The sequence below is a fragment of the Quercus lobata genome, chromosome 10 (genome assembly GCF_001633185.2).
Source record: "Quercus lobata isolate SW786 chromosome 10, ValleyOak3.0 Primary Assembly, whole genome shotgun sequence".
Classification (NCBI taxonomy): domain Eukaryota; kingdom Viridiplantae; phylum Streptophyta; class Magnoliopsida; order Fagales; family Fagaceae; genus Quercus; species Quercus lobata.
In genome coordinates this window covers 23,754,617-23,867,904 of record NC_044913.1, presented here as the reverse complement: position 1 = coordinate 23,867,904, position 113,288 = coordinate 23,754,617, and the positions used below count along the sequence as shown (strand labels likewise).

Genomic DNA, 113,288 nt, shown 5'->3' with positions numbered 1-113,288 from the left:
ATAGAACTGTCAAATGTGAAAAAAAAAAAAAAAAAACTAAAGTACCACCGAATGTGAGAAACGTACGGTCAAATGTAATATTAGTATTGCCTAATGTGACAATGGAACCATAAAATGTGAAAAAAATAATAATAATAAGGGAACCACCGAATGTGAGAAAATTAAAGTCACATGTGATGTTGGTACTGACCAATGTGACAATGGAACTATCAAATGTGAGAAACAAAATTAAAGTACCGCCAAATGTGAGAAAGGTACGATCAAATGTGATGTTGGTACTGTCTAATGTGACAATGGAACCATCAAATTTGAGAAAAAATAAGGGAACCACCGAATGTGACAAAAGTACAGTCACATGTGATGTTGGTACTGTATAATGTGAGGATGATATCGTCAAATATGATGTTTTAGTAACCTGGTATAGCAGGTTGCCTATTAGTGGGTACAATACCCACAAAATAAAGGGCGGGGGGAAAGGACGGTAGAATTACCCTCTTTTGAAATGACAGGAAGAGATATTGAGAGTACATGATAAGCATTATAACACTCCTAATACAGAGCCTTTGACGAAAGATGAGATATCTATAATGGTTCTTAAGCTGAGATCTGACTATGTGAAGGGACTCGACATGAAGCTTTCCTTATCTCTTAGGACTACTGCCTCATCTTCTCCATCAACTCAATATATCCAACATCTCGAGGAGAAGATAGACTCACAAAATACTCAGATAGATGAGCTCAAGGATGTAAACATAAGGCAGGAGGAAAAGATAAAATCACAAAATAATTAGATAGCTAATATCATACCATTTTTGAGGAGCAAAGGTTTCCTTGACACTTTTAGGAGTGGAAGGAACTCATCTACTAGCTAAAACATCTTGGTTAATGATTGATATTATCCACTTTTTAAATTGGAAAATAGTTTCTTAAGTTGGTTCTTTGTGCCTAACTAGTGATTGATGTTATCCATAGTAATGCAACACCATCTTATGACTAATATCTTATTAAAAAAATCCAATTTGTAGGGTCAAATGAATATGCAAATTTACTTTGCTTTGGTTATAAAAAGTGTGGATCACTTTTGGGTTTGTAAAAATATGCTAAACCATTTTAATAAATTTTATTGCTCTCTCAAAATCTATAATTACTAATTTGGCCCAACATGGGTTCTTGTAGGGTGGATAGTTGGTAAAAAGAGTTGTAATGCAAATAAAGAGATATGGGAAGAATATAAGTTTCACCTTTGTTGTTTATGCTACAATTTTCTCAAACTAATTATCTTAATAGTGCTAGAGTATGATATTTCCCTAGAGTTTAATTTTTCGGATGCCTTTAATGCATCAAATTATTGGAGCATGATTGAGATCTTTTAATGTATCAATGTGGTAGTTAAGCCAATTCAAAACTTGGGTATATTTAACATATTGGGTCCATTTGTTTTTATAAGTAATGGAAATAGATGTTACAACGTGACTTTTGATGAGAAACTTTCAAGTCCAATATAACATTTAAAAACTTAGGCACACCAATAAAACTTACGGTTAGAGAGCTAAATGTAAGCGTGCATTACATAATACTTGAAAATATATCTTTGCTTTATGAGTTGTCGTGACTTAAATGTAAGGGTGTTATTACTTTTAACACATTGCTAAAAATGTATCTTATATTATTAACATAATTAATGTTTTTGCTTGACGGTGTTGATATATTTTTCTTTATATTTGTGCAAATATAAGATTGGTGGCAAGAAGACATTTTTTTTGTAGCACTACTTGACTGTTTTTGTAATGTATGGAATGCAAATATACTGTTTTTGTGATCACAGAGATGCTTGGTGGTACACTACTCCCTTTGCTTCACAGCTTATAAGGCAGAAAGTGGGGGGGGTTTTCTTTCGATGTGGGATGCCTAGGTTGCAAAGCATGCCAAGGTCGGCCAAGGACGTTGTTAAGCATGCCGAGGACGTTGCAAAGCATGCCGAGGACGTTGCAAAAGCATGTCGAGGACGGCCGAGGACGTTGCAAGCATGCCTAAGACGTTGCCAAGCATGCCTTAAGTACCCACAATAAAAGGGCCCTTTTTGGTGTGTGTTCCTTGGATGGACGGATCTTTGGGCCAAGGGCTTTTTGCCTTGTAGCCTTTTTACACCGCACCCTTTGGAATCCCACATCGAAAGAAAACCCCCCCCACTTTCTGCCTTATAAGCTGTGAAGTAAAGGGAGTAGTGTACCACCAAGTCTCTTGATCACAGAGATGCTTGGTGGTACACTACTCCCTTTACTTCACAGCTTATAAGGCAGAAAGTGGGGGGGTTTTCTTTCAATGTGGGACGCCTAGGTTGCAAAGCATGCCAAGGTCGGCCAAGGACGTTGTTAAGCATGCCAAGGACGTTGCAAAACATGCCGAGAACGTTGCAAAAGCATGCCGAGGACGGCCGAGGACGTTGCAAGCATGCCTAGGACGTTGCCAAGCATGCCTTAGGTACCCACAAAAATAATTGGTGACAAATTTATTTCGTCTCTAAACATAATATTTAGCGAGGAAAATATTAGGTGAGGAAAAAAAATTTCACCCATAATTTTTTTATTACTAGTCAGGGCAGCACGTGCAAGGCACATGCTAGCCATGGGAAAAAAATAGTTATTAGGAATGTGGGGCCCAATAGTTTGCAGCCCTGGCCCATTTATTCATGGGGGCCACAGGCCCGAGCCAAGAAGAGTTATAGCCCAGGATCGGTAATACAAGTACAAAATAGCCTAGGGACACAGCCGAGGACGAGGCAGTCCTCGGCATGTCCGAGATCTCACAGGAAGGAAGGGCAAAAATGGTATAGAAACAGCTTGGGAAAAAATCTAAAATATCTAGGTCAATAAAAAAGTGTACGCTGGAAAGTGTAGCGACCAGGGAAAGCTGCCCTTACTGTCATTCAATATTCTGCACCTGACAGAGCCATACTTTCCAGCTTTTACAACCACCCCCAACCACTTTGGGTATGGGCTGATGGGATAAGTATCAGTCTTGGAATGCCGATCCTACACGTGGACGAAGGATAAGGAACATAGGCTAGTATAAAAGGAAAAGTAGGCAAACCAGAGAAGGGGCTGGGAAAAATGGCCAAAAACCAGAGCCTCCCAGCCCGCCTCCAGGAAAAAGATTCCTAGGGTGAGAACGCCTTAGTCATGTATGAACACCACGAAAAGCCCACCGTTTGGCGACCAAGGCCTAGCCTTTCAAACCCACGCTCTACAAATGATGTTGTTTGGGTCTTTTTGCGTACGAACCCAACACTGTTACGGGTCGTTACAAATCGAGTCCTTACAATTGGCGCCGTCTGTGGGAAAGGCTTGTGTGTTGGCATAGACGGTAGGCCGAGAGAGTTCCCTTGTCATTTCTAACAGCTGGTTATAGAGTTCTAGTGTAAAGTTCCGCTAGGGGCTATGATTCTTGACTAAGGGCTACGCCTGGTAGCGTCAATCGCATGGATGGTTCTAAGGGCTTGGCCGAGGAGCTAATTCCCCTAAAGCCAAGGTCCCACGCCAAAAACTGAGTTTTGGACAGAACCAAGGTATTGCATGGTCCTACGACTCAAACCTATGGGGAAACCAACTACTTAGATGAGAAAACTAAGTTTTGGACAGAACCAAGGTATTGCATGGTCCTCGGACTCAAACCTATAAGGAAACCAACTACTTAGATGAGAAAACTGAGTTTTGGACAGAACCAAGGTATTGCATGGTCCTCGGACTCAAACCTATGGGGAAACCAACTACTTAGATGAGAAAACTGAGTTTTGGACAGAACCAAGATATTGCATGGTCCTCGGACTCAAACCTATGGAGAAACCAACTACTTAGATGAGAAAACTTTCGGACTCAAACCTATGGGGAAACCAACTACTTAGATGAGAAAACTGAGTTTTGGACAGAACCAAGGTATTGCATGGTCCTCGGACTCAACCCTATAGGGAAACCAACTACTTAGATAAGAAAACTGAGTTTTGGACAGAACCAAGGTATTGCATGGTCCTCGGACTCAAACCTATGGGGAAACCAACTACTTAGATGAGAAAACTGAGTTTTGGACAGAACCAAGGTATCGCATGGTCCTCGGACTCAAATCTATGGGGAAACCAACTACTTAGATGAGAAAACTAAGTTTTGGACAGAACCAAGGTATCGCATGGTCCTTGGACTCAAACCTATGGGGAAACCAACTACTTAGATGAGAAAACTGAGTTTTGGACAGAACCAAGGTATCGCACGGTCCTCGGACTCAAACCTATGGAAAGGTCAGCTACTTAATAAAAACTTTAAGTTGCTCAATACTCGGCTCAAATACCAGAAAAAGGTTAAGGTTATGAAAGTTGTTAGGAAGATGATGAAACACCCTATTATTCAGCGACCTAGAAGGGCTGTTCATTTTTGGGTTATATGACTTCGGATGATTACCTCCTACACCGCACCGAGCATTCAGTTGTCATCTCGGCTATTTTGGGGTAAGTGTTGTTTTCTCAGGTCAGCATTATTGTGCCAGGCAACTCTATTAAGTTCATGATAATATCTTTTCCTTAGCAAGAGTTTTGACCCTAAATATCATTTGTTCAAGTCGGTATTATTGTGCCGAACAGCACTCGTAAGTTCATAGTAATACCTTTTTCCTTGATAAGGGATTTCGGCCCTAAGTATTGTGCTCTCAGGTCGGCGGTATTGTGCCAGACCGCCCCAATAAGCTCATCATAATATCTTGTCTTTTTCTTCTTAATATGGGTTTCAGCCTTAAGTATCATTTGTTCGATTCAGTATTATTAAGTCGGATAGTTTCAATAAACACAGAATAAGATCTTTTTATTAACTGAGATTTTGGTCCTAGACGTCGGTCAAAATGTAAAAACAAAAAGGATTCACGAGGTAGTATGTTTATTCACGGCGTAACCATTTCAGAAATAAAGAGATAGAACATGTGAAATAAAGCAATAACGACTTTTTATTAATATAAAAAGGTATTACAATGTACAAAGAAGGGCTTAAACAAGCCTATACAAAAGGTGGATTACAAAAACAATAAAAAAAAAAAAACAACAACAACAACAATATAACAAGTAAACGGTCAGATGTCTTTTTAAACTCGTCTCCGAAGTCCTTCCAAACTCTACCCCAGTAGCGCCCATATTGAGAGGAGGACCTTCTTCAGAAGAAGATGGAGGAGATGAAGAGAAAGAAAGAGGATAAGAATAGAAAGAAGGAGGAGAAGAAGAGGAAGAAGGAAAGGCGCCAGGATGGATCTGGCGATGGAAAGAAGAAGAAAGAGAGGCAAAAGGAGGCACCGGTGAAGGAAGAAAGGAAGAAGCAGGGATACTTTGTCCCTGCGTCAGTCCTGACTCCTAACACGCTGGTGTCATGTTAGCTATGCTCGTGAGAGAGCGGCTGGTACTGATAATGGGTGACCCCAGCTCAGTCACGTCGAAAGTTTGACGTGACGAGCCCCTGCTTCGAATTTTGGCTGAAAGAAAGGTGAGAAGGATCTTGAGTCTCCGCCATCCCTGCCCTGACCGAGCCATTTTAAGCTTCATAAGAATATGGTATTTTTGGGAGGGGTATGGTTCCTTTATTACTTATTCCTATCTCGAACGTACCACGATGTAAGGTGTAACTAGCGAGTAAAGTAAACTCTGAAGGAGACTAAGGGTTTCAGATTTCAGAAGGATGAAAAGGGTCTCTGTATGAGAGAAATAGCCCCCTGCTTTTCTTCTTATATGAAGGGCAAAACGGAGGGTATTTACTCTATCCAGATTTCCAAGCAAATCTGTAAACGAGAACGTACCCGTTCCACTTCCCCACGTCGTCAGCAAACCGTTAAATTTAAATAATCTCTTAAATGGAAGTCATTAAAGGCGCGTTTCGGATAATCAAACGACGGGGACGCATTGTGAGTGAATTCATAGGAATGTCTCGTAGTCCGGTATGTTTTCTGGGTAGATGAAAAGACACCAGCATTAATGAAAGACAGAGTTAAATGAGCCATAATGAAGGCTTGGCATTACCAAAATCCTCCTCTCCAACCATGAGGTTGGACAGCAGGATTTTGAGGGGCTATTGTGGGGCCCAATAGTTTGCGGCCCTAGCCCATTTATTCATGGGGGCGTAAGGCCCGAGCCGAGAAGAGTTATAGCCCAGGATCGGTAATACAAGTACAAAATAGCCTAGGGACACAGCCGAGGACGAGGCAGTCTTCGGCATGTCCGAGATCTCACAGGAAGGAAGGGCAAAAATGGTATAGAAACAGTTTGGGAAAAAATCTAAAATATCTAGGTCAATAAAAAAGGATACGCTGGAAAGTGTAGCGACCAGGGAAAGCTGCCTTTACTGTCATTCAATACTCTGCACCTGACAGAGCCATACTTTCCAGCTTTTACAACCACCCCCAACCACTCTGGGTATGGGCTGATGGGACAAGTATCAGTCTTGGAATGCCGATCCTACACGTGGACGAAGGATAAGGAACATAGGCTAGTATAAAAGGAAAAGTAGGCAAACCAGAGAAGAGGCTGGGAAAAATGGCCAAAAACCAGAGCCTCCCAGCCCGCCTCCAAGAAAAAGATTCCTAGGGCGAGAACGCCTTAGTCATGTATGAACACCACGAAAAGCCCACCGTTTGGTGACCAAGGCCTACCCTTTCAAACCCACGCTCTACAAATGATGTTGTTTGGGCCTTTTTGCATACGAATCCAACACTGTTACGGGTCGTTACAAATCGAGTCCTTACAAGGAACAATTTTAGATTTAATTTGTATCACAAAATAAAGATATAAATCATTTGATTTTTAAAATACATAGAGATTTACATTAATCAAAAGAGACATTAATTTTAAGAATTTTGATAATTATGTCATAAAAAGTTAATCTCATTCGTATAAAACCGTGACAGATCCCAGTCCAATATTTTATTATTTTATTTTGACCTATAACTTACACCTCAATAGTTGTGAATATATTGTAATAACAACAAAATGTCACAACATTTTTAGTTGTGCTAGATCTCGGTATAATATTTTATTATTTTATTTTGACCCATAAGGAATTGATACATACATCACAACATTTTCATAATATCTCTATGTATACATTGTACTTAATTACAATGTAAATTTATATTGTAGACACAAAAAAAAATTGGCAAATTTTGTACACATTTACAAAATTTGTACAATATTTACCATTTTTTGTGCAAATGTGTATAATATTAACCACTTTTGTGTATTTACAATGTAAACTTGCATTGCAAGTACAAAGTAAACATATAAATATCTTAAAAAAACAAAAACAAAAATAAAGCTCAAATCAACTGGCATATTTGAAGGGAAAAAGAAAAAAAAAAGTGCACTTCACTAATTGAATAAACCAAAAAAATACTATTCATGAGCCTTTGGCTCTTTTTATAAAGTTAATAAATATGTCAGCTTACATAAATATTTAAAAAAAAAAAAAATTAGGCACTGTAGAAATTAATGTTAAAATGTTGTGGACTTAGCATTTTTTTATTTGATCTATAAGAAATTGAGATCTCAACAATTGTGAAAATTTTGTGATAACATTAAGTGTTGTAACATTTTCTCAAAACATTTATTTTTAGTTGTGGTTAGTCACAGTCTCATATTTTATTATTTTATTTTGACTTGTAAGAAATTGACATGTCAATAATTGTGAAATTTGTTGTGTCAGTATAACAATATATATACCAACTTACATACATATTTTTTTTTTTAAAAAAACAAAACAAAACTTTAGGCATTGCAGCTACCGTGCCAGTTGAATAAAACAAAAGCGCTACACAATAAGTGTTGTAACATTTTCTCTAAACATTTATTTTTAGTTATGGTTGGTCACAGTCTGATATTTTACTATTTTATTTCGACTTGTAAGAAATTGGCACGTCAATAATTGTGAAAATATTGTGAAATTTGTTGTGTCAGTATAACAATACATATACCTGCTTACATAAATATTTAAAAGAAAAGAAAAACACAAACCGATTACTTAAAAAAAAATAATAAAAAATAAAAAAAACACTTTAGGCACTATAGCTACTGTGCCAGTTGAATAAACCAAAAGCACTGCATAATAAGTGTTGTAACATTTTCTCAAAACATTTATGATTTATTTTTAGTTGTGATCACAGTCTCATATTTTATTATTTTATTTCGACTTGTAAGAAATTGACATGTCAATAATTGTGAAAATATTGTGAAATTTTTTGTGTCAGTATAACAGTATGTATACCAGCTTACATAAATATTTAAAAGGAAAAAAAAAAAAAAAAAACTGTAACTACTGTATTTATAGTGCCACTTGGCACTGTAGTTACTGTTCAAAACTTGGGGAAAAAAAAAAGTGGCTCACGAAACCAAAGCCCTGTAGCTATAGTGCTTTAGCTCATTCACACACGTCAATAATTGTGAAAATATTGTAAATTTTTTGTTGTCAGTATAACAATATATATACCAACTTATATAAATATTTAAAAAGGGAAAAAAACACAAACTGATTACTAAAAAAAAAAAAAAACTGTAGCTATTGTAGAAGTGGCACTGTAGTTACTATTCAAAACTTGAAAAAAAAAAAAGAAGAGAGAGAAGTGGCTCACGAAACCAAATCAAAGTAGCTACAATAATTTAGTGCATTCGCGCTTTTATATATAGTAGCTACAGTGCCAGTTAACTAAACCAAAATCACTGTAGCTACCGTGCATACACGCATTCATGATAAAGCAAAAGTACTATACAATAAGTGTTGTAACATTTTCTCAAAATATTTATTTTTAATTGTGGTTAGTCATAATCTCATATTTTATTATTTTATTTCGACTTGTAAAAAATTGACACGTCAATAATTGTGAAAATATTGTAAAATTTGTTGTGTCAGTATAACAATATATATACCAACTTACATAAATATTTAAAAAAAAAAAAAAAAAACTTCAGGCACTGTAGCTACAATGCTGATAACTAAACCAAAAGCACTGTTGTAGCTACAGTGCTACAGTGCATGCGTTTTATTGTGTCAGTATAACAATATATATACCAGTTTACATAAATATTTAAAAAATAAAAAATAAAAAAAATACACAAACCGATTACTGGGGGAAAAAAAAAACTTTAGGCACTGTAGCTACAATTCCGGTCAATAATTGTGAAAATATTGTGAAATTTGTTGCATCAATATAATAATATATATACTAGCTTACATAAATATTAAAATAAAATAAAAATAAGTAAATAACTTTAGGGATGGTAGCTACAGTACCGATTAAAAAAAAAAATCATGAAACCAAAGCACTGTTGCCGCTACAGTGCTTGCACAGTGCAAACACACTGAGTGCAGTGCCGAAGCACTATAGTGGCATAGCCGCTTTTTATATAGTTAATAGAAAAAAAAAATTAAAAAATTTAGTGAAGAAAATTTCCGTCACACATTCTATGGCCGAGATTACGTGACGAATAATGTTTCGTCATCATATGTCTTAGGCGATGAAATAAGAATATTTCGTGATGAAAAGTGTTCATCATCATAGGTATTGTCTGTTGTAGTGTAAACTATAACTCTTATTACACTTTGCACCCCGACGTTAAATTTATCGTTAATTTAGAAGGAAAAGTATGACACCATGTCATGTGAAAAGACTCAATTACCACTCTTTTCAATCCCTAAAAACAAAAGAAAAATTACATTTTACTACGCTAAAAACTATACTCTTGATTATACTTTACAACCTAAACCTTGAATTTCCATCCAAGTTAAAGGCAAACTTAACGTCAGAGTGCAAAGTGTAACAATTTTCATAATTTAAAGTGCAAAACATGCATTCAAAAAGTTTAAGGAGTAAAGTATAATATGAGGTATAGTTTAGGACCGCAATTTTGCCAAAATTAAAATATTGAACTTTAGATCGAACCAAATAAAGGCCCAACGAAATCAGAACCGTTAAAGCAAGGCGAAAATGGCCAAATGGCCATCAGATTCTAACTATTTAGTTAATAGACCCATTTTGAAACTATATAGCATATTAGCAATTCGAGTTTGAGAGACTCGATTTTGGAATCCAAAATCGAGTCTCTCAGACTCGATTTACAAACAAATTTTTTTTTTTAAAAACTTTGAGCCTCACCTCACCGGATCGGATCAGATCACAGAGGGAGAAAGAGTCAGATCAGATCAGGGAGAGGGAGACTAGATCAGAGAGAGGGAGACCAGATCAGAGGCCGCACGACCTGGGCAGCGCGACGCCGTGGCCAGGCCGTCGCGCGAGCCCCAGGTCTCGTGCGACCTGGCCGCGCGCCCCCTGGCCGCGCGCGAGCCTGGCCGCGCGCCCCCTGGCCGCGCGCGAGCCTGGCCGCGCGCGAGCTGGCCGCGCGCGCCGAGCCTGGCCGCGCGAGTCAGGCCGCCAGGCTCGCGCTGCCTGAGGCTCGCGCGCGGCCAGGTCGCACGAGACCTGGGGCTCGCGCGCGGCCAGGTCGCACGAGACCTGGGGCTCGCGCGCGGCCAGGTCGCACGAGACCTGGGGCTCGCGCGCGGCCAGGTCGCACGAGACCTGGGGCTCGCGCGACGGCCTGGCCGCGGCATCGCGCTGCCCAGGTCGCGCGACCCAGGTCGTGCGGCCTCTGATCTGGTCTCCCTCTCTCTGATCTAGTCTCCCTCTCCCTGATCTGATCTGACTCTTTCTCCCTCTGTGATCTGATCCGATCCGGTGAGGTGAGGCTCAAAGTTTTTAAAAAAAAAAAATTTGTTTGTAAATCGAGTCTGAGAGACTCGATTTTGGATTCCAAAATCGAGACTCTCAAACTCGAATTGCTAATATGCTATATAGTTTCAAAATGGGTCTATTAACTAAATAGTTAGAATCTGATGGCCATTTGGCCATTTTCGCCTTAAAGCAACACAGATTCAGCTTTTCAGCTAATGATTATGATCCTTAAGTTCTCAAATCGGGCCCAGGTTATATTTGCTACATATAATGAATTTGCAAGTAGAAAGCTCATTACTTCATGAAAATGGGCTCAAAGCCCCTAAGTATGCTTCATTGAACAGAATTGGTTTACAAAGCCCAAAGCTTATTACTTCAAGGAATGGGCTCAAAAGTCCAAGTATTCTTCATAGCATCTAGATGGAATGGGTTCGCAAGCCCAAGGCTTGCTAGTTCATCGAATGAGATTTCGAATAGTTTAAATCTTCTCCACTCACGAAGTAAGCTTAAAGCTTCTGATTACTGATTGTTCCCATCAAATTGTTACAAACTCATGGATAAAATTCACCTTTGAAAATCGGCTTGCAAGAGAAGGATGTCTAAGAACTTATAAGGACATGGTTAAGTTTACACTTAATTCATATTAGACACTAGCATCATAACACAAATGTATCAAGATTTTATTCCTCTATCTCATTATGGCTAAGCCTTTCTCATGTATTGGACTCTTACTAATAAACAGGTGGCCCAACTATTTAAGGAACTAAAAGAAGCAAAAATTTGAGAAAGAGGAAAGCCTCTCTTGTTGGCCATATGCGATACTAAGAAAAGGAACTGAATTAAATTTCTTAGAGCATTCATAGCCAACTCACCACAATTTTATTCAAATTTGATCATTTTTGTTACTTTGACTAATCTATTATTTTTATTCTTAAAAAAAAAAAAAAAAAAAAAAAAAAAAAAAAAAAAAACCTAATCTATTATTTACATAAAACTACATCAGTCTTAATAATCTATCTGTAATCCATTTAAAATTTTCTTTCTTTCTTTTCCCTTTTTCCCAAATAAACTCACAGAAAAATAAAAAATATAAATCAACACAGTAGTTTGAACTTTGCAACAAAAGCTCACAAGCTCCACCACAAGAACCAAGTCAACTCACGAGCTCCACCACTCCCAAACCTATCATCTCCAGCTCAACCCACCGGCTACTTTATTTTTTTAAAGGTATAATTATAAGTGTCCGTTTGGCTTAAGCTTATAAGCTCGGCTTTTAGATTTTATGTATAGCTTTTTAAAACTTTACTTCTTCTTTTTTTCTTTTTCTTTTTTTCTCACTTTTTCAAAATGCAAGTATACACTTTAGCACATTTTCAGCAAAAGAAATTTTAGCAAAAATTTAGATAAATTGTTCCCGAACGGACACTAAAGTCTCATTTCATTTAGTTGTAACTATACTTTTACATTATAAATATTTTAAATAAAATAAACTAAAGAAAAACAAAATTGTACCAAACATTTTAAAAACTTCTACTCCACAATCTCCACCACTATGTACATGTGATGTGAGTAAGCTTAGCAGAAAAATTTAATGCCTAGGTGTTGTGAGTGTATCCAATAATATTAGGTTTACATAAAATAGAAAGAGAAAAATAGAATAAACAATAAGACAAGAAACTCTCAGAATTATGTGGTTCAAACTTATGCTTATGTCTATGAGTGCATCTAGAATAATGTTTCACTAAGAAAATAGAGAAATTACAAAAGTGACATAAAGACACTGTCATAAAATCCAATCTTAAATACACCCTAAGTGCTCTCTCCCGCCACAATTAGCACGCCACATATAACAACCAAAGTTATGTGCTAGTTTTTTTTTAGAGATAATTACAACATGCTGTTAATCCCGCAGCTCGAACCCTTTCCTTTCCCCTCAGACCCCCAAGCACTTTGTACATAAGGAGGTGCCAATTCAGCCATAAGGAGGTGTCAATTCAGCTACAAGGCCCTCGACAAGTTATGTGCTAGTTTGAATTCTTTCTCTACACACAAAAAACCATAAATATTGCATATATTTTGTGCCTTTTTTTTTGTTAATTAGGTTTGTTGCAAAAGACCAATAGGGTTAACTAGTGCTTATTGAATCCAAGGTTGCATTTTGATAGGCCACAAACTGAATGACCCCTCATGATATAAATTAATTAATTAATTAGCCAAGTTATTAATTAATCAATTTATCATGCAAACACGTGGTAGCACAAACAAATCACCAATAAACTAAATATGCAGCGGAAAATAAATAATACGGTGATTTGTTTACGAATAGGGAAAACCTAACGGCAAAAACCCCACCGGGTGATTTTCAGGTCACCACTCCCGAAACTCCACTATTATCACAACAAGCGGTTACAAGTAAAGAAATCTCAATACCTTACCAACCTACAGTTGAACCCTTACCCCAATACCCAATTGGACTTGTTCTGTAGTGACAGTTCCCCTTTCAGATGCACGACTCCCAGTACGTGACTAACCAATTGCGCAGATCCCAGTACGCGACTTCAACCACCAACTAAGAAGGTTGTTGGTTGCAAAGTTCTTCAGTTTATCCAAACGATGAAGATCAAGAAGATGCTTGGTCACAAAACCCTACAGTGCACATACACAGCAACTTCTTCAAGAGAAAGAGATGAACTAGGGCAAGAACTTCGTCTCCAGTCACAATTTGCTTGAACAGAGTTTGCTCAAAGCTTGTGCAACTTGTGAACACTTTGACGGCCCTTAAACTGATCCTTTTATATGTCTAGGGTTATGAGAAAAGAAAGCCCAAAGACACATTCACGGATCCCAAGAAAATCATATTAAAATTCTGAAAATCTTAAACCTCGACAGATAGCAGCTATCGAGCAGCTGCCAAGTACATCGAATGAAAAACAGTTTCCTTAAGCTCGATAGATGCAGTTGTCGAGTTTTAATGATTTTGCATTCTGAACTTGTTTTCTTGAACAGACTTGAAAGTTTCAATACTTGATCTTGAAACAAGGTTTCTTGAAGTATTTAAACATCCTAAATCTACCTAAATACAAGTAAAGTGCATTTTGTCAAAGGATAAGCCAATTACATAAAATCATGACATATGTTCTTAACAAGTGAAACACATATGTCCTAACAATCTCCCTCTTTGGCAATCCGTGACAAAACCATAACAAACAAATGAACATATGAGAGAAGTCATAAATCACTCAACTCATATTCACTTCTTGAATACAATAAAATCTATCCTAATACAAACTCTTGAAAAACTTTACAAGAAAAGAGTTTACGGCAAGTAAACTTTGACAACATGTATTTTTGAAACACTTTAAACAAAACTCATCAATGCATTTTTGTGTGAAACAGAAATAATAGATTGCATACAAGTATAAAAAAACATGTGTATAAAGAGAGAAAAGAACCAACACATGAAGGGGTAGGTGAAAGAAAAACATACATTAATAGAAATAGAGAGATAAGTACAATGTATGTCTATAAATGGTCACAAGACCTCATGTACAAGAATAATGTATTTAAAAAGAAAGAAAAGAAAAGATACATGCTATCCTCACTACATCCCTCAAAATGTATCAACACTCCCCCTAACAAAATGATCATATACTAACTCTCCCCCTAAGATAGACTACTCTCATACCAAAACTACTTCCCCTTTTTGTCACAAAGGACAAAGGATAAGAATGTCAAGTAGACATCTCATCAACAGAGCTAGCATCTCCATCAGCATCATTTGAAGCATCATCGTCATCACCATCATCATCATCCTCAAAAGCAGAAGCCACGGGAGAAGGTGGTGAAGGAGTAGCCTCAGGAGCAAAGCCACCCATAGACGCCTGTCGTCGTGCAATACGACCGACACGAACGTTCACCTGATACAACTCCGTAGAGAGTGTATCGAGGTGAGCATCCATGCGCTGCAGCTGCGCCATGATATCTCCTAAAGACACATCGCCCGAAGAAGAAGGAGGAGCCGATGTGGATGGAGCTGAATGGAATGGAGCCGAACGGGAGGAAGGAGCTGCTAAATCCGACTACCGCGACCGAAGCTAGGCCTCGCTACGTTTAACGATAGCGTAATCTATGGCACACATGACGGTAAAGTGGTCGGTAGAGGGAAAAGGAACAGAAAAATGGCGTAGAATCCTCGTGATAGCGGAAGGAAAGATGAGCTTATCACGGGACGCCGAATCTAGATGAACATCTATAATAAACAGAATGAAATGAGAAAGGAAGTCTATGGTAAGATGCTCAAGAAGAGACAACAAAAATCGAACACGAGGCTCTGTGATAGAGTTATAATGAAAGAGGGGATGCAAAACAAAGGTCATCACCATGTTCATGAATCTAGGACCTTTAGCAAAAGGTCGACATGGTGTAAAAATACGCTCGCCCCAAGAAGAAGGGCGCTCACAAAAAGCAGACATGAGCTCATCCCTGGACACAGTCCTCAGATGCTCACAACTAGGATTGTCAAGAAACTCTATCCTAGGGACCCGAAGCACATCTGCAACCAGCTGCGGTGTGATAGGAATGCGCGTACCTCGAACGCGAGTGAAGAAAAGAGGTACAGACCAATCAATCCCATGCATGTTGAAGTAGAACTCCTAGATAAGCACAAGAGGACAGGTGACCGGGACGTCACATAGTGACTCCCATCCTCTACTGTGAATGACAGAGGGAAGGTCGGTGTCTGCAAAATCCGTCAAGATGACTTGGCATTCCGAATGAATGCCTCGTCTAGAAAAGTTCTCCGAAAATGCCTTAAAGGCATCATCATCACGGAACTGGATATGAGATAGGGTAGGATCAGATAAAGAAGAAGCACCGGAACGAAGAGGGTTCCGAGCTGGAATGGATTTACGTTTAGGTCCATAGACACAACTAACGTAAACTAACAGAGAGGGAGAGAAAGAAAGACAATTAGAAAAGTCCCAAACATTTTCAAATATATCAAATATATTGAAAAGAAGTACGTATGCATGGAAAATACATGAACATGTGACATGCAAAGGAAATAACATCATGGGCTTAGCCCAATCCAAACCTATCAGCACACAAACATATAGCACACATCTAAATACATGACAATACCATTATAATGCTAATGTGATGCAATGTATGAGGTTTTAAACACATTTAAGTGAAAACCCAACCCAAAATTTCAATGAAATCTCATCAATTTTGAAAAACCCCAAAAATTTCCAAAAACCCCAAATCTTAGGTTTCAAAACATGAAATGCATGAATGAGAAATGATTAGAAGCTTACCAAGTGAAGAAAAAACTTGAAAAACCTTGTAAAATCCTTGAGAACCAAGATAGGAGTGAGATTGGAGTGTTTTTGGGAGAGAAACAGAGAAGCATCGAGAGAGAGATCGATGGAAATGAGATCCAGATCACGCAGAGGCTTTATATAGGAAAGTCAGTAAATCTCGACAGATGCAGGTATCGAGAGGTTTCGAGTGATCTGTCGAGGAAATACTCGTCGACAGCTGAGGTGTCGAGGAGGTATCGAGGATCAACACACTAGAATTAAGAACAGAAACTTGATCGATCCACCAGGTATCGAGAAGCTATCGAGCATACAGACCCAATCTTGATAGATCCAACAGGTATCGAGGTGCAGGCGAGATTACGATAAGAAAAAGCTTAAGGAAACTTGACAGATAGCCAGCTATCGAGGAGGTATCAAGGAGGTGTCGAGCCAGCTTTTAAAAACAGTTTTTCGAGATGTGAAAAACACAAATATGAATGCAATCCAACATGCAACTCAACCAACGATCCAATCAACATATTAAGCTCTCAAAAACATCTCTCAAATGAAAAATTAAGCACATGGATCTTCAAAAACACACACACACTAAACACATCTAATCAATTTTATATTTCAAAACAAGTCCAGACAGTTTAGTGAGCATACATTAACATATGTAAAACCTTATGATGGCCAAATCACATTATACCTGCACATGTATCAAGAATAGCAAAGAATATTGCGTGTTGTGTGTGAAAAACATCACAAGATTGCATAAGTGTATGCATGTTATGACGATTTGAGATATGAGAAAATCACTTTAACTCACACACAATCATAACTGCTTGATGGGGACTATCACCTTTGAGGTACATCCTATAACTCCCACATCTCCTAAAATACACGCTTGCAATCATGTTTAAAGTATTTTTGATCTTTTTGCTTTTGATTCTATGCATATTTTTCTTTTAAGCATATCATGCATAGGCATATTAGAGAAAGAAAAGAAATATCCAATGATATTTGACATTCAAATTTTGCTATGCCTAAGCACACAAATGTCATTGACACTGCACTTTTGTTATGCCAAAACATACAGGTGTCAAATTATGATTGGCGGGCAACAGTGGTGAGATGGTTATTTATGCCTTTCTCTCAGGATTTTTTAGTCATTCCCATCAAAAAGTGTGATATGCGTGTTAAGTTTAAGAGACAACTTAATCGTACGCATCACAAACACGAGCCACAAAGCTCACATGCTTAGTTGTGCATAGAGATGCTTATCTAAGTTACAAATGATACAAAGTTTAGAAGACTTTGTTTCAATGGCCATCCAAGGTATACAAGTACCAAAGTACACAAAAACACACACTGTTTTTGTATTTTTCCGCTTTTTCAATTTTTTTTAAATTTATATAAAGAAAAACAAAACAAAGCAAAAACTGAAAAATAACCAAACAAAAACATGTTAAACAAACAAAGTATAAAAACTAGACTGACTCAAAACATGAAAGTAAAACACATAAGTAATGCACACATAAAAACAAGAAGAGAGAGAGAAAAGTGACAGAATCACTTGGAGCCATTTTCCTTCCACACCTTGGAAGAACTTTTCCGTCTAGCAAACCCTTGAACCGGCGGAGAAGGGGAAGAATTAAAACTGTTCAAGTTCGAAAGGAACATGAGGGCTTTGAGAAGATCACCAAGGGGAGCGAGAGAAGATTGAAACTGATTCTGGTTCCTAGATGCTATCATGTCGTTGTTCTGTTGAGTGGCAAGCCACTTGTAGCAATTTGGTCGAGTATGACCGGCAGCTCCACAATGATGACAGAGATGCTGTTTCTTTTGTTTAGGCTTTTGAGAGTTAGCCTTCTTAGCTCTAGGGTTTTTAACATCTTTCTTCTCAAGCTTAGGGGGTGCTCCTAAGATAAATTTACCATTGTCTAAGTTCTCACTAGCTAATTCAGTTTTAATCTCATTGTTCTCAGTTTTAACATTATTAGCATGAGGAACAAAAACAGTAGTACTAGAAGAAGCAGTATTAGAGGAAGAAAGACCATACCCTAAGCCTGTTCGATCTGAAGCAGATTTCTAAATGCTTAGCATCTCATCCAGCTTTGCACTTGAAGTCCTCTCCAATTGAGTTCTGACTTGAAATAGCTCCACTTCAAGCTTCTTGGTCTTCTCAGCCAAGAAATTATTCTCGAATCTCAATGCTCCAATAGTCTGATTAGCCTCATCAAACTTTGTGGAAAGCTCCTCACGGTCAAGTTCCACATCACTAAGCTTCTTGGTGGTTAGCCTATATAATTTCTCATGCTTCTCAGAAAGCTTATACAGCTTCTCATAGGCTGTATGAATGTCATCTTGATCATCCATCTTCTCAAACTTGGATTCCACTAGTTCCTCTTCTTCAACAATCCCATCAGTAGGATTGACCGTGACCGTGAAGACATTTAAGAGTCCGTCATCCTCATTGTCGGAATCATTTTCAGGCTCAGTGTCGCTCAAGGTAACAGCAAGTGCCTTACTCTTCCCAATACTCTTAAGGTATGTAGGACACTCATGCTTCATGTGACCGAAGCCTTGACACCCGAAGCACTTAGGTCCTGAGGGAACAGTGTACTGACCACCTTCCTTGGCATCCTTCTTCCCTTTGTCTTGGCCTTTAAACTGAGAAGAACTAGATTGCCTGCGGTCCTTGTCGAAACCCTTTCCATTGACGTTCTTCATAAACTTCTTGAACTGCCTGGTGATGTAGGACTTCATCTTGGAATCTTCATCATCAGAAGATTCATCTGTTTCACTGCTCTTGGCCTTCAGTGCCATACTTTTACTTTTACCCGACTTGCTTATTCTTGTCAACCCTAGCTCGTAGGTCTGCAAGTTTCCAACCAACTCAGTCAAAGGAATCTTGTCAATATCCTTCGATTCCTCTATTGCCGTAATCTTGGTATGAAATCTCTCGGGCAGAGATCTGAGCACTTTCCTCACAATCTTGGGTTCAAGAATGGTTTCTCCAAGATTGAAGGCTGAGTTCACTATGTCCTTTAGCTTGGCATAGAACTCATCGAAATACTCATCCTCCTCCATCTTTATCTCTTCAAAACTTGTAGTGAGCCTCTGAAACTTTGAGTCCTTGACAGCCTTAGTACCCTCATAGGTTGTCTGGAGAATGGTCTAAGCCTCCTTGGCAGTTTCAATGGAGGATATCTTCTTGAACTCCTCATTGGTGACAGCACTGAACAATGCATTCAAAGCTCTGCTGTTGAAGTTTGTTGCCTTAATCTTGGCATCATCCCAGTCGGCTAGCGCTTCTGTAGGCTTAGTCCAGCCTATCTCCACAGCTTGCCACACTTTCTCATCTAAATACTGCAAGAAAGCTCTCATGCATACTTTCTAGCATGCATAGTTAGTGCCATCAAATAAATGAGATATGATTAATGACTGTCCTCTACCCATGACAAACAGGGGTCAATAGATCAACACAACAAAGATTAAACCCTAATCAGAGTGTGTCTGCTCTGATACTACTTGATAGGCCACAAACTAAATGACCCCTCGTGATAGAAATTAATTAATTAGCCAAGTTATTAATTAATCAATTTATCATGCAAACGCGTGGTAGCACAAATAAATCACCAATAAACTAAATATGCAGCGGAAAATAAATAACATGGTAATTTGTTTACGAATGGGGAAAACCTAACGGCAAAAACCCCACCAGGTGATTTTCAGGTCACCACTCCCGAAACTCCATTATTATCACAACAAGCGGTTACAAGTAAAGGAATCCCAGTACCTTACCAACCTACAGTTGAACCCTTATCCCAATACCCAATTGGACTTGTTCTATAGTGACAGTTCCCCTTTTAGATGCACGACTCCCAATACGTGACTAACCAATTGCGCGGATCCTAGTACGTGACTTCAATCACCAACTAAGAAGGTTGTTGGTTGCAAAGTTCTTCAGTTCATCCAAACGATGAAGATCAAGAAGATGCTTGGTCACAAAACCCTATGGTGCACATACACAGCAACTTCTTCAAGAGAAAGAGATGAACTAGGGTAAGAACTTCATCTCCGGTCACAATTTTCTTGAACAGAGTTTGCTCAAAACTTGTGCAACTTGTGAACACTTTAACGGCCCTTAAACTGATCCTTTTATATGTCTAGGGTTAGGAGAAAAGAAAGCCCAAAGACACATTCACGGATCCCAAGAAAATCAGATTGAAATTCTGAAAATCTTAAACCTCGACAGATAGCAGGTGTCGAGCAAGTGTCGAGCACACCGAATGAAGAACAGCTTCCTTAAGCTTGATAGATGCAATTGTCGAGCCAACTGTCGAGCTTTAATGATTTTGCACTCTGAACTTGTTTTCTTGAACAGACTTAAAAGTTTCAATACTTGATCTTGAAACAAGGTTTCTTGAAGTATTTAAAACATCCTAAATCTACCCAAATGCAAGTAAAGTGTGTTTTGTCAAAGGATAAACCAATTACATAAAATCATGACATATGTTCTTAACAAGTGAAACACATATGTCCTAACACATTTATTTTGACGTAAAATATTTTCCAGATAAACATTTTCACATTTTCATGTATTTGGGCTTGTTGAAAATGTTGAAAACATGAGCTCTTAAGGCATCAACTAACATACATATCTCAAAGGCTATAAAATCATTTATACTAACACAAAATAATACACCCACCCATCACCCCCCGCCTACGAACACATATAACAACCAAAGTTATGTGCTAGTTTTATCTCTCTCTCTCTCTCTCTCTCTCTCTCTCTCTCTCTCTCCACACAAAAAACCATAAATATTGCATATATTTTGTGCCTTCTTTTTTTTTTTTTTTTGTTAATTAGGTTTGTTGCAAAAGACCAATAGGGTTAGCTAGTGCTTATTGAATCCAAGTTTGCATTTATTTTGACGTAAAAATTTTCAAGTATTTAGGCTTGTTGAAAATGTTGAAAACATGAGCCCTTAAGGCATAAACTAGCTTACACATCTCAAAGGCTGTAAAATAATTTATACTAACACAAAGTTATACACCCACCTATCACCCCCGCCAACACAATCTCTCATGATCGTGAACGAAAATCTTCATTGTCATGACTTTCCACTACATAACACCATTGTTGCCATCACAATCCAAAAAATCCTCGAAGCATTACCATCGCCTATCCTCCATTGAACAACTCACGCAGCCATCATCGCTTCTTCCCCACACAACCATAGTCACTGCCTTAATCGTTGATTAATAAGTTTTTTTTTTTTTATCTCTCTTCTCTCTTTCTCTCTTTCATGCAAGCATCTTCTTCCCCTAGACAATCAATGTTTTATTTTATTTTATTTTTAATTTTTGTAAGTTTGTATTAGATTTAGAAAATTTTGGTTTTGAAAATGTGGATATGGTGTCGATTGGATTCATTGGATCTTGTGACATTTAGATTTGGAAAATTTTAAAATTATTTTATATATTTTGTTTTTTGGCATGACAAATTAATTTGGGTGTTGGTTGGATTGTTGTTAGTGTTGTGTATTTTGAATTCATTATGTTATATTTGTGAGATTATCTAAACTAATTTTTCGTACAAATCAAATACTTCAAAATGTTTTTGAAAGCATTTTTAGGAACCCAATCAAACATAAGGAAAAAATAATAATTTGTTTTACATAAAATATTTTCCATTCAAAAAACATTCTACATCAAACACAAATGCAACCAAAATTGACATAATTAATGTTTTAGAAACAAAATCAAAACACTTAATAGTTGATGAATCAAATTAATAATTTAACTAAAAAAAAAAAAGAAAAAGAAAAAGATAGGGTTCTTTTTCACGTTGCTTTGGTTGTATGGGTTGAGCTACCTCAACCCAAGTGTTAGAGTTGTACTGGATTCATTGTGATGATTGAAGGCCCATAATTATTTTTTGGGTAGGCTTTGGACTAGTCCAAGCCAAATAGCAATTGATCTGATAATTTTTTTTTTTTTTTTGTTTTTTTTGTTTTTGCAAATGATATGGTACAATTTGATTAACCAAAAGATAAGAACTTGTACATATTACCTATTTAATTTTTATATTTATATTTTTGATGAGATTTATATAGTTATATTTACAAATTTGAGTCCATTTAAGTGGGGTTTGAATTATCATCTCTATATATTAATGTAAGGACGCGATTTGTAACGAACCGTAACAGTGTTGGGTTCGCACGTAAAAAGGCCTAAACAATATCATTTGTAGAGCGTGGATTTGAAAGGCTAGGCCTTGGTCACCAAACGGTGGGTTTTTCGTGGTGTTCATACATGATTAAGTCATTTTCGCCCTAGGAATCTTTCTCCTGGAGGTGGGCTAGGAGGTTCTGGTTTTTGGCCATTTTTCCCCGCCCCTCTCTGGTTCGCTTACTTTTCCTTTTATACTAGCCTGTGTTCCTTATCCTTCGTCCACGTGTAGGATCGGCATTCCAAGACTGATACTTGTCCCATCAGCCCATACCCAGAGTGGTTGGGGGTGGTTGTAAAAGCTGGAAAGTATGGCTCTGTCAGGTGCAGAGTATTGAATGGCCGAAAGGACAGCTTTCCCTGGTCGTTACACTTTCCAGCGTACCCTTTTCTATTGACACAGATATTTTAGATTTTTTCCAAGTTGTTTCTATACCATTTTTGCCCTTCCTTCCTGTGAGATCTCGAACATGCCGAGGACTGAATCGTCCTCGGCTGTGTCCCTAGGCTACTTTGTACTTGTATTACCGATCCTGAGTTATAACCCTTCTCGGCTCGGGTCTTAGGCCCCAATGAATAAATGGGCCAGGGTCACAAACTATTGGGCCCCACAATAGCCCCTCAAAATCCTGTTGTTCGACCTCTTGGTTGGAGAGGAGGATTTTGGTAATACCAAGCCTTTATTATGGCTCGTTTAACTTTGTCTTTCATTAATGCTGGTGTCTCTTCATCTACCCAGGAAACATACCGGACTACGAGACATTCCTATGAATTCATTCACAATGCGTCCCCGTCGTTTGATTATCCGAAACGCGCCTTTAATGACTTCCATTTACGAGACTATTTAAATTCGATGGTTTGTTGACGATGTAGGGAAGTGGAACGGGTACATTCTCGTTTACAGATTTGCTTGGAAATCTGGACAGATTAAATACCCTCCGTTTTGCCCTTTATATTAGAAGACAAGCAAGAGGCTATTTCTCTTATACAGAGACCCTTTTCATCCTTCTGAAATCTGAAACCCTTAGCCTCCTTCAGAGTTTACTTTACTCGCTAGTTACACCTTAAATTGTGATACGTTCGAGATAGGAATAAGTAATGAAGGAACCATACCCCTCCCAGAAACACCATATTCTTATGAAGCTCAAAATGGCTCGGTTAGGGCAGGGATGGCGGAGACTCAAGATCCTTCTTACCTTCCTTTCAGCCAAAATCCGAAGCAGGGGCTCGTCACGTCAAACTTTTGGCGCGACTGAGCTGGGGTCACCCATTATCAGTACCAGCCGCTCTCTCATGAGCATAGCTAACATGGCACCAGCGTGTTAGGAGTCAGGACTGACGTAGGGACAAAGTATCCCTACTTCTTCCTCTCTTCCTTCACTGGTACTTCCTTTTGCCTCTCTTTCTTCTTCTTTCCACCGCCAGATCCATCCTGGCGCTTTTCCTTCTTTCTCTTCATCTCCTTCTTCTTCTGAAGAAGAAGATCCTCCTCTCAATATGGGCGCGACTGAGGCAGAGTTTGGAAGGATTTCGAAGACGAGTTTAAAAAGACATCTGACTGTTTATTTGTTATATTGTTGTTTTTTTTTATTATTATTATTTTTGTAATCCACCTTCTGTATAGGCTTGTTCAAGCCCTTCTTTGTACATTGTAATACCTCTTTATATTAATAAAAGTCGTTATTGCTTTATTTCACATGTTCTATCTCTTTATTTCTGAAATGGTTACACCGTGAATAGACATAATACCTTGTGAATTCTTTTTATTTTTACACTTTGACCGACGTCTAGGACCGAAATCTCAGTTAATAAAAAGATCCTACTTTGTGTTTATTGAAACTATCCGACTTAATAATACTGAATCGAACAAATGATACTTAGGGCTGAAACCCATATTAAGAAGAAAAAGACAGGATATTATGATGAGCTTATTGGGGCGGTCTGGCACAATACCGCCGACCAAAGAGCACAATACTTAGGGCCGAAATCCCTTATCAAGGAAAAATGTACTATTATGAACTTACGAGTGCTGTTCGGCACAATAATACCAACTTGAACAAATGATACTTAGGGTCAAAACTCTTGCTAAGGAAAAGATATTATCATGAATTTAATAGAGTTGTCTGGCACAATAATGCCGACCGGAGAAAACAACACTTACCCCAAAATAGCCGAGATGACAATTGAATGCTCGGTGCGGTGTAGGAGGTAATCATTCGAAGACATATAACCCAAAAATGAACAGCCCCTCCAGGTTGCTGAGTAATAGGGTGTTTCACCATCTTCCTAACAACTTTCATAACCTTAACCTTTTTCTGGTATTTGAGCCGAGGATTGAGCAACTTAAAATTTTTATTAAGTAGCCGATCTTTCCATAGGTTTGAGTCCGAGGACCATGCGATACCTTGGCTCTGTCCAAAACTCAATTTTCTCATCTAAGTAGTTGGTTTCCCCATAGGTTTGAGTCCGAGGACCATGCGATACCTTGGCTCTGTCCAAAACTCAGTTTTCTCATCTAAGTAGTTGGTTTCCCCATAGGTTTGAGTCCGAGGACCATGCCATACCTTGGTTCTGTCCAAAACTCAGTTTTCTCATCTAAGTAGTTGGTTTCCCCATAGGTTTGAGTCCGAGGACCATGCAATACCCTGGTTCTGTCAAAAACTCAGTTTTCTCATCTAAGTAGTTGGTTTCCCCATAGGTTTGAGTCCGAGGACCATGCAATACCCTGGTTCTGTCCAAAACTCAGTTTTCTCATCCAAGTAGTTGGTTTCCCCATAGGCTTGAGTCCGAGGACCATGCAATACCCTGGTTCTATCCAAAACTCAGTTTTCTCATCCAAGTAGTTGGTTTCCCCATAGGTTTGAGTCCGAGGACCATGCAATACCCTGGTTCTGTCCAAAACTCAGTTTTCTCGTCCAAGTAGTTGGTTTCCCCATAGGTTTGAGTCCGAGGACCATGCAATACCTTGGTTTTGTCCAAAACTCAGTTTTCTCATCTAAGTAGTTGGTTTCCTCATAGGTTTGGGTCCGAGGACCATGCAATACCCTAGTTCTGTCCAAAACTCAGTTTTCTCATCTAAGTAGTTAGTTTCCCCATAGGTTTGAGTCCGAGGACCATGCAATACCTTGGTTCTGTCCAAAACTCAGTTTTCTCATCTAAGTAGTTGGTTTTCCCATAGGTTTGAGTCCGAGGACCATGCAATACCCTGATTCTGTCCAAAACTCAGTTTTCTCATCTAAGTAGTTGGTTTCCCCATAGGTTTGAGTCCGAGGACCATGCAATACCCTGATTCTGTCCAAAACTCAGTTTTCTCATCTAAGTAGTTGGTTTCCCCATAGGTTTGAGTCCGAGGACCATGCAATCCGAGGACCATGCAATACCCTGGTTCTGTCCAAAACTCAGTTTTCTCATCTAAGTAGTTGGTTTCCCCATAGGTTTGGGTCCAAGGACCATGCAATACCTGGTTCTGTCCAAAACTCAGTTTTCTCATCTAAGTAGTTGGTTTCCCCATAGGTTTGAGTCCGAGGACCATGCAATACCCTGGTTCTGTCCAAAACTCAGTTTTCTCATCTAAGTAGTTGGTTTCCCCATAGGTTTGAGTCCGAGGACCATGCAATACCCTGGTTCTGTCCAAAACTCAGTTTTCTCATCTAAGTAGTTGGTTTCCCCATAGTTTTGAGTTCGAGGACCATGCAATACCCTGGTTCTGTCCAAAACTCAGTTTTCTCATCCAAGTAGTTGGTTTCCCCATAGGTTTGAGTCCGAGGACCATGCAATACCTTGGTTCTGTCCAAAACTCAGTTTTCTCATCCAAGTAGTTGGTTTCCCCATAGGTTTGAGTCCGAGGACCATGCAATACCCTGGTTCTGTCCAAAACTCAGTTTTCTCGTCCAAGTAGTTGGTTTCCCCATAGGTTTGAGTTTGAGGACCATGCAATACCCTGATTCTGTCCAAAACTCAGTTTTCTCATCTAAGTAGTTCGTTTCCCCATAGGTTTGGGTCCAAAGACCATGCAATACCCTGGTTCTGTCCAAAACTCAGTTTTCTCATCTAAGTAGTTGGTTTCCCCATAGGTTTGAGTCCGAGGACCATGCAATACCCTGGTTCTGTCTAAAACTCAGTTTTCTCATCTAAGTAATTGGTTTCCCCATAGGTTTGAGTTCGAGGACCATACCATACCTTGGTTCTGTCCAAAACTCAGTTTTCTCATCTAAGTAGTTGGTTTCCCCATAGGTTTGAGTCCGAGGACCATACAATACCTTGGTTCTTAGGTTTGAGTTCGAGGACCATGCAATACCCTGGTTCTGTCCAAAACTCAGTTTTCTCATCTAAGTAGTTGGTTTCCCCATAGGTTTAAGTCTGAGGACCATGCAATACCTTGGTTCTGTTCAAAACTCGATTTTTGATAAGTAGTTGGGGGGAATTAACCCCTCGGCTATGGCATGAGACCTTGGTTTTGAGGGAATTAGCTCCTCGGCCGAGCCCCTAGAACCATCTGTGCGGCTAACGTTACAAAGCGTAGCCCCTAGTAAAGAAACATAGCCCCTAGTGGAACTTTACACTAGGATACTACAACCGGCCATTAGAAATGACAAGAGAACTATCTCGTCCTACCGCCTATGCCAAGACACAAGCCTTTCCCACAGACGGCGTCAATTGTAAGGACGCGATTTGTAACGAACCGTAACAGTGTTGGGTTCGTTCGTAAAAAGACCCAAACAATATCATTTGTAGAGCGTGGATTTGAAAGGCTAGGCCTTGGTCACCAAACGGTGGATTTTTCATGGTGTTCATACATGATTAAGTCATTTTTGTCCTAGGAGTCTTTCTCCTGGAAGCGAGCTGGGAGGCTCTGGTTTTTGGCTATTTTTCCCCGCCCCTCTCTAGTTCGCTTACTTTTCCTTTTATACTAGCCTGTGTTCCTTATTCTTCGTTCACGTGTAGGATCGACATTTCAAGACTGATACTTGTCCCATCAGCCCATACCCAGAGTGGTTGGGGGTGGTTGTAAAAGCTGGAAAGTATGGCTCTGTCAGGTGCAGAGTATTGAATGGCCGTAAGGGCAGCTTTCCCTGGTCGTTACACTTTCCAGCGTACCCTTTTCTATTGACACAGATATTTTAGATTTTTTCCAAGCTGTTTCTATACCATTTTTGCCCTTCCTTCCTGTGAGATTTCGGACATGCCGAGGACTGAATCGTCCTCGGCTGTGTCCCTAGGCTACTTTGTACTTGTATTACCGATCCTGAGTTATAACCCTTCTCGGTTCGGGCCTTAGGCCCCAATGAATAAATGGGTCAGGGCCACAAACTATTAGGCCCCACAATTAAGAGAATTCATAAATCTCTATAAGTTATGATTTTGAAAAATGTCAACAATAGCCCTAAATTAATAAGATAATCCTTATTCCTAAAAAATAAAAAATAGGGCCAATTTGTAACTCAACAAAAAAAAAAAAAAAATACCAAATAAACTTTTTTCCTAAAAACTAGCACATACTAAATCCAGCAGTTTACTCATTTTCAAAATCCTAAATTTTAGCTTCTTACAAATCCCTTCACGTGTAACCTTACTAACAATAAAAAAATTCAAATTGAAAATTTACATTAAACTCTAAATAAATAAAGAAGAGTCTCATCACATGCTAGTTGTATTTTATTTGAACTCTAGTAGGTATAGAACTCCAAGTTATTGCCTATGCATTTGGCTACAACACTCCACAGTCCACACGCCTTTCATGATTATTATTATTATTATTATTATTAATATTAATAAGTAATTAAGAGAATTATTATTATTAAGAGAAGAAGATTAGTGGATGAAATTCCTAAATTTTAGAAACATAACATACAGGTACTTCATAAGTTCCTTACATGATTAATGGGCAGTGGGCACGCACTTTCGGTGTTTTTTGCATTTTGATTTTTGAGATGTCACACTTTCTGCTGTTGACATTTATTATCATAAAATTATATTATATGTATTAATGTATGCCATAGACGTTTATAGTCTTTCTCCTCATTTATGTTCTTTATCGCGATTGTCATGGATTGATACAGACATGCACGCATGTGACCACACTAAATTGAAGGTATATGGCCCTTAATAATCCAATTTTTGCTTGGGCTGTGTTTATGTTAACGTAAAGTGTTTTCCGGTTTGAAAAAAATCTCAGGAAAAAAATTGCTTTTTTTTTTTTTTAATGTTTGGTTGGGCTTTTAAAATTGTTTAAAACATTTTTTTAAGTGTTTGGTTTGTACAAAAAAATCAACAGTAATAATTTCGAAATCGAACATAATGGATACAAAATTGAAATTACATAAATCTTACAACAATCCAATGTATCACAGGGAAAACAAAATCTCTGTACTGATTTTAGCCATGGAGTTTAAGTAATTGCCTAATATTAATGACATTTTGTGGTATTTTATGCTAATTTAGTCATGAAACAAAAGTTAAAAATTTGACAACGTCTATAACAGCATTCACATTAGTCTTTTCAAATATTTAATTAAACTAATTCAAAAAACTCTACTTTTACTAGTTTAGGTATCTATTATTTTTATACACATATATCAGCTTTAATATTTTATCAATATTGAAATTTAATATAACGATGATAGAGACTCGTTACATTTAGAGATGAGGCTATCATCTTAAAAAACTTTAGCTAAATTAATTCAAAAAACTCTACTTTTATTTGTTTGACATCTATTATTTTCATACACATACATCAGCTTCAATACTTTATCAATATTGAAATTTAATGTAGCGAGAATAGAGGCTTACTCCATGTAGATATGAGATACATGTAGATATGAGATTATTCTCTTTAAAAACTTTAGTTAATTTAGTGAGGTTAATACACTCTTGTTTTGGTTGAGTTTAGATAAATTTTTACTAAAATATTAAATTGGCAAAACTGAGCGTGAATGCCCTGAGCACAATAAAATATCATACAACAACCATGCTTTGTGTTATGATAGGTTTGAGTGTAATTTTATTTTAAACCCTTTAACTTGTTATAAAAATATTGTAAGATTTTATTGTGAAAAATGTGTAAAAATTTCAAAATTTAGTGAACTTCAAATATAAATTTTTATTTATATATATATTAAAAATAATTTTGTAAAATTTAAATAGAGAGGAAACACATGGATCATGTATGATTTCAAAAGTTGAGAGATTAACTGATCATTAACACGATAATAGACGAGGGATAAAAATCATAAAATCATCAAAATTAAAAACTTTATCCTTTTCTACCAACCAAAAAAAAAAAAAAAAAAGTCCTTGGAGGAGGAAATTAGTAATTTACTTCTTAAGCAATACCTCACTACTATAAAATCTGAAGGAAATCCATTACCCAAAAAATAAAACCATTAGACTTAAAGCCAAAGCTCTCTTAGATCCATCAGAGCAAACTAAAAATTAAAATTCTCGTTGTTGCAGAGACTGAAGAACACACACAAAAAAAAATCAAAACCCAGCGATTCGGATCCGTTGAAAATGGAGGCTCCGCAAGTTGGATCCGAGAGGGACAAACCCAACCCGTCCTCTTCTCCTACCCCAATCGTCGCCAATTTCTGGAAAGGTAATTCCAATTCCCAATTCCCAATTTCCAATTCTCGCATTTCCATCTAATTTGTGAATTTGTTTTTCTGATAATCATTCCACATTGAATTTTTCTTTTACTTACATAAAAATTGGTGGTTTTTTTTTTGGTCTATATAGTTTGGAGTACTCTTTTAGTTGAAGCTATAGTTTTTAGCAGATGAAGATTAAATGCCTCTTTGGTTTGAGAAATTTTCAAACACATATATCAATATATGCACAGTCTCACTTGTTAACGTGAATCTTATGGATTGCTTAGAAGTTAGAACAGAATATGATAGTGTTACATCTGAATCTTCATTTTTATATTTTTGATTAATTTTGCATTTGAAAAATGGGAAATTGAGTGATTCTATTTTTGGGATCTTGAAACTACACTATATCATGTTTTAGATCTGTGATCCTAGAATTGGGGTTAATGTTGTAGCGAGACGCGATAAAGTGATCAAAATCCTAAACTATTAAACAGCATAAAGAAAAAAAAGTTATCAAATGGATTAGCACAATGCCTTAGAAGTTACTGATTGTTACCCATTCTTGCCATTTTGGGCCAGCAGTCTCTTCTGGGAAACTTGAATATAGCCCGTTGTTCTCGTGCCCCGAGTCATTAGTGTTGAGTTCCTGAAATACACACGAAGTGGGATCGAAGGTGATAGAATAGTGTAAGGCTTTAGTCAGTTGACTAAAAAAATGAGAATTAAAGGGATTTTTTTTTTTTTTTTTTAAAATGAATAATGAAAATCAAATGGAAAATTAGGAACATAAAGAATAGATGTTAAAGATGATTACTTAGTGAAATGAAGAACTCATTTTCCAAGGACAAGGTCGAAAAGGACCATATATTAAAACAATATAGTGTTTAAGAAGATGCAAATCAGAGGAGTGAGAAAATTTGCTGGATATATGTTTGTTATTGCTGAAGTCAATGACTCAGTTATAGTTTTTTTTTTTTTTTTTTTTTTTTTTTCATTGTTCCTTTGTGTTCGTCATCCTGAACTCAAAGATTTTATTATTTTTAATCAATAATACTGCATGGATTACCTATAAAAAAAGAAAAAGAAAATTGGTTTGGGCTAATAGAAGCCTAGCTACCTCCAACAGATACTAGCGGCCCAACAGGCCCTTATGAGTACTAAAATGTTAAAATGACCCCTAGGCAAACTTAAAATCTAAAACAAAAAACCTCAATTTAAAACTGAAAAATCCCTGTTCACTATTCTGTAACTAAAAATTGCATAATCCTCTCCCTAATTATCCCATTGATGTTGATGCTCAGGACATGGATAATGATGATTATGATGGTGTTTCTGATAAGAGCGATAGAATGGATGATTAAATGTTCTTTTCACCTTATTATTCATATTGCTTTTGAATTTCATATTGTAGAGTTAGCTAGTTTCCATTTGCTATCTTATTTTGGATTTTGAACTTGGAACTTAGAACCATTTTCCATTTGTGTTGATAGTTATTTTGGTATGTGGTTGCTAATTAAACATTTGCAGAACATTTTTGATACATTGTGTTAAAACTTAAGTATATTAGTTTCATTAGTATAGATGTATTGATGTACGGTATACAAATTACATCATATTGATTTTTTTTTTTTATAAGTAATAATATTATTCATAAATGATAAAACTGATTAATATGACCCCTCATCATTACTTGGTCAGGGGTAAGGACCCCATCAATAATGTCTAATTGTATTATTTTAACTATGAGAGTTCGCTATTGTTAATGTGGCGTGAAGTGTGGGTGAGAGAGTGTTTTTGTGCACTATTGTATCTCCCTATTTTTTTATAGTGAAATTTCTCTGTCGTCTCCGTGGAGGTAGGCAGTTTGCCAAATCACGTAAATTCTTGTGTTTTTTGTGTGTGGTTGTTATTTAATTTCCACTTATTTACTGTTATTGATTTGAGTCCTGGGGTACTATCTGCACAACAACTATCTGTTGGAAAATTTAGTATTCTTGTCACCTTCTTGCAACCATAGGGCTCTTGATTTCTATCGTTAAATCCCCTTTCAAAGCTTTCAGTTTGTCGACCAAAATAAAACTCAGAGTACCTTGGAAATGGTATGAATTCCACCACTCCTTAACCATCCCCTTAAAGCCTTCAGCCTTCAACCACATATTTTCAAATCTGAAAGGTCTTCATCCATGATGTGTTCTACCACATTCCAAAAGGATAGGGAAATGGTTTGAGCATATTCTAGACAACTTGCATTGAGCGAGAAAGGAAAATGCCCTTCCCAATCAGAAGTGAACAAAAATTTATCAATTCTAGACATAAGTGCTAACTCACGATTATTCAATTAAGTGAAATTGTTCCATGTAATTTATAATTTTTGTGATTATATGCTAACTCATTATTCACATCTTTGTTTTTTAATGGATGAATTCATAATTTATCTGATTATTTAACATACATAGTCACAATCTGTGTTTTTTTTTTTTTTTTAAATATTTTTTTATACGTTTTTTCCCAAAAAAAGGGAAGATCTTACTATCCACGATCCAATCCCACAATCCACAATTCTGCCTGCCTCCATGATCCTATCCTACAATCCCAACTTTGACGACCTTGCTTGTAGCTCAACTAGTTGGCACTTTTTGGTTTTTCCAACGGATACATCATAGGTTCAAATCTCTCCTTTCCAAACTATTAAATTATCAAAAAATGCTTATTCATATTACACTGTAATCATCATTATAGAGTACCAAACATGCCCTAAAACATCAATCTCTAGGTTCAAAAAGTTCAAGAAATATTTTTTTAAAATTTCTTAAATTATTAAATCAGAAAAGGCTTCCTATAATGAAGGCTGCTTCATAGTAGCGTTCAGTGTTCCTAGAATCATAACCCTTTGTCTTACATATGACAATTAAATTCCAACCATCCAACTTCATCAAAAGTCATAAGCTAGTCATATGACCTTTTAAAAATACTCACAACATAATAAGTTAAACATAATATAGAAAAATAAAAGACTAGTCTTGTACAGTATTAAAAGCATGCTTAGTGCTCAAGGCTCAAAGCTCCAGGTCTATGCACTTTGCATGGCCAAAGCAAAGCTCATTTCAAGAAGCACACCTTCGGCATGCTTTTTTGGCGCGTTTTGAAGATGCACAAAGCACGCCTAGGCACACTTTTTTATTTATTGCTAAAAAAATATGAATTAATAAAATTAATTGCTTGATCTTGAAGGAATTGACATGGAAAATTGATTTGTTACACAAATGCTATTCTTAAGGTGTTTGTATTACAAAAGAAATTTTTTTATTTACATGTCAAAAGATACGAACAAGGCTAATTTGCTGTTCCTTCTTATGCTTTTTTGTATTTGCCCGTTAGATGTATGTTGATTGACGAGTGTGTGAATCGAATGGCCAGAACATTTTTCAACTTGGGAAGTATACAAGAGAAATCTCCAGAACGAAATATGATCTCTGACTGATTTAGAACTTTTCATGGGTAGAGAAGATGGTGATTTTCTCTTATTTGTGCTAGCATGCTACAGTAACATATCCTCTATCTTTCTAGCAGGTTATGAAGAAGAGAAATATTATAGTAACTTGTTGAATTGAACACATTATTATTATTTTTTTTCTTATTTCTTTATTCAAAATTCTAACCATATTGATACCTATTTCATACCTCATTTCTTATTGAGGGTCCGCAGATCCCCCCCTTCCCCCCCCCCCACCCTCCTTTGTGCCTCCTGATTTTATTTCTGTTGTAATGTGATTGTTTCAGAGTTGCGTCAGTCAACATATTTCTTGTGTATCATCCAGCAAATAAATACCATAATGTTAAAGCATTCACGAATTTCTGTTTTTCTTGTCCACAGGTTTTGATTTAGAGAAGGTAAAGGTTATTTTGGATGAACAAGGGCTAAGGATAGCTGATAATCAGGAGAACAGCCAGAAAAATCGACGGAAGCTTGCAGAAAGCACTAGAGGTATTAATTATACATCTTTAAACAATCAGGCTAATGTTTCACACTTTGTGTGGGACTGTAGGAGGGTAGTAGGGAAGAGGAGAGAGAGAGAGAGAGAGGAAATGATCCCCCCCCCATATTTATTATTTCTTTTGTTTAAAGGAAGGGGGCAGGAAAAGAATCCAGGGTAATAAATGAAGATCTACTTTCTCTCCTGGCTCACCAAAGTGTTTTTTTAAAAAAGAGATCCATTGGGGATGTCTTAGTGGAGTCTATCTCTTCTTTTATGTTTTTCCATTGCCACCTTTTTTTTCTTATAAATAAAATTGTTTTGGTGTTATATTTAAAACTGTTTTGATAACAGATTTCAAGAAAGCTTCAGCAGAAGAAAAGTTAAGTTTGTTTAACTCTTTACTTAAGGGATACCAAGAAGAAGTTAACAATCTCACCATGAGAGCAAAGTTTGGAGAAAATGCTTTTCTTGAAATTTATCAAAAACTTTATGAGGCTCCAGATCCTTATCCAGCTCTTGCTTCAATTGCTGTAAGTACCAGTGTGTCTCGTTATTGTGTTGCATTAGAGCAAGTTTCAATTAGAGATTGCTTCTAAATTGTATATTAGTAAACCCCTTTAATACTATTGTCTTTAAAGTAATAAGTAATGAGGGTAAAGCTATCACCAAGAAGAAGATAAGAAGAACAGAAAAGAAGAGTAATGAGGCTAAAGCTACCTAAGGTTTCTCTATGATTGGATGGTGGCTAATAGTTTACACTCTTCCCCAAATTTGTTGGATTTTTTTGAGCTTTTGAATTTTAGATGATAGTTTCCTTTTAGTTTGTTTCTCTTGTATTTACTTATTTATTAGTAAAGTTAAGGAGTCTTGAACCCTTGTTTCTCTTGTATACATCTGTGTACTTATGCATCTTGCTGACAAATTGGCAAGAGTGAAACAGTAGGATATTTTATTCTGTAGAGCATCCAATTAATGTTATCAAGCAGTCATTGCTAAGCAGTGTATTTAAGTGGATGGTGATTTTAGGCAACACTCCTTTTTTTGGATAGCTTGCGTTTTACTGTGATTTTTCTTTTTGGGACAGTGTTTTATTATTTATTCGCTTTGAATGATATACATTTTTAATTATATAAAAAAGGTACTAGGGTTGTGCTGCTTATTGCTCTGGAATGAATTTTATTACTTATCAAAAAACTAAAAGAGGAGAGCCCTGAAGTACACTGAGTATGTACAGAAGTTCTCTTAAAAGATTCAAGCAAAGCACAACTGCTCAACAAAATCTAGAAAAGAAGCATGGATTACGCATTCACTCACACAGTGATCTAAGGAACAAAAATCTTAGATCAACTATAGAGAAAACAACATCATTCAAAGTGTGGTTATCCCCAGCCTTAGTGATGTAATCACCGCAAACATCAAACAACCTTTGCTACCTATGCAACTTCTGTTGCATCTACTATTAAAACTTATATAGTTATATTAAATCTCTTCAAGCTTGTTGAGTATGAACAAGTTCTTCATTAGGTATTTCAATTCCATGGTTTAAGGTTTTCAAAAATTTCCAAACAATTGCTCTCTCTCTCTCTCTCTCTTAAATTATTTAGTTTGCAATAAGTAATAGTAGATGTGACTAGCTTATAAGCCGGTACAAAACCTAGGCCTCTGGTGTTAGATCTATAAGGCTTTAGCGCCTAGTTGAGGTTTTGCCATTCAAACAATGGCTCTATTCTTGAATTGTTTGACCCCTTGTACCCTCCCTGTGTACTAGTGTGTTCCTTTTTTGATATCAATAAACTTATTACTTATCAAAACAATGGCTCTATTCTTTGTGTCTATGTGCTGAAAGCTTCTCTCTGTGCACTATGCACACACAGTGTGTCTCTCTATGCCATCATTTTATTAGTAAATTCACATATGTCTGCTGCATCCAGGACCAAGATATAAAACTGTCTGAACTAGAATCTGAGAATCGGAAAATGAAAGTTGAGCTTGAGGAATTCCGGACAGAGGCTACCCACTTAAAGAATCAGCAGGCAACAATACGAAGACTTGAAGAACGCAACCGCCAGTTAGAGCAACAGGTTAGTAATGCTTACTATAATTACAGTAGTAGCACGAATAGTTTAGGTGGATTGGTGTTGTATGTGCAAAAGCAGTGTTGAAACTGTTTCACTTGCTAGTGAGTTGCACAGTTTCCCATATATTGTGGTCTTTTGCATTTTCATTTTTCAGGATTCATTAAGGTAATGCCTAAAAGAGTAGTGGAATTACTTTTTGGGTGGAGGAACTAGTTTGGTAAACATGGTAGATCTTTTACTTGGAATTTAGCTGCCTCATGAATATGATTGGTTCAGTAGTTTGAAAATTTGTAATCCTCGAAGTTTAATAATTAAAGCTCTTGGTCCTTTACATAAAGATGGAAGAAAATAAAATTTTTAAGAACTTTAAAAGGGTGACATTTATATAATTTTCTTACAGAAAAGTAATGATAGACAGAAGGGTTAAGCAAAATAAGAGTGAAAAGTTGGTGCAGTTTGCTTCTTTTTCTTAGGGAGTCTTATTATCTTTTTATTTTTTTTTATCTTATTGTATAAAAGTCTTAGTATCTTGCAGAAAAAAGGAAGTGCATGAAAAAAAAATGTTTCATTTGATTTGTTTATTCCTGCCTACACATTGTGGGGTAGATGGAACATAGCATTTTTGCTTTTATGAACTCTTTATTAACTGCCAAGTAAGTTTTAAATGGGAACTGATAATTTTATTTTATAACTTTGATGTTTGAGCTTCTTATTTGTGTCATTGTAGTCTAATATGTCAATACTTTGAGGTGCTGGCTTTTGAGATTCTCATGGCCATTTCCTTTCTTTCCTCAAGTTCTATTCATTAAATGTGAATTCAAAACACAGAAAATGTGGTATGACTGATATATAGTTCCCATTTATATGAAATTATGTGTAATCATCGGAATGATGGTTTTTCCTTTTAATATGTAAAAATTCTAATGTGTGTTCAGATGGAAGAAAAAGTAAAAGAAACTGTGGAGATGAAACAACGTAGCTTGGCAGAAGAGAACCAGAAGACTTTGGAAGTTTTAAAAGAAAGGTAACATCCTTTCTAGTGGCACTGCAAATTCTGTTATGGAGCTGAGGTCATTAGGCATATATATTATTTATTTCTGGACAGTTTGCTTTTGTGTATATTATGTCCTATTGAATTGTCACATTATTATGGCCCTGATTTATGATCCCTTCTTCACACAGGGAACAATCGCTGCAAGATCAATTACGACAAGCTAAAGAAAGTGTTTCCACTATGCAGAAATTACATGAACTTGCACAAAGCCAGTTATTTGAACTCCGTGCACAATCAGGTGATACGCTAATTTTGATGGCATCTTCTTTTCTTTTTGTTCTCACAAGACACTCTGAATTGAACCTTTATGCCTCATCTTTCTGCCCAGCAAAGGTTGTCTTTATATTATCTTATCTGTTGTTTAATAATTTCAGATGAAGACACTGCAGCAAAGCAATCAGAGCTCAGTCTATTGATGGATGAAGTTGAACGGGCTCAAACACGGCTTCTTAGTCTTGAGAGGGAGAAGGTGCATTTGCCGTATCCATTGAGCCATATTTTTAAAAGGATCCAACTTACCTTAAATCCCTAATAATAAATCTTAATTGTACAATATTCATTTACTTAACTGTTGACTGTCCAAAAGGACAAAGTTTCTCTCCAAACTAGTTTGGAGGGAAACGCTCAAACTCTCACTAAAAAATTAACATGGTTACATATTTTGAAAATCTAACCATTGGATTACATGTTTTTTAGGTTTTTATCATGCATGTCAAATTTCGTTTAAATGGATGTTCAAATCAGATGTTATTTACTATTCGATTCATAAAATATTTTTCATGCATAATTTAAGACTACAAAACTCTCTCACAAACACACATGGGGCATGCAGGCAGCTGTGTCAATGCCATTCCCATGTCCGACACGACACATTGCCTGTTTTGGATGTTGATAGATCTAAACTGTCAATAGCTAGTTGGTATCTTTTAAGTTGGGAGTGTTCAACAGAGCTTTTCTCATCCCAAAGGGATATTCTATTGTGAGTCGGTGTTGTATGTATGTAGTGAGGAAATGGTGGACCGTCTTTTGATACATTATAGCGTGGCCTTCGAGTTGTGGAGTTTAGTTTTTAAATCTTTTGGGATTCAGTGGGTCTTATGGATAGAGGAATTGGGTTGGCAAGCATTCATTAGATAATTGGAATCTTGTTCCTTTATGTTTGATGTGGACCTTATGGAGGGAAAGAAATTAGTGCACTTTTGAAGATTTGGAAAGCACAGGGAGTCAATTGCTATCAACTTTTACTAGTTCCTTATATGCATGGTCCCGTGGATGGGGATTTATTATTAGTGGTTCCATTGTGTTAATTCACAGATGAGACCAAATTCTTGAGTTCCATGAACCCTCTCATACGTGGTTTTGGGTTGTTCATCTGCTGTGAATTGGAAGATTCTGTGGCCTTACATCAATTTCAATACTAGTAAGCAGCCTCATTGCTTCCTTTTCATACCTTCTAAAAGAGACCCAAAAATTTATTGAATCCCTTAATCCTATTCATTACCCACTTTGAAGGTTGAGTTCTCTAACTACCTCGCCTCACTACCCTAATACATGTTCAATGGGATGGCTTCGAGAGCTTCCTGACTGTCTTCCTCTTGCTTAGAGTTACCCTCTTGACGCATTTGGGTATGTTTATACAATTCTTTCCTCCAGTTCGACATCTACATTAGAAAAAATTGTACCTAAAGGTGGACTATCATTCATCTAACCCAATAATTCCTCAACATTCTTGTGCTTGATAGCATTTCTCTATCTTTCCTTACATGGGATATTGCCAAGGACAACCCAAGAAATATCTAGGTCTAACACGGGTCCAATCAGACATGCTAAAACTTTGGGCACTAGGAAGTGACTAATCTCGACTAGTACCCCCCCCAAAACGCAATGAACATCTTGATTGATTTTTCGTCTTCTTCAGCATGTTGCTCCATTTACATCCTTGTCACCATCTCTGTCTTTCCCCTTTTGGCGTCTCTGGTCTACCCCTCTTCCCCCATCGTCTTCAATGGGTAAACAAACAATATTCTATTGGGTCCTTGCAAGGGTCTTTGTCCCTTTTTGGGTTTTCGGGTTCTTAGTGCAGCCCAATATCATGTTGTTGGAGCACTATTCTACCTTTGGGCCAAACATGAATCATGGGCCCATGATGAAACCTGAGTCAGGCCCCATAGAGACTTGTTTGGCTGCCTAAACATTGCGTTTAATTTTTTGTTTGATTATGTGTGGCCCACTTCTAGATCCCATTTCTAATTCCTTCCATGCACAAGCCCTATTCTCCCATTTTCCAAAATTGTCACCCTAAGAGATCTCACATCAATGTGTGTAAAATAGGTATATGGTGTCAAATTTGCACATTTAAGCTCAAAATTTCCCACATCAATCAATCTAAAAGTGTGTGAAATACATTGTTGCTATAGTAACCGTGTAAATATATACGGTTACTGTAGCTGTGTATTTCAATATTTTATTAATTTCCTTTACTTTTGTATTGCTTTCACGTTTCGCTCTTCTTTTCTTTCTCAGCAAACCAAGCTCTCTCCTTCACTTCTCCCTCATCTTACTACTTGCTCCATTTCAGCTCTCGCTCATCTTTGATCATTTGCTCATTCTCTTCACCACGTAGCAAGAATGTGATCGGCTTGGAGGCTTTGTATTCCGATGAGACCTAGAGGGTGGATTGGCTTGGAGCTGATGCAGTTCTTGGGTTTGCAAGGGAGCTGAAGCGTCTTCCTCCACCATGTTAGGTCGTCAATCATCCTCCTCCACAGTCTTTGTGAGGGAGCTGAAGTGATTCTTGGGTTTGATTTGGAGATTGATGAGGCTGGGGTTGATTTTTGGGTTTGATTTGGAGGTGGAGGAGGATTTTGGGTTTGATTTTTGGGTTCATCATCCAAATTTTGAAATGTTTGTGTTGGGGCTTGGATGATTTGGGCAATGCAGATATGATATATTGTGAACTGCTGCACAGGTGGTTCATAAGGATTGTTTAGTCTTGATTGTGGTTTTCTGGTGACTACTGCCGAAACCAAGTTTTGTGAGCTGGCGTTGCTGCTGAATTCAGATAAGGTTTGCCCATTGATGAGGGTTTTTTTTTCTGGGTTTGATTTCATAGTGGATTTTGAGGTGAATATCTGTTTGTTTGCTGAGAAAACAAAGGATAGTTAATGAAAAAAAATGACAAATATAATAACAAAAAATGAATGAAAAATTATTATTTAAGTAAAATAGAATGTAGAATGGATAATCTGATGAGTGTTTTGGAAAAGTGGTTATATAAAATAAAAAAAGTAGGTCCTTATTCTAAAATAGTTAAATAGACAAATTTTGCATGAACTTATGTGAATGCTCTAAGGTTCAAATTTTCTCCTTCCCTCATCTATTACAATTCTCGTCTCAACGATTATATATGAGGAATTTTCGGTCCTTAATTCGCATGTCTCCTTTTCAATTCCCTTCCTTTCTAGGCTTCGTCATAAGTTCTCACAAGTCCACCCCTCCCCTTTCAACACCACCACAGACGACAGGTTGTTTTCCCTTCTGATGGTTTTCCAGTATTAAGGTTCGGTGGGTGCTCCCTTCTCAACCTCTATCTGGTTTCTATGGAGTCATGTGGCTTGAAAGCCCTTTGCACCTCCTGCTTGAAGCCTTTCCACCCACCATTCTATTTTTGCCCTCCTTTCTAAACGTTAATAACTCCAAGGACTGGCCTTTTACCGTTGGGCCTTTGCCAGATCATCAAGGCCTTGCCTTCCTCCCTCATCCTTCTAATGATGTGGACATGGTGGTTCGCACTACAAAGTTCCGTTACTTGCTCCAGTAGCTACCTCACTCCTGCTTGACCCAAGAACACCAATCAAATGAAGCCTCTTCCACTTACATACATACGTAATCAGAATGTTTTGGTTGTTTCCTCTAAAGACTTTAGTTTCTACCCAAAAGAACCTCAAATCTGCCATGTTGTTTGGCTAAGCATGAATAAAATCTGTTTGACTACTGCCTCTCCACCTTGGGGACCCCCTACATTTGTTGTTGAGACAGCTGGTGGAGTTGCTGGTTCCCTAGATGGAGGACACTCTTTGCGTCGCACAATGTTGGCTAGTGGACAAACCCCAACAAAGAGCCTTGGCGCAACTTTTCTCACTACTTTTATATTTTTTGATAAGTAGGGTTATTTATTAAAAAAAAAAAAAAAAAAGATTACTTCATGTTCACGATGATGAACACAGAGCATCGAAAAGATTACAAAGAAAATGAAGGGAGTCTTGGAACTCCAAAATAGAATGAAAATGAGTAAAACCCCAAGTGTGAGACCAATGAAACAAGGTATGATCAAGGGTTGCACCATATCTTTAAGGGTGCAGCTATTCCTTTCCTTCCACACCATCCGCATCAAACATAACAGAGTAAGATTCCAAACATTGGAATGGTGCCTCCCAAACTAATTTCACTACCCAAATAATATATCTGTCACTGTCAACTAGATTACCAACTAAACCCCAAATATCATAAAATATTTCACTCCACAAGGCATAGGAAGCATCACAATGAAGCAATAGGTGGTCCACGGTTTCTCCATGACACCAACGTATACAGCACCAATCAACTAATGGTCATTCATTCTGCTGATATACATGCCTTTTTTTTTCTTTTTTTTTTGATTTACAGGGACTTCTTCGTTCTCAATTACAGACTGCAAATGAAGATGCTGGAAATAAGAAGAGGTGAGGTACTTTGGTACCACAATTTTTACTTTTGTATCCACCCACACTATGACTCTAGGTTCACTTGAATAACAATGGATAGCATTGTTAGGAAAATACAATGAGTTAAAGCATACATGCCCGCTAGAGGAAAACTGGGAAGAATTTTTATACTTATTACTACATCAAACAATGTGGAAATGTTTGATGTAGTGCATTTGGTGGGAACACAATGCTCGAAGTTTTGAGGACTATGAATGAATGATTCCTGAGCTTAAGCTCTTTTTTTTTTTTTTTTTCTCTGCAAAACTTTGTTGGATTGGATTTTAGCTTTAGGCTCTTTCTCTTTGTGTAATCTTTTGGCTGTGCTTGATCTTTCTCTTTAAAACTTGTGCCTATCTATAACTTCTTGAACTTTGGTTATAGAGTTCTAATTAGAGAAAATTATATTAATAATTAAATGTACTCATAATGCGCTGCATTGCATAAGGAGGAAAAACAAAATATATATACATTCACTTACACACACACACACACACACATACATAGAAAAAAGGAGAGGGTGTCCATTTGACATAACCATGGTTTGTATGACATAACTTTTATTAAATTAGCATATGATTTTGGGTTTTCTTTTCTTTTCTTTATTTATATTTATTTTTTTGGTTCACTAAGTATCACTAAGCTTGCATGGTTGCACCTGTTCCACCCCTAGGCTAAAGGTGTATCATATATTTACCAGTATCTTTTTTCTAAAGAAGAATAACTGTTGAAACATTGAAATAATCTTTACATCTTCACAGAGCTAGCTTCCTTGTGACATGTTTGTGGCCATTATTTTTGGTCCCTGCCTTAAGATTTTACCTGGCTTTCTGTCCAACAATACAGATGGGTGTAAAAAATTTTGTTGGCTGTGCATATTTATGATATCTTTTTCCTCCAACAATTGTGTCCTCCATTATTAATATGTTCATCTTTCTGAATTTTTCATATCATTTTGCTGTTTTTTCCCCTTTTCTGTTTAATGTTTTTAGTGTACTATTGGTTATTGCGATTGCAGTGATAATTTAGATTCAAATAGCATCCTTGAGAATTCTTTGAATGCTAAAGAGAAAATAATCTCTGAACTGAATCGGGAGCTTCACAATATTGAAACAACCTTATCAAATGAGCAAGAAGAACACATGAAAGACATTAAGAAATTGAAGGTGCTGCTCAATGAAAAGGTATGCCACTTTGTTTTTCTATTGCTCATTCAATGTTAATAGTTAATCATGTTTAGGAATAACTGAAGTTATTGTTCTCCTCTGCCATTCATTGGGAATTCTGTTGCTAAGACCATAAATGCTGAAATATATTCAAATCTTGGTTATACTATCGCCTCATCTGATATCATTCACATTTTGTTACTGCTTGCTGTATCTCTGTTGATTATATTGTTTCGTTCCTGGCTCCATCTATAGATATATCTTAGCTCCTTTTGCCTTTTCTTATTAATTCAGGAAGTTGCTATTGAAGAGATGAAGAAAGAGCTTCAGGCAAGGCCAACAGAAAAAATGGTTGATGAATTGCGTAAACAATTGAAACTTATGCAGGTAGTTTGGTTCCTTCCCTGTTACTAAACAGTAGGGTCCCCTAATCAATTTCAACTTTTACCAAATGTTATGACATTTTTTAATAAGTGATTCGTATCTTTTGAAGTTTTATTGATGATGCTGCATGAAAATTTTCAAGTTGCATTAGCCTAAGTTTTCAAATAAAAAACATTATTTAGTATTTGGTTACTCTTTTAGGCTGTGTTTGGTGATACCAAACTAATGCATTCTCACAGATTTCTAGGCGCAAAATGCATTTTGGAGAAATTTGAGGTGTTTGGTATGACCATTAATCTCACATTCTAGAGCAAAAGTCAAAAGTCAAAAAATCTTGACGTTCTCATTTTAACTAAAGTAAGTGGGGCCCACCACTGACACTCACAATGACTATTTCTCTATCTGTTTCTCTTTCTTTTTTGTTTCTATATACATTGTTTTCTCAGCAAATTCACAGCAACAACCACCAAAATTACAACAAAAAAATCTAAAATCACAACACCAAAAACAAAAATCCCCAAAATCACAAGAAAAAAAAAATCTCAATCACAACACCAAAATAATAATAAAATAAAAACCAAAATCACACTTCTTATGTCGCCACTGCTGAGGCAGTGGATGAAGCGGAGGTCATCAAGGCCAAGCAGAGTATGGGTGATTGCCATTGCATCCCAACATGGGTTGTAGAAGGGTGCGATAAACCAGCTCCGGCTCGGCAGGAAAATAATGGGTCATTATGAAAATAACAATATTTTAGAGAGAGAGGGCAGAAAATATCTTATAGAGAGAGAAATGGTGAGAGAGGAAAGTAGTGGGAGAGAAAAAAAAAGACTAGTGAGAGGAGAAAAAAAGTGAGGAAGATAATAGCACCTGTAAATTTGCGAAAATTGAAAGAAAAGTGAATCTAGAAGCTTCAATTGTAGTTGAATTGGAGGATTAATTAGTGGAGTTTTTGAAAGGGAAAGAAGGGAAAAAGAGAAATGGGAGGGGGATGAACATTTGCTAAAGAAAGAAATGGGAGGGGGGTGAACGTGTGCTGAAGAAAGAAATGGGAGGGGGGTGGAAGAAAGTGTGATATGGGGAAAAAAGAAGGGGGAGGGAAAGTGAACGTGTGTGGTGGGGAAAATTTGGAGGAAAAATAAAAGTGGCGGTGACGATTAAAACTTGAGGGAAAAAAGATAGAAATGAGGTAGGGAAAAAAATTTATTTTTTTAAAGGTAAAAACACACACACACACACACATATATATGAGAAGCCATTATTATTATTTTTTTACTTTATTCATCCTAATAAAAAATTATTAAATGTACCAAAAAATGCATTCTACACTTTTCCAAACCAAACGTAATCCCATTCTGCATAATTACTTTTTAGTATAAGGTTTAGCATTATACCAAACGCAATTTTCGAAAGAAATACTTTTTTTGCCACTTTACATTCTGCAAAATGCTCTGCTGGAATGCATTCCACCCAGAAGTTGTTCTAAACACTACCTTAATAAAGTTGTGTATATCATGTTTAATGAGGCCTAGAAGAAGGATCTCACCAATAAGATGCTTTTCTGGCCCTGCAACCATACTTCACTTTGAGTCTGTGACTGCTATTTAAACCATCTGAATAACTAGTTCCAAGATTTGGTCATTTGTGTCACTAGATGGCCCAATATTTCAATATGCTCATCAACAGAGTGCTCTGTTGTTGGATATTTTTATGTGATATGTAGAACTTTTTCTGTGCTTGCTGTTACAAGTTCCGCTTTAAGTTATGCAACATCAATACATCCCCATTTCAGCCTCCTGATTGTTATAGAGTAGCATGTTTTTGTGTGTGTTTTCTTCCTACGGTGTCCACTGTACTTTACATGCATCTTTCTTGTGCTTCTTTGAAGCCTGACAGTACTTCGGTGCTTATCTGTCTAACATTACACCATTATATGTATAGGTACTGATTTATAATTCAATTGAGGCTGAAGATTGGGACGCAGCTACAGGTGGGGAAGAGATGAGCAAAATGGAGCATCTTCTTCTTGACAAGAACCGGAAAATGGAACATGAGCTCACACAGTTGAAGGTGTGAATTCTCCTTGTCCTGCTATTCCAAGCTATTCCAAGAACAAAATAGAAATTAGTGTGGTGGGGAAGAAAAAGAATACCTGTACATACAAATAGCACCAGTGTATTATGCACTAGACACTGCACGGAAAAAATTACCAGAAATATCTTCTAGACTTAGAATACCGTGTTTTATACTTATTTTTATAATTTTTACACCTTTCTACCACTTGCAGGTCAAACTAAATGAGAAAACAGCTTTGCTGGAAGCAGCTGAAAGCAAGACAGAAGAACTTAAAGCTAAGGTCAATGAACAGCAAAAGTTGATACAAAAGTTAGAAGATGACATATTGAAGGTTTGCATCTACAACTTCTTTTGAAAGTCTATGACTTGACTATTGGCTGCCAGATTTGCCTCTTAAGTGATATCCAGGTTTATGAATAGTCAGACCTGCATATTGGGCATCAAAATATCAATTTATGCAGCATGTAGTTTGTTAAAGATTCTGGTCAGTGATATTTAGAGTCATAATATTATTAATTAGAGCCAAGAGCCTTGAAGCTCAATTGGCAGTATTGGGTGTTCCAATGGAGACATCTAGGTTTCAAATTCTCTCTTCCAACTATCGAATAATCAAAAACTAATATTATTAATTAGGATGCATAAATGGGTAAATAATTAAATGTCAGTTTTTTACTCAGAAAAAACTTGCATAGCCAGCATACCTATAAAGTTGTATTTTTTATGCGTATGTAAGCTATTTTGTTTATTTGCTTAGCAATCTCAGTTAACTTGTTAGCTAACTTGTTAGCTTGTCTCTTAGAATTAAAAAACTTCTAAAAGTTTAATTGTTGATCATTTTTGTGTTTCACCTTCTTATGCATTCTGATTCTTTACCTTCTAATGCAGGGTTATAGTTCCAAAGATAGAAAAGGCAATCTGTTTGATGACTGGGATCTTTCAGAGGCCAGGGGTTCTGAGCTCTCTGAGGTACTTGTCTCTCTTTTGTTCTACCCCTCATTTTTGAGTTCACACAATATGGCGACCAAAAATACAGAGTTGGTATTTTCTTGAACAAGTAATGAATTTATTGGGGGAAAAAAAAACTTTGTGGATAGGGGTATACAAGAAGTCATTTTTAATGGGCAAGAAGGCTAAAAATAAAGAACAACATATGCTGCTATTAGTTTGCTGTTGGTATGATTTAATCAATGCCTAATTCTTCCTGGCTAGATTAAGGTTTCAAGATGCTGTTCCTTTCTTATGGGGGGACTCCAAGACTCATTTGGTGGGATGGAATAAGGTGTGTGCACCTTTGGAAAATGGTGGGTTAGGAGTAAGGAAATTAACAACCTTCAACAAAGCCTTACTAGGGAAGTGGTTATGGCGGTTTGGGCTTGAGGAGACAAGGCTTTGGAGAAGAGTTGTAGCTCTCAAGTTTGGGGAAGAATGGGGGGGATGGACTTCCAAACTAGGTAGAGGGGCTCATGGGTGTGGCTTGTGGAGAAGTATCCGCATGGGGTGGGAGGATTTTAGAAAAAATATTCACTTTGTGGTAGGGGCGGGAGATAGAGTTAAACTCTGGACAGATCAATGGTGTGAGGACTCTCCACTTCACTTGACCTTTCCGAGTGTGTATGGGATTGTTTCTAATAAAGAGGCATCGGTGGCCTCTTCTCTTGAGCGGTTGGGGATAGAGGATCGGAGAAGTTGGAATGTCCTTTTTATTCGGAGACCAAATGATTGGGAAATGGGTGTTGTGGATGAATTTCTCCGCACTTTGGGTGCAAATCTTCCCCCCACTGTGAATGGTGATCGTATGCAATGGAAGTTGACAAAGAATGGGGCTTTTAATATCCGCTCGTTTTACAATAAGTTGAGAAACCCCTTGCCCATTATCTTCCCTTGGAAAGGTGTTTGGAAGGTTAAGGCTCCTCGACGTGTTTCCTTCTTTGTGTGGACTGCTGTATGGGATAGGATCCTTACAGGTGACAATTTGAGGGGTAGAAGGATGGTTTTTGTTGACTGGTGTATCATGTGCCGTTGTAATGGGGAGACGGTGGATCATTTGTTACTTCATTGTGATAAAGCTTATCGACTGTGGAGTTTGGTGTTTAGATCTTTTGGGATCTTTTGGGTCTTGCCAAGATCAGTTGCGGATACTCTATTTGGTTGGTGGAACTGGCCTGGAAAGCATGTGTCTAGCATTTGGAACTTAGCTCCATTATGCTTGATGTGGTGTCTTTGGACGGAGCGAAACAGGAGGACTTTTGAGGACATGGAAAGTTCGGATGACCAGTTATTGGCCTCTTTCAGTGGCTCTCTGTTTGACTGATCTAGGGCCTGGGGACTCACCTCTAGTGATTCCCTCCCTTTGTTCCTTAGTTCTCCCCTGTATAATTAGTCTCCTCTCCTTTCTCTCTTTTTTTCTTTTTTCTCTATCTTTCCTGTTGTACTTTTCTATTTGCCTTATGTTTTTCTGCATAAGGTAGTTTCTTCAATATATATCTTTATTACTTATCAAAAAAAAAGATATCTCTTATTCATGTTAGCCTTTTCTGTATCAGAATGCAGATCAAAAACATATTTCCTCAGATCAAGATCAGAGTTCAATGCTTAAGGTGATTTGTAATCAGCGGGATCGATTTAGGGCACGTTTGGGAGAGACAGAAGAGGTATTATGATCTTTCGAAAATATTCAGTTTTGGCTTCCTATCCTTATTTGTAAATATTATATTGACATTGTTAGATTAGGGTTTAAATTTGTGATTTTGCTTTTCAATTGCACTAGGAAATACGGCATTTGAAGGAGAAGATTGGGCTACTGACAGTAGAGCTAGAAAAGACGAAAGCTGATAATGTCAAACTCTATGGAAAGATTCGTTATGTCCAGGATTACAACCATGAAAGAGTAGTCTCTAGAGGATCAAAGAAGGTACTTGATTGCAACTTCCCTGATTATTATAGTTATTGAACCAATCTGACCTGGCTGGTTGGACTGGTGAACTAGTAATCTGGAGCCTAGGCCAGTCTTAGTCCTAAATTATATTGTTAAAGTTTATGACTTGTCAAACCTAGTGGGTTCCTTTGGGCTTGCACAATCTGACAGGGTTTGTTAAACTGTCCTGGTTTTTTCAGATGCTCCAAGTTACATATCTGCCTAATTTAAAAAAAAAAAATATATATATATATATATATATATATATGTTTTTTAACAAAAGAAAAATGCTATATTAAGGAAATGAATCTAGGAATACAATATCTTCTATGATTTATTTGTGATTCTTTCTGAAAATGTATCTCTTAATTTATATAAAATTACTATGAAGGAAAATCATACAAATTTGAAATAGATTAAATTATTATCATTCCATTTTTTTTCTATATTTTTTCTTTTTACATATTTTCCCTTTAAATAAATTCTTTCTATTTCAATTTCATTGACTTACTTGATATATGCTGGATATTTCTTTTATGAGTGTATCTCTTAATTTGTTTTGTTGGTAAGTTCATACGCAATCTTCTTTATGACTTATTATGTGTGTTTTTACATTGACTCCATACATATGTTATAATTTTGGATTTGGTCAAAAAATAATATTGTTAAGCGCTCTCTATGTTTGTCATGCATAAAAAAGCTCAATAATTAATATTGTATTAAGTCAGTCATAATTTGCTCATATGTTAAATTGATTCATAAAGTTTTCAACATTTTTTTTCCTTTTTTATTTGTATTCTTAATTTTTATTTGATTTTTAATTGACCATGAGGTTTGATTGTTAATTCTCTAGTTGAATTGGCATTTGAGGGAACTAAAGCCTGCAGTTGCTCAAAGTAGTCTTGGATTTAATAACTAAAAATGTGGTCCTCTTAGTTTCTTGAAGCTTATTTTATTTATTTATTTTACTAAATTGTCATTTTTCAGCAAGCCGAAGATCTTGAAAGTGGTTTTACCTCAGATGTTGAATCTAAGTACAAGAAGATATATGAGGATGATATAAATCCATTTGCAGCATTCTCAAAAAAGGTTGTTATTCTTGAGCTTCTTTGATGAATTTGTATATTTTCTTTATATGCCCCTTTCTTTAGTTAGGCATTATATCAGATTTGAGGCCTTCCAAGATTTTGCTTTCTTCCATTTTGAAGTTGTGATATCTGATAATTACAGACTTAGGGTCCGTTTGGATACAGCTGAAAACTGAAAGACACTGTAGCGAAATAATTTTTAAATGTGTGAATAGTATCGTAGGACCCATTTTTAATGAAAAAGTTGCTGAAAAGTGAAATTTGTGGGTCCGTGAACAGTACACGATGTGCTGTGATTGGTCCAAAAAAATTTGAAAAGTCAAAGTTTGCAGCTCCTGTTCATTGAACAGTGCATGAACAGTAGCCGCAACACCCAAAATGCTCCAAAACGCGTGAAAAAGAAAAAAAAAAAAGAAAAAAAAAAAAAAAAAAAGCAGACAAAACGCAAACGCAGTTTTTTTCAGCCGAATCCAAACGCTCTCTTAATGTCCGTTTGGCATGATTAATTTTGCCAACTTATTTTATTATTCAGCTTATTTTTGCTACTATTCATGGGTCTCATTGCAAAAGTTTTCAGTTTCAACAAAATAAGCGGATCCCAAACAGACCCTTACAGTGAACAAACACAATGCTTTTCTGTTTTTTTTTTTTTTTTTTTTTTTGGGGGGGGGGGGGGGGTTTTCATCTAGGGCTTTCTGCTACTTAATAAAAAAAGAATTCTCCTGTTCTGAAATTCTGAAGCATTTTTAGTCTCAAAAGATGTTAATAATTTATTATCATCCAATGCTTACAGTGAACAAACACAATTCTTACTGCTTGTTTTGTTTTTTTTGTTTTTTTTTTTTTTGGGGGGGGGGGGGGGTTCATCTAGGGCTTTCTGCTACTTAATAAAAAAAGAATTCTCCTGTTCTGAAATTCTGAAGCATTTTTAGTCTCGAAAGATGTTAATAATTTATTATCATCCAATACTGAAAGTTGATACTTCTTTGGATTCCCAAGGGCTCCAAATGATTGTGGATTATCATATGCTAAGCCTGGTTAATTCCATCTATAAATATCAAATTTCATCAACAACAAAACCAGAACTTTATTCAAAGCTCATTTACATTCTTCTACTTTGGAGGTTGCTTTTCATAATTAGATTGGCCACTGGAAAAATATTTGCCCAGAAATTATTGGTCAATATTTCTGAAGCTGCTTATTTACTTTGGTGAAAAAGTTAATGCATTATCTAAACTGCAAACCTACCAAATATGTAATACTTATGAGGAGTGAAAGGATAACAAATCTAGTCAATGACAGCACGAGAAACCACCTTCTGTTAGTTTGGTAGACATTGCCAACAGTATTGGGTTACTTTGTACTGATAGCATTAATCTTCAATTGCTAAATATGCATCCCCAGATTTCTATTCTGCAGCATAACCATTTGTCTGCCCTCCTGTGGGTTATATATATTTCTTTTGAGTGCTAATATTTGTTATAAATCATGTACTAACTTAATTTGTTGACTTGTAATTAGGAAAGGGATCAAAGGTACAAGGAGTTGGGTTTCAGGGATAGAATCACGCTTAGCAGCGGACGTTTTCTTCTTGGCAATAAGTATGATTCTGTTGTCTGTATTCTAAGTTTTGAATTTCTTAATGTGTGCAACCTCTGCTTGTGGAATGTTATTTTTTATTTTCTTGATCGCTAGATTTGAAAGACAAGAAAAAGTTCGTGTTGGGTGACACTAAAAGAAACTGCTCTCTTATGTTTCTTCCTAATTTGGTTCCAATTTTTTCCTTTGTAGTGTATGTGAAATATAATAAGAGATAACTCTTGCAGGTATGCTCGAACTTTTGCATTTTTCTACACCATTGGGTTGCATATCCTGGTGTTCACCTGTCTCTACCGCATGTCAGCTTTGAGTTATCTTAGGTAACCATCAGTCATATGCGTTATTTGCTCTTCTTTCATTCTCGTTTATTAAATCTTCAACATATTCTGTTTTTTTCAGAAATGGCCCTGAGGAATCTCTTACTGGAGACAAAATTTTGAACCTTCCACATGCGATGTAGTGTCACACCAACACCTGTTCTCCACTGATATCACTTATGTGAGAAGAGAAGATACAGATGACATTATGGAAAGAGATGTCTCATACAATGTATATATAACAAAATCTGGTGCAAAGTTTACTTGCCAATTTGATGGTGCAACAAATATTGTAAATTCTTTTATTCTTGCCTTGAAATTTGGCCCTTGTATCAATGATGTATTAATACGAGCAAAATCATAGAAAATAATCTGGGCAATTGAAAAATTTACAGATACTTATTGACTTTTATCAAATGCATGATGATATAAAGCCAACTTATTGGCATTTCCATCTTTGCTAGAAAATCGTGACGGGGTTGTTGTTGTTGTTGTTGTTGTTGTTTTTTTTTTTTTTTTTTTTTTTTTTTAATGAGAATTCTGTAGTTACAACGGAGTGAGGAGATTTGAACACTAACTATAATGGAAACATATGGAGATGCCAACCAATTGAACTACAAGACTTTTGATAGCGATGTAGTTTGTTAGTTTATATGGATTGTCATTTTGTTTAGGTAACTAGGATGTAAGGGAAGTATTCATTAAAGAAAAGATTTAAGGGTAGTGTAGTTTTTGTCTTTTTCTGAATGGTTCGTTAGTCTGTTAATTAACGGTTAGAGAGTAGAGAATAACCAAGTGTTTTTTTTTTTTAATTTTATCAATACTATAATTTAGATGTAATAGAATTGCATTACTAATAACAAAGTATAGGCTTATCTTCTTGACAAGCTATTTTTTCAAAATCCTAAATATTTTGAAGTATCATATTGCATCCTTCTTGGATGGATCATTTCTATTATTGAAAATTTATCTAAATAAAAATAATAATAATTTCTTAGTAGATTTTGATAACTGACAATACACCATGTGAATCACCTTGACCCTCTATACCCTAATTATGAGCAATATCTTTTATGATCTCAAATAAGGACCTTTACTCCCATAATAGTCCAGTTCACTCTATAATAGTCTAGTTCACACACCTAAGTTGAGGATTAAGTTGAGGATAGGTTGAGCTTAGAAAGTTGTGATGGTGGTGTAAACCATCTTTATCTTGTAGGGAGCGGCGTTTGTAACAAAAAAGTGTTTGTAGAAGTTATGTGAATTTAATAGTTATGTTTATGGTCATTCTTGCCATTATTTTTGGAGAGCAGCTAATTGAGTTCTTGCATGGTGTGTGGTGCCACTTGTTATTAGTTTCTTCCAATATTTCAATCATTTTCACCAAGAGAGCTCTATTGGTTGACACCTCCACCTCTTGTTGTTTTCACTTCCCAATAGAGAGTGGAGACATTAAATCACCAACCCCAAGTATTGATGTATCAAAAAAAATATTTTTAATAATTTTTCATTGTAAAAAAATTGTAATATTTAGTATTCTATTTTATAAACAAAATAGAAAGACAAAGTAGTGTAGTGATTTGATCTACTATATGTGTTTTCAAACTTGAATTTGCATGATATAGTGACTATACAAATAGTCATGTTTCGTACCTACTCAAAAATGTGAATATCGTTTTGATAAAATAAAAATGCAAATATAGTTCAATTATTTTCTTATATTCTTCATTGTGTTATATATATATATATATATATATATATATATATGGAAATCTAAATAGTTAAGATTACTTTTAGTAAATTTACAAATAATCGAATATTTAATTTTAGATGACTTGTATGTCAATTGTTGTCATAGCAACTAAATATGAGGGAGAATGTCATATTTTAAATCTACTAATACAATTATTATTATTTCAAATAAAAATTTTTCTTATATAGAATTTATAAAAATATAATCATATAAATTTATTTAATATAAATAATTAGAGCAAAATTATAGGTAATTAATATATGTATTTACTCTATTGGCTAATTCAGTGAACTAATATTTTAATATAAATGCAAACTTTGTTGAAATGAAAGCCTAAATATATAAAGAAAAACTCAAAGAATGCATCACATGGCAAAACCTTACGCTATCACAAATGAGATATCTACTTTTATATGTACAAGCAAAGAGAACCTATTTCTAAGTAAAATGAAAATTAGATTACACCTTACTAAATTACCCATACTTATACATTTAAAAACACATGCAAATAGACCAATCTCAAGGCAGAACTTCTCACGATGTCAAGAGAGGCAAAAAAGAACCGATTCCTAAGAACCATTGGTATGTTTCTCTATTTCTAAAGTAAAAGTAGAGAACTTCATGTGATGATTTTTTTTTTAATAAGATAGAATGTGTAATGATTTTTGTTGAATAGATATATGGTTGATTTTATTTTTATTTTATAGTTCATTAATATTGGACTCTTAGCATTTTGCAATTATTAACTCACTTGGCATAAAATTAGAAAACATAAGTGGACTATGGATACATGGCAATTAGCCCACAATTGAAAATCTAATTTGAAACATAATTGAATTTTCTCTTAGTTTTGGTTTGGTTGTAAATAAATATATATAATTCTAAATTTCCAAATTCATTCAAACTAATTCTCTAAATACTTGAATCAAACTAAAATAAATTAAAATAAACTTAAGTACATGTAGGTCGGGTTGGGTTAAATAAATTGAAAAAACTATTAACATAAACCTAACCCAACTTGAAGCTAAAAAAAAAGGAAGTTACGACCCAACTCAATACCCGAAAACTAATTTAAAATTTTGGATTGGATTAATTTCATTAGGTTTATAGGTTGGATGCACGCCCCTAAACATACAATTGTTCTTCCAATGTAAGGATGTTCTTCTCAGTTTTTCAAATCAGCGCCTTTTTGTTAATGAAAAATCTTCTCGGATTCCTTGAAACACTTTATAATGGCATTGATTACGAGATACAAATAAATGTATACAATACATGAACAAGAACAACCACCAAGTAGGCAAAAAAAATGAATAATAATTGTTGTGGCCAAAAAACCAATCATTGAACAATACTATTTTATTATATTTACTACTATTATTTATTTAAAAAATAAAAAATAAATAAATAAAGGCCGAAGCTTGCAAGTTGCAACATGGTGACCAACCAACCATGGCTCCAACCACGAATAAGATAAAAATTAAGCAAAGAAGAGAAAGCCCACACTTCGCTCTGTTTCAAGATTCAACTCGTGGTTCAAGAAATGGCCACTGAAACTCCATTGCTATTAGACACAATTGAAAAGGCCGCAGACTACAAAGGCCGACCTGTCCTGAGATCCAACTCTGGTGGTTGGAGGTCTGCAAGTTTCATCATAGGTAAGGAAGTACATGGTGATTACTTTGCTTTTTTTTTATTTTGGGCATAAAAAATATACATGTATGATGGGTTTATTATACATATAGGTGTGGAAGTGGCGGAGAGGTTTGCGTATAATGGGATTGGCTGCAACCTGATAATGTATTTGACTGAGCAGCTGGGTCAGTCAACAGCCACTGCAGCTGTGAACGTCAACACCTGGTCAGGAACTGCGTTGTTGCTTCCACTCTTGGGAGCCTTCATAGCTGATTCTTATCTGGGCCGCTATCGCACCATTATTATTGCTTCTTGCATTTACATTCTGGTGCGTATCCTTATTTTAGACAAGTAGAATCTAAGCTCAGATTTTGTGCTCTTCTTTTTTTTATCCAACAGAAGGAAATTAAAGTAATGTTACGAACACAATAATTTTCACAACAATTGAATTAACAAGTTTTATTGGCTCTCGTTGTCATTGGACCTCACCATTTTGTCACCTCAAAGTTCTGAAATATTTTGTAAAAAAATTTGTCCTAAGCATTAAGATGGTCTAATGTCTTGATCAACACTTCAACCTGCCATTCTCCAAAAAAAAAAAAAAAAAAAAAAAAAAAAAAAAAAAAAACACTTCAACCTGCCACTTAATTCTTCTTTTTTTTACTTTATGCATTGCAGCGACCTCCTGGCTATCTACCAATATAATCACAGCAGAAAAGCTGGGCCCGATTGGTACATGTGTTTAAAAACTAAAAATTGTTGTTTGAAAATATTTATGAAAATTCGTGTGTGTGAAAAAGTGTATAGAAATACGTGTAACGTTGTTTAAAAACTGAAAATGGTTGTTTGAAAACACAAACCAAACACCCCCTAAGTTGTAAAGATCTCATAGCTGCTGCTCTAAGTGCATAAATAACACTTAGCACTTGTTCACAACCGAAGACCGTCCTGTCACACCTTTACTGATACTAGAAAAAGGAACTCTTCCTACAATGGGGGTGACAAAATGGAGGATATTGCCAAAGTTTAGTCAGTCCTCTCTTCCTCATAAGCCTTTTCATATCTGCATAAGCAAGAATTCTGCTAGGGATTAGTACGTTTTCATAAAAACAAATAGTTCTTAGGATTGTAGTCACAGCAATTTTTTTTTTTTTTTTTTTTTTTTTTTTTGGGGGGGGGGTGGTGGTTGGGGGGGGGGAATGGGGAGATTAAGCATTGTCAGCTCACCTAGGTTTCAACTAGTGGTTCAAAAAGCATGACAAGATAGCATCAGCTTTCAGAACCAACTCTTCCCAAACCAAACAGTAATGTTTCAGCATTATATATATTTTTTAGTTAATTATCATTGGCTTAGATTGGGAATAATTTCAGGGACTGGGCCTGCTGACTCTGTCAGTGCTTCCTTCTCTCATCAAATCTAATCACATGGACACCCTCAAAGTTAGATTATGTTCTTCTGAGCTCCAAGTGATTTTATTCTTCATCTCTCTATATCTAGTAGCAGTTGGGCAAGGTGGATACAAGCCTTGTGTACAAGCTTTTGGAGCCGAAAAGTTTGATGGAGAAGATCCAGTGGAATGCAAAGCCAAAAGCTCATTCTTCAATTGGTGGTATTTTGGTCTATGTGCAGGTACTTTTGTAGCAATGTTGATCATAAGCTATGTACAAGACAACCTTAGTTGGGGTCTAGGATTTGGAATACCTTGTATTGTGATGATCATTGCCTTTGGTGTCTTCTTGCTTGGTACTAGAACTTATCGATATAGTATTAGTATCAAAGAGGAGAAAAACCCATTTGTAAGAATTGGTCAGGTGTTTCTTGCTGCAATTAAAAATTGGCAGACTACACCATCAGAAATAGCATTTGAAGAGGAGGCTTGCAGAACCCTGCGACACTATGATTCTGAGAAATTCCAGTAAGAGATGAATTTTCTTTCTATGCTAATATATTAAAAGGAAAAGGGCTATACAAAAGCAACAAAAAGGTTGAATAAGGAATTGTGATAGATTTTTATAAGGATTATATGCACTGTTATTTCAGCAGAGTCACTACATGCTTAGCTAGATATTCCTACTACACCAAAAGATAAGAGTTGGAATTTTATGTATAGATGTGCATGGTAATATGATATAGAGTGAATCCTACTTATGGGAGAAGAGTGAACTCCTAGAAGAACATTCAGTGGATTTTATTCTTACATGTTATAGAGTTAAGCATAATACCAAGAGAGAGAAAAATGATATATTTCTTTGAAAATAATGCAAGGATTCAACGCACAAATCAAAGATAATTTGTGTGGTTTAGGTTGGTGATTTTTCGAAGCTACTCAATCATTTTTCATGTGGCGTGTATAATGTCTCTATTTCATTTTTCTTGATGCTCTTTCAGAATATGGACATTTTATTTCATGAAATCAAATTCATCAATTATTTCTAGTAATCTTTTGTGTTAGAGATACATACACTGCACGTATAGCTACTACATAATTCATTTTGCCTATGCTCCTAGGGACATAAACTCAGTTTCCTAGAGAAGGAACTCTACATGATGGCATTGACACCTAAGAAATCCTTGTAATATCACTAAAATTACTTGTACCACCGGACTATGGTTCCTTATTAGGATATAAGACTTCACTATGCCACAAGGAACTTCTACTTACCAAAGAAAAAAAAAACAATATCAGGAACTTCGATTATATTACTAATAAAAAGAGTCATACATCCAGTTTTCCAACTAATGGACAAGTCTTGCTCCTCTTTCAGTTGAAACAACGTTGGTTTACTTAAACAACTTTTAATTCCTTTCATAGATCTAAACTCATACAGAAATATTGGGATCCTCAATGTGGCAGATTCCTTAACAAAGCCTTGCACGGTAAGGTTTGTACTGTCAATCAAGTTGAAGAAGCAAAGGCAGTTCTTCGGCTTGTTCCAATCTGGGCTACTAGCTTGATTTTTGCTATTGTGACGGCACAGACTGCAACTTTTTTTACCAAGCAAGGTGCCACCCTTGACCGAACAATTTTTCTTGGCTTTGAGATACCAGCTGCCTCACTACAATCCTATATTGGTTTGTCCACAGTTCTATTCATTCCCATGTATGACTGCATTTTTGTTCCTATAGCAAGAGTTTTCACTAGGAAACCATCTGGGATAACTATGTTACAGAGAATTGGAATTGGGATGCTTTTATATGCTATTTGCATTGTAGTTGCAGCTTTAGTTGAAATAAAAAGGCTGAAAACTGCTAAGGAATTTGGGCTGATTGATATGCCACATGTGACTATACCAATGAGTGTGTGGTGGCTTCTTCCTCAATATGTTCTGTCAGGCATTGCTGAGGTTTTTCTCATGATTGGTCTTCAAGAATTTTTCTATGATCAAGTTCCAATTGAATTAAGGAGCATGGGTCTCGCTCTTTATCTCAGCATTTTTGGGGTTGGAAGTTTTTTAAGCAGCTTTCTTGTCTTTGTCATTGAGGAAGCTACTAGTGGATTTGGCATAGATAGTTGGTGTGCTGATAATCTTAATCGGGCACATCTTGACTATTTTTATTGGCTACTTGCAAGACTCTGTGCAATTGCATTCACTGCCTACTTGCATTTTGCAAAATCTTATATTTATAATAGACAAAGTACAATTTAAGTACGATATATAAGTAAATTGTTGTAAACTACAAAAAATTATTAAGTGTTCAAGAGTACAAAGATGTGGTATTCCCTTCTCTGAGTTCTCTCACATAAATGGTAAATTTCACCATAAATTTAATTAGCCTTATCACACACACACACTATGTGAGTGCTAAGAGGCTTTTTTTTTTTTTTTTTTTTAATAAAAAAGGTTTTTCTTTTTCATCTTAATTCGGGATTAATTCGAGGTTTATGTATTTATCTAGTGAATTTTATGCGTTTGTCAATCACTAAAATAAATAAACATGAGTGTGATATTGTGATGAGACTTAAATACAAAATAAATAGATACCAAAATAACATTAAAGTTGTCATTATTTGGTGTGTGGGTGGATTCATTTTTCTTCTTTGTTTATTATACACCACAACATATACACCTTATATATTTTCTTAAAATAATGTATTTAACAAATTTGGTCACATGGTATTGTACTTATAATAACATGCATTAATTTGTCCTGAAATTACACGCTATGAGTTAATTGCACAAAATCAATAAGTTAATAGCATAAAGTAAAATTTCAAAAAAAAAAAAAAAAAAATTTGAGTTAAGAACGATAGAAAATTTATGAAGCTATATCTTTGTCTACAATGGGAAGGAGAAAAGCAGGAAAATCCTCTTAAGGCTCTAACCATATGGCTCCTTAGCAATACTGGCTAACATTTGTACACTATTACACTTTTAGGAATAGCATGGAACAAATATAAGAATGGCATCAGAGGGAGTATGGGCAATGGCGAAGCTACGGGGGACCATAGCTAAAGCAGGTGCTCTTCACTATGAAATTTCTAGAAAATGTACTTGTACAATACGAAGAGTCACCAAAAACACCTTCGAGATAGGGGTATTTGTTTTATAATGGTAGCATCTCTTGGCATGAAGACTTCATCAATAAGTTCTTGATTCCATGTACGAGTTGGCTCAGGAATAAGCTCTTACATTGTGGTATACAATGAGGTTTAATACCTTTAAGTGTAATTGGAGTAGGTAACCCTTGATCCTTCCACACATTTATCAACTGTCCATTCCCCATCCTTCATACAGATACACAGCTCCACGCTCTATGAGCTCTCTTGCTGCCAAAATACTCTTCCATGTCTCTCAAGGTGTCAATACCCCATACATCATACAACCCAATTTGACACCATTCCATTTATTTTCATCACGTATGAGGGCATCAAAATGATATTTTGAAAAAAACAGGAAAGATAAATCAACGTCCTAGGACCAAACAGCACATAAGTTTTATATTTATTGTATTGTACATGTACTAGTTTGTCATTCTTTTTTTAATTCTCACGACAGCTTTTCTTACCCCTAATACTAACGGACTTACAATTCTACTACAACTCTTATATAAAACTAATGGGTTCTACTTAGTATCGATAAAAATAAAACAACCCATTACTTTGCGGAATCTGAGTCAGAAGCCTAATAGAATTCTAGAAAAAAAAAAGTATATATATAATATAATATAATATATAAAAAAACATGCTTTTAAGCAGGCCTCCCATCATTTTTTTTTTTTTTTTGGTGGTACCAGTCTCTTTCAATTTGAAACTTAGAATTTCTGTTGAGTTTGAGTTAGGTCTATATATTCACAGGTATATTGCTATACTCTTAATACTTTATTAATTTTGATTTATTTTTTCTATGGAGTATTTGTTTTGAAAAAACAAATTATATGTTTAAACTGTTTATATTTAGATGAATGGATATCTTAATTTGACTATTCTTAACCATAAATTTATAATTCAAATTATATGTATTTTTGAATTTACAATTACCATGCGAGGAGCTGAAAATAATCGAAAAAAATTAGGTTTGAAAGTAATCTACATTTGCAACGTAACATCTCTCACAAGTGTGGAAAGAGAAGCCAACAAGTCGTTGTAGTATAGTGGTAAGTATTCCCGCCTGTCACGCGGGTGACCCGGGTTCGATCCCCGGCAACGGCGTCTCTTTTTTTGTTTTTAAAAGTAAAAAACCTTTTTTTTTTTTTTGAAACCAAAAGTAAAAAACCTTTTTTGAACCCCAACAAGACCAAACAGGGGTTTCAAACTTTAAAAAAACATTCTCAATTCAAACGTCAATAAAACCAAAACCCTCTCTCTCTCTCTCTCTCTCTATATCTCTCCTCATCCTCTTCAACAATTTTAAGAAAAGGAAGTATGAGTTTTGGGTTCGGTGGTTGTTTCAGTAGTATATCATCAATCAGCACCACCACCACACGTTTTGTTCCTATTTGCTACCGTTGGTTTGGTTCTTTTAACCTTGACTGTAACAAAACCCTAATAACTCGTTTGTCTTTGTCGGATTGGACTAGTTCTTCTTCTTCTTTTGCTTCAATGTCAACGACATCCACAACCACCACAGCTTCTTCGCCCACTGAACGACCGGTCGTAGAGTCCCCAAAGCCCAAGCAGCAGCCCTGGCTCATTGTTGGCCTCGGTAACCCCGGCAAGAAGTACCAATCCACTCGCCACAATGTCAGTACTACCTCTCTCTCTCTCTGTTTTATTGAACTTTAAATTTAGCTAAATTTAGTTGCAATGTTCTTTGTTGTAGATTTTTTTATTTCAATTGTGATTGTAATTTCTTTATGCTTATCACACGAAAAGGCGGAAAATAAGGATGTGATCATATGATAATATGACAAGTAAATGAAATTTAAAGTTTAAAATACTATAAATAGATTGGAGAGAAAGCGGAAAACGAGCTCTAGTTCAAATGGCACTTGCTATGTTCATAAAAATCAATAATCGGGTGAAGAATGAGGTCGTGGGTGGTACGTGTGTAATTCACCAACAACTAGGGGAAAAAAATCCTAACTTTAATGAGAGGGGTCCTTAGGATGGAATTCATAGTTTTAGCTGGTGTCTTAAATTTTCGAACTTGGTTAAACAGGGCTGCCAGCATTCCAGTTATCAAAAAAGTTTCTGATATGCATGAGGTTGGGCACTAGTTTTGTTTACTTATTTATTAACAGAAAGCATTATTGGAAATTTTCATAACATGGTGCATGATATATGGCGAAGTGAGCTAGAGCTATCTTGAGTACATTGGGTTGGTGGCGTATGGGATTATAATGAGGTGGGATTCTGGGCAGGTGGGCTTTGAGATGGTGGATGCTATAGCTGAAGCTGAAGGGATATCAATAAGCAGTGTTTCCTTCAAAGCTCTGTTAGGAAAAGGTTTGCCTTCTTTTTGAACTTTTTGGGTTAATTGATTGCACATATAAAATCTGTTAAACAGCCAATGATTGTGATGATGAATTCGGCTTTATTAATCAATAGGCAAGTTAACGCAGTGTGACAATTTGTGTATCTTACTACAATGTGATAATTGTGGTCTAGTTGTCATATTTCATGTTTGTGAGATGCTTGAAGGTGCTAGAAATATTCCTTTTTTTAATCATCATTCACATAATGTTCTCTATAGATGATAGAACCTTCCTTTTAGTATATATTTCTAGGAAGGGGGAAATGTTGGAAATAAACATTTGATGCAGGATTTAACTGGTTTCTGGTTCTTCTATCTTATGATTGCATTGCATCAGTTTGATATAACATGGGGATTAGATTAAGATTCCTACTTAACATTTTCTAGGTTTCTTTTAATTTTTATTTGATGATGAATCTTGTCTTATCAGAGATTCTAAATAAAACCAATCTTGTTTTGAGTTCCCTTGATATCAGAGTTAACATGCTTAACATCCACTACACAGGGTATACCACCTTAAGCCTTAGCAAATGATAGGTTTGAAGCAGTTCCTCATGATGTTTGTTGAGCAGAAATCAGTGGCTTAAAAACTGGTTTGCTTATATATTTAGTGTTGAATTAATACGATTTGATATTTCAGGTTTTATTGGAGATGTTCCTGTTATGCTTGCTAAACCCCAAACTTTCATGAATGCAAGTGGTGAGTCTGTAAGTAAGCTATCTGAAAGATTTTTATATTTATTAATTATCAAGTTCTCTCCTCCAGTTATTTTCCTATGGTTTTGATGAGGATTGGTTGGTGAAGGTTGGGGCTATCGTTTCTTATTACAAGATTCCGTTAAAGCAAGTTCTTGTGGTAAACATCTTGCCTACTACATGCACTTTCTCACAACCTTTTTTTTCTTGTCGATCTTCTTGAGTTCTGATTCACTATTTTTCTGTTCAATCTGAATTTCTGATTTTCTTCTACAGATTTTTGATGACTTAGATTTGCCATTTGCAAAATTGCGGCTATTGCCAAAAGGTGGACATGGAGGACATAACGGGTGATTTTTTTTTTTTTTTTTGGATAAGAATGGGTGATTGTTATGCCACTATAATGTTATATTTCTGCTGATACAAAATTTTTCATGGATATAATTCAGCATCTTATAGAAAAGATAGTTACCATTCTTGAATATAGTTCTTTAGAGTTTGCACTTTTATTTGAATAAACTCTACTTTATACCCTTTTATGTTTGGGTTAGTTTTCAATTTTTGTTTATGTTTAAAATTTTTCAATGCTCATCCCTAATGTTTGACACTTTCAATGTTATCTTTTTGTCTATTACTGTGATTAATGTGGCAGTTAAATGCCATATAAGCATGCAATCCTTATAATGTGTGACAATTGGTTCAATTAAAAATATAAAATATGTCATGTCAGTTAAAAAATACAAGTCATCAAATATTAAATCTCTCAATTCCTCCGAAAAGAAGCCAATGACCTCTAGGTCAAATGATATTTCCTTGTGTTTCCAATGAAGACATTTAGAGTTCAAATTCCTTCTCCTCCACTTAAAAATGTGTCAAAAATTTTCTTCAAAAAGACAAAAGAAAAAAAAGGTTCTCATCTCAAAGTAAACCTCATTGCAGCTTCTCTTTTGCCTCACCACAACCACCTGTGTCTCACCCTATGTGCTTCAAAGCCACTCTCAATCTCACTTGCCTTGACCTTTCACCATTAACCATCTTGTTACTTTACTATCCCAGTAAATCAACCTCCAATTGTTGTTACTTAACTCAAGTCAAATTTCTTAACCAAAATTTAAAAGCCCACACACACCAGATTCTCACTACTAACATCTCACCTAATCCCAAAATCTCTCTCTCCCTATTTCCACTCAAAAATCTATTCAGTCCCCCATTAAAACCAAAATTTGGGTGGGTTTTTCGTGACAGGTTTGGCAACTCATGGTGGTTTTGTTGGCCATGATGACTGGGGCACAGCTGGTCATGGTGACCATGTGGTGGTACAGTGCTGTGCCAGCTTGGCCGTATGGTGATGCATCTTGGGCCACCATGGCCGTGCAATGGGAGAAGGTTAGAAAAAAAGGTGGGTGGGGGGGGGGGGGGGGGGGGAGAAGAAAGTGGGGTGAGCTATATAGATTTTTTTCCCCTGACGTGGTTTAATAAAACTATATTGTTTTGAGCTTGGTTGCCATTTGACAGCCCCATCATTCATGGAAATGGACTGAATGACAACATTGAAAACAATGTAAAATATTATGGATGAAACTGAATTGAACATAAGGGACTGAAATGACAACTAACCCAAATATAGGATGTGTAAAGTGAACTTTAGTCTTTTTATTGCACAGAGTCTCAGGCCTTTAGTCAAAAGATAGACCTTTTGTATCACCTGAAGACCAAGGTTACTGTGCACATAATTCCAGGATTCTGTCTCCTCTTGGACAGAAAAGATTTGAAAAAATCTCCATTGTCCCAACCACAATCCTCCCCATACTGGAAGCAGCTTGTGGCAGTGCAGCCGGGGGTGGGGGCAAAAAGAGGTTTTGGGTCCAAAAGATTGAACATGTCTATTAAGGTTAAGATTTTCATTACAAGTAATATTAGGACAATCAAATTGATTGATGTTTTAGAGGTTCGTCGTCAGGACCAGGGGCTATTGGTAGTTATTAATGTCTTTATGACTTCTTTCTTGGAATGTTAGGGGGTTGAATAACCCTCAGAAGAGAGAGGTTTGTAAGAATCTTTTGAAGGATTGGAGATGTGATGTTGTATGTTTGCAGGAAACTAAGCTTGCTTCTTCAAATTCTGCTCTTGTGCGAAGCTTGTGGGGTAGTCCCTTTGTTGATTGGGCGGTACTGGATGCGGTTCAAACATCCGGGGGGGTTTTGCTGATTTGGGATAAACGGGTGGTCGAGAAAATTGATGTATCTGTTGGTCAGTTCTCTGTTAGTGTTCTTCTTAGGGGAGTGTTGGACGGTTTTGAATGGGTTTGCACTGGTCTTTATGGTCCTAATGCTGATCATCATAGGGCTGCTTTGTGGGAGGAGCTGTCCAGGGTACGGATCAGGTGGAACACAGCTTGGTTTTTATTCGGTGATTTTAATATTATTAGATACCCCTGCGAGAGGCTTGGTTGTGAATCTTTTAGTCCAGCCATGTTCGCATTCTCGAACTTTATTGAGAATAATTATTTAGTGGATCTTCCATTGGACGGGGCATCTTTCACCTGGTTTAAAGATGCTGAGCCGCAGGCTATGTCCCGTATTGACAGGACTCTTGCTTGTGTGGATTGGGTGGATCATTTTGGGAATGTGTCTCAAAGGGTGCTCCCTCATGTTATTTCCGATCATTGTCTGCTCTTGGTGGAAGCTGGTGGAGTGATAGGGGTCGCTGTGCTTTTAAGTTTGAGAATATGTGGCTTAGATCTGAGGGTTTTCTCAAGAGAGTTAAACTTTGGTGGGAGGGGTATAGCTTTTTGGGCTCCCCTAGTTTTGTGCTAGCTCAGAAATTAAAGGCTCTGAAAGAAGACCTTAAGAAGTGGAATAAGGAGGAATTTGGAGATTTGGCATTTAGGAAGAAGTGTTTGCTGGCTGAATTATTGGGTCTAGATGCTAAGGAAGAAATGCGGGGCCTCTCTAATAAGGAAGAGTCCCGTCGAACTCAGGTTAAAGGTGATATTGCAGCTTTAGCTGCTTTAGAAGACTTTTTGGAGACAAAAGTCTCGTGCTTTGTATGTGAAGGAGGGAGATAACAACACTCGATTTTTTCATAGACTAGTGAACTATCATAGAAGAACAAATCACATTAGAAGCATTGTGGTTGATGGGGTCTTATATGAGGACGGTTCTACTGTAAAAGCTCAAATGGTTCAGTTCTATCAAAATCTCTACAAAGAGCCAGATATATGGCGTCCGACTGTGGATGGATTGGATTTTGATTGCATTGGAGGGATGAAAGGTTGGCCTTGGAGAGGGAGTTCTCTAAAGAAGAGGTGATCCAGGTTTTGATGGAGATGGAGGGGGATAAAGCTCCTGGATCAGATGGTTTCACCATGGCTTTTTTTCAAAAATGCTGGAGAGTGGTGGAGGAGGATGTTATGGCTGTTTTTGAGCACTTTCACATATATTCAGTGTTTGAAAGGTCTTTAAATGCCTCGTTTCTCACTCTAATTCCCAAGAAAAATAATGCTATTGATGTTAAGGACTTTCGGCCTATTAGTTTGGTAGGGAGTGTGTACAAGCTGCTGTCTAAGGTGTTGGCAAATAGATTGAGGGTTGTGCTAGATAGTCTCATCTCTGAGTCCCAAAATGCTTTTGTTGGTGGGAGACAAATTTTGGATTCAGTGCTTATTGCTAATGAGTGCCTAGACAGCAGATTGAAGAGCCATGTGCCCGGGGTGGTTTGCAAATTGGACATTGAGAAAGCCTATGACCATGTGAATTGGGACGCATTGTTTTACTTATTGGCTAGGATGGGTTTTGGGGTGAGATGGAGGGAGTGGATTAAGGCTTGCATAACTACTGTTCGTTTCTCTATTATTGTGAATGGATCCCCGGTAGGCTTTTTTGGAAGCTCTCGTGGGTTGAGACAAGGTGATCCGCTGTCCCCTCTTCTTTTCCTCTTTATTATGGAAGTTCTAAGTAGGTTGTTGAAGAAAACTGAGGATTGTGGTCTACTTCGTGGCTTTCGTGTGGGGCCTACTAACTCTATAGGGGTACGCATTTCACACTTGCTGTTTGTAGATGATACCATTTTGTTTTGTGATGCGTCTAGAGATCAGTTGTTGTCCATTAGGCTGGCATTGACTAGCTTCCAAGCTTTTACTAGTCTGAAAGTTAATGCGGGGAAGAGTGAGATTGTTCCTATTGGGGAGGTTGAAAATATAGATGTGTTGGCTGCCATTCTTCGTTGTAGGGTGGGTTGTCTGCCTTTGAAGTACTTGGGTATGCTGTTGGGCACCCCTTACAAAACAGCATCTATGTGGAATCCTATTTTGGAGAGGATGGAGAAGAAACTCTTGGGTTGGAAGCGTCTTTATTCATCTAAGGGGGGTAGACTTACCCTGGTGAAGAGTACTCTTTCTAGCCTTTCTACGTATTATCTATCCTTATTTGTCATTCCTGTAGTTGTGGCTGATAGATTGGAGCGTATTTAGAGGAAGTTTTTATGGGGATCTTCAGAGAAGTGTTTCAAATATCCTTTGGTGGCTTGGGAGAAGGTGTGTTTACCGATAGCTTTGGGTGGTTTGGGGATCAGGAAGTTAGTGCACTTTAATAAAGCATTGTTAGGGAAATGGTTATGGAGGTTTGGGCGAGAAGGCACTCATCTTTGGAGGAGGGTTATTGCTTCTAAATACGGTGAGGGTCAAGGGGGGTGGAGTTCTAAAAATTGTAGAAGGGCTCATGGTTGTGGTCCATGGCGTGGTATTCATGATGGTTGGGAGAGCTTCTCCAACCATGTGTCCTTAGTGGTGGGGGATGGCTCTCGTATTCTTTTTTGGCATGATAAGTGGGTTGGAGATAACACGCTTAATAGGCTTTATCCTCAGTTGTATGTGTGTTCTAACGACAAGGAAGCTTACATTTCTGATGTTCTATGCTACCAAGAGGGTGGTAACGATAGAATCTGGAATTTGAGATTTCATAGGAACTTTCATGAAAGGGAATTAGGGGCTGCCTTATCTTTCCTTGAGTTCATTCAATCTCGGATCCCTAGGGGTGGTGGGAATGACACCTCTCATTGGTGTCTCAAAGGGAATACCCGGTCCTATTACAATATCATTAGGGGTGCAGCTGATTCCAATTTTCCGTGGAAGGGTGTTTGGAAAGCTAAGATCCCTAGGAGGGTGGCTTTTTTTGTGTGGACAGCGGTTCATGGACAAATCCTTACTTTGAATAATCTTAAGCTTAAGGGGCGCATTTTGGTGAATAGGTGTTGTATGTGCCATCGGAATGAGGAAACCGTGGATCATCTTCTCCTCCATTGTCCGGTAGCTCACTCTTTGTGGGTTTATATGCTTCAGATCTTTGGGATACATTGGGTCATGCCAGGCTCTGTGGAAAGCTTGGTGTATTGTTGGAGTTTTTGGCTAGGAAAATTTAATTCAGACATATGGAATATAATTCCCGGCTGTTTGATGTGGATTGTTTGGACGGAAAGAAATCGGCGCTCTTTTGAGGACACTGAGAAATCCTTGGTTCAATTACAAGCTCTGTGTCATAAGACTTTATTTGATTGGTCTAGGTGTTGGGGCTTCTCGGAATGCTCCACTATCTTAGAGTTTATTTCTTCTCTTAGTATTGCTTTTTAAGTTTTTCCTTTTAGTTGTTTTGTTGTTTATTCTGTTTATTGCTTTTCCTTGTGTTCACCATCATGAACACCTTGTATTGGCTTTTGTCTATTTTTTAGTTTGTTTTAATAATATTCTTATTACCTATCAAAAAAAAAAAATATTAACATGAAAACAAAAGAAGAGTAAATAAAATCTCCTATTCTACACCTGAGCCTTAAGGGCACTAACCCACTGGGATGACTCAGACACCAGGGTGTCAAACACAACAATTCCCAATTTTTTGGACTCAGTACACTGTTAAAATATATCTATCTTTTTGTGTTTTAGTATCTGTTTTACTTATGAATGGCTGCTTGTAAGGATGGTTTTACATCTCAACATCCCCACCCAAAAAAAAAGGCTGTTAAAATTAATTCTTATTAATTGCTTTCCCTTGCAGGATGAGGAGTGTCATTGATCACTTCAAAGGGAACCGTGATTTTCCTCGTTTAAGAATTGGTATGCGCTTAAAAGCACTAAGATAATTGCCATTTTGTGTGTGTGTATTGCTAAAAGCTCTTTTTATAACCAATTTGTCATTAAATTGGTAACTTATACTAGGTATTGGACGGCCTCCTGGGAAGATGGATTCCATCAACTATGTTCTCCGCCCCTTCAGTAAACAAGAACGTGAAGAGGTATGTAGAAAGTTTTTCATGGACTTGTAGTGGAGAAAAACATGCAAAATACATTTTGGATTCTAATTATTCAATAAAAAATGTATTTTCAGTTAAATTTTACATTTCAAGATGGGCTGGAAGCAGTTCGAATCCTTTTGCTGGAGGGATTTAATAAAAGTGCCACATTTGTTAACAGTGCCAAACCCTTGGAACAACTGGGTTAACCTTCAGCATAGGTTAATGAGTTTTTGGTGATCATAGACAGGTGGGTCCTATTCATGAAGAAGAATGTGCATCTCAGTAACTGAACATTGCTTTTATGATTTTCCAGATGAAGTAACTATTAGTAGACATTATTTCCAAGCTACCTTGGGAAAAAGGAAATATGGAAGGCACCATGGTGGCTCAGAGACAATCATTCTTTGAAAGAAAGTTATAGCAATAATTTTAATAGGAATATTATGCTTTGTTCTTAATAAGGACATTGTAATATTTTTCATTAGAAATCCAATGGTTTTATACACGTTTTATTTATTTTTATTTTTTTGGGGGGGTGGGTGTTAATAGGATGGTTCTTTCTAACAATTTTTTTATTCTATAGAATTGAGAGTAATATTATGTGGCTCAATTAAAGGCATGGCAATGCCTATGATCTAGAGAACATCTTGTTGCAATTTCTTGCACCTCATCTAAGTGCTCCATCTTCTGGTCTCATAACAAGTTTGTAATATTAGTTTTGCTGATTCAGGAGGGCCAACCAGTCTTTCCAAGGCATTTTCATCCAAAATATGACAAATGAATCCCTTCTTATTGTCAGCATTAAGTTCTTTCTTTTCATTTGTTTTAACTTTTTAACCTTTTTTGTGCATGATTAATAAGTTTATTTTTCTGGTGGTTAAGGCTGCCTATCTACTTCTTCCAAACCTTGCAGAAACGAAAGATTTATGTGTTTTGAGTATTAACCTTCACTTATCAGTTTTTGTAAGGTAGAATCTATATAAGGTCCTATATTATTGTTATTGATATCCTTTGCAGTTTCTGGAAACAAAGTGGGCATTTGGTCTAGTGGTATGATTCTCGCTTTGGGTGCGAGAGGTACCGAGTTCGATTCTCAGAATGCCCCCTTTTCTTTTCTTTTTTCCTTTTTTATAAAGTCCACTTTCTCTTTGCCTAGAAGAGTGTTGAAATTTATACTTTTGTTTTTTTCCTTTTCCTAAAGTCCACTTTTTTTTTGGGGACAAATTAAAGTCCACTTTCTCTTTGCCTTGAAGAGTGTTGAAATTTAGGCTGTGTTTGTTTCATGTAAGTGATTTTCCGGAAAGGAAAATATTTTTAAGTGTTTGGTTGCATTACGGAAAATGTTGTGAAAAATATTTTCTGGTGTTTGGTTGTATGGATGAAAATGTTATTTTCCTACAAACTCCGCCAAACTCACGGCAGCAAACTCCGGCAATTAAAAGCCACAACCACCAAAACACCGCCTCCCCAACAACACCAAAAATCAAAATCATACAGAACACCAAAACACAAATAAAACCCAGAAAAAAAAAATCATATTCCGGTCAAATTGAGAGAAGGAAGAGAGGGAGGACGATCGGTTTTGGGGTGCGACCATCGCGATCGGGGACGACGAATCGGTGCTGCGACTGCGGCGATCAGGGACGACGAATCTGGGTTCGCGATCGGGGACGACGAAGGGTGCGATTCGAATGGCGACGGCGCGATCTCGCAATCGACGCTTCGCGAGATCGCGCCGTCGATCGCGATCAACGGCGCGAGATCGCGATCGACGCGTCGCGAGATCGCGCCGTCGATCGCGATCTCGGTCGAAGGCGAGATCGCGATCAACTGCGCGATCTCGCGACGGCGCGATCTTCGCGCAGGTGCGTTTGAATCGACTTTCTCTCGCTCGTTCGTCGGATCGGAGCTCTGGGTGTGAGGTTCGATCGCGGTTTGGGGTGCGTTTGAATCGACTCTCTCTCGCTCGTTCGTCGATCGGAGCTCTGGGTGTGAGGTTCGATCGCGGTTTGTTCTTTCTCTCTCGCTCGCGTGTTGTGTTTCCTGTTTTTTCTCTCCCTCTCTCTGCGTTTTGCAAGCCACGGAAATGAATTGAAGTGAAAATCAAGACAGAAATTCATTTCCGTGGTCAAGGCTTCAAATTTTGGTCAACAGGAATTCGATTTCCGGAAAATAACGTTTTCCGTCACAGCCAAACGCTCCATTTTCCGGAAATTGATTTCCGGAATTCGTTTGAAGTCGAATCAAACGCAGCCTTATATTTTTGTTAATTCAGATGCTTCTGGGTAAGTCCACTTTCTCTTTGCCTTGAAGAGTGTTGAAATTTATACTTTTGTTTTTTTCCTTTTTTTAAGGTCCACCTTTTTTTTTTTGTTTGGGACAAATTAAACTCCACTTTCTCTTTGCCTTGAAGAGTGTTGAAATTTATATTTTTGTTAATTCAGATGCTTCTGGGTCGTACTAATATACGCTCTTAGCCGCTACTTTAGCCTCTTCGACTTGTTAGTTCTTAATGCAGTTTCCTCTTAACCAAAAAAAAAACAAAATAAAAAAAGTCTTCATCTTTTTTTTGGTCAAAAAGTTGCCGTTTAATCTATTTGTTAGATCCGATACTTATTGATTCGGTCAGAATGTTGATTTGCTAATATCAAATAGTCAAAATGTAGATTGATAAGCGAAGGGACGAAATTGAATATGGCACAATAAGTCCACTATCTGTTTGCTTTAGAAAGTCGTCATTTTTATTTTGGTAAAAAAGTATTCATTTTTTATTCACTAAGAAGATTTTTTTTTTTTTTTTTCCCAATTTACTGTATAAGTTAATTCGGAAACTAATATTGGCTAGGTTAGAATGTTGGTTTTTAGTATAGGTGAAGTAGAATCCTAGATTTCTTATTTGAAAATAAGAAATTTTATCAATTAAGATAACTAGAATTCTTTTTTTTTTCTTTTTTATTAGTTATCAAAAGTTAGAACTTTGATTAGTTTCAATGATTAGTAGATTCGACGAAAATAAATATAGCACAATGAACGAAAACTAAAAATAGGACAATATTCTAATAATTTCAATATGCAAGTAGGTATATCTAGTTGCAGTCTAACAAATTTGTTTAACCTGAAATGTTGGTATAGTGGTTCTCAATACCTTATGAAATATGTGTTGGGGGGCCGTTTTTCGGTGCGCAACCACGTGTTGTCCACTTGAGGGATGACCTTGTTAAACCCAGGGTTTGTATGGGGAGTTGCGTCCAGAACTCAACATTGGGCCATATAGTTCAATGGCTTCCGACGTATTTTTAAGCCCACAAAATGAGTAAAGCCCAAAGTCTAAGAATCATGATAATGGTTGAAATAATAAATAATATGTGTTTGATATAATAGTTTTGATTAATAGTTATAATAGTAGTTAAAATAAAGTAATATGTATTTAAAGGTGAAATAATCAAGTATTCGATAATGTAAATTTAGAGATATGGAAACTTGGTGACTTATCTTTGTATGGTTTGTAACTCCAGCTGTATAGCATCGGTGAATTGATAGTGTTCCAGCAGAATGACTCCAGCGATGGAGAAGCAATATGCCCTGATAACTTCAAGATTAAAAGGGGGGAAAATGGATGCAACTGAAGGGAGAGAGAGTATGTCCAGCTGTGTGTAGAGGCTAGTTAAGTTTGTCCCATTTATCATGCACTTAAATGAATTTACCTTGGATAATGCTTTTTAAGTTATTGTGAAGCTATGAATAGTATTTCGTTCCATAGGAAGGGTTTTTGTAAGATAGTTTTGTGCATTCCATAAGAATGGTTTTTGTAAGAAGTATTTGTGCCTTTTAGGAGAAGGGCTTTAGTATAAGTATTTGATATTACTTGAGAAGTATGGAGATGGAGAAGTATGAGTGTTTGATAGATGTTTTGTGGGATGTGTAGACACTACATTTTGTACCCCTTACAACTCAGGCCCCCGTTCCCTAATGATGCTCATACTCTAAGACCCAAGGCCAGTTTAGAGTCAAATTAGATATCAAATTGACCTGAGAAGTGTTAAAATGGAAAATATAACTTTTTAAATGAGCAAAAATTTATTTTTGGAAATAAGTGACCAAAGTGGCCCTCAGCCCACGTACATGGGTAGCGGCCTGCGTACGCAGGCCAAAGCATGCGTATGCAGACACATTCCTACTTACGCAGCTAGGGTTTCAGAAACATGGAAAATGCAAGTTTTCTGTAATAATGGCTGAGGTTTGGAATGAATCTCATATCATCTGAGAGCCGTTCCAAACCTTTTTTTTTTTCCACTATAAAAAGTCTTGCATGGTACATTTTCAAAACACACAAAAATCCCACAGGAAAAACCTAAAATTCACTAGAAAATAGTAAATCAAAAGGGAGTTTTTCACAAAATACTCTCAAGTCAATTTTATTTGATTGATACCTTTTATGGCCCCAATCCTTTTAGTTTAACGTTGCTAATCGCTTGTTTAATGACTTGTGATAGATTTGACTAAGGGGAACTCCTTTTTGAGGTATCAAGCTCCAACCTTTCTTTTCTCTTTTTAGTCTTTCTTTTGTTATTTAATCTGTTTTTCTTGTTTTGTTTATGTTATAATATGTTTGTGTAGTTTAGTCTTATGCTTGTTTGATGTTTATAAGCATGCTAGGTTGTTAGAATTAGGGTTTTCCTTTCTGCTATGTCTTTCTGCTTGTTTGTTTTTGGGTTAGGGTTTTGAACAAGTCCCACACACGCATGCCATAAGCATGCATACGCAGGCTAAGTCTTGCATACGCAGGCCTCTGGTTGTGTGCGCAGGTACTTGTCCAAACACCCTAATTCAGATTCCTTATATTGTTTGGTTCATTTGATTTACATGTTTTGCCTATGTTTAAACCATTTTCATAACGTATTTGAGTCTTTAGTTCACATGCTTTATTTGTTGGTATCTCTCATATGTTAGATTAGTGTTTGTCTTCTTGTTTCTTAATCTTAATGCCATGGACATGCATTCACATGCACATTCATTATGCCATAGGTGCTGAGATGCTGCAAGGTAAATAAGATAAGTCATACATTCACATGAATATGCATGTTGATTATTTAATCATCCCTTGATATATGTGTATGAAGTTGATGCCTTGTTTTGATTTATGATATGATTTGCTTTGCTGACATGTTTGGGTTGTTACCTGTGTTTCGGGATGAATGATGCCATGTTGTATGTTAGATGAATGCTAGTGTATGTGTGAGTTAGGATACAAGTGTTGAAATGGTTTTTAATAAGGTTAAGATTAAGCCACAATGATAGGAGGCCAACTTTAGGGTTGGGCGATCTTAGGTGCCAAACACCTTCTCAAGAACGTACCTAAATTCCAAACTCATACTCTAATAATAAGATAAAAGGTCCTTCCTCGAAAAGAATGTTATATATATGGCTCCTAGAACATTGAAAAAACTAGGTGGCGACTTCCCCTTTGTGTCCACAAGATGTAGTATTTGTAATTTGTATGAGTAATAAGTGTGGGTATTTGGTGAGAAATGGGTTTGTAATATATACATATGAGAAATATGTATGGAAAAGTTATGAGAGATACAATTTGTAAGATGTATGAGAGAGATATATATATAAGATGGTAAATGAATGATATTAGAACTACTGGAAAGATTATAGTGATAGCTTTTGTTGCTTTCCAAGATATGGGATTTTATAAGAGAAGTGGATAAAGAGATGTTTAGAGATATGAGTAGCAAGATAGATGTATTTTTTTGAATATGGAGAGTGAGAAAATGAGCATAAGATGAGCAATGGTGTAATAGAGAATTTAGCGATGTTGCTGGGATTTTCTGTTGGGGGTGGATAAAGGCTTATGAGTAGTGATATGAGGGGCATTTTGTGAGATAAGGGCTAAAGAGCTTAGATTCTAATTTGGAAACTAAGAATTTAGAAGCTCAGAACCTCATTAAGAGCTTAAGAAGATAATTAGAAGGAGAGAAAATAAAGAAGTTTATGAGAGAGTTGTTATTCTCTATTGGTGTGCCTTGAGGTGTTGATGAAGGGCTCTTTTTATAGCTGAGTTTAAGGGGGTTTTTAGCAAATAATCTCTGCCAAAATCTGTCCTAATCAGCAATAAATTTTCAGAAAATCCATCCTATGATTTGGCTGAAAATGGTATGTTCAGCTTTAAGGTCTTGTTGTTTTGGGTAATAGCAGCTGGAGGAAAGACTAGCAAAAAATGAAAGGATTTTAGCAAGAAAAAGATAGTTTCTTTGGTTAGTTTTGGTTTTTAGCTAAATAAAGAAATTCTGTAATGTTAAGGCTGCTGGGTCAGCTATCCCATCTGTTCTGAAAAAGCTGTCACAACTGTCATCGGACAGTTGTTGCTTGGGGCTGAAGTAGATGAGGTTAGATGGATAATGTCAAGCTACTGGAAAGAATATTTAGCATTTATTTCATGGATTTCGCTGAAAATGGTAAGATCTCTTTTAAGGATATCTTGTTATTTTGGGTATAGCAATTGACTACTGGGATTAAGCATTAAATGGTTGATGATGTCAATTTCAGCCAGGTGTCAAGTGCTAAACACACTAATAGTGTTCTGCTGGAAAAGTTTCCTCTTTTGGGTATTTATATTTTTGGTCCAAGAATTTATTACAATACATTTTTAGTAAGTAATAGAATGATTGATTGATAGTTGATAAAGCTTTAGAGATCTAGTCAAGATCTCATTGTGTTGTGACTTAATCTTGGTGAGCAAGAAAAGCATTTAAGCTCTGCTCTGACAGTTGGCAAGAGAATATTTGGTCTGATTATGGCAGATGACAGTAGAGTATTAAAGATATCATGAATATTTAATATTTGAAGATTAAAGATCGCCAATCAGATTTATCCATGTGTTTGAGTTGGATTTTAGCTAAAAATAGTAATAAGTTTATGTAGAATAATATACTTAAGTTTTCAAATTCATATAGCAACAACTGGAGATTGAATGAATAGTTATTTTGTTAGCATTTAGATGGCTAGAGTTTTTGAGTGTTTGTCATATGATGAATATTAAGTTTTAGGAAATGAGCAATGGGGAGTTTCATCATTTTAAGTGCTATGTGATAAAGGAGTCTTACCATATGTTACCCGCTACACACTAACGAGTCAGAGTTCAGGGAGTTGGAGAAGACACGCCAAGCAACATGTTTCTTTTATCAACTTTAAACCACTGGAGCTTTACTAAACATACTTCTTGGCCCTCCAAACCATAACTCCTAAAGTTTCCCCAAAGCGACTCATGAGCTTAGATCATAAGTTGAAAATGAGATGATGTATCTTGGGCTTTGTTGTCATTTTGTGTAAATATGTGATTTTGTTGGAGAAGCCGCTTTCCATGAATATGAGAAAGGTAATATAGACCGTGAGTTTTGATTCATTACTTGAGCCCAATCCGTATATTGATGTTGATGATATTGTGGGTTATGAGCCCTAATTGATGAAGAGGAAATGCGGACCATGAATCCGCCTCTTGAAGTGAAGATGTTGTGAGGCATGTGAACCCAGTTCTTGTAGTTGAATGAGATATAAACTTATTTTAGGCTTTAAAGAGATTTACCTAAAAATCAATATTATGTTGATGTTGCGTGGGTTGCCAATGAAGTAATGTCATGTGGCACGAAAAAAGAGTCCTCAACAATATGTTATAAATTTTAAACTCTTAACTAGGAGAATAATTAGGTGTTCAAAGAGTTCTGGACACCCAAGTTAGCCAAAAATAAATAAATAATAATAACAAATTAATTTGTATCTATTATCCACTCTTAGGTCAAAATAAGTTGTAATTGAGAAGGTTTGTCCATATTAGACAGTTAAGGAAAAAGTTTGTAATCGCGGTCAATTTAAACACTTTGACATTTCCTTAACCTTTAAACACTTTGGCAATTCCTTAACCTTTAATACAGCAGATTAAAGCCAAGATTTCAATGATATATATTTAGTTATGAACAAAAGGAAAAAAAAAATGTTAGTACAAAAATAGCCAAATGTCAAACGAATCCTTATTGCCCATGCTTGACAAACCCCCTAGACAAGCCCTTAGACCAATGCTCAACTGAAAGAATGTTTGATCCAAATCTACACCCATTTAAGAGAAAAGTCATTGAACCCATCATATCAACATTTATTATCCAAACTAACCGACACCCATTTTGTATTCAATGCAATGAAATAGATTGTTATTGTACTACATTAGGGTGAGTACCCTAAAAACATGTCCCTTTAACTGACCTGAGGGAATAATGTATTGTCAAGATCTTCTCACTTTATAAGAAACTGATCACCATTTCCATTTAAGAAATACTTCATTGCTCTACAATTCATTTCAAAAGGTCTTCTGTTGACTTAACCTTCAAAATACCTCAAATCATCCCCATCAATTGATCATAGCCTAGAAAGTAAAAGTCGTTCAAATTTTGCAATTTTGGATTCGATGAACTTCAAGTCGCCTGACACCTAGCTTGGTTGGAATTCATGGTGTGGTTCGCTTTCAAGAATTTACCCCCTTACAATTAGTCTACAATAACAAGGTGAATGATCTTTTCTAGGAGGGTTTTTTCTTTTTTGGGCAAGAGACTCTTCACATATTAGTTATTTTGTGTAGTATGTAAATTTCTCACATAGTCATTTTGAATATCTAACCCTTAACTATATATATATATATATATATAGAGAGAGAGAGAGAGAGAGAGAGAGATTCTAAATTAGAGTTAAATTTTTCGCCACGTGTCCAAGTTTTTAATTTTTGTGGCAAATGAATTATTTGGTGCAAAAATCGAAGAGTGTAAAACCAATTATATTATAAATCATATATATATATATATATAACAAGAAACCATTACATATTTTAGAAATGTATGGTTTTAAAAAAATGTAAGCTAATACCATGTATAATTTGAACATCTTCTACAAAAAATGTATAATTTGAACTATATAATTTTGATTAATTTTAATTGTACCTGTGCATATACACAGGCCTACACACTAGTGAAAGACCCTACAGGTACCCGTTTTATCAAAAATTTGAAATTGAGAAAATTGTGCATGAATTACTTGAGGTTGGGTCCATTAGGACTAGTCAAAATCCTTTCTCTTCACCAGTGTTGTTGGTGAAAAAGGCAGATGGCAGTTGGCGCATGTGTATAGATTATAGGTCCCTTAACAAGGCTACAATCAACGATAGGTACCCTATTCTTGTGGTGGATGAATTGTTGGATGAACTCCATGGTTCTTCCATCTTTTCTAAATTGGATCTTAGATCAGGATACCATTAAATTAGAATGAAGAAGGAGGACATTGAGAAAATTGTCTTTAGAACCCATAAAGGGCATTATGAATTTTTGGTTATGCCATTTGGTTTGACAAATGCCCCTTCAACCTTTCAATCCCTCATGAATCGGATTTTTAAACCTTACTTAAGGAAATTTGTTGTTGTCTTCTTTGATGATATTTTGGTGTTTAGTAAGGATTTGTCATCTCACTTGTCTCATTTGAGAGTGGTGCTTACTATGTTGCTTGACAACAAATTGTATGCAAAAAGAAGCAAGTGTGTTTTTGGTTTTGTGGAAGTGGAGTACCTTGGGCATTTGATTTCTGGTCAGGGAGTTAGAACAGATCCTAGAAAGACTGAAGCTATGATACAATGGCCTGTTCCTACTTTTGTTAAGGCATTAAGGGGGTTCTTCGGGTTGACAGGTTATTATAGGAAATTTGTAAAGGATTATGGCTTGATTGCAGCTCCACTTACTGCCCTATTGATGAAGGACTCTTTTCAATGGTTTGCTTAGGTTGAATTGGCTTTCAACACTCTCAAGCAAGCTATGTCACACCCACCAATGTTGGCCTTACCTGACTTTACTAAGCCTTTTGTTATTGAGTGTAATGCCTCAGGTACTAGTTTAGGGGTTGTCCTTGTGCAGAATCACAAGCCATTGGCTTTTCATAGCCAAGCTCTTAAGGGTAGAAGCTTGCTTTTGACAACATATGAGAAGGAATTATTAGCATTGGTCACTGCTATGAAGAAATGAAGACCATACTTGGTGGGAAGGCCCTTTGTGATCAAGATTGATCAACAAAGTCTCAAATTCCTTTTGGAGCAACGGATTGGAACACCTGCTCAGCAAATATGGTTCACCAAATTACTTGGTTACTCTTTCATTGTTGAGTACAAGAAGGATAAGGAGAATAAGGCAGCTGATGCCTTGTCTAGAAAAGAAGAGAGTTTTGATATGCAACCAATGGATGGTCTTGTTCAATCTTCAGAGGATGTTGGTACATTATTCCTTATTTCTTTTCCTTGCCCTACCTAGTTGACTATTTTGAAGGATAGCTACAACGAGGATGCTGAATATCAGCAGTTGTTCACTTCCCTTTCTAGCAGCCCTTCCAACTCCTCTAATTTTTCTCTACAGAATGGTCTTCTTCTTTATAAGGATTAGGTGTTCTTGAGCTCTTCCTCTCCATTGAAGTCCTTGGTTCTTTAGCATATGCATGACAGTCCTATTGGTGGTCATTCTGGCTACTTGAAGACTTTACATATGGTCAAGCAAGACTTCTTTTGGAAGGGAATGAAATCTAATGTCAAGAGGCATGTGAAGCATTGTGAGTTGTGTCAAAGAATTAAGGTAGAGAATACCAAGCCAGGGGGTTTGTTACAACCTTTGCCAATTCCTTCCAAGCCTTAGATTGATATTAGTTTGGATTTTGTAGATAGTCTTCCTAAATCCCATGGATTTGAGGTCATTATGGTGGTGGTGGATAGATTGACCAAATATGTGCATTTCATGCCTCTTTCTCATCCTTACACAGCTGCTAAAGTGGATGCTGTGTTTATAAAGGAGATTTTTAGGCTTCATGGCATGTCTCGATCCATTGTGAGTGATAGAGATGTTGTGTTTACTTCCAAGTTTTGGCAGGAACTTTTCAAACTTCAGGGCAGCAACTTGACCATGTCTTCAACCTACCATCCTCAGACAGATGGTCAGACTGAGGTGGTTAATAGGAGCTTAGAATAGTATCTTAGGGCTTTTGTCAATGACAAGCCTAACTCTTGGGTTGAATGGTTGCATTTAGCAGAGTTCTGGTTCAACACTAACTACCACACCTCTACCAAATGCACTCCTTATGAAGCATTGTATGGTTGCCCTCCGCCTAAGCAATTGGTCTACATTCCTAGCACCACCAAGGTTGAGGCAATGGATCACCTTCTTAGGACTAGGTTTGAAGTCCTATCCTTACTTAAACAAAATCTCTCTGCTGCTCAATCCAGAATGAAGCTCCAGGCTGATCAGCATAGGCTTAACAAGTCATTTAAGGTTGGGGACTAGGTTTATTTAAGGCTTCAGCCTTATAGACAGCTGACCTTGAGGTCCAAAGGCTTCAATAAGTTCTCTACGAGGTACTATGCGCCATTTCAGGTTTTGCAGAGGCTAGGGTCTATTGCTTATAGGTTGGCTTTGCCTTCAGACTGTCTCCGACATCCAGTTTTCCATGTGTCTTGCCTTAAGAAGCATTTGGGGGCTCAAGTCATTCCCATTCCCACTTTACCTCCTGTTGATTCTGATTAGGGGTGTGCATGGGTCGGGTTGAGGGGATTTTTTTACCCAACCCACCATGGTAGGTCAAAAAAAATTCAACCCATCACATAAGTCCAACCCAACCCACATGGGTTGGGTTGGGTCAGGTTGAACCCATGGGTTGAACAATTTTTTTTATTACTATTATTATTAAATTGAGCAGAAAAAAATATATCACACTTGACACATGAGTTGATAAACAAAATATATATTAATATATAAACTAATATTCCAACTTAGTTGTAAACAAAATATGTTTAAGTATCCAACTAAGTTGATAAACAAAATATAAATGAACTAGTATCCTAATTCACTTATAAACAAACTATACATAAGTTCCTAACTCAATTATAAACAAAATATATCTAAAATTTTAAATTTTTTTTATTAATTATATAATCTATTTAAATATATATTAAAAGAACTAATAGGATTTATATTATATATGACAGTAGGAACCGAGAAAGTCCTCTGCAATTGGTTTTTAAAAAAAATTTATTAAATATATAATAATTTTAAACATATATTAAAATATGGGTGGGTCGGGTTTGGCGGGTTTGTAATTTTATGACCCAAACCCAACCCAACTTGCTATAAAATAAAAAAATAAAATAAAAATTTGCAATCCAACCCAACCCACCAAATCCTAAAAACCAACCCAACCCGCACGGGTTGGGTCGGGTCGAGTTTGGCGGATTGGTGGGTTTTCTGCACACCCCTAATTCTGATGGTTTTGTACATCCTGAACCTGTTGCTATCTTGCAGACCAGAACTAAACAACTTCGAACCAGGTTAATTACTGAGGTTTTAGTCCAATGGCAGGGGCAGGATCAAGTTCATGCTACCTGGGAGTCTTTCTATGCCTTGCAGCATCAATTTCCTCACCTTGTGGGTAAGGTGCTTTGATTGAGGGGGGTATTGATAGGTATTGTATTGTGGACAATTATAATTGTGTAAGGGTGTGTAGGGGGTGTGCGTGTGTGTGTGCAAGGCTGTGCATGTGTACCTGCAAGTGGGTGCGTGTGAGCCTGCATGAGGGTGCGTAGGTGTGTGATTAGGTAAGCCGTGATTAGTGCAGTTGAGCTGGACTGCTATTGTGGGTTTTTAGTTGGTTGGGCCAGGGTGTTAGGTAGTTAGTTAGTTAGTTAGTTAGGAGTGTAGTGCTTATATGGGAAGGGAGGTTATTGTACAGGACATTCAGATAAGAATCTTCATTGTTTTGCCTCTCTATTCATTTTTCCCTTCTTGTTCTCCAATTCTTAATTCATTCCTTCCTCCGTTGAATCTATTAGAATCTTATCGGTAAGTTAATATCATGCATAATTTTAGCATTTTCTAAAAACAATGTATAATTTGAAATAAATAATTGTAATTATTTTTAATTGTATCCGTGCATATGCACAAGGTTAGACACTAATTGAGTGTAAAAAGAAATAAATAAAAGTCCAAAACTAATTAAATTCTAAATTGGATATCAATTGCAGTCTAAATTTGCGCCACATGTCCATATAATTTTTTAATTTTTGTGGTAAGTGAATTATTGGATGCAAAAATTGAAGAGTCTAAATCCAATTAAATTCTAAATCATATATATATATATATATATAATTAGAAACCATTACATATTTTAAAAATTTATGGTTTAAAAAATGTATAGGCTAATACCATGTATAATTTAAACATTTTATAAAATAAAAAAAAATGTATAATTTAAACAGTATAGTTGTGATTATTTTTAATTATACCCGTGCATAAACACGGGGTTACACACTAGTATATATTTAAAACCAAAGATGGAAAAAAATTCAATTAGATTCCAAATTAGACTTCAATTGTGGGCTAATTTTGTGTCATGTGCCTACTAAAGTTTTTTAATTTTTGTGTTAAGTGAGTTAATGAATGCAAAATACTAAGAGTCTAATATTAATGAAATATAAAAATAAAAAATAAAAAATCAATCATATATCTACTCAATTAAAATCACCACATTTTTTTATCTTATTAAAAATTAGAATAAAAATGATTATAAATAGTATTAAACTTGTATATGTAAGAATTTTAATATGCATTTAATTAAGTTTATTTTTTCTAATAATTCAATCAATTATGTATATTTTTACCATTAAAAAATGTATTTATTTTCAAATGTATTCATGTGTATTCGTGAATTACATGCTGGTTATTAGTTACATGAAAAGTTGAGCCGCATCTATATTCTAGTAGGAAAAAGAAAAACATTCCCAGATTTGGACCTTGATTGAAGGCCTAACATGTGATATATGGTCCACGTGACTTTAACAATCTTTGTGAGCATTACCTACAAGGCCTAACATAACATGTGACATTGTGTACGTGACTTTATTATGATACTACTTGCTGGCTTGGTCAAAAAGAATCTATATATTTAGATTTGGTACTACTTGTTTGCGAGGTTAGAATGTTGATTGATTGGTGTATGGATGGAATAAACATAGCACAATAGTCTTAACAAATCTTGTGTGGTTTCCGAAAGGCTGTTTTCTTTTGAGACATTGGCTTTTTCCCAACCTTCTAATCATGCAACTCCCAGCAAAGATTTTGTATGTTTTCTATTTATTTTATGAAGGGCCAAGCCAAGATTTTACTTTTAGTACCATATATTTTGCTATGAACCCCAAAAAAAATGTTAGTATGAAAATATATCATCTTGTGCGAAATGAAAAGTTCTGGTAGTAGTAATTCTTCAAGAATCATTTCCAATATTCAGCTTTTAAAAACCAGTTGATACAAGAAAAGTTAAAGCAGCATGATAATTGATAAAGCGGGTAGGAAAATTTTTCCAAGATTTAGGCCTTGATTAAAGGGCTAATAGGTGATATATATGGTGGTCCAAGTGCCTTAACAGTCAATGGGAGCCTCAGCTACCTTTGGATGGTAATGCTAGTTTATGGTTGACTTGTATTTTCAATGGCATACATGCAAGAAGTGCATTGTTTATGCCAAATCTCATTCAACAAATGTGACTTAGATATTTAATCAACATGATGTCAAACTCTTCATTTCTTTAATGTGAAGAGTTTGGCACATTACCCAAAAAAAAAGGGGGGGGGGGGGTGGTTGAAAGATTCAAGTTAGGCACTTAGGCCCACAAGCTTAGATATAATTATAATCATTTACAAATCAAAGAAGCAGACAAGGGGAACAATTATGCTTTTTCAAAATCCTTTGAAAACCCTTTTTTTTTTCTTAATTCAAAATTTGACTACTATTATTAATTGTCTGTTGGGTCACAGGATAAATATTAATTGCATCTTTTAGATATTTTTACTGTCCCATCCCATGATATTTTTGCATTTTTTCTTAAAGATAAAGTTTCTGGGGTTCTAAAATATGAAGATATTGAAGCCTTTCCTTTGTTTTACTCTTTTTTTTTTGGATAACATATTTTACTTTTGAATAAATGTGCTGGCTCTAGTTTGAAAGTTCTTTCTATACCGTAGAAAGTACGTCTTGGAAATTGGCTTGGTCTTGGTCAAGTAGTCAAAATATTTTAGGTTTTCAAACATATACAATTATCGTGTGAAAATTATATTCGTTTATTTTGCAAACAAATGGGATCAATTATTTAATACCAACATACTTGTATCTTTGTGGATACGCACATGGTTTAAGGCCTTAATTAAGGGTTCAAGTGGCGCTGAAAAATAGGTATATTTAACTGTTTGATGTCCTTCAAAAACTATTATTATTCCACACCTTGTGTGCCTTCCTTTCCTCTCTGCCTCTACTATGAGAGAGAGCACACCCCAAAAGGTTCATTTTTGCTAATGCAAGATAGGCACCATCTACCATGATCTTTTCGTTATTTTTTGGGTACACTCATACGTACTCTACGATCCAACCCAAAAAAAAAAAAAAAAAAACTTATTATCATATCTTAATATAATTTAAAATTTAAAATAAGTTTTAGGCTAATCTTTAAGTGTAGTATAATTTACATCACCCACCCTTAAAGACCAATTTGGATAGAGGGGGAGTTAAGGATAATTGGCCGATCTAGTTGTAAAAGTTACTATGAGTTTTTACTAGAGTTGTGATTTGCCTTTTTGTTACATAATAATTGCTACAATTTTGCTATAATTTATTCACGTGATAAGTTGTGAGTTTACATTTTCATCACTCACAACTTTTACTCTATCGCTTACAACTTGCCACAAAAGCATACAACTCTATCGCTTATAATTTGCCACAAAAGCAAATTGTATGGGTAAGTTGTAGCAAAAATGAGGGCAAAAGTTGTAATCTAACCATTTTCCTGGAAATTATCAGTACTTTTGACGTAAACGTAACAATCAACAAACACAAAGAGTATTAGTTAAGGGCTATATAATTGGAAATGATTAAAAAAACACGTTACACGCATTGCAGACATAACTTAATTTACCATCACTCTCAAGTAAAAAAAAAGAATCATTCACGGGTAATAATAATAAGTAAAGAACTATAAGAAGTAATGTATTAGAAGTAATAGGCCAACGGTGTCTTGGTCTAGTGGTGCCAGGGGCTAGACTTGGTAGGGCGAACTAAGGTTCGATCCCCCGCAAGCCCGTTGGGAGGAGTTTAAAACCTTAACCCCGGGACCCGCTCCGAAACCGGATTAGTCGGCCCGGTGGGTTCGGATACCGGTTGAGAAACCAAAAAAAAAAAAAAAAAAGAAGTAATAGGCAGCACCCTATTTATAGAATGGGACCCAGAAGCAGCTCAAATGCCACGTGTTGACTAGGTGGAAAATGATCTGGCAATACAGAAGCTTTGCCGACAATCAAGGGAAAGGGACCCACATCCCCGAAAATGGGACCAAGGAGAAAGTGGTGGGTGTACGGCCCCTCCAAAATTAAAAACCATAAATATATCAATAACCAAAACGCTGTCTTCCACTCACGAAAGCGGCCTCCAACTCATGGGATCTGTTCCCCACACACCCATCCTTTTTTCCCATAAAGCCCACCGCACCAACCCCTCCAAATCAATACACCATTTTTGCATATATTAACACCATGACCATGGTTCTATTATTTTAGTTTTTTTAGCTAAGGAAAAAAATTTTAGTTTTTTTTTTCTGCATAAGAGATGTTAGGGAATGATGGCGACCGGTCGGAATTGCTGGATCATGAGTATCCTATATATCATTTTCTGGTCCCCAAGTGGAGAAGAAAAAGAGAAAAACTGGTGTAAATTATAAATATGATATATGTATTTATATAAAATAATTTAAATGTTAGAGATATATATTAGACATATAAACCCTAGATTACTAGTACAATATATATCTCTAACATTAAATATAATTCAATAAAAAATATATGTATATATTCAGGAGAGACGAGCAAAATAAATAAAAGCATCCCTAGTTTCTATTCTGTCACCTTTTCAGGACGGGAAGATCCTCACAAAGTTAGGCAAGGATGAAACATTTTTGTCATCTCTTATATTTCTTGATAACAATTACTTGTTGAGAAATCAATGTTTGAAGGGTGAATAAGTGATGGGATGGTATTGGTAGGGACGGAGCTATGATTTAAATTTGAGTCCGCCAAAGAAAGAACTACAAAAATATTTATAAGAATCTAAAATAGTATTGATTTGATATTACAAAATATTAGCAAATGAAAATATACAAATAATTATTTCTTAATACATTTTAATTCAATCATCATTAAAAGCAGAAAACAACCAATAACCATAACAGTATTTCCAACTAAATAACTCCATTACATCACTCCAAATCTCAATTATTCAATTTGACTTTATATCTTTCATACATTTCATTTTCACCTTTTTAATTTTGTACGTACTTATTATTTATTTATATCCACGGGCCGAAGTGATAAACTGATAGTCCACCTCAATCAAATTTGATAGTCCGCCTCAATCAAATTCACAAATGCTGTCCCTAAAAAAATATAAAAAATTCACAAATGCTTGTATTCTCAATATATATGCAATAAGCAATATCTTTAGGAAAGGGAGTCCCCTAGTAGTTCCGTCTTTATCGAGTCTATGTCTTCGCCTAATATATGTATTCTCTAAAATATATAGATTCAACCATAGCTTAATCTTAACTCCACTGAGTCTTAACCACACAACAAATGGCCATCCTGAAATCAATTCTGCGCCTCAAAGAGTTTGGAATTTGAATTCAAGATATGAATCCTAATCAAGCCACACGAGAGTTAAGTCCTTGTCACCCACCATCAGTGGTTAATTTTAGTTACAAATAATGGTCTACCTATATTTATAATCCTCAACTTCCACATTTATTTCAAAATCTTTATTATACTTTTAAGGCTCATGTTAACGAATGTCCTTAGAGCATTAATTAACAATCTACTTTAAAAAAAATTTGACACAACTTTTATGGGAAATAAAAAAAAAAAAAAACTGTCAAAACATTAAAAAAAAATTTTCCTTACAAACTTTTTTTAAATGAATTATTTAAGCAATGTCCTAAAGACATTCGTTAACATTTCCCTACTTTTAAAATGTATCCAAAAAGTCTTTATCATTTATTTAAGGAATAAAAAAATGGTAATGTGCAAAGGAGATTCATGAAATCAAGGTAATTTGATTTTGATGACATGAAGCTTATAACATTCGTTAGCGTTTCCCTACTTTTAAAATGTATACAAAAAGCATTTATCATTAATTTAAGGAATAAAAAAATGGTAATGTTGCAAAGGAGATTCATGAAATCAAGGTAATTTGATTTTGATGACATGAAGCCTATAACGTGTAAGATGATTAAAAAGTAAAATTATACAATATTTTAAAACACATATACAATTTTGAAAAAAAAAATACCCAAAGGTTGGAACTAGGAACAAAATATTCCAATTTTTTTTAATGTACAGTTATATTACATTCATACATTAATTGTGAACATTTTAATAACTGAGTCTGTGTATATATATATGTTTTTTTTTTTTTTCTTCTGAAAGAATATTTGTTTGTCTTATGCCCCAAACAAAATCTTAAAAAAATCCAACAAATCTTAAACTATATCTCAATAGGACAATAGCATCTCAAAGAAACAACCATGAATAATGCAATGCACACACATCCCCTCAGTCACAAAAATCCAAACCACTGTCATATTTCTCATTGAACGTGTCGTGTCACCCATGCAAACTATTCACAACGTAAGCTTCGCTAATCACTGTCCACCCCTATCTCTTTCCTTGTCATAAGTAACATATGTACATTTTTCCCTTAAAAACAAACACACACACACAACCACAACATGAAATGTCACATTCCCACTTTGCTTAGAAGTCCCTTAAGTTCTACTAATTTTCCATACAGTACTACTTTCCTCTAGATGCCCATATCCACATAGCCCCATCCATATACGTACAATTCTACCAAAAAAAACAAAACTTGCCATAACGTACAATAATTTTGACATAAATTTATGAACCACACCAACCAAAGCTCCTTTGGAATTTATTTAAATGGGCTCCAGTTTTCAGCCACACAACCACTTTATACTACAGCATTGCATTTCAGATTTTACTTTGCTAGATACTAAAAATATCACAATATATCAGACCACTCATTTTTCAGGGGTAAAAACGTAAATTACACTACCATTTTTAAAAGTACCACTACCTGTTTTTTGTTTTTTGTTTTTTTTTTTTCAATGAAAACATTCACTGTTTTACACCTACTAACATTTATTCGGCGAAAAAGCCACCTTTGAGTTTGCCAAATCGAAGCTGACACGTGTCCCCTGTTGCTGCACGTTCCCAACAATAGACAAAGACGACGTCGTTGGAGCGAAAGCAAAGCAGAAAGTTCCAGACGAGTCCACCGGAATCAAATAATTCTTAGCTGGCAGCTGCAGAGACTTCCCATCCGAGAACTTAAACGACACCGTTGGGACCTTCACGGACCTCAGCGACGATAGATCGTAACACGTGTCGAACAGAGCGACTCCGCTTGCAGACGGCAAGTGCTGAGTGAGCTTGACGAACGCGTCGCGGAGCGAGTTGTAGGCCTGAGTTTGCAGCCGAGTTATGGCGGTGCCCGAGTCGACGATGATCCCACCGTTTCCCGACGCGTCGAGCTGGAACAGCGAGGCTGGGATCGAAACGGCTTGGCCTCCGACGCTCATGCCCGCGAGTCCGACGTAGTAGAACGTGTCGAGTTTGCTGTTTTTGAGGAGACTGGTGGTGACCGAGTCGGCGGGCGGGGCTGAGTTGAACTCGAGAGTCGAGGATCGTCCCGAGTCGCGATCTACCAGGCAGTAAGAAAACGACGACGCTTTGGTCTGTGAGGGGAGTGAGAGTGAGCCCCCACCGAGTCCGAGTAAACCTGCGGCACCTACGAAGAGTCCCTCGTTGTCGTGTCCGCAACCCAAAGCGATGGTGTTTATCGAGCCGGAGTTTCCGAACGACAGCGTTTCGGTGACGAAGTCGCCGACTGTGAAGGACCCGTCTCCGTAGGACACTTGGTAAAGGCACTTGTTGGAGCGACACGCGGACACGTCGAGCGAGCTGCATTGTGAGGACGCGCAGGAGAGTGGGTTGTAGGAGGTGGAGTCACTCGGGTTGAAGATCGGGTCGGATTGCTGGTAACAGTCGGAGCAAGGCTGACACTGGAGCCAGTTGACGTCACTTCCCGTGTCGAGGACCATGTAGAAAGGCTTTGATGGCTTTCCGACACCGATACGGGAGAAGTACTCGCCGCTGCCTTGGCTCACGCCGGAGACGATAGGAGTAGACAAGTCCTCGGGTTGGAGCTCCGTTTGCACGGGCAGGAGATCCGACTTCTTGACGCCATGGAGGGCGAGCTGGAGCTTGGTGGTGAGCGAGTTGACACGGGCCGTGTCGCGCTTGAGACGAGAGAGGACGAGGGTTTTGTAGTCCTTGTGTGGGGTTTTGTAGAGTCTCCCTCGTGGGTGAAGTTGAACTGAGAAGTAAGAGGCATTTGGGTATGTGAGAGTTTGCACTTCTTCTTCTAGTTGTTGTTGTTGGTCTGAGGTTTGAAGTGTTTGAGGGTTGTAGTTGAGAACAGCTTGGGCTTGTTGGAGTGAAGCAAAGACATCAAGGTCAGTGTGAGTGGTAGTCTCTGACAACAAGGTGCGAGAGAGAGTGAAGGAAGGGAAGAGAGAGACGGTGAGAACAACGAAGATGAAAGGGTTAAAGGCCATTGTTTGAGAATCCAGACCTCAGATCAGAGAGCTGGATTCAGAAAGAGAAATAGAGAGGTGTGTGCTTGTTTGTTTAGACTGAATAGTGAGAGATTTGGGTTTATTTAGAAAGGAAAGCAGAGACTAGTAGTGGGAGTGATTGGGCGGCGGGGCCTATGTTGCTCACGTCAATCTCGTTGAGAGTTGAGAGGAGAATAATAAAGTTTGTTAAAATTATTGCTGCACGTAGTTTACACGGCTTAAACAGATTTTAAGGAGAAAATGACTGTTTATCATTAATTATTTTATGTGGAATAGCCGTATTTTTTAATTGCGTATCAAAATACTCCTTATTTAAACTTGACACCAGCTTTATGAGTTTCAATTTTTTTAAAAAATTTTGTGCAAAACTTGATATTAAAAATGTTAAGTTTCACTTAAGAATATGTATAGAACTTGATATTGCCGATATCGAGTTCTAAAATAAGGGTATTTTGTTATATAGTTTGAAAATGAGACTATTTGGCTACGTAGTTCAAAAATTAAGGCTAGACATCTATTTCCCCCAATTTTACATAAAGAATGTGTGACTAACTAAGAGAAAAGTTAACGAATGTTTTTTTTTAGAAAGTTTCAACATATAGTATCCGCTACTAATGATAGTTTTTTATCATCAAATCAATACACACATCATTTTATGATGTAGATGAGAATCAAACCTCATATCTCTTATTTAACAATAAAAAAGTTAATGAATGCTTTAAAAACATTGGTTTAAAAACTTTTTATGAGAAAATAAAAAAGTAATTAATTTTTGTATCCAATTATTGGGTATCGTTAGAGTATTTATTAATAAACCATTTAAAAAAAAAAATACTACCACTTTTATAAGGAAAAAAAAGTTATAAAAAAATCAATAGTTTTTTTTTTCTATAAAAAGTTTCTAAAAATAGTTTCTAAATCAATGTCTTAAGGCTTTTGTTAACTTTTTTTTCTTAAAAATTTTTCAATTTTTTATATTTTTAATGAAAATAGTATTAAGATTTGTCTAAATTAATTAATTGACCATTAACTAATTATCACCAGTATTCATAAAAATTGTTATGACATATTAATGTAGGAAAATGCTAAGGGACTTGACTTCCCACTTTCAACTCTCTAAGCTATTTTCAGCAATAGCTTATGTGAATAAATGTGAAAGCTAATGAGGGAGTGGTATATAGTGGAGTAGGAAAAGTGGGATAGAGGATTTGGACTCTTGATTGTGAATCAGTAATAGTTTATGTGAATAAATGTGAAAGCGAACCCAGGGGGTTGGTCGAATTGGTTGAGCTCTTGGTTTTAAGGTACTTGTACTGGGCTCGACTGGGTGTGCTCCCCAGTTCGAGTCCTGCTACCTGCACTTTGAAAAGAATTTCTTAGGCCAGCACTTTACCCTTTCGTGGACCCACCCAACGCGAACAGTGATTAATCTCTAGTTGAAAATTTTAAAAATACACTGTGCGAGAGCAAAAAAATAAAAAAATAAAAAATAAATGTGAAAGCTAAAGAGGGAGTGGTGCGTGCCTTAATGGTGGATATGAATCATGTGATATGATGATAAGGTACCAATAAATTTCACTAGTGTGGGGTGGTGAGCATTTTGAGAATTGAATTTTGGGGTTGAATTTAGGTGAGGCAGGTGTGTGTCCGTGACATTGACATATAGCAATTTCTCAAACATAACGTGGTGGATATATATAATTATCCTAAGTTATGACTGTTACTATATAGGACCATGTGACAACTGTGAAGCTCACTATAATTATAAGGTCTCGTTTGGTACACTCACTCAAATAATATTACATATTTTTTCACACATTTTTTCATTCACAAGAATTTTCACATATATTTTCAAACATATGTTTTCAGTTTTTAAACACATATACCAAATCTTTTTTAAATTACCAAAATGTGTGTTTTCTGTTTTCTTTTTATGTCTTGCATTAATACCTTAAAATAATAAAAGAAAGGTAAGTGCTTGTTCTTTTTTCTTTTTGATTTTTGTTTTTTAATGACAAAGATTTTTAGGTTCACCGAATTTAGGGGCACAATTGGAGATTCACAACTATACTTTATACTGTTTTATAATAGTTACTCTTTTACTTTTTAATGGGCAAAGGCAAAAGTTCACGGAATTTTAAGAAACAATGAGATTCACGCTGGTTGGTTCATGCATTAACTGATGAGTCAAAATTTTGAACTCTTTCTTGTACGTGGTCTGCACAAATGATGAAAATCAGACTGTCTTCCTCTTTTTGGATAAGATATGATTACATTAAGCAATTTTTTAATTTTAATTTTAATTTTCTCCAAAATCAGATGCCTTATCTTTTCAGGCTTCACATTTATCACGGACATAGAGGGGTCAGGACCGCAGGCCTTAAATTGCATTCAATATGTTGGAGCTAAAACTTTATGGTATGTAATACTGCCTACTCTTAATCCGATAGCCATTTTATAAGTATGAAGTGTTTGTTGGTGCTCGAAAGATTAAGGAATGAGAGATGGGTTTCTAGTCTCCAGAAGAAAACTTATACACATATATATTTATGCTATGTTTAGAAGTTTGAAGAGAGGAGAGAGTAAAATGAGAGTAGAAAGAAGGAGAATAGTGGGTAAGAAAGTAGAAGGAAATAGTTATCCTTCACCTTATTTGGATGTTTTTAAAATTAAATAAGGGGATGAGAATAATTAATTTTTTTATAATTTGTAATTTTGTTAACATGGTAAAGGTAAGTTTAGTAATTTATTTGGTCAAACATTTCTATGCACTATTCTCTCTCTCTCCAAATCTCTCCAATTAGGGAGAATTAAAAATGAGAAATTAAAAGTAGTTAAAACTTAAAACCCCTCCAAATCCCTTTCCCTCCTCCTTTAAAAAAATCCAAATAAGGTAATTTAATTTAATTTACTCTCCCTCCCTCTACTCTATCCCATCTATCCAAACAAGTTATTAAATTAGGTTAGAATAGGATTTCTATATTGTATAAAAAAATAAATAAAAATAAATAAATAAAACTTTATCATATGCTACATTTAACAAGGGAATGAAAGTTCAACATTAGGGAGAAATTTGTTCTCAATATCATTATAAATACGCTGATACACAAAACTGATTAAAAAAAATTAACGGATTATTTTAAAATTTTCATTAAAAAAAATAATTTTTTTATAATTTTTTATATTTTTCATAAAAATGTATCAATTTTTCTTAAATTATTCATTAATAAATGTCCTAACAGCAAAGATTATTCATGCACCTAGCCTCAGCAATTATCGGGTGATTTGGGTAAAAAACAATCTAAGAAAAAATTATTGACTTATACAAAAGTTAGGGCATATATATATAAATTGCGTGATGATCTGGTAATTTCAAGTTCGTTGACAATTTAGTGTTTTTTATTTAGTTTCATGTCAAACAAAAAGTTTCTCAATCCATGGATAACTTATCCCTTTCAAGAAAGTAGGCGGGTTAGCCATTCTTTAGAGCATATGTTCCAAAAAAAAATTTTATTTTCAAACTTCAAATTTACTTTTACTACTACTTTAATATAGCATTTGATAATACATTTTACATCATGGAAAATTTTTAGGTATTCCTGGAACATGGATAAATGATGTTCCATTCTCTCAAATTCATAATAAACCCTACCATAAATTTAATAAGTAGACCTCACTATAAATGTAAGAAAACGGAGCATCATTCTTTGTGTTCCGGGAATACATAATGCTTTGTTTGTTTCGCTGGAAAATATTTTGTAAATATAGTGATGGGAGTGACGAGAATGCATTATCTTGACGAAGTCAACACTAATGACGAGGTCATCCCTAGTGACGAGAAAATCAGTCATCACTGACGAAGGTAAGAAAATCATTCAATGAAGCCAGCCAGTAACCTGAGCAGTTACGAAACGAGCGAAATGGACCGTTGGGAGCCTATTAAAAGCCCCATTATTGGGCAGGAGGCGTTATTAAGAAAGGCATTAACACTCCAACGGCTAGCAACCAAAACCACATATATAAAGCCCTCACATTGTCAGCAGAAGGTACAATACTGACACTCTAAGAAAGTACCCATTACTATTCTTGTTCATTCATTTCCATTTCACGAATTGCTTTTTTGTTCTAACTTTGGCATCGGAGGCGTTGTGGCAGGCACCACACCGGTGACCCTCTTAAAGGATACATTGGTGCTGACGGGGAGTTCCATCTGCCCATTTCGACTGACGAATTCACACTTCATCAGTTTGGCGCCGTTTGTGGGGAACGACATTTTCAGATTCATATTTGAAAACATAGTTTCCATCAACCCTCTACATTCAGATGGAACCCAATCCAGATTCAGCAGCCTTGGCCCAACAAGTTCAAGCCCTTGCAGCCGCCATTGAAGAACTCACCAAGCAAAACCAGGAAATGAAGCTACAACTGCAGCAGGTCCAACAGGAAGAGAACTGATCCAAAGGTAACCTGGAAGGAGAAGGGGATAGCCACAGGAGGTGTACCCCTCAGAGGCCAACTACTCCGGACGAGCAGAACTTAGATCTCCTTCGAGAAATGAGGAAGGAGATGGACGAACTAAGGAGCGCCATTGAGGAGAAGACGGACCGAAACGTAGACAGAATGGTAAGGGCTACGGATTCGCCTTTCACCACGGCGTTGGAAATTGAATGCCCTATATCGTTAAAGTTTCGCTTACCTCAACTTGAGCCGTTCGACAGACTCAGGGACCCTTAAGATCATCTTAATACCTTCAAGACGACTCTAGGTCTTCAACAACCACCTGACCAGATACTGTGTCGTTCCTTTCCCACCACTCTCAAAGGAGCTGCAAGAGAATGGTTCACGAAGTTGCCGACCTCGTCCGTAAACAATTTCGAGCAATTGAGTAATGCCTTCTTGCGCCATTTCATAGGAGGGCAACGTCCAAAGAGGCCGGCAGACTACTTACTCATCATTAGACAGGGAGAGAAGGAAACTCTGAGGTCATATGTCAAATGCTTCACCCGGGAGACTCTGGAGGTGGACGAAGCCGATGACAAGGTGCAACTGACGACCTTCAAAGTGGGACTGAGGTCCAGAGATCTCGTGGCTTCCCTCGCAAAGAATCCACCAAAGACGATGGCGAAAATGCTCCTGAAAGCACAGAAGTACATGAACGCTAAAGATGCTTTAGCAGCCATAAAGGATGCAGAGAAACCAAGAGACAAGGCAATAAGAAGACGATCGTAGGGGGCAAAAGAGAGAGCAACCGGACCGTCGGAACAATGACAGGAATAGGAGGAAAGATGATAAAAGTCCTCGGACGGTAAGATTTACTCCTTTGGTTATGCCTGTTGACAAAATTTTCACGCAGATTAAGGACGAGCATTATCTCAAATGGCCCAGACCATTGCACTCATCCCTCAATGTTCGTGACAAGAACAAGTACTGCCGGTTCCACAAAGATCACAGCCACAACACAGAAGATTGTAGAGACCTAAAGGAGCAGATAGAGGAGTTGATACGGAAAGGGAAATTACAGAAATATGTGAAGAAGGGAGAATATAGTAAATTCAGGGATGATAATAAAAGCTAGCATGAGTCCTTTTCCCGGGATGACGACCGTCCGTCTTAACCTCCGCACAAGGTGATCGGGGAGATAAAGACAATCACAGGAGGGCCATTTTCAGGAGGATCATTTAAATCACTCAAGAAGGCATACCAGAGGCAAGTAAATAGTGTCCACACCGTACCTCCGCCTAAGCACAGACGAACATACCAGGACATGTCCTTCAATGAAGGAGACGCCATAGGAGTGAAGCAGCCCCACAACGATCCCTTGGTCATAATGCTGAATATAGAAGGATTCAATACCAAGAGGATCCTCGTCGACAATGGCAACTCTGCAGACATCATCTACCTCTCAGCCTTCTAGCAGCTGAGACTAGATCCGAGGAGACTGCGCCCTTTTGACTCTCCACTCGTTAGCTTCAGCGAAGACAGGGTATACCCCAAGGGCATAGTGACATTGACAGTGACAGTGGGGGCCTACCCGGTGCAGTTGACCCGTCAGATAGACTTCTTAGTGGTGGACTACCCCTCATCCTACAATGTCATCATTGGGAGGCCCACACTCAACAAGTGGAAAGCGGCGACGTCCACCTACTGTTTGAAGGTAAAATTCCCAACAGATAATGGCGTCGGTGAAGTGAAAGGAGATCAAGTCCTAACAGGAGAATGCTATCAAGTCGTCCTGGCTGCGAAGGAAAACCACACGTGAATGATTGAAGAAAAGGAAGAAGACAGAATGGAGGCCCTGGAAACAGTGGAATTGGTAGAAGGAGAAGCAAACAAAACGACCAAGATAGGAACGACGATAAGCCCCGAGATGAGAACAAGACTCATAAGGTTCCTTAAAGAAAATATAGATGTCTTCGCATGGAGCCACGAGGACATGCCGGACATAGCTCCAGAAGTCATCCAGCATAAGTTGAATGTGAACCCGGAACGGAAACCCGTCCAGCAAAGACGAAGAACCTTCGCCCCAGAACGAGATCAAGTAGTTGCAGAGGAAGTTACCAAACTCTTGATGGCAGGGTTCATCTGGGAAGTGTACTATCCTGAATAGCTCGCGAACATCGTCCTAATAAAGAAAGAAAATGGAAAATGGAGGATGTGTGTAAACTTCACCGACCTAAACAAGGCATGCCCAAAGGACAACTTCCCTCTACCGAGAATAAACCAGCTTGTGGATTCTACAACCGGACACAAGTTACTGACGTTCATGGACGCCTTCTCGGGATATAACCAGATAAGGATGGCTGAGGAAGATCAGGAAAAGACCGCTTTCATCACGAGTCAAGGACTCTATTATTACAAGGTAATGCCTTTTGGATTGAAGAATGCCGGGGCTACGTATCAGAGGTTGGTGAACAAAATGTTCAGTCAACAGATTGGTAGGAACATGGAAGTATACGTGGACGATATGCTCGTCAAAAGTAAGGAAGAGCTCACACATCTGGACGACCTGAAGGAGACGTTTGCAACCCTAAAAAAAAAATCAGATGAGGTTGAATCCAAGTAAGTGTGTTTTTGGGGTAGTTTCGGGAAAATTCCTGGGATTCATGGTGTCCCAAAGAGGAATAGAAGCAAACCCAGAGAAAGTGCGAGCCATCATCGACATGACATCACCCAGGACCATCAAGGAAGTTCAAAAACTCACAGGAAGGATAGCAGCTTTAAACAGGTTCGTCTCCAGGGCTACAGACAAATGCCTGCCCTTTTTCAAGACCTTGAAGCAGGCTTTCGCCTGGATTGACGAATGCGAAGCAGCGTTCCAGGAACTAAAGCGTTACCTGAGTAGTCCACCCCTCTTAAGCCCATCCAAAGAAGGGGAAGACCTATACTTATACTTGGCAGTGTCATCCTCGGCAGTAAGTGCAGCCCTGATTAGAGAAGAGGGCGCGAAGCAACTCCCAGTTTACTACGTCAGCCAAGCCTTCCAAGGGGCTGAGTCCAGGTACCTAAGGATTGAAAAGATCGCGTTTGCGTTAATAGTAGCCTCGCGCAAGCTAAGACAATACTTTCAGGCAAACCCCATCATCGTAATGACGGACCAACCGATCAAGAAATCAATGAACAAGCCTGAGGCAATCGGAAGAATGGTCCAATGGGCGATTGAACTTAGTCAATTTGACATCGAGTACCATCCCCGAACGGCGATCAAGGCGCAAGCTCTGGCGGACTTCATCGCAGAGTTCACCCTTCCAGATGAAGACAGCCTTACCGACGGAGTTGATAGATGGACGATACAAACTGATGGTTCGTCAGCCCAGATGAAAGGGGGAGTAGGGTTTGTCATAACCGCCCCCGACGGAGAGGTGCTAAAATATGGGGTCCAACTAAAATTTTCGACTACCAACAATGAAGCTGAATACGAGGGGATACTAACGGGATTGAGGCTTGGAAAAGTACTTGGAGCTAAGAACCTGTTAATCCAAAATGATTCAAAGCTAGTGATCGGGTAGATTAGAGGGGAGTACGAAGCGAAGGAAGAAAGGATGCAGAAGTACCTCAGGCTGACGAAACATCTAACTCGGGAGTTCAATACAATGGAGTTCGTGCAAATTCCAAGAAGTCAAAATATGGGGGCAGACGAAGTCTCAAAGCTAGCGTTATCAGAAAAAGGGGAGATTAGTATGGATTTGGCGATGGAGATCCAGAAACACCCCAGCATTGAAGAGGTCTCAACATTTACCATCCAGAACGCAAACAGCTGGATGACACCCATAATATCCTTCCTCCAGGACGGGCACCTCCCTCAGAACACAGAAGAAGCTAAAAAGGTCAAGAAGAGGGCGGCCAGGTTCACGATCCTTAATAACGCCTTATACAAGAGAGGCTTCTCTATGCCTTGCTTGAAATGTGTCGACGAAGAAGAAGCTAGATACATACTGGAAGAAATCCATTGAGGAGTTTGCGACGACCACGCTGGCCCCAGATTCCTGGTGAACAAGGTAGTACGGATAGGATATTTCTGGCCAACTATGCAGGTGGACGCTGTTGAGATTGTCAAGAGGTGCAACAAGTGCCAGCGATATGGGAATGTGCAACGGCTTCCACCAGAGAGACTGACGACCATAGCTTCCCCATGGCCATTTGCACAATGGGGGATTGACATCGTCGGCCCACTACTCCAAGGTAAAGGTCAGGTAAAATTTCTACTTATTGCTATTGATTACTTCACAAAATGGGTTTAAGTAGAGGCTCTAGCAACGATCACCGAGGCAAGAATACGGAGCTTTATGTGGAAGAATATAATCTGCAGGTTTAGGATTCCCTTGACAATCATATTAGATAATGGGAGGCAGTTCGACAGCCAAGGCTTCAGAAACTTCTGTTCAAACCTTGGGATCAAGAACCAATTCTCGTCCTCGGGGCACCCCCAGGCAAACGGACAGACAGAAGTGACGAATCGAACGCTGCTCAAGATTATCAAAACCAAGTTGGACAACGCAAAGGGTGCCTGGCCAGAAGAATTACCTAATGTCCTGTGGGTTTACAGAACCACAGCGAGAACCCTAACAGGAGAGACCCCCTTCAGGCTTACCTATGGCACGAAAGCAGTAATCCTAGTCGAAGTGGGAGTAACAAGTGTCAGACGAGGGACATTCAACTTAGGGCACAATGACGATGAACTGCGACTCAACTTAGACTGTCTGGACGAAGTAAGAGACAACGCATCTAGCAAGATGACGAAGTACCAGCTGAAGATGGCCGAATACTACAATAAGAGGGTTAAACTCAAACAACTGGACATAGGAGACCTCGTCCTGCGCAAGACCATCACAGCAACTAAAGACCCTACTCAAGGAAAGTTGGGTCCCATATGGGAAGGGCTTTATCGAGTTACTCACTACTCAAGACAAGGCAGTTACCACCTGGAAACCTTGGACTGACAAAGACTCCCCCGACCATGGAACATTGAGCATTTAAAGAAGTACCACAAGTAGATGTAACAAACGGACATGTTCATTCTTGAAGTTAATAAAAGAATTATTCCTCTAATGTCTTTGTGCAAGCAGGTCTAGTCAATTGTAAAAGCTAAGTAACAAGATTCCGCCTTGACTGATGTAAGTTACTGACAATCCCTCCAACAGGTATAATGCATAAAAAAGCTAAGTAACAAGATTCTGCCTTGACGAATGTAAGTTACTAACGATCCCTCCAACGGGTATAAGGCATAAAAAAGCTAAGTAACGAGATTCCGCCTTGACGGATGTAAGTTACTGACGATCCCTCCAACGGGTTTAAGGCATATAAAAATACTAAGTGATAAAATTCCGCCAAGACGGTTGTAAATCATTGACGAAGCCTAAGTGACAAGATTCCTTAAATGGATGTAAGTCACCAAAAAATGGCTAAGTGATAAGATATCGCTTTGACGGATGTAAGTCACTAACGAAGCCACAAACGCAACAAATATCCCTTGAATAAGTATAAGTCAAGTAAGAAGGCCCCGCCTTGACGGGAACAAGCCACTGATGCAGGCACAATCCTTTAGCAAGTGCAAGTGACAAGATCCCGCCTGACGGATCCAGGCTACTGACGAATCCATAAAAAAAGAAAAAGAGGAGAGGGAGAAAAAGAAAAGGGAACAAGAACCTTGCAACAAATCAAAACAAAACTCAGGCTGTATCCAAGCCCTTCTAAAGGATCGAGGGTGATAAACAAATTATTGACGAATGAAGAAATCACAGCTAAGAAATTTATGCTAAGTACAAGGTACAGACGAACTCAAAACACCTCAGACATGTCAGGTACCAACAAAAGCACAGTCATACAAACAGGTAAGTGCAAAATCATAAAGCCAATTAAAACCCAAAAACAGCGGGCAATTATCCTTGTTCTTTCTAAAGACCCATTAAACACTGGGCCAAGAAACATTATTCTCAAAATAGATAAAAAAAAATTTGCTATCAAGTAGCCCAGAACATAAAAGGCATACACAAAAAGATAAAATTACACAAGTGTCAGGTCCGGGCGTCAGTAGGAGCGTTAGCGGGGAGATCGTCAGCGGCAGGAGCGTCACCAGATGGGAGGGAATCACCAGGAGTATCGCCTTCAGGGGCCGAAGACTGGGCAGCCTCGTCCACAGCCATCTCTTGATCTACCACTTCTAGATCCAGGCTCGGCAGGTCAACCCCAGTGGGATGTTTGACGAGATACCTACGTAGGAGCTCGAAACCCTTAAAGTACCAACTAAAGAGCACTGTGGAGTACTCCTCAGTTTGCTGGAAGGCTTCGACGGACCTAGCAGCGATCGTCTTAAGCTTTTCTTTGGCCACCTGAAGCTGGTCGTCCTTCTCCAGGTTTAGTTGATGCTCAACCCTAAGATCGGCATTCAAGGCCTTGACATTTTCCTTCAAAGCAGTAGCTTCATCCATTAACTCTATAAGATTCTTCTTCAACGTGGAGTTCTCCTTTTCCAAGGCCTCCATCCTGGATGCCAAAGACGCCACCTTAGCCTCTTGAGTAAGACACTCAGAAGCAGGGTGAAGGCTCTCCCCCAACACCTGACAGAGGAAATTAAGTCCGTCAGTAAAAAAAAAAAAAAAAAAAAATTATATATGAGGAGAACAAGAAGAATGCAGAAGTGGTTTTACCTGGACGATCCTGTGCACATGCTGACTCGCAACTACGTTGAGCGGCACTCCAGAAAATACCTTGAGGTCCTCGGCCTTTACAACATCATGTGCCCGCTCCACGGCCACACCCTCGTCATCCCAGACGGACAAACCCACTTTCTCCTTCTCCTTCTCCTTAGCTGACACTCGTTGCCTTTTTGAGGAAAGGGTGGGGATTTCCTCACCCGAGGTAGCCGGAGAAGCCGCTCGTACATTCTCAACTCCAGAGACGATGGGAGTGGCGTCTGCAGTTGGGAGAACTGACGGACCCTTCCCCGTGATACGGACCCCCTTCTTGCCAATATTCACCAAAGGTTCGTCCTTCTTGGACCTCATCTTAGTGTACATGTCCTTGTTGAACCTGGTCGTCATCTCTAAAAAAAAAAAATAAAAAATAAAAAAAAAACTAAGAAATCCAAAGTGCACACGTGAAGATCAATACTGACGAGGTAAATACTTACTCTTCTTCTCCTTAATATTAATGCTGCGCAAGACGTAGGGAGATGGGTCCGGGCCTAAGCAGTAGAATGCAAGCATCTGTGGGTCCACGAGGTCGTCCCAACTCTTAATTGACTAAAGGGGTTAAGGACGACCATATATGCAAGATGAAGATTAACAGTCGAGGAGAAACATTGACGCACCAAAGTCTGGGGTTCCCCACCGACGGAGTAACCTTGGGATATCACCCCAAGCCTCGCTAGAAGGGGTCTTAAAATCGTCCCTGGACACGAAAAAGAAACGGGACTTCCAGTACTTGAATGATGAGGCTAAACCCTTGACGATTCTAGTCCTCCTCGTCCAAGGGACTAGCTCATAATACCCATACTCTTTTGACTCCTTTAGATGATAAAGGTAGACGAGCTCACTCACCTTAATCATGTCCTCGTTAGCGGCCAACCATATCTCCATACAGTTAATCACTATCCTCCATGAATTGGGCATAAGTTGCCCGGGAGCAATACCAAAATAACCCAAAAGCTCCATCAACAACGGATGGACGGGTAGCCTAAGCCCACAAATGAAAGCAGCCTCATAGAAGCATACTTCACCAGGGAAGAAGTGGCAGGCCCGATCCTTAGGATTAGGCCGACGAACACGGACCCACGCAGGAAATTGAAATCTATCCTTGAACCTAACCACGGTGTCAACGTCCAGCCCACACTCCTCCCCAAGGGCATAAAAAGCCCTAACCTGACGAGGGACGGAGACGGCCATATCACCCTTAATCGGGCCTTCGCTGGACGACAACCCAGTTTCTAGTTTGCTAGATCTCACCTCCGACATCCTCTTCGTTTCTCCCTCAAACCAAGCAAGTGATTGGCCTAATATTGGAGATAGTTCCCCCAAAATTACACTCAACCCACAACCTTCAAAAATATAGTCCTCAACCAAAGGAAAAAAGTCACTGGAAATACCTAAAGCCACCCCTACGCGAGCAAAAAAGAAAGAGACCAAGGGGCAAGCTACCCTACCCTTAAAAGAATTGACCATGAAAAGGGTACACAATCCTAAAAACCCAAAAATCAAACACAAAAACAACAAAAGCAAAGGGCAAAGGAAAAATCAAGAACTCATAAGAAGATTATTAAGGAAAGGGAACAGAAGGGGAATAAAAGAGTAACATACCTTGAAGAGCAAAACGGTCGAAGCCAGAAAAATTCGGAAAGAAGTGTCGCCGAAGCAGGGTCGGAGTCACCGGAGCAGAGTCGGAGTGATCGCAGAAATAAACGAGAAAGATAATACTCAGAGCAAAAATTAAAGTAAAGGAAAAGAAAAGTTTTGAAGCCAAAAATTCAAGGAAACTGAAAAATAACAGGAAACCCAAGGGTTATGCCATCAGCACCTTCAATCAGCATGCGCCACGTGGCCACATTACGTACTGCGCCGCCATCATGCATTAAATTCGGAGCAGAACCCCAAGTGTCACAGACAACTCAGGAAAAACTTTTCACCTTCTATGGCCCTCATGACACGTCACAGACGACCACAGAACCTGAGGGGCAACTGATGGAAGTGACAAGAATGCATTACCTTGACGAAGTCAACACTAATGACGAGGTCATCCCTAGTGACGAGAAAATCAGTCATCACTGACGAAGGCAGGAAAATCATTCAATGAAGCCAGCCAGTAACCTGAGCAGTTACGAAACCAGCGAAACGGACCGTTGGGAGCCTATTAAAAGCCCCATTATTGGGTAGGAGGCGTTACTAAGAAAGGCATTAACACTCCAACGGCTAGTAACCAAAACCACATATATAAAACCCTCACATTGTCAGCAGAAGGTACAGATACTGACACTCTAAGAAAGTACCCATTACTATTCTTGTTCATTCATTTCCATTTCACGAATTGCTTTTTTGTTCTAACTTTGGCATCGGAGGCGTTGTGGCAGGCACCACACCGGTGACCCTTTTAAAGGATACATTGGTGCTAACGGGGAGTTCCATCTGCCCATTTCGACTGACGAATTCACGCTTCATCATATAGTTTTCCAGATCTTTCAGTATTTGAGCATTAAAAAAATCAATCAACGGAAAACTATCCTTAGTCAATGAAAAACCCTAATAAAAAGAAGGCTTATTTTCTATCGCTTGTTTTCTAATAAAAATATTCAAAAAAACAAGCTCTCTACCTTATGGCTCTTAACCCCTATATATATATATATATATATATATATATATATATATATATTCTCTTTTGTTGTTGCAGGAAACAGTATTGGTTTGGCGCTCTCACTCTTTTTCACGATAAGCACTCTCAAATCTTCTCTTCCCTTCACTTTTTGTTTGTCTCTCTTTTCTCCCTATTTCTCTTCCCTCTATAACATTGTTATCTGATAAGGTTCCCCCCCCCCCCCTCATAGATTTGTCAGTAACTCTTCCTTACAAGGACGAACAAATCTACAATGGTACTTTTTTTCTTTGTTTTCTCCCTCACAGATATGGTGTTCAACTCTCGTGTTTATTTGTTTTCTAATTGTACAGTATGTTGGCTTTGTATGGGCTAGTGCTACAGATTTTTATGCGTGTTTATTCATTTACATAATTGCATAGGTTATAGTCCATTAATTTACATAATTGCTTTACATAATCGCATAGGTTCTAATTGCATAGATTTTTATGCGTGAAGCCAAAACCAATAGGGTCTTTTAATATAACAACCCCACATGATTTTTAGGATGTGTGAAATCTCTTTTTTTTTCTTTAATTAGTTGACAAGTGTAGTAGGAATTTTAACGTTTCAAGAGTAGTAATAGGCTGCTTCATTATAATCAGTAGCGTTTCCAGAGTAGCGCTTCCAGAGTGTTTCTAGAGAATCCTTATAATCAGTTGATGTGTGTAGTATGAATTTTACTGTCACACTACTTGGCAAGTGTTACTTATCACCATTATAAGGATTCTTTGATGTGTGAATGATTTACCAATAGCGTTGTAGTGATTTATATTGCTATACTTATCATTATATACCTATATGCTTATCATAGAACAGTGAATTTTTTTCATTCCTTTGTTCCAAAATATATTAGATAATCGATGTTCTTGTATATATGTTCCATGAAAATTTTATTTTTAAGTGTCTTTTTTAAGTATACATTTAATTTATAATTATCATATTTTTGGAATGTAGATGGATAACCCATCACTTTCTGCTGCCATAATGGGGGTAGCTACATCTGTCATTGCTTTAGGTGTTGTTCTTTTGAAAGGGCTAAGATCTAGAAGTGTTATACCTAGAGAACCTCATGTCAATCGAGACTATGAAAGAGAGTCATATATGAGTGATATTCTTTATAGAGGTGATGCGCGTTGTGTCCATAATATAAGGATAAGACCCTTTGATTTTTATGCGCTATGTAGAATTCTGGGGGAGAATAATTTACTTCAAGAGACCATTCACATGTCCATTAGAGAACAAGTGTTAATTTTTTTTTACACACTATTGGGCATATTAGGAGGTTTCGAGTTGTTGGTGGGAGGTTTTGTAGATCAATTGAGACAATGCACCAATACTTTAAGTATGTCCTTAGAGCAGTTTTACAATTATACAAACATGTGATTAGACTACTTGACCAAGATACACCCTAGGAGATAAGGAATAGCAACAGGTTTAGCCTATATTTCAAGGTAAGTTTTAAAGGTTTTCATTTTCCTCTTTTTCTAAGTATAAAGATGTAAACTGAATGTAACTTATATTGGTCGTAATTAGGATTGTGTGGGAGCGATTGATGGAACTCATGTTCGTGCATTTGTTCCACTTCAAATTCAAGGAAATTTTCGCGGTCGAAAGGATGGAACAACACAAAATGTCCTTGCTGCTGCTACCTTTGACTTAAAAAATTCACTTATGTATTAGTTGGTCGGGAAGGAACTGCACATGACTCACATGTCTTAAATGATGCGTTATCTAGGTAAAGGGGATTAAAAATTCCTGAAGTTATTATTGGACTAGAAAGTTATTTTATTATAGATACTAGCTTTACGAGTGATTTATTTTCCTTTTTGACTATAAATGTGTAGGTAAATATTATCTTGGTGATGCTAGTTATGGAATTCAAAAAGGAAGTATCTCCCCTTATCGTGGTGTTCGTTACCATTTGAAAGAGTTTAGTGATAATCCGCCAAGAAATGACAAAGAATTATTCAATCTTCGCCATTCTTGTTTATGCACTACCATTGAGTGTTGTTTTGGAGTTTTGAAGAAACATTTCCATGTGTTAGATGCAAAACCTTTTTGGTCATTCCCAACACAAGTGAACGTAGTCTTAGCATATTGCATAATTCACAATTTCATAATAGGAGCCAACCCTTTAGACTCAATTATGAATAGTGAGCTTCATGATAATCCGTTTGCAAATGAAAGTACAAGTAGAAGAGTCCAACAATCACACAGGGAAGTCCAAGAAGAAAATAGAGAATGGGTTAAAAAATGGGATGATATTTGTCATGAAATGTGGGAGGATTATGATGCTATGGAGTGAATAAATACTCTTTATATTAGCTGGTTGTTTAATGGATTTTTTTTTTCATATATATATATATATATATATATTTGGTCCTGGACACCCCTGAATTAATGTTTTGTATTGAATATTATTTAGGCATAAATGTACTTTTGGTCCCTATATTTTGGTGTCATTTCTACTTTGGTCCTTAAATTTTTATTTTACCACTTTTAGTCCCTAAAATGAAAAACACGTTCCATTTTGGTCTTTACTATTAGCCCACTAACGGAAATTACTTATGTGGCAAACTAAGTGCACTGTTGGCACATTAAACGTTGATGTGGCCATTAAAAAAGTAATAAAAAATTTTAATTGGCATTAAAAAAATGCCATGTCAGCTTCTAAATATAAAAAATAATTATTAATCAATTTTAACAAAAGAAAAAAAGAAAAAACAGAATAAAAAACAATAAAATACATAAATTCAGATTTAATTCATTTTGAACAAAAACACAATCACAAATTTAAACATCAACCAAGAACATAAGAACACAAACCCAAAATCAAACACAAAAAACACAAACTCAAATTTAAACATTAACACAAGATCACAAGCACAAAGAACACAATAACAAACATAAACTATTTACTCTCAAAATAAATGCCACGTCAGATCCAAAAAATAAAACAAACCCATTAAGAACACACAAGAGCACAAACCCAAAAAAATCATACAAACACAAACCCAGCAGCAGATCTTCTTAGATTTTCTCAAACCACAAAACCAAGATATACAAAATCACAACTTAAACTTAGATTTTCTCATCTTTCAATCAATAACGAAACCTCCAGCAAATCAAATTCATAAAGCATAAAAACATATCCATAATCATTCATACTCCTACAAAAACACCATATTAGACTAATTTTTAGACAAATCCAAATAAAAAAAATTCCCACAAATCCACAGATGACCATACCCAAACCGCACCTTTCAAACTCAAATAAAAAATCACCAAATCTTTTCACCGAAAAAAAACCCAATCTCTAAACCAACCAAAATCTAAACCAACAAAGGAGGAGGAGAACAATCACTAGCCAGTGGTGGCGTTTTTGGTGTGATTCGTCTATGGTGGTTGTAGAGGTCGTGGGTCTCAAATCTAAATCCAAATAGAAGCACAAATGCACACTCTCTCTTCCATGGTTGAGGAACACCAAAGCTAGTGTCGGTAGCACCCAATCGGAGCCTTCAGTGAGGAACAGTAGCAACAGTGGCGTCGGTAGCACAATATTTCCATGATTGAAGACCTAAGATCCACGACCTTCACCAAGACCCAAGACCCAAGATCCACGACCTCCACCATGAACAGCACCTCCACGCCGAGCTGAGAGGGAGACAAGCAAAATAGAGAGATGAAAGAGAGAGAAGGAACAAAGCTTAACATCAGAGGGGAGAGAGATGAATGAAACAATGAAATGTGATAGAGTAGAGAGAGAAGATGAAGACAAATGAGTGAGGAGATTTTTAACTCATATTTTTTTCTTTTGTTAAAATTGAGAAATTAATTTTTTTAATTATAATCTGATGTGGATGCTTAAATAAATTTTTTAATATTAAGTTAATGACCACGTCAGCATTTACTGCGCCAACAGTGCACTCCATTTGCCACATAGGATATTTCCGTTAGTGGGCTAACAATTAGGCGTGTGCGTGGTTCGGTAGAGGCGGTTTTTTTGTAAATTTATTACCGAACTGATAAAGATCGGTTTTTTCATAATTGGAACCGATACACACCGTTAGGGTCGGTTTTTTGACCTATAGCGGTGCGGTTTTTTGCGGTCGGTTTAGTCGGTTTGATCGGTTTGAAATATTAAAAAAAAACATTTTTTAATGATAAAAAAATTGGGCTCATATATCAACCTGTTCAAAATTGGGCACACATAATTTGTTCACATATACTTGTTCAAGATTTCAAGTAACCTGTCTTTTAATACTTGTTCACATATATCAACCTGTTCAAGATTTCAATATTCCAATATATCCAAAAAAAAAAAAATGTTCAACAAATCTGTTCACATAAAAAAAAATCTATTCAACAATAAAAAATCTGTTCACCCAAATAGTAATGATCCAAACTATCCAAATTTTTTCATTTTATTCACCATGCAAACATATTTGAAATTGTCTAAATAAGAGTTCAACTCCCAAAATACTATTATGTAGCATATAATATCATTAGTGTCACTGTGTGTGTTAGTGTCAATAACAATAAGTGTTAATGTATCCACTTAATAACGTATTACAGAACCATTTGTCACTGTCCACAAATGCCAAAAGAAAGATATACAAATTAAATTAGCATTTAGGCAAAAGAATGCTAATTGCTTGTATCCCCACAAAGAATCCCACCCATGAATACCTAAATAACTACCATTAGTGAAAAGTCTACTACTAATAACATGTACAAATATAATTAGCATATTGGCAAAAGAATGCTAGTTCTTGTAAGTCCATTGTCCAGTAAGTCTGTGCACTATGCATCATTTTAGAACTCCTACAAAATACTAAACAAAACAAAATAAACACGTGTTAATAACAATAAAATATTTATGAACAATAGAATATTTATAATTAACACGAACAAATGATAATAGCAAGTATACTTACATAATACTAACTACTAACTAACTCCAAGTAAAGAGTAGCACATCACTCATCATCATCCAACACAACAGTGCTTGGATCCTCCTCCATAGGCATTGGGCAAACCGATGCAATTTCTACAATCTCATTCAAAATAAAATGATTCATAAGCATTGAGCAAATAAATAAGCAATTGATATATACAACAAACAAAATGAATATATATTTACCAGTGTCAATCTCAAAACCATCAATATCCTCCACATTATCCATGCACTCCCGAAATTTTATTGGTCTTTTTTCCTTTGCATCTTTCAACCAATTTTGGGTACAAATAAGGGCTTCAACTGTATTAGGAGATAGTGAACTACGGAACGAATCCAAAACATGCCTCCCCGTACTAAAAGTAGACTCGGATGCAACTGTAGAGACAGGAATAGCCAACACATCACGAGCAATTTGGGAAATGACTCGATATCTAGAAGAATTCATTTTCCACCACATCAAGATATCAAAATCTTCCACATCAGGGTTCTCAGAAGATTCCAACAAATACCTATCCAACTCAGATTTGGTTTCCACATTGTTCTTGTCCGCCAAGTGTTGCTTAAACCTATTATTATAACTTTTAATACGATCAGACAATGAAGCATTGTCAACACTTGGCCTGGAGTCCCTAGACAATGAAGCACCACTACCCGTAGAACTCGAAGCTCCATTTTGACCCACTCTCTCCACATACAACCTCTTCAATACATCCCGAACCTTAGAGCTCATCGCATCCCCCTTGTCCTTTCCATACCACTCCCTAAACCAAAACTTTACATACTTCAATTTATACCTTGGGTCAAGAACAACAGCAACAAAAAGCATCAAATTGATATTATCTATACTTCCCCAATACTTATCATTTTTTTTTTCATCTCTACCGCCATACTCTTCAAGAGTGGATCCCCAACAACACTACACAATTGTTGCAATTGATTTTCAATGCTAATTAGCTCATGGAAGTATGTATTAGAAGTGACAAACAAGGACCCAGAAAATCTAAGTGTCGCCTCATAAAATATGCCAAGAAATTTCACAAAAGTTTTAACATTTTCCCAATCAAGATAGTTAGGAGGACCAACGGGCTTTTTCCCATTCCCATCTGATTCACAAAAATAAAGTTTATAATGCCCATCCTCCTCTTCCAACCTATCAAATGCTCTCACAAATTTCAAAGTACAATCTAACATAAGATAAGTGGAATTCCACCTTGTTGGCACATCAAGAGACAACAAACATTTGGCTTTGATTTTTTCATTTTCAACACATTTTTGAAACTTCTCAAACCTTGCGGGAGAGGCTCTCACATATCGCACCGCATTCCTAATTTTGGCAATTGATTCATGAATGGACTTCAACCCATTTTGCACTATCAAATTCAAGATATGCGCACAACAACGCATATGCATGAACTCACCACCCAATATGCTACTATCTCTTTCTTTTGTTTTCTTTTGCACATAATCAATTGCCACATCATTAGAACTAGCATTGTCCGCAGTGATTGTAAACAATCGGTCTATACCCCACTTCAACAAACATGATTCAACCACTCTACCTATAGTGTCCCCTTTGTGATTAGTTATAGGGCAAAAGTTTAAGATTTTTTTTTGGTAAGTCCAATCCCTATCAATGAAGTGTGCCGTGACAACCATATAATTCAAGTTTTGTATGGATGTCCAAGTATCCGTTGTCACACAAACTCGTTGCCCAACAAAAGCCCTTCTCAAAATATCCACCTCACTAGAATAAATCTTCATACAAGCCCTTGCAATGGTAGTGCGATGGGGAATAGGAAACCTAGGCTCAACTATTTCCATAAATTCTTGAAAGCCTTGACGCTCCACAAATTTAAAAGGCAATTCATCAGTGATGATCATCCTTGCCAACGCCAACCTTATCCTCTCTTCACTATAGTTTGCAACCACTAACACACTTGAACCACTTTCCCCTTCTCTCTTAGCTTGGAAAGACAAAGTTTTTTGCTTATCATCACGGGGAAAAGGCCACTTCTTACACACCTTCATGTGTTGCAACATGCCCGAAGTACCATTTTTCTTACCATGACATTTATATTGATTTTTACAATACTTGCATTGAGACCTAGGATTATTGGGACCAAAATCAGCAAACTTAATGAAGTGTTGTCATACTATAGACGGGTCCTTACCACCTTGTTTAGGTGATAGTGGGGGAAGTGATGCATCAAGTCCAATGGGTGCTACAGGTTCAGGTGGGTTAGGGTTAGCACTACCAGAAATAGGAGGAAGTGGGTTAGGGTCCCCAGGTGCACCAAATCCAGGTGGAGCATCAACATCCATCTAATAAAAAAATTTCCAACCAACAAAAAAACAAAGTTTCCACAACAATATCAAATTATAATTTTTCCAACAAATACAATATCAAATAGCTCACTCTCAATCAATGAATGTCACAACCAAATTCAATAAGAGCAATAACTAAGTACTAAAAATTTAAAATCATAACGTTCAATATAGTGAGTGTTTAGTGATTACCTCTCCGTGAAGGATTGAAAGCGTGAACTCTCTCAATCTTGTCTCCCTCAAAAATTAAAATACTGAAGAAAAAAAAAAGTTAGTACTTACTACTTAGTAGACTGTGAGTGTGACAAATAAGTGCTGAAAAATTGATAAAATCTAAACTGATAAGAATTAACTATAAGCAAGAGAGCATTATAAAACTACACGGTATAAATTAACTAATCTGACTAAATAAATAAATAAACTAAAAACTAACTAAATAAATTAACTACACTGTATAAATTAACTAAACTGACTAAATAAATAAATATACTAAAAACTAACTAAATAAATTAACTGCACTTTATAAATTAACTAAACCGACTAAATAAATAAATAAACTAAAAACTAACTAAATAAATTAACTACACAGTATAAATTAACTAAACTACAAGCACTATAAATTTACAACTATAAGCAAGAGAGCAAGAAGGAATCCGACCATATTTCATAAATTAACTACTCAACATACAGTCAAACCAAACAGTCAAACCAAGAGTATCTTATAAACTACAAAGTATCACTATCAGTATCAAGTGTAAGACTACTCAAAGTCTCAAACAGTCAAACCAAGAGAATCATATAAACTTATAAACTATAAACCCAACTCAATGAGTCAATGATGCGTGTCCAGCAAAGAGGAAAGGAGTTGATGGCTTACCGGTGAGCTACTGCTGCGCCTGCTGGCGTGACTCAAGTCGGCGAGACAGCAAGAGGCTAGACTAGGTAGAGGCGACTGGCGGCAAGAGCGGAGCGAGAGAGAGAGTTAGGGCTATGAGACATAACAAAGGGTATTTATAGTTGGGACTTAGGCGTGTCTTAAAACCTAGCATCAAATGTTGCTGTTTCAGACTTTCAGTGTTTTGCGTTTTGTGTTTTGTGTTTTTTTTTTTTTAAATAATAACCCAAATGACGACGTTGTAGTAAGAAATTTGAAATGGATACTCATACACCTAAACGATGCCGTATTCAAGATCTGAAAGTTTGCTCTGTTTGTATCGGTTTGGTTCGGCTCTACCTCGGTGTGTGCTTTGCGTCTTCGACGTCCTCACCGCACCGGCATCGGAGCTCCGTTCGCGTTCCACTCGCCGGCATCGGCTCCATCGGTCGGTGCTAGTGGCGGTGCGGGATGGTCGGCGCCGGTCGGTCTTGTCGGCTCCGGTGATTGTTTGCACACTCCTACTAACAATAAGAACCAAAATGGAACGCGTTTTTCATTTTAGGGACTAAAAGTGGTAAAATATAAATGCAGGGACCAAAAGTGCATTTACGTCTATTATTTATATTCTTCTTTCATCTTATCTCATTTTTTCTTGTGAATATCATTGTAATAGATTAGCAATGGGAAAGACAAAGGATACTAAAAAAGACAAGGATGTCAAGACCAACTTTAGGTGGTCACAACCCATACAGAATTTGTTACTTCAAATACTTGCAGGTGAAGCTCTTAATGGAAATAAGCAATCCAACACAATTAAACATGCATCGTATGCTAAAGTGGCTATAGCAATTAGTGAGAAATTTGTCATTGAATGTACCCCAAAGCATGTGGAACATCGGTTTAAAACACTCAAAACCAATTGGAATATTATTGCATTACTTCGTAATAAGAAAAGCAAGTTTGGATGGAATGATGATTTGATAATGATCACCTGTGATAGGACAATGTATGACGAAGAAGTCGAGGGAATAAACTTTATTTATTTTATATGTAGAAACTTTTTAGTTTGTATCATTGTAAAGTTTAAATCTATTCACTATTCTTATTGATCTCATATTAGTTTTTGACTCTTTTCCTTTGTATTTTAAATTATTTCTTTTCCTTTTTTTACACAAGCACATCCCAATCATGCACAATTTTTGAACAAGAGAATTGAGATGTTTGATGAGATGATGCTGGTTGTGGGTAAAAATATTGCTACATGAGGTTTTTCCAAGGGAGTTGGTGATATAGGTGTAGAAAAATTGGATGACTCATATTTGGTTGTTGACGCTGATGTTGATGACGTATCCAAAAAGAAGCAAGTTGATCCCTCACACGTGGCCTCAAGTGAAACAAGGTCTCACTAGAAACGAAGTCATGCTACTATGATTGAGGATGCTGTTTACCAAGATTTGTCTACACAACTTGGTAAGGTTGCTTCTGCAATAGAAAAGATTTTTGAAAATCAGCTAAATTTTGGTAGTCTTTATGAAGAAATTATGAAGATGGACGAGTATGAGGAAACTATGCTTGCGTCTGCATTTGACTAATTAAATGGGGATGAAAAACAAGCTAGGTCGTTCATGTTAAAAAATGACAAGCTCTGTAGACATTAGCTACTGAACTTCTTTGACAACTATTTAAGCCAATTTTGATTATGTAGGTGCAATTTGTTAGAATTTGGATGTATCTATTTGGACAATTTGGCATTTTGGTATTTATCAAACTATTTGTATTAGATTATTTTGGTGGTTAAAATATTTAACCTATATGGCATTTTGAATTATTTGAAATGGAGCTTATGGTTATTTTGAATTATGAACTTATGGAACTTATATGTTTTTTTTTTTTTTTTGCTAAAATTATGGGACTTATATGTATGAGAACTA

At 36.9% G+C, this 113,288-nt stretch overlaps 6 protein-coding genes and 2 non-coding genes across 8 annotated transcripts; 7 read left to right on the top strand and 1 right to left on the bottom strand.

Moving 5' to 3' along the window:
• Positions 1 to 29,590: 29,590 nt before the first annotated feature.
• LOC115963390 (protein CASP) lies at positions 29,591 to 51,713 on the top strand. Its single transcript, XM_031082374.1, has 19 exons — positions 29,591 to 29,871; positions 33,741 to 33,851; positions 34,195 to 34,373; positions 35,775 to 35,924; positions 36,857 to 36,945; positions 37,104 to 37,213; positions 37,350 to 37,444; positions 41,641 to 41,696; positions 42,736 to 42,901; positions 43,178 to 43,270; positions 45,209 to 45,337; positions 45,555 to 45,674; positions 46,229 to 46,309; positions 47,887 to 47,994; positions 48,111 to 48,254; positions 49,245 to 49,346; positions 50,867 to 50,946; positions 51,172 to 51,264; positions 51,344 to 51,713. Exons 1-19 carry the CDS (start codon positions 29,787 to 29,789, stop codon positions 51,402 to 51,404), a joined length of 2,052 nt encoding a protein of 683 aa, XP_030938234.1. The 5' UTR covers positions 29,591 to 29,786; the 3' UTR covers positions 51,405 to 51,713.
• Positions 51,714 to 54,431: 2,718 nt separating this feature from the next.
• Positions 54,432 to 58,364, top strand: LOC115962536 (protein NRT1/ PTR FAMILY 5.10-like). Its single transcript, XM_031081386.1, has 4 exons — positions 54,432 to 54,669; positions 54,757 to 54,974; positions 56,018 to 56,562; positions 57,502 to 58,364. Exons 1-4 carry the CDS (start codon positions 54,555 to 54,557, stop codon positions 58,292 to 58,294), a joined length of 1,671 nt encoding a protein of 556 aa, XP_030937246.1. The 5' UTR covers positions 54,432 to 54,554; the 3' UTR covers positions 58,295 to 58,364.
• Positions 58,365 to 60,225: 1,861 nt separating this feature from the next.
• TRNAD-GUC lies at positions 60,226 to 60,297 on the top strand. The gene has a single exon. It is a non-coding gene; the product is annotated as a tRNA-Asp (tRNA).
• Positions 60,298 to 60,413: 116 nt separating this feature from the next.
• LOC115964034 (peptidyl-tRNA hydrolase, mitochondrial-like) lies at positions 60,414 to 69,193 on the top strand. Its single transcript, XM_031083321.1, has 8 exons — positions 60,414 to 60,828; positions 61,449 to 61,533; positions 62,202 to 62,269; positions 62,367 to 62,417; positions 62,534 to 62,607; positions 68,305 to 68,363; positions 68,466 to 68,542; positions 68,635 to 69,193. The coding sequence occupies exons 1-8, from the start codon at positions 60,511 to 60,513 to the stop codon at positions 68,746 to 68,748; spliced, it is 846 nt and encodes a 281-aa protein (XP_030939181.1). The 5' UTR covers positions 60,414 to 60,510; the 3' UTR covers positions 68,749 to 69,193.
• Positions 69,194 to 69,575: 382 nt separating this feature from the next.
• TRNAP-UGG lies at positions 69,576 to 69,647 on the top strand. The gene has a single exon. It is a non-coding gene; the product is annotated as a tRNA-Pro (tRNA).
• An 8,203-nt stretch (positions 69,648 to 77,850) lies between these two features.
• Positions 77,851 to 80,136, top strand: LOC115964534. Its single transcript, XM_031083830.1, has 5 exons — positions 77,851 to 78,347; positions 78,618 to 78,841; positions 79,280 to 79,549; positions 79,646 to 79,884; positions 79,987 to 80,136. The coding sequence occupies exons 1-5, from the start codon at positions 77,851 to 77,853 to the stop codon at positions 80,134 to 80,136; spliced, it is 1,380 nt and encodes a 459-aa protein (XP_030939690.1).
• Positions 80,137 to 87,567: 7,431 nt separating this feature from the next.
• On the bottom strand, positions 87,568 to 89,607 carry LOC115963788 (protein ASPARTIC PROTEASE IN GUARD CELL 1). The gene has a single exon (XM_031082955.1). It carries the CDS (start codon positions 89,333 to 89,335, stop codon positions 87,851 to 87,853), a length of 1,485 nt encoding a protein of 494 aa, XP_030938815.1. The 5' UTR covers positions 89,336 to 89,607; the 3' UTR covers positions 87,568 to 87,850.
• Positions 89,608 to 104,149: 14,542 nt separating this feature from the next.
• Positions 104,150 to 105,500, top strand: LOC115964533. The gene is made up of 2 exons (XM_031083829.1): positions 104,150 to 104,318; positions 105,040 to 105,500. The coding sequence occupies exons 1-2, from the start codon at positions 104,150 to 104,152 to the stop codon at positions 105,498 to 105,500; spliced, it is 630 nt and encodes a 209-aa protein (XP_030939689.1).
• Positions 105,501 to 113,288: the final 7,788 nt, after the last annotated feature.

Bases quoted from the DNA above. Each gene is read 5' to 3' on its own strand.
- LOC115963788 (XM_031082955.1), bottom strand. From the start codon at position 89,335: ATGGCCTTTAACCCTTTCATCTTCGTTGTTCTCACCGTCTCTCTCTTC.
- LOC115964533 (XM_031083829.1), top strand. From the start codon at position 104,150: ATGGATAACCCATCACTTTCTGCTGCCATAATGGGGGTAGCTACATCT. The intron at 104,319-105,039 runs GTGATGCGCGTT...ATAAATGTGTAG, and splicing joins GAGTGATATTCTTTATAGAG to GTAAATATTATCTTGGTGAT.
- LOC115964034 (XM_031083321.1), top strand. From the start codon at position 60,511: ATGAGTTTTGGGTTCGGTGGTTGTTTCAGTAGTATATCATCAATCAGC. The intron at 61,534-62,201 runs GTTTGCCTTCTT...TTGATATTTCAG, and splicing joins CAAAGCTCTGTTAGGAAAAG to GTTTTATTGGAGATGTTCCT. The intron at 68,364-68,465 runs GTATGCGCTTAA...AACTTATACTAG, and splicing joins TTTTCCTCGTTTAAGAATTG to GTATTGGACGGCCTCCTGGG.
- LOC115964534 (XM_031083830.1), top strand. From the start codon at position 77,851: ATGAAGAAGGAGGACATTGAGAAAATTGTCTTTAGAACCCATAAAGGG. The intron at 78,348-78,617 runs GTTTGCTTAGGT...CTTGGTGGGAAG, and splicing joins ATGAAGGACTCTTTTCAATG to GCCCTTTGTGATCAAGATTG. The intron at 78,842-79,279 runs GTACATTATTCC...TGGATTTTGTAG, and splicing joins TCAATCTTCAGAGGATGTTG to ATAGTCTTCCTAAATCCCAT.
- LOC115962536 (XM_031081386.1), top strand. From the start codon at position 54,555: ATGGCCACTGAAACTCCATTGCTATTAGACACAATTGAAAAGGCCGCA. The intron at 54,670-54,756 runs GTAAGGAAGTAC...TTATACATATAG, and splicing joins GTCTGCAAGTTTCATCATAG to GTGTGGAAGTGGCGGAGAGG. The intron at 54,975-56,017 runs GTGCGTATCCTT...GAATAATTTCAG, and splicing joins CTTCTTGCATTTACATTCTG to GGACTGGGCCTGCTGACTCT.
- LOC115963390 (XM_031082374.1), top strand. From the start codon at position 29,787: ATGGAGGCTCCGCAAGTTGGATCCGAGAGGGACAAACCCAACCCGTCC. The intron at 43,271-45,208 runs GTAGTTTGGTTC...TTATATGTATAG, and splicing joins AACAATTGAAACTTATGCAG to GTACTGATTTATAATTCAAT. The intron at 48,255-49,244 runs GTACTTGATTGC...GTCATTTTTCAG, and splicing joins TCTCTAGAGGATCAAAGAAG to CAAGCCGAAGATCTTGAAAG.